General features: G+C 45.3%; 3 protein-coding genes across 4 annotated transcripts; 2 read left to right on the forward strand and 1 right to left on the reverse strand.

Annotated features, from left to right (window-relative positions):
• Positions 1 to 491: 491 nt before the first annotated feature.
• On the reverse strand, positions 492 to 53,426 carry XRRA1 (X-ray radiation resistance associated 1). Its single transcript, XM_037522965.2, has 19 exons — positions 53,232 to 53,426; positions 50,870 to 50,937; positions 48,586 to 48,683; positions 46,359 to 46,540; positions 42,514 to 42,585; positions 40,520 to 40,592; positions 37,710 to 37,807; positions 33,280 to 33,413; positions 20,757 to 20,885; positions 19,859 to 20,076; positions 19,017 to 19,057; positions 15,779 to 15,904; positions 10,729 to 10,822; positions 9,891 to 10,006; positions 6,780 to 7,121; positions 2,515 to 2,713; positions 1,672 to 1,787; positions 1,343 to 1,448; positions 492 to 993 (listed from the first exon to the last, which is right to left on the reverse strand). Exons 2-19 carry the CDS (start codon positions 50,872 to 50,874, stop codon positions 740 to 742), a joined length of 2,403 nt encoding a protein of 800 aa, XP_037378862.1. The 5' UTR covers positions 50,875 to 50,937; positions 53,232 to 53,426; the 3' UTR covers positions 492 to 739.
• A 130-nt stretch (positions 53,427 to 53,556) lies between these two features.
• Positions 53,557 to 70,704, forward strand: SPCS2 (signal peptidase complex subunit 2). 2 transcript variants are annotated; one of them, XM_054699542.1, is made up of 5 exons: positions 53,557 to 53,681; positions 61,682 to 61,777; positions 62,310 to 62,469; positions 64,617 to 64,752; positions 69,841 to 70,704. In XM_054699542.1, exons 1-5 carry the CDS (start codon positions 53,577 to 53,579, stop codon positions 70,025 to 70,027), a joined length of 684 nt encoding a protein of 227 aa, XP_054555517.1. In that variant the 5' UTR covers positions 53,557 to 53,576; the 3' UTR covers positions 70,028 to 70,704. The 2 variants fall into 2 exon arrangements, with proteins under 2 accessions (XP_054555517.1, XP_054555518.1); XM_054699543.1 differs by having other exon boundaries at positions 61,682 to 61,765.
• Positions 70,705 to 81,039: 10,335 nt separating this feature from the next.
• NEU3 (neuraminidase 3) lies at positions 81,040 to 94,973 on the forward strand. Its single transcript, XM_037522969.2, has 3 exons — positions 81,040 to 81,194; positions 84,353 to 84,564; positions 89,566 to 94,973. Exons 1-3 carry the CDS (start codon positions 81,170 to 81,172, stop codon positions 90,589 to 90,591), a joined length of 1,263 nt encoding a protein of 420 aa, XP_037378866.1. The 5' UTR covers positions 81,040 to 81,169; the 3' UTR covers positions 90,592 to 94,973.
• Positions 94,974 to 113,532: the final 18,559 nt, after the last annotated feature.

Genomic DNA, 113,532 nt, shown 5'->3' on the forward strand with positions numbered 1-113,532 from the left:
AGTCGGTTTACTTACTGTGAGTCTGGGTTCACCTTGTGTAGTCGCAGGGACTGTTTTAGAGCCACGGCCCACCTTGTCCTGAATTAGGGACTTAAATATGGGATTAGAGGACCTCAGCTTGTCCCACCTTTGTGTACATGGCCATCCGACAATTCCTAATCCTCCCCTGCCCACCCCATTTTCCCTCACAATGGTAAAAGCTGCCCTACTAAAAAGGTGCTCTTTCCGAGGCCTGGAGGGCTCCAGGTCCCCCTCCTCCCTTTGTTGTCTATGAACAAGCTAGTTAACTCCACTGAACCCTAGATTCTGTGCCTTGTCTCTGTTCCACCTACCCCCACCTACCCTAGTGATCATCTCAGTTCTGTTGTAGGCATGTGGCTCGGGCAGGTTTCCCACAGGACTCCCACAGACTCCTTGTCTGTCAGAGATGTGGTTCCAGTGTGACGGCCTGCCCCCGGTTCCCAGAAAGAATGCGTGAGTACCTTGTGCTATGCACCCACTCTTTATTGGTGTTGGCCCAGGCTCCAGGGCCTGTTAGCCTGGCATGGGTGGGGGGGGGGTGGTTCTGGTGAGTTCCCCACTCTCTGCAGCCAGCCAGCCAGCAAGGCTGAGCCCAACTCCAAGGCCCACATAGGCCTAGCAGTCCCAGTGGAGGGCAAGGCGCCCTTGGGGATGGGGGAGGATGTGGGGTATGGGGCACACACTGGATGGCTTGCACGCCCCCCCCACCCCGCAAGCCCTAGTCTCTTGAGTCACCGGCCACGGGATCCTGGCAGAACTCGTCCATGAACTCAAGGAAGTGGCCAAACTTAGTCTGGCCTTCACTCAGTGCAGGGCGGGCTGGGGCTGGCTCTGTGGTTCCGAACACTGTCCGCATTGAGCTGCGCACCAGCCGCCTATAGCGTGCCCGGAACTCCTTCAGCAGTCTCTTGGCCTCCAAGTACTGCTTCTGGTTCACCAGGCGCTGCTCTGTCTGCCGGCGCAGGACAGCAGCTGCAGGGAGAGAAGCCCGGAGGGGCACCAAGCTCACCCTAGGTGGTTCCTAGCCCAGAGTGAGGACAAGGACTGGGTCCAGTGCGCCCCCAAAGTGGGATGGGGTGGGAGGAGCCTTGGGTCTTTGAGGAGCTGCCAGTGTCTCCTCCTCAAGGGTAGTTCTAGTTCATGACAGGTTGTATGACTTTGGGCAGCCTCCTGCCTCACTCTGGGCCTCGTTTCTCCACTTGCACATGGAAAGGGCAGGGGTTAATACTCTCGACGGACCATTTCTGCTCTGACACAAGCCCTTAGGCCAGCAGCTGAGTAATGCAGCTCTCCAGTCCTGGCAGCTGAGGGTGAGCCCTACCGAGTGGAGCCTCTGTGATGTTCCGGGGGTCCCGCATGCGAATGAGGATGTCATCCAGCAGCTGAGCTCGAGTCTTCCGTGGGGATGAAGCTGGGATCTTCTGGGTCTGACAGAAGGCAAGAGAGGAGTGTGTCATCCCACTTCCACACCCCAGGCTTGGCTCAGATATTCCTGGCCTCACCTCACGTGGTCACCCCAACTGGCAGGGGAGCCCTTGGGGGGCACTGGAAATGCATGCCCCTTAGCAGGTCCCTGGGTGATAGCCACATCTGTGCACATTTGTGGGGGACCCCAGGAGTCATTTCACGCTCAGTTAGGTAGGCACCTACCCGCTTCTCCTTGGGGACATAGCGTTTCTGCAGGGTGTCCAGCCTCGGCTTGGAGGAGCGGTACAGGAGCGGGTGCTTCAGCATGTGCTGTAGGGCCTGCGTGTTCTTCTGGATTCCTAGCGCAGGGAGGCGAGGCTGAGTCATCAGCAAGACACCTCCCTCTCCTCCCCCAGGCTGCCGGGCCCAACTTCCTCATTCTCTACCTCCCAGTAGCCCTGGGGAGAAGGAGTCTAGAGACCCCAAGAAGGAAAACACTGCCCGCTCATCTCCGCCTGCTCTATTACAGTGCCTGGAGGGCCATCATTCAGGCATGACCACGAGTCCCCTCTGAGTGCAGATCCCAGCGGAAAGGGCTGACCCCAGTGCAACCACATTAACCTTGGGATAGACTGACACCCACAAGGGCACAGCTTAGCGCCAGTTCCTTCGGAAGTACAAATACCATTAAAGCATCAGTGTGAAACTCGGAGAGGGCGCGGCCTCCCTTGCCTCAAACCAAATAGGGGTCCAGCCAAATAGGGGGAGATTTCAGATGTTCACTGGGCCGGGGAAGAGTTTGAAAATCTGGCCAATCTGAGTGCTTGTACAGCAAATCCTTCTTAGAGGCTTCTCCAACAAGAGCAGGTCAGCCCACATTGGCTGGAATATGAGCAAGCTGTGGCTCCCAAAACCAACAGGACTCAGGCTAGGGGTGCCAACATGTAGGGTTCCACAGCAGGACCCCCTGGGGGTACGGTGTACAGATTCAGACAGGACAGCACCCTGGCAGGGAAACAAGGCCTGGCAGCAGCCTTGGCTTCTCCCCAACTGGCTCTGGGCCTTGGAGACTTTCTCGTCACATACCCTTTGGCTCAATAAAGGCAGGATCGGGCTTGGCTGTCAGCAGCTCCTCATAACCGTGGTACTTGCTGGAGAGGGAGGCAGATAAGAGCTTCCTCGGAGTCTTCTTTACTTCTCTGGGTGCTGTTTGTGGCCTCCTTTTGCCTTTCTCTTGCAAGTCTGAGTGATCCCTCTGGAGGATGGGGGAAGGCAATGCATTCACCTGTTTCCAGGAAGAAAAACACATTAGTCTAGTCCATTAACGCTAACAAGCATCAGTTCTCTGCTGACCCCCAGGCTGGGCCCTGACGGGGGGCAAGAACCAGGGCAGAGGTGGGAGGAGGCAAACATGAAAATAGACGACCTTAAAAATGCTAGAACAGGGCCTCCCCGGTGGCGCAGCGGTTGAGCGCTGGGTTGCGAAGCTGCCAGCAGCCTCTGCAGCGCCAGTTCGATCCCCGGCTGCTCCCCAGCCACCGGAGGAGGGTCCCGCATGGCGCGCAGACCTCTCCTGCCGCCCGCTGCTCCCCTCAGCAGTGTACTTTGGTCCTTCTGCCTGCTCTGCTCCCCGCTCTGGCTCTGGTGAATTCTCTCACCCTCCCGCGCTTCTGACTGTACCCAGTGCATGTATAAACAAAAAAACAAACAAATGAATAAAAAAATAAATAAATAAATAAATAAATAAATATGCCTCTATGAAAAAAAAAAAAATGCTAGAACAGACGAGATGGGCGCGTTCAGGGTGGTATGGCCGTAGGCTGGCGCTGGAAGGGATCATGCTCAGCGAAATAAGCCAGAAAGAAAAAGAAAAATACCGGATGGTCTCACTCATAGCAGGAATCTAGAAAACTTAAATAAGGGACCAGGAAAATGAATAACTATAAGAAAGTGAAAATCAAAATCAACAAACAACTATGAACCAGAGACACTCTATGGGGGGTGGGGGGCGGGGAGGGGAGGGATTGGGGTCAGAATAAGGGGGTTGCAATTGTATGGGGAATATGAAAATAAAATTTATTTTAAAAAAAATGCTAGAACAGGAAGCATAAGATTCTGGGTGAGCCTATTGGGAACATTAACCCAGACCAGGGTGCCAGGAAGCTGCCCAGAGGAAGTGATACCGTAGCCCAAGGTAAGTCTCCAAGAATCAGGCGAGCTGGACTCCGGCAGGGATTGTGAGAGGGAGCACCGCAAGAGAGGAGGAAGGATGACTTGCAGGCAAGGAGCAGCATGGACAAAGGTGCACAGGTAAGACCCAGTAGGGTACACTTGGGGGAACTAAAACCTGCTTTTTTTGGAGTGTACCATGAAGAGAAAGAGGCAGTGGAGCCATAAGCGGGGCCTCGATCACTGAGAACATTTAAGTCCAGGGCTCAGGGCAGTTGGTCATGTTTGGGTTTGTGCTGTCTTTATCCTCACTCTGATGGCAAGTCACAGAGGCTTCAGGAGGCGAGGACATTATCTGAACTCACATTTTAAGTCCACCCTAAAGGTTTTATAAGAAATCTTATGAAACCTGTATTTCAGGCAGGGATGTAGTTACACCCTTTGGTTGAGCTCTGGGTTGCGAAGCTGCCCGCGGCCTCTGCGGTGCCGGTTCGATCCCTGGCTGCTCCCCGGCCACCGGAGGAGGGTCCCGCATGGCGCGCAGACCTCTCCTGCCACCCGCTGCTCCCCTCAGCAGTGTACTTCGGTCCTTCTGCCTGCTCTGCTCCCCGCTCTGGCTCTGGTGAATTCTCTCACCCTCCCGCGCTTCTGACTGTACCCAGTGCATGTATAAACAAAAACAAACAAACAAACAATAAATAAATAACATGCCTCTATTAAAAAAAAAAATTTAGGGAAAAAAAAACTTATGGCTGATCGAAGAAGAAACAGAAAAGCTGAACAGCCCTAAAACAAGAGACTGGATCCATAATATTAAAACTTCCCACAAAGAAGAGCCAACAACCTGCTATCGTTAACTACAAATCTAATGACTATTTAAAGAAGATGAATACCTACACTTCAGAAACTCCTGAAAGTCTGGACAAGAGAGAACACCTCCAACTCATTCTCTGAGGTCAATGTCAAACCCTGAAACTAGTTTTATAGGGAAAGATGTTACCCTAAAGAACAACCACTAAACAATATCCCTTATGAACAGATACACAAATATCCGCAAATATTATTAGCAAAGTGAATCAGTGACAACAAAAAATTCCCACCATGATCAAGTGGATTTATCCCAGGTCTGCAAGACTGGCCTAACATGAGGAAATTAATTAATGCAGCACACTGTAATCAACAAATAAATAACAAAACCACATGATCTAAATGGATGCAGAAAAAGCATTTGATAACATTTAATACCCCTTCATGATTAAAAAAAAACAACAGGGCCTCCCTGGTGACGCAGCTGTTGACCGCTGGGTTGCGAAGCTGCCTGCAGCCTTTGCAGCGCCAGTTCGATCCCCGGCTGCTCCCCGGCCACTGGAGGAGGGTCCCACATGGCACGCAGACCTCTCCTGCCCCCGCTGCTCCCCTCAGCAGTGTGCTTCGGTCCTTCTGCCTGCTCTGCTCCCGGCTCTGGCTCTGGTGAATTCTCTCACCCTCCCACGCTTCTGACTGTACCCAGCGCTTGTGTAAATAAATAAATAAATCTTTAAAAAAAAAAAAACAAACAACAACAAACTAGGAATAGAAACTCCTCAATCTGATAAAGGACATACACAACTAATAAATTTAATGATGAAAAACTGAAAGCTGTTCCCCTAAAATCAAGAATAAGACAAGGATGTCTGTTCCTACCACTTCTGTTAAACATTGTACTAGAGGTGATAGCCTGGGAAATTAGATAAAGAAAAAAATTTTCTGAACATGGTGACTCATAATTGATTGCATGGCTTTGGCTACCAGAAGCTCAGAAGGCACCATGTACACGGCATATTTAACCTTGTATTTAATCCTTTCTTGTCCATATTTTCCTTCCATCTAACTCAATTTTTTAAATATTTATTGTACTCTACTTTCTTGCAAAAACTTTCTGATAAGAGTTCCTAAAGATGCTTTTATCCTTGCTTTTATCCTCATTATAAGTCATTCTAAGTGATCTGTGGAGTGACATTAGAGGTGAATGGATAGAGCTAGACATACTGCACAGACAGGTGTACAACTGGGAAGACCTAGCAATGAGCAGGTTAGGGGAGGTAGGGAGATCAGGGAGAGTGATGGTACAAGAATAAAGCTCAGGTGACCTAGGGGTTAAATCTCAGCACCATCACCACTGCAGCCTGAGTTTGATCCGCGGCCAGGGAGCTAACCCACATGGCGCAGCAGACCTCTCCTGTCTTACTCACTGTTCCCCTCAGCAGTGTGTTTCAGTGGATCTGCCTGTTCTGCTCCCACTCTGTCTCTGAAGAATCCCCATTACCACCCCCCCAACCCCGCACCCAGCTCTTCCACACACGAAAAAAATAATAAACAAACTTAGAAAAAAAAGAATGAAGTTCAAGGGGGCTCTGCCAACTCCATCAGGCTCATATTTTCCTTTCTTTATATGTCACCCTTCTGCTGCACTGACACTGAACCATTCATGGTTCCTGCTCACACCAGTTTTACTTTCTGCCCAGAAGGCCATTGCTCCACTCTTTACCTGTTTAACTCCTACTCGAACTGCAAAGCTCAGCTCACTTGAACTTCTTTCAGCAAGCCTTCCTGGTCTGGGGCAAAGGCAACCCTCCTTCCTTTAGGCTTCCATCCCCTGAGCCTTCCTCTGCTTCTGCACTGACTGCACACACAGTTCCTGTTCAGCTCCCCCATCAGACTCAGGCCTTCTAAAGGGCAGGACCCACATCTCATCCATCTGTGTTCACAGAATTCAAAGGCAGCTTGAGAAGTGAGGTAACCTTAAGCATTTAAGCAGAGGGAGCAGCAAAACTGACCAAAAGACTGGTTAGAACACACCCCCCCCCACCACCACCAGGCCCCAGTGTCTGTGCCATAGGACTATGACTCGTCCCCATGGGTGCCCCTACGAGGAGACTGACATCAGCAAATCTCCAAGAAGGGGCTGCAGGGGTGCTGCCTTCTTTTTTTTTTTTTTAAATAATAAATTTTATTTTTATATTCCCCATACAGTTGCAACCCCTCCATTCTGACCCAATCCCTCCCCTCCCGCCCCCCGGTGCTGCCTTCTGACTTCCAGATCTGCCTTGTGCTTACTTCTAGCTGTCCCCCGCGGCCCAGGGTTTCACAGACACCTAGGGGAGCTGGGGAACAAATGGGCAGGGGCAGGTAGATCCAGGCACCTGGGTCAAGAAGATGGACTCTGTGCTCTTGGTGTCCTCATCTGACAGGTGCTCCGGGCTGACACGGCTGGCTGGGTCACTGTGGCGGGATGTAGATCCTTCACTGTTCACCGTGGAGTGTGAGAGGATGGGAGGCAGCGGCACGAAGGTCCGACGAGATAAGGAGAGGCCCCCTGGGCCCTCAATGGGCATCTCTATGTTCAGAGAAGTTTTTCTGGTAGTGGGCAGCTGTTCAGGCAGCCCTGCTTCTGACTCCAGCATCTCCTTTGAGGGAGACTTGGTTATGGATGGCTGATGGAGGGTCAGAGGCTGCTTTGGCACCTTTGGGACCTGGGTTTTTACCTGTCACGGGAGAAGGGCTTGATCGGTTTGCTGCCTAATCAGTGTCTCTCCTCCTGGACCTCACCACCCTAAGACCACCTGGTATAGCAACTGGAGCACTGGGTGAGGATTCCGGGAAGATGGAGGGAGCAAAATCACACTTCCTGGGCCTCTACAATGTGCCCCATGCATAACCCATATTGTTTTAGTTACACTTCAACACTAGCCAGTGAGTCATTATCCTCATTTTATAAATGAGGAAACTAGGGCTCAGAGAGGTCAAAGGGCTTGTTTCAAGGTAACAGAGTTATTCATGGCAAAGCCCAGACTATTCGATTCCTGTTCTGGGTGCCAGGCCTCTTCTGACAGCCCTGACCTTATGCCTCTGGCCTCAGGAGCCTCATTCCCTGGCTCAAGACTTAACAATGTGCTCTTGACTTTCCTTGGGGACACCTACGAGGGTATGAGGAGATGGTCCTGTGCTTTCTGGAAGGCAGCAGCTCCAGGCCCCTTCAGGAAGCTGGTCCCTACACCGTTATAGAAAGACACAAAAGGCAAATCTTCCTCGAGTTCAGTTTCCTGCTGAACTGCTCGGCTTCCTTAATTAGCAAAGCCAGTCGCCTTGCCCTCCTCCTCCAAGCCATGGGCTTACTCTTCCCTCCCTAGTGACACGCGTGTTGTTTTCTATGCTCTGTCAAAGGTATTTGGTCTGTGCAGATCTGCACTTTCACAGACCTCGTAGTGTAGTAAGGCTCCCAAGTGCTGATGTTAGAAATTTAAGGGTCTTTGAGCTTCCATTTCCCCTCCAAGAACTGAGGCAAATGTCCCTGCCCTGCCTGTGCCAGAATTCTCCCAAATGCACCTAACAAACTAAGGTGTATTAGGGTAACTCTTCTATAAAGTTTTCTTTAACAAAATATTTCCTTTGGCAAATAGCAAAACCCCAGAGTTTGGACTTGAAGCCTGATGAATACAGCTGGGTTTTACAGAACCCGCGCCTCAGTGCCCCAAACCCCAAGTACCATCAGGTGCTGGCTGGTGGGAAGGGGCAGCATTTATTCCTCCCTCTCATCTCTGGGCTGGACGGGTGCTGGGAGGATGCCCTTCCTCCACCCCACCCCCACCTTCCCTGCCCCCTTCCCAGGGAAGACTGGATAATCTGGTTGGTCAGAGGGGGCCGGTCACTGGACACCACACATCCCCGGGGGAGCTGGACTGTCGGCCGGCGTGGAGGGCAGGTGCTTTATCTTCCACGTGTGTCTCACAGCTCTGAGTTACGTGTTGCGTGGGTCCAGGAAGGCCTGTGCTAGCAGCTTCTCCACTCTGCCTTTTTGTCCGTGCCTGGCAGGAGGGGAGAGCCTGCAGCTTCTGTTCACTGACCGAGTAAAAGGTCCAGGTGTCTGCTCTGGATGTCCAACCCATCTCTGTACACATGCGGGCCACACAGGCGCTTCCATTCTGGCTGAAGGCCTCAGCCACATTCTCCAGTCTCGCCTGCACTGGGGGGTTAGGTGGTATTTGCAAATAAATCACAAGCACTGATTTGCTTCTTATGTGGCCACTGGTATTTGAGTCTACCCTCTAGTAGTTAGAACCTCATGGGTTCCCCTGGATGCCCACACTAACTTTTCACAATAAGTTATTTCAGTCCTCTCAGCCTGTTTCTGCGCCTGAGGTCGTGAGGTTGTGGAGAGCATGCTCTGCATGGGAGAGCAGACGTGGTCTTAGCATCAGCTCGCCCTGATTCTGTCCTTCCACCAGCTGATGGAAGGGAGGGAGTAGGGTCTTTATAGGAGGCAACAGACAAGGACAAGGTGATGGAAAACATCAGCTCGCCCTGATTCTGGCCTTCCACCAGCTGATGGAAGGGAGTAGGGTCTTTATAGGAGGCAACAGACAAGGACAAGGTGATGGAAAACCTTTGAATTTCTGCCTATTTGTGGCTTTAATTGCTGTTCTGGTCCCCCTGGGACTCCAGACAAGAGTGTGGCTGGACTGAGGTGGGTTGCTGGGGGTGATGAGAAAATAACTGCATTTAACTTCTGAGGTCAGCACTGGCCAGTTCAATTTTTTTTGGCTATGGGAGGACTGAAGTTCAGGATGGAGGAGCATTTCCCATAAATTTCTCAAATCCTTCAGATGAAAGGGAGATTTGATTGACTTTATGGGCTCTCAGAGGCAGCCCAAGCCCACTGACTGGCTAGGTCTGAGGGGGCAGGCTGCTCGAACAAGGAAATGCTTCCCGAGGCTCTAACAGGAGTCATGTTCCAGGCCTGGCAGGGTCACTCATGATTATCCCAGGTGCCTCTAACCTGCATTGTTACAGGATTAAGGTGTTTATAAAGTATTTTTATATCTGTTGTTCCATCCAGTTCACTCAGCAGTTCTGAGAAGTTCTGGAATTGAGAAAACTGAAGTCAGAGAGTGAAACTCTTGCCCAAGTTCAGGCGGCTAAGCAGTGACCGAGCCAGGCTCATACCTGGGTCTTCTGACTGGATTCTCCCCATGCTTTCCAGCTTCTTCTCTGGACTTCAGTTTCTCTGTAAAATTAGGGAATCAGACTCAATGACCTCCAAGGCTCTTGCCGATTCTGACTTTTGGATCTGTCTTGGCCCTCTGGGCACATCTGTACTGACAGAGCAAGGCAGGAGGAGACAATACTGCCACTGGACGCCGAAGGGAGAGGTTCCGGCTATGTGGGAGAGCACAGGTCTGTGGCCAGGTCAGTTTACAAGCATCCACGTGGGCTCCACTCCCTCTGGGGTTGGTGTTCCCCACTGGAAGCCTTACCTTCCGTGAGTCCTTCCGAGGCATCAAGATATGATGCTTGGCCTTCACGATCTTCCTGCGAATTAAGCGGATCCCCAGCCGATCATGAAGGAAGCTTTTCAGCAGTAGAGGGACCCCTGGAGCCGTGATGGGAAAGTAAGTTTACGGACAGCTCACACTTACTGTGCACAGGTGCTGCTCAGGTTGCTGTACGTGTATTGATGTACTTAGTGACCTTCCCACCAACCCTGGGAGGTAGGTACCGATATTATTCCCACTTGACAAGTGACAAATGTGAGGCACAGAGAGGTTCAGGAATTTGCCCAAGGCAGCAAAGATGGTGTAGCTCAGAACTCCACTGGTGTCCTGCCACTCCAGCTGCTGCATCTTGGGCAGTGGGTTTCACTGCTGAGGTGGCATCCATGGGCTCAGTGCCTCTGGAGGGGAAAGCCCTGATGCTGGGCCCTGCGTCCCTCCCCAAGTGGGATGTGGGAAACGAGGTCATAGCAGACCTAGCTGCAAGGCAAGGTGTCACTTACAGAGCTCATGGGATCCAGCTAACTCTGCATTCCAACCCCAGCTCTGCCTGCACTTGCTGTGTGACCTCGGGCAGACTGTGAAGCTCCCTGACCCCAGAGTCCCCAGTGCACACAGGGATGACGCCTGTACACGAGGCTGCGTCAGGGTGAGTTGCCGGGGCTTGGTGGCACCTGCTGTTTTCTTCATTCCCCAGCACACCCAGATCCACCCCCACCCACAACACAGAGCAGAGCCTGGGGCTTGGTGTGGGCAAGGTGAGAGGGGGCTGCCCAAAATTCTTGGGCACAGGGTTGGGAGGCCAGGTTTGTGGGCACTGTACCTCGTGTGTGGGCCACCAGAGGGTTGTTATGAAAGACGAGCTCAGAGAGAGATGGGAAGAGAGCTACAGGCAGCATGGCATCCTCCTTGGCGATCTGTCAGGAATGCAGGAGAGCATGTCAGGTCAAGGCTTCCCCCACCCCTGCAGGTGTGTAAGGTTGGGGTGGGGCGGGGACGTGATGCTGCTATGGGCAGGACTCACTGCTGGGTGATATCTCATCTCTGCAGTTTCACCTGCTCACACCCAGAACACCTTACCCCTCTGGAGCTCCCCTGCGAGCTGCAGTGCTGCCCTTCCTGCCCTCGGAACTTCATACCTTCTGTGGTCCCCAACACCCATTAACATCTCCAGGCACATGAAGGGCCCCTCAATACGGATGGGTAACTTAGTCATTCTCTTTCATTTTTGTTCATTCAATCAAGAAAACATTTACTGAATGCCACATGTGCCAAGCACTGGATTGGGAAAAAGCCAAAGAGATACAATTCCCATTCTCAAAGGAGCGCTGCTAGAGGGAAACCAGCACTGAAGAAACTAGCACGAGTGGAGTAGGCCTGCCCTGTGAGAAGCGCCACAGAAGAAACGCATGAGAACCACAGTGATCTGACCTGGCCCGGGAGGTAAGCAAAAGTCTCCCTGGGACCTGAAGGATGAGTAGGAGGTAACTAGTGAATGCAGTGGAGGATAGAGAATGTGGTTAAGAAAACCTCTGTATTAACCAAAACCCTTTCCCCTCCTCTGGAGGCACACAGCGAGACTGCAGTACTTTGCCTCCCAGGCAGAGGTACCCAGTTCTAGCCAATGCAACCTGCAGGTGCGTCTTGAAGGAGTGACAAAGGCCATTTCCAGGCCATTCAACAACCCCTCCATGATCCACTACCTCTCACTCCCTCCCCCTTCCCCTATTTCCCACCAGATGCACAGGCTCCAACTAAGATTCTCTGGGCTGACAGAGTCACAGACACAGGGTCTCTGAGTGATCATGTGGAAGGTCACTGGCTAACCTGAAATATCCAGTTTTATAAAAAGCAAAAAATACAGGGATACCTCATTTGATTGCACATTGCTTTACAGCACTTTGCAGATTCTGTATTTTTTTCTTTTTTTACACACTGAAGGTCTGTGGCAACACAAAATGGAGCAAGTGTGTTGGTGCCATTTTCCCCACAGCGTGTGCCCACTTGGTGTCTGCCACAACGAAGGTAGTAGCTACAGTGTTTTTGAAGAATGCTATTGCACACTTAACTGACTATATATAATGTGTAACCAAAACTTTTACACATACTGAGAAAACAAAAACTTGGTGCGACTTGCTTTACTGCAATATTCACTTTGGTGTGGTGCTCTGGTCCTGAATTTGCAGTTTGTCCAAGGCATGCCTGTCCACTTCTACTGCATTAAGCCACTGAGACTTTTAAGTTTGTTGTAGCAGCTAGTGTTACTTATCTTAATGCAGAAAGGAAGTTCCATGCAGAGAGAAGGGTGCCAGGTGCAAAATGAGGCTGGACCAAATAAGGACCAGACCAAAACAAGCTAAAAGATTTTCATCCTTGGGGAACCTATTAGGTGGATTTTGAGAAATGCAGAGGACCTGCGTTTGACAAGACTTGGTAAAGGATTAGATTTGGGTGGGGAGGAGGGACATAAAAGATAGAATAATCCAGGATGACAATCAGGTCATGTTGGACCAGGGGTCAGCAGATCTTTTCTGTCAGGCCAGAGTATCTTGGCTTTGCAGGCCTGTCTGTCACAGCCGTAGTACAAATGCCGCCAAGTGTGCTGGCTCTTTCCCATCAAACTCTACTTATGAACACCGAAATTTCCTATCACTTTAATGTGTCAAGAAGTATTTATTATCCTTTTTTTGATTTTTTCCAGCCATTAAAAAATGTAAAAATTACTCTTAGTTTGAAGGCTGTACAAAAATAGGGTCACCAGCTATAGCCCCACAGGTCAGAGCTAGCCTCCCCTCTCTGTTTAATAAAACTCCATGAGAACATGGCCACCACGCCCATTCATTTACCTACTGCCTCCTGTGTACCAAGGGCCGAGTTGAGTAGGTGAAACAGTAATGTATTTATTATCTGGCCTCCTTGCCTAGACTCTAGGGAAACAGGAAAGAGGGATGAACGAAGCCTAGTATATGCTGGTAAACAACTACATAGTGGTGGCTAAAGAGAGTGCAGTCTCTTGAATGCACATCAGGCCATCAAAAAGCAGTCACACCAGAATAGGGGTGGGAATTTTAATTTTGTCAGGATGCAGAAATTCAACCCGGGTCCAGTCCAGTAGAGGTAGAACCACTGAGGAAAGTTCATCTTTGAGACATAGGAATCCAGGGTCAACTCAAGAGCAGGGTAGGAAGCTCTCATTGCTTCCCACCCCCCACCAGACCGTAAGGACTAACAGGCAAAAGCAGTCTTGAGCCAGAGGAGAAACAGGGTGTGGCGATAAGCCCCTCTAGGGCGGAGGACCACAGGCAAGGCTGAGAGCTGAGAAGAGAGCAGGAACACCAAGAAAAAACGCACCCCAGCAAGAACCAACTACTGGCTGTCTGAAGAGATTGCTTTACATACAAAGCTGTAAATAGGCTAAAAGTTTAGATAGAAACACGCAAGCAGGAGGCATAAGGAAGCTGGATAATAGTGGACTACAGTGGTGGACTTTGGGTGCTTTGGTGGCCAGAGTGGTTAACATCACTAGAAGGTGGGGATCCCCTTCTGTGGGAGTCTAAGACACAAACAGTGTAAACCAATGCTACCACACACACACACACACACACACACACACACACAAATAATTGGGGAAGAAAAAGAAAACTCTCTAACTATATAAAAATCAGACAAATAGACATCAAGACAAGGAGTATTTATTACAGGCAAAGGGTGGCAAGTCATAATAATAATGGGATAAACGCATCGAGTAGTTAATAAAAATCCTAAATTTATTGTAGCTAGTAGTAAGGCTTCAAAATACATGCAGCAAAATTTGAGCAGAAATATAGGGAGAAACAGACAAATCCACAGTCATGACTGGCAATTTTAACATGCCATTCTCATAAAGGGTAGAACAAAGAGACAAAACAATAGTACAGAAAAGATCTGAGTGACAACGTCTGCTACCTCAACTTAATTGATATTTATAGGACAATGTTTGCCCAAACTGCAAAATACACATCTTTTTCTAAGTGCACATAAACATTTACCCACATGGATTATAGTCTGGACCAAAAACCGAGTTTAGACAGATATCAGAAGAATGAAACCTCACAGATTGTTATTTGACCATAATAGAATTAAATTAGAAATCAACTACTATAAGAACTCATTTCCCAACAACCCATGGGTCAAAGAAGAAATAACAAAAATTAAAAATATTTTAATTGAATAGAAATCAAAACACATACCATGATAGGCAGGCTCCAGCTAAAGCAATGAGTAGGAAAAAAATGTCTAGTTTTATATGCTCATATTAGAAGAAAGGTCTAAATCAATGGATCTATAAATGTTCTGCTTGGGCTACCAGAAAAAGAGGACCAAATTAAACTCATTGTGAATAGAACAGAAATAGTTATGAGCAGGGAAACCTATTCAATAAGATGGAAAACAGACAAATAATAGAAAAATTCAGAGAAACCAGCAGCTAGTTTCATTTTTTAAACGTGCATAAAAGGGATTACTTCCAGCTATTTTGCCGCTGATTTTCTCACCAGGGTGAGCAGACCATTCAGTAGGGAAAGACTAGTCTTTTCAAGAAATGGTGTTGAGAAACTAGATGTCCACATACACAGGATGAAGCTGGACTCACACTGTACATAAAGGGTTAATTTAAAGGGATCAAAGACTCAAATGTAAGAGCTGAAAATATAAAGCTCATAGAAGAAAACACTTAGGGGTTTAGCTGTACCGATGGCTTCCCTTAGAAGGAATGTAAGTAGAGCGTCTTAAAAGCTGCCTGCATCTCAAATTTGAATATAGGATCAATTAGTGGGGTTTACAGAAAATTAAACAGGATATGGATATGGAAAAAATACATGGAAATCATGTTAAAGCTGCCATTCCCTTAGGCTAGCACATTTCTCACTTCAGTCTTCCCTCAAGTAACTGAGGCTTAATTGGTCTCAGACCCTAGCACAAAAGGGAGGGGGAAAAATTTATCTAAACTATTCTCTGAAACTTGCTTTTGCAGATACAGCAGCGTCTGGAGGCTTATTGATTAATCTTGAGCTCAGCTCTAAGGTGAGCTGGAGTTGGGAGACTCTAGAACATGGCTGTGACCTGTAAGGGGCCACCAGCAGAAATTCCCATCTCCAGTTATCTGGAAAAAAGCCTCTTCAGACTTCCTCACATATGAACTGTCCTGTAAGTAGCCAGGGAACTTGAGCTAAGTCGACATTGCTTTGTTCCTAATCCACTCCTTAATCTAAAGATTTTAACTCCTTTGTACTCAACCCTGATCCCCCAAAACCTGTATAAACTCGCTTCCTTTCTTAAACAGGGAGGTAGACATGAGTTTATGGCCATCCTTCCTCTCAAGTGATTTGCAATAAAGCTTCTATCTCTTCTCAAACCCTGATGTCAGGGTAGCAGTTTCTGTACACCCCAGGTAGCAAGCCCACTGCTTGGCAACACTCACTCTTCACTTAACTAAACTCACTGCCTCAGATCTCAGTGTAAACACCACTCTTTAGGCAACCTTCCCTGATGTCAGGTATTAAGTTAGATTCCTCTGTCATACACTTCACAGTATTGTGAATTTCTTCATAATGCCAAGCAAGCTTGTATGTGATTATCTGTCCAGTATTGGTCTTCCTGACAGGTGACAAGCTCCTCAGAGTGGAGGCTGAGTCTCTCTTTGTACAACTGTATTCGCAGGGCCAGCATAGAGCCTAGCCTGTATTAAATAATGTCTCTGCTTCCCCCACCCTGAGAATTCCTGCACCTGCAAATATTATGCAGGGCTCCAGAGCACTGGCCTTTAGGCCAGAGTAGTTGGCATCCCACCCTCCCATCTGTCCCCTGAGGAAATAGGTAGAGAAGCAGGGAGTCACCTTGTTGTAGGCCAGGCTAAGGTACCTCAGCTCTGGGAAGGGCGGGGCCAGTGTCTGGTTCCTGGCTTTCAGGGACTTCACAGGAAGAATCTCGAATATGGGAGGAAGTGCACATACCTTGGTTGTCTTAGGAGGGAAAAAAGATCAAAGTCAAAGAGCCCTGAAGATAAAGAAATTAAATCCTGCCAAGGACCAGCAGAGACTTCCTAAGGAGTGTGGTAGCAACAATGAGCATTCCAGAAGCCTGGCCAAAGAGACATCTGGGGACATATGGGGAATGTCAATTCTGGTTCTACATTCTCCGGAGTCATGTGGTGAGTCAATTCTCCAGCACCCAAAGTTCAGTTTCAAGTTCAATGAGGCCAGGCGATAAAATACGGTAAGATACACAGTAGTACCATCATCAGAGGTTCTTTGCCCTACAGCAGTTTATCCTGAACTATCTCTTCTACATATTTGGGCCACAATTTCTCTAGAAGGTAAGGGAGAAGGTGCTTGCTTGGTTAAGGGGACTTTCCCAGTGGGGAGACGGAGAGGAGTGATGTGAGTCTTGCATACCTGATGGGTGTCTCACGTCCCACGGTTGGGGACAGCTAAGTCCCAGGCGCCTTCTGGCAGGCCTTGATGCAGGAATGCTACAAGGTGAATCTGGTCCTTTTCAGGGTCAGTCTCTCAGCACAAACCAGACTCCTTTGTACTCAACCCTGATCCCCAAAACCTATATAAACTCGCTTCCTTTCTTAAACAGGGTTTGCTCAAACTTGGAAATTGCTGGATTAACTAGGTTCAACTCAGCTCACTCTCTGTTTCCTTGAGTTAGATGGGACTCATTTAAGGGATTTACAGGATAGATGTTGGGATAATGATTGGGTTCAGATGAAGCAGATTCTGTTCCAAGTTCTGCTAATCACTGTAGATTAGTTGAGATTAGCTCTACTAATCTCTTTTTGTAGCGTATTAAGCAAATCACCTGCTCATTCAGTGAATGTTTGTGAAGCACCTACTTTGGGCAAAGTATTTTGTGCCCTCCTGGGGTCCAACTTGTCTCATACAAGTGGGATAGTTCAGTTATGTGTGAAAACCCAGTGCTGCTGCTTGGGAACTCCTGTGACTGTCATCTCCAGCTGATTTAAATGCAATCTGAGAGGCCAGAGTGGAATGAGGCGGCAACCTGACAAGGCACTCTCCACAACGTGCCATTTCTACCTTGAGCAAGACTGTGGGAGCAAAAGGGGGCAAGTCAGCACAGGGAAAAAAAGCAAAAAACAACCCAGAGTCAGGCTCAGGTATCTTGCACTGTCCAGGGGCAGCACTATCTGGACCATGACTGGGCCTGCTGGGGACAGAGAGGGTCCTGCACTAATGGGGAACACATCTGGCGTTTGTAGAGACTTCCACTAAGAGTCTTAAGCATCCTGTACAGTCTCGGCGGTCTCAGATGCCAGACAGCTGGGATCTGAGCACTGAGCAACCTACCGCTTGTCTTTGACTTCTATGGCAGACTATTTAGCAGCCATCACTAAACAGTGGGCCTCTATCCCAAGTACAGTCTGGCTGCTTCTCCCATTCAGAGGTGGAGTCTATGGCTCTGCCTTCTGAAAATAAAGCTGGCTATTATAAAATACAGAATCTGTCTGGTCTTTGGGCTTTTCCACTGAACTTCTAAAACCCTTGGAATTTCTTGAGTGACTGGAGTGTCTTTGTTATTCAGGATACCTTGGATCACACCTGAGTTTATGTTAATGAATGAGTCAGGACTGGGGCTGTCTATCTAGAAACACTGCCAAGTGATGAGAGGACTGGGGTTTGGCCTGACTGCTCAGGAGGAGTGGCGAGGACTAGAAACTGAGTTCAATCACGTGGACAATGATTCAACCATGTCTATGCAATGAAACTGCAACAGATGCTCTGGAAACTGAGACACAGGTAAACTTCCTGGTTGGAGATAGATATCAGTATGTGGGAGTCTCACACACCTGACTGCATGAGGAGAGGACCCAGAAGTTCTGATCTGGGGCCCTCCCGGACCTTGCCTTCTATGTAAAATTGCAACCATAAGTATAGTGTTTTCCTGAGTTCTGTCAGTTGTTCTAGCAAATGACTGGACCCGAGGGGGCTGTGGGAACTCCAAAATTTATAGCTAGTGTGTCAGAAGTACGGTAGCTTGGTGACCCCCAACCTGCAGCTGGCATCTGAAGTGGGGGCAATCTTGTCGGGGACTGTGCCCTTAATTGTGTGGTCTGTGCTAGGTGGTTCACGTCAGAATTGAACTGCAGTATTATACTTGCCTATAACTTCCCTTGACTTTGAATGTAGAAGTGCAACTGTGTGAATTTCAGAGTTTTGCATTCACCCTTGCTCTCTAGGAAGCCTGATGCCACCGTGCTTAAAGAAGCCCAGAATGAAAAGAGAACAAGGAGATGCCAAGTCATACCCACTGTTCATGAACCCTCTTATGTGACCTTGAGCCAGTGACTTAACCTTGCTGAGCCTCAATATCCCTATCGCCAAATGCCAGCCGCATGAGTGAGCCCTGGCAAAACCAGCTGCACACCTAACCAACCCAAATAATTTGTGAAAACTAATAAATTGCTATTGTTTGAGGCCAGTATTGTTGGGTTGGTGCGTCTACAGCAATTGTTAATTGATAAATTTCTCAGTTGTATGAGTTGGCTGAGTAACTAAGCTGCCTCAGAAAGCACGGGTTGGCTAAGTGTATAGTTGTGCTTCTTTAATCAGTATTTAGTATTCCAGTCTTCATGAGTTTGGTTAGTCAGCATCTATCTTGAGATAAAAATTAATTTTTGGTGCTGACAAAAATCAAGTATCTAAGCATGTGACACCAAGGATGGTGGTATATCTGGCAAGATCACTCCAGCTTTGGGGGGCTCTTGTTAGGTTGCTGCTTGCTGAGCTTTATCTTAGTGGCAGCCTTCAATGCCACCTTGACCACCTGGCACTGATTACCAGCAACGTTATGGCTGAACAGCATCTGAGAACAATGATGCAGGCCGTGGGAGTGTGTGCTCAGGAGCCTAACTGGCGAGTTCGCTGCTATATCTCCACAGGTCAGCACAATGCCCAGAACATAGTAGGTGCTTGATAAATATTTGTTCAATGAATGGGCTTCCTCAGTATGACAGTTATCGATGTCTCTCGCGGCCCCATGAACTTATTTTTGTTCATTAAAACGTATGTTCTAACTCAAGGACACAAACTCAAAATAGTCAGTTCCTACCTCTGAGGTTGAAAATCCAGGATAAGATGAGAACACCACCTCTGAAACAAAAGAGAAATAGAATGAAGTTTGGTGAGAGTACTGTATGGCCCCTAGACAGGTGAGGGGCTGGGTCTGCCAACTCCCCGGCCAGACCTCTGAGGTCCCGCATGACCTGGCCCCTTTGTGCTTCTCTGACCTTACCTCATGCTACCCTTCCCCTCATTCTACTTCAGCCACACTGACCTTTTGGACTCTGTAACAAGCAAGTTCTTTCTAGCCTCAGAACCACGGGGGCAGTCAGCACTGACTAGAGCCCCAACTCAGGAGAGGTTTGCTGCGCCATGTGGGTCAGTTTCCTGGCCGGCTGGAAATTGTACTCATGCTGCAGTGGCTGGCGACAGCTTGATAGCCCTGTTTTTATTTATTTATGCATACAAGGGGTACAGGCCAGAGGTACGGGGCGGGGGGGTGAGAAGATTCACCAGAGACAGAGTGTGGAACAGAACAGGTGGACTGACAGAAACACTGCTGAAGGGAGCAGCGGGCACAACAGGAGAGGTCTGTTGCGCCATGTGTGTTGCCCCCTGGCCGGCTGGGGATCAAACTCGTGCTGCAGAGGCTGCCGATTGCTTCATAGTGCTGTGCTTAACCTGTGGGTCACCAGGGTGGCCCCTTTTAAAACCACCTGGCTGACAGAACCAGTGAGGAAGTCACTGAAATGGTTTTTGTGATTCCTCCAGGTCCCAGACTCAGCAGCTTAAATGCAGCAGATCCCAAGGGTGCCATGGGCTCAGAATAAATTCCCAGAAGTTTAATCTCACCTAGGGAGCCAAAATCTCCTTGTCAAGGGCACCGCTTACCTGTCCGGTCAACATCCTTTTTCATGGGCAGTACGGTATAGTCTGGTTGCTCATCTGAAGGCTCTAACATCCACGACGCGGGTTGCAGCACGGATTGGTCCTCCTTCCGGGGACTTCCCTTGCCTCCAGCCCAGCTCGCAGATCCGTCGCGGACCTGAACCTGCTGTAGGTACGGGATCCTGGAAATCCTGTTTTGGTCCAGGCTTAACTTCTTCAGTCTTTAATTAAGGAAAGTGAATACAGAATCACAGCAGTAATATTTCAGGGGCACTTACCAACCAACTTTAGGGAAAGAACATGGAATCAGGTTTGGACACTTAGTCCTCTTATGTGACCTTGAGCCAGTGACTGAACCTCGCTGGGCCTCAATATCCTATCTCTAATATGGGGAGAGTATTTATGAACCTTTTAAGGTCCTTGTGAATGAGACAATATGTAAATAATCTGGTATAAAGGAGTATTCAGTAAATGATAGCTGAATCAAAGTAAATTTTCTATGGATCTAAAGTTTAATCACTAAAATGCTAGCATTTTCGTTACTTCAACCAAATAGGTAGAACTCAACAGTTAAACTTCTCTCTCTCTCTCTGTCTCTCCCTTTTCTTTTTCTTGGTCTTTCTTTTCAGTCAGGATCCTGAGTCCAGCAACATCTCCTCCTACCTTCCTTTATCTTTATGCTTTTAATCTAGTCACATGATTGAAAATGTCCTTACTGACACTCCACCTTAATGACTGACTTGAAGCTCAGGGGGCAGAAATGACTCATGCATGGCCACACAGCAGAAGTGGGGCTGGGATTTATCATAGGTCTGGGCTTTTTGGCTTCCCAGTAGCACTCAGGGTGTGAGCAAGGCTGGGGACTATAGAGGGCGCTGCAGGGAGAGGCTTGTAGCCCTACCTCCTGAGCCCAGCCAGACTGGCAAAGCAATTGGGATTGGAGAGTCTGTTGTCATCCAGCATTAATGTCTCCAGCGCTGGGAACCTCAGGATGTACCTCTTGCTTGCCACTGATGGTGCTGAAAATTCCCTGTGAATGCAAAGATCTTAGGTAATGAGCAAGGGTAGAGGACAAGTTCCTCCATCGCCAGAAGAAATGCAGGGCAGAGATTCAATACAGTGGCCTGACCAGCGTGGGAACTTCTCTAGTCCCAAGAGAAGACCCTGCAGAGAGGGGTCAGTATCCCTCCCCAAGTGACCCCTCTCCCAACCCCCACTGACACATATAGTCTCCTGCATGGAAAAGGCTGCACACACTAGCGGGTTCAGAGAGACTGAGCTGGGGCAGGATGGGCAAGTTATACTGCTCTGCCTTTTATGAGTTTCACCCTAAAAAATTTTATTTTATTTTGTCCCTAAAATTTAGCTGCTGGGGGCAGTGAATAGGTAGGAAGGAGGACAAGATGCCAGACTCTGAGAAAGCATCAGGCTCTGCACTAAACCCTCCCCATGGCAGTTTGAGGAGAAGAGCCCTTTGAGGTGGCAGGGGGCTCTGGATAGTGGACAGACTGAGCTTTCCAGCTCTTTGGAGTGGTGCTACTTTTATTACAGCTTTTGGCAAAAGGAATTGCTATCATTTAAAATCTGATAGGCTTTACTTTTTAGAAGCTAAGAGAACAGATGCATTAATGGGAATTCGCAAGCCGGGGTTGGGGTCAGGAGCCTGACCCTGGGCTGGGAGTCTAGGGCAGTTGCCGCTTTGCTTGATATGTGGCTTCCAACTGTGTGGAGCACCTCCGGGCCCAGTCAGTTCCTCTGTCTCTGTGACAAAAGGGGATTTTTTTCACTTTACACTAGACTTTGGATCAGGCTAAAAATATTGCTCCATAGACTGAACCAAGGGCTGCCGCAAAGAAGATGAAATTTAGCAAGCTCTGGGGTCTGTTCAAATGTCAGATCAGCTTCTGTGATAATGTTGTAGAGCAACCCCGATACAAAACGGGGTGCCTGACTGTGGGTCTTTACTCGTGTGCTTAAAAGGACTTATCAATGCTCTACTGCAGGCACATGCGAAAGGTTAATAAAAGGTTTATTTACAAGGGAAGGGGAAATGAGGAAATGTACAGCTCAGGGAGAAAAGTGGGAGACAAAGTTTTAAATGAGTTTTACCCGATCCGCCAATCAGGAATCTCAAAATGGCGCTCTGAGAGCTGGCCGCCAGCCAGGAGCCATGAAGCCAGGAGGCGAGTGACAGCGAGCCCCGCCAAGGCCCATGTGTTTGGTTTTTATATCCAACCTGGCTGTCTAACTCCACCCTCAGGTCCCAGCCACCCTCTCTTTGGTGGTGATGGGATTTGTCTTTCTCAATGTCTTGATGGCTTTAGTTTGGAGTGGGGGTGGGGTCCACAAAGCCTGTGTGGGATTAGCTCAGGACAGCCTTTCCCCCTAATAATTAGAGACAGAAAACCCCTCATGAAAGGAGAATGAGGGAGAGGTGGCTTAACAACTTGCTTGAGTAAAGGACTGATTATACAGCTGCTAAAATGTTGTGCTCCTTTAGGTGGCCTTATTAGGAATACAGTGACTAGGAAAAAAAGCTAACAATCCCCCTCTGCTCTGTGCCGGTCAAGCCTGGGGCCTGTGTGCGTTGGGAGGGGAGGGGTGCCAGCAGGTCTAATGGGAGGGCCAGAGTATCAGATGTCAGTCAAAGCAAGTAAGAGAGTGTCTAGAGATAGAGTAGGCCAAATATGATTCCCCTAACTCACCCACACGGAGACACTATTGTGATCCATCATTAATGAGATGCAAATAGTTCAGAATAGAGGAGAGAGGTCGAGAAATGGGAAAAGCAAAGAGAAAGGAGGACAGAGAAGTAGGCAGAGGCAGGTTACGAAAAGTCTTGTGCTCAAGGTTAATGGCCTTTATCTTTAGAATGACGGTAAGCTCTTAGGGACTTTAAGCAGGGCAGCGACAGAACCTGATGTACGGTTTAGAAACATCCCTCTGGCAGATGGTAAGGAGAATGGGTTGGGAGCCAAGAAACTGGAGACTTAGGCTAACAGAAGTGGTCAAGTTTGGGAACAATTTAGGAAGTAGAATTCACAACATCTGGTGAATTGGATGGATGTGTGGGGTGCGGGAGGGAAGGATTTAGGCTGATGCCCAGGTTTTGTTAGGGGGAAAAGGATGTCCTAAAGCTAATTCCATACAGGCTTTGTGGACTCCACCCCCACCCCAGGCCAAAGCCAAAGACACTGGGAACTCCAAATCCCATCCCCACCAAAGGGAAGGTGGCTGGGACCTGAGGGTGGGGTTAAGCAGCCAAGTGGGTATAAGCCAGACATGTGGGCTTTGGGGGTTCCCCCATTTTGGCTCTCCGCCAGCTCGCAGCATCCGGCCAGCTCTGAGAGTGACTTTGGGTTTCCAGGTCGGGGGATCGGGTAGGACGCATTAAAGACTTTATTTCCCTATTTTCTCCCTGAGTTGTACATTTTCCTTATTTCCTTTTTCTCTTGTAAATAAACCTTTTATTAACCTTTTGTGTGTGCCTGTAGTGGAGTATTAATAAGTCCCTTTTAAGCGCGCGGGTGAGGACCCACAGCCAGGCAACCCGTTCAGTATCGGGGCTGCCCTATAACAGCTTCTACCTGGACAGCTGCACAGGGGATGGAGAGCAGTGCCTGTCCCTGAGGCCAGGGACACAGGAGTGGACATTTTGGCATTGGTGTGTAGGTTTGGGATGAATTTAGTATCAGTAGGATATATGGGTGTGTAGTTAAGATAGAAGTGAGATAGAGAAATAAGCAAGACTTGAGAAGAGAGATCACAAGAGAAAATAGTATAAACATTAAGAAAGCCAGTAGGTTGAGCGCAGACAAATGTTGGGACCACCAACATTTAAAAGGCTGGCAGAAAAGGAAGAATCCTTAGAGCATACTGAGTGTAAACAGATGAAGGAGAAGAAAATAACACAGCACTTGTCTGAAGCCTTGTGACTTTCAAAGGACAATGATTTCAATTGATATTCTGTTGTAAGTAGAAGTATATGTATTCTCCCCGTCTTACAGGGAAGAAATTGGAAGTGCAGAATGGGGGAGACTTACCTAGTTCTGTAACAGGGTGGTCCCCAGGAAAGGGGGAAGTTCCAGGTTCCCTGCCCCACCCAAGGGAGGGTGGAGCTGAGCAGGAAGAGGAGAAGCTGCAGAAGAGACTGAGGAAGGAAGCAGGATGGAGCCAGGAGACCTGGAGGAGGTGCATGGAGCCTAGAGACACGTGAAGAAACTGCGCTTGTCTTTTGGTCATGGACTGGGTGACACAGATGTGGGTGAGACCCGTGGGGAGGTGACAATGGCAGCTTTTATCCTGATGTTGATTTTGCTCTTTTCCTTCCGGGCTTGTCCGGTTGTTTGTGACCCTTTTCTGTGGGTCCCCACTGGAAGATGCTTTAGACTTGTGGCAGGCTTTGGGGCCTTGTTCTGGGCCGATCCCATATGGATGGAGTTTTACCCACGAGGGGACGGGTAACTTTGGGTGCTTCATTTAGAAACTAGACTCTTTGCCTTACCTGTATTGTTTCCTAGTTTTATTAAAGTTCCTTCCCATTAAAGTCTCATGTGTTTTGTGTTGATGCGGCGGATGGCAGAACCCATTTAGAATAGGCAGGTTTGCGGGGTTTTGGGCTGCCCCTCTCCCTGTCCTATAACAGTTCTATGTAGCCAGGCTTTCCAAGGAAAACAAGTATATGGATAAACAAAATGTAAAAAGGGAAAAAAGATCCCTTCCTTAAAAACATGCAAGAGATGTGGAGACAGTAAGGGAGCAGCATGCCACAATCTAAAAACCAGGAGACAGAAGCTGAGCACAAGAAGCTACTTTTGCCTTGAGGGTGTTCGCTGATCTTGTCAAGACAAAGGATGGGGCATCAAATCAGAGAGCCCCAACATAAAATTCCCTAAAGAGATACACCCTTAGCCAGAGTGAACCAGAGCTAAGCCCATTCCCCTCACTACACAGCCAGGGGAAAGCAGAGAAGGTGGGGGGCGGGGGAGGACAGACTAGTCCTCTTGCCAACAACAGCCTAAGTCTGTACCATCAGAGGAAATATCTAGCTAGTTTAGTTTTAAAATGGTTCTGTACTGAGGTGCCCCATGGCACCTGGCCAAAATAAATGGAAAGGTTTATGGTACTGCAGACTAAATAATGTGGACCAGCTCTCCCCTGAGTATAAACTAGAAAATCAGACAAAATATATATATTAAAAGCAATCTTCTTCAAGGCATCTGGAACTAACAAGCTGTGAACAATTTAAGGGCCAAGATTTAGGAGGAGGAGGAAACCAAAAAGGGTTCATGTAACGTCTGCTGAGACAGAAAGGCTAAGTTGCTGAGCAGAATTCCTGACACCCTTGCTAGACTAGGGACCAAAACTTAGAGTCCAGGGTGTGCCACAGAAGGAGAATCCTGCTAAACTGCCCATGCTTTAAGTTAGAGTATTGAAGGATTTAAATTCCAGATGTCTGACCTGAGTGCTGCCCTTGCAGAGACTAAAGACAAGTTGCAAATATCTTTAATTTTTATAAGTGAAGTAGGATGATTCAGAATTATTAGTGGTAGACATAGCCGAAAAACTCTAATATGGTGAGGAGAAAAAATTGCATTTGAGTTACCCAAAAGAGAGTCATCACTTTTCATTCAGTTTCCTGGCTATTTACACCATATTGAAACCAATTATACCAGTGTGGTTCCTCAAGCCACAGCAGTCACATTTCAAGTGCTCAATAGGACTAGTGGTGAACATACTGGACAATGCAGATATAGAACATTTCCAACATCATGGAAAATTCTCCCAAAGAGTGCTGGGTGAGGCCTTTCAAGGATTACTAGACACTACGTGCAAGTTGGTGCTAATGTCTAGAGATATGACAAGCACAGTGGCCCATGATCCAGTGATGATGAATAAAATGATGGGAATGGGCTTAGTTCTGGTTCATTTTAACTAAGGGGATTATGATGATCAGAAGGAAGAGTGAAAATTTAGCCTGTGAATGGACCCCAGTGAGGCCATAAACCTTACTTTGCAGTTATCGCCCCAGTTTATAGATGCACAATTAGAATAAACAGACTGGAAACTGATAGAATAACCACAATTTGTTTACTAACCAACACAGTGAAGGCTGTTACAGTGGGAAGGGTCAATTTGAAATGCCAAGTATTTTGCTTTCAGCACAAAACTAATTCTGCACCCCTAGGTAACTGTGGAGATCGCTGCTGTCACTGAAGACTAGGAGGGTGGTGGGAGAGGCCTATTACATCACCGTTTAGCTTGTTTATTGGACTTGTGCACAAGACAGTTCTTGAAGAATGACTGTCAAGTATTATAAGCCCAATAATTTCAGCTGCTATTTCATATATGGCTTCTTTTCAATGTAGCAAATCAACAGTGCCTGGCACTTGTGATACAGCCAAGGACCTGGCAAATGTTTCCTTCTCTTTATTAATTAACAAAAACCACCATATGCAGTCTGCTTTCACCTGGCAGGCCCAACAGTGTGCCTCTGTCCTCTCAGGGATTTATCAACTCCACTAGACCAATCATAATCCATTACTTGGGGATCTTGACTATGATGGGATCCCACAGAACATTATATTGATTAGACCTGAAGGATAGGAAGATGCAGACACCCTAGATGACTCAGTAAGTCAGACATGTGTGCCAAAGGATGACAGTAAACACCAAAATTTAAAGGACTTCCACCCTGACAAACTTCCTCAATACTCAGGTATCTGGAGTATTGATGTATCACGTTGGATACATCTCCAACGTGAAAAAACATAATCCTTCACTTTGTACCTCTCATTACTGAGAAGGTGGCACAAAGCTTTGTTGGCCTTTTTGGATTTTGGAAGCTTCACATGAAACGTATTTGCTGTTCTGACCCACTTACTGAGTGTCTCACAAACTTGTGAGTTTTGAGTGGGGTCCAGAGCAAGATGAGGTTCTGTGAAGGTCCAGGCTGCAGTGCACCCTACTCTTTGGACATCGTGGCATCAGCCAATGGCGCTGGGCTTTATTGCTTGGAAGAGCTGTGCTGTCTATGTAGGGTTACCATACATCCTAGTTTTAAGAACAGTCTGAGTCTTCACAAAGTAACTAATAGTATCCCTTTCCTTCTCAAATAGGTCCTGGTTTGGATGACAAATTACATGGTTACTCTAAATAGAACCTTTTGTAGACACCAAATACAGAATCATTTTTGAGCAACAGTATATCTTATTTTACAGATAATCACTTCTTTTTGAAAACCAGTTTCTGGTTTACTGCTGCATGTTGGTAGAGGCTGAACACCTGTCCATGGCACTTGAGCTGCTCCTCATTATTAAATGTGCAGCAAAACTCCTTCATCAAGTGAAGGCAATATTTGAGATCAGGCTCAAGCAAGTTTAGAATAGTTGCAGGAATTAATATGGTAAAGCGTCCTATGATAACTGCTTCTGCTGCACAACTACCTTTCCACTAAACCACAGCTAATGTCCTATACACAGTGGACATAGGGGACAAACCTCCACTTGCATTTACAAATGATTGGGCATGATACGTTGACCCTAACAAAAACAGGGATGGCTGTGAAGGACAGTGAAAGAGAATTCCTCCCAGTAGGTAAAGCATAAAGCAATATATCTGACTGTCCTTTCTTCTTGGTTGGGAGATAGCCAGAGGTATAGGTCTCTGCTGAGGCATGCGTAGTGGCTAATGGTCTAGTTGAATAGTCAAAGCTTGGGGAAAAATAATGTAAAATTGCTGACAGGAAGCTAAATCTAGACAGATGCGACCCAATTCGTGAATAATTTAATAAAGCCAATTTGCTCTATAAAAAAATTGCTGATCGGGAAGCTGGAAGGGAAATTATGTGACTGGACCTCTCAGAATGTACAGAAAGTGGGAGGACTATTTGTGTTCCAGATGAATGCTTCCCAAAGACTAGCCACTGTAGATGAGAGGCTCAGTGATCAGGTAGACAAGATGACCCATTCCATGGATGTCACCTGGCCTCTTTCCCTGGATACTCTGGTACTTGCAAAATGACCTTGGCAGCAGAGATGAAGGCTACACAGTTCCCCTCAGCAAAGCAGATCTTGTTACCACCCCAGCCGCGTACCCATCCTGCCAACGGCAGAAGCCAATGCTGAGTCCCTAACATGGCACCATTTCTGGGAGGATTAGCCAGTCATCTAACAGCAGGATGATGACAGTGGACACCTTTCTTCATAAAAGTAACAGTGTGATTTTCCCTTATTGGGATAAATATGAATTTTGGATATAGATTTGCATTCCCTGGCCCCAGTGTTCTGGTACCATTACCATCTGTGGGCTTATAGAATGTATTATGTATTATCCTGGCACCTCATATTGTTTCAACCATGGAACATACTTCATGTCAAAGTGGTGAAATAATGGGCTCATGGACATGGAATTCACTTTTTTACCATGTACAGAAATAAGTAGCTGGCCTAACAGAATGGTAAAATTGGATTTCGACGACTTATTTATTGCACTCACTAAGAGACCACTTGGGGTGCTGACTTACAGGACAGGGTACCACATAAATTGGCAACTAATACTGATGCTGTTTTTCTCATAACCAGGGCATACAGGTTCGGAACAAATGAATGGAAATGAGGGCAGCTCCTCTTACAATCATACCTAACTACATGCTTGCAGCCCTTTGCAGCTTCTCATTCTCACAACTTTGAGCTCTTCTGAGTTAGAGGTTTTAATTCTTTTTTTTTTTTTTTAAGATTTATTTATTTATTTTATACAAGAACTGGGGTACAGGACAGATGTGCGCGAGGGTGAGAGGATTCACCAGAGACCAAGCGGGGAACAGAACAGGCAGACTGACTGAAACATACTGCTGAGGGGAGCAGTGGGCGAGACAGGAGAGGTCTGCCGTGCCATGTAGGACCCTCGCAGGCCGGGATTGAATCGGCGCTGCAGAGGCTGCGGGCAGCTTCATAGAGCTGCGCTCAACTGCCTGAGCCACCAGGGGAGGCCCAGAGGTTTTAATTCTTAAGGAGCAATACTTTTACAGGGGACACAAAATAGTTCCACTTCACTGGAAGCTGAAATTACCACTGGCCACCTGAGTTCCTCATTCCATTGAAACAACAGGCAGGAAAAGAGGGATTTAAGATATTGGCTGGGCAACTGACACTGATTATCAAAAGTAGATATGATTGCAGTTATACCTTGAGGGCAAAAGGATTATGTGTGGAACCTAGGGAATCATCTGGTATTCCTCTTGGATGGGTCCTGTCCATTAGTCATAGTTAGTGGAATTTTTGCAAGATGAAGGAGCTCTGGAGAGGGACGGTAGTAACGGCTGCAAAGCTATGTGAACATACTTAGTGCCGCTGAACCACACACCTAAAAATGGTTAAGATGGTAAATTTTATATTATATGTATTTTGCACTTCTTTTTAAAGTCAGAGTCTACAGCAACATAATTAAACCACTAAGGTCCCAGGCCGTTTAAGAATGAACATCTAGGGGGCCTCCCTGGTGGCGCAGCAGTTGAGCACTGTGTTGCGAAGCTGCCTGCAGCCTCTGCAGCGCTGGTTCGATCCCTGGCCGCCGGCGAGGGCCCCACATGGCGCGCAGACCTCTCCTGCCGCCTGCTGCTCCCCTCAGCAGTGTACTTTGTCAGTCTGCCTGCTCTGCTCTCCCCTCTGGCTCTGGTGAATTCTTTCACCCTCCAGCGCTCCTGACTGTACCCAGTGCTTGTATATATAAATAAATAAATCTTTAAAAAAAAAGAAAAGAATGAACGTCTAGAATACCACACCAGTAAAAAAGCCCAAGCAAGCAGCAGAGGTGCCGGATGAGGGAGGGCAAGCTGACACAGGCAGGCACTGGGAGGAGCACTCATAAACATGTGCTGTGGCACCCTCACCAGCTGAGGAGGCTGTGGCACATGTGTATATTTTCATGTACATTTTCTTCCTGGCTTGTTTGATGTATACATGTGGGGGCCAGGGGCTGTGAGACATGAGCGTACGTGTGACTGACTAGTGGTGGGTGACTTTACAATTTAGTTTCTAGGTTATAAAATCCCCTGATCAGGTTGTGCCTACTTTAGAAAAGAATAATATCCAAAGAAGGATACCATGATCGATGGAGCTGAATCTCATCCCTTTATGTGTAAGAGGGTGAAAGTCTTCACATAAGAGGAAAGGTTCTTTCATGTGAGGTGGATATGTGTTGTGGTTGCTCTTGTTGAGTGGAAGTTAAACCTCGAGAGGAGAGTAGATAGTGGGTTTTCAGGGGTTGGAAGGTGCTAGTTAGCTGCCTAAGTGCTCTGAACCTGCATTCCTTCCCTCTGCGCTGTTACGTAGTACAGGGGTGCTGGAGCTACCCCTTAAGCTGCACTTCTCACACTGCCTTTCCAACTGGCCCCCAGCTAGGAAATCCAAGAGAAGGGATTGGCAAGAGACTGGAAGGCCAGTATCTCTCGTGTTTAGTTTCCAACATTTCTGGCAGCAGCAACAATGCAGCAGTGACAGTGGCATCTGTGCCAACAGAGGTTCCAGCCTTGGTTTGAAACTGGAGACCCCCTTTTTGGGGCTCTGATGCTTGGCCCCAGATCACTTCATATGGGCAGTACAAGTGGCAGCACGTGGCCCCACTGAGGCTCAGGCTGCAGGCAGAGGCCAGAAGGCAGCAGTGGTTCCCCTACCATGCCACCCCAGAGCATGCAGCCCCTGTTCAGGGATACAGGGAGGAACATGGGGTCCTACTGGGCCAGCTCCAGCACTGTGGCTCCTTCCAGCTGCGGGCAGTACAGAGGCCTTTGGTTTGGTGTCTGGGCATAGAATGGACTGATCAGGTGTGAACTATGAGCTGATTGGTAACTGGTTCAATCAGCTCTAGGATTAAAAATGGTCCAGTCAGATTGGTAGGTGGGGGGCTCTGAAAGAGGATATAGTCAGGAACCAACTTGGGGCTCTCAGACTCTCAGAAGCTCAGACTCTGACTCTTGAAAGGACACTGTTCCTGGCCTCTTAAGAAGCATTCAGCAGCTGACCTCCACGGAAGGAAGGAAGCCAAAAAGCTTCACAGGGGCCGGACTGGCCGCACCTGTGAGCATCTCTTGCGACGGTGAGTTGGATCCTTGCCCGCTGCTTGCCGGCTACTGTGAGCTCCAGGCCCTCGTTGGTGGGACTGCACACGCTTGGATAAGCAGCCTTTTGTTTAGGACTTCTGGACACTGTGGACACTATCTGGGGTGAGAGAGCCGGCCACTTGGGCCTTTAAGACTCTTTGTTTTTCCTGTTTGTTAAGGAAATCCTGTTGCTGCTCCACGAACCTTAGTGGTCATGCAATTGTGCACGTCGATGAGAACCTGAGAACCCACCGAGAGCGGCCTGTTCTTCTACTGGGCACTGTCCTTTTGATGCTATAGCCCTGCTGGGGCCCTCCTAGAGCTCACTGTCAGGTTAAGGCAGCACATTTGCAGCAGATCTAGGTTTATAGCAACGACCTCTCTAGAAGCCCAGAGGCAACGACAGGCCTGTGAGTCCCACTGCAGTAGTGCATTGGTGACTTCTGATCTCCGGGTATCTTCCGTTTTGCTCTTCCCATACCCCTTTCACATTTTGTTCTTCTAATCCTGCCATCCAGGTAACAACCCTCTATTTATTACTGGTAATATTTAGGTGGAAAAAAGCACTCTGATTAAAGAGTCCTTATCTTTAGAGGTATGCACCGGATTATTTTCAGATGAAATATATGACTGTGGAGTTCATTTATAATTGGTACATCTGAAATTTTTCTTAGGTACAATCTAGAATGGTGGGAGTACAGATGAAACAAGATTGGCCCTGACCTAGTAACTGTCAGGTGATAATCATTAGGTGACAGGTACATGCAAGTTCATCTCACCATTTTGAATTCATTTTACCATTGACTCTACTTTTATGTGTTTCTTTCCCCAATACAGTATCAACTATTACTTCTCCCCACTGAAAGCAAGTAACTGCCTCAGCTTGTACTACCTTGAGTGGTTCCTGTATTCCTGACTAGACCCTGGCTGATGAGTGCCTTAGGCCTGAGCTGAAGCCAACACTGAGGAAAACAAAGATGTGTGCATGTGCTTCAGAAAGCAGGTGAGGGAGAAGAGACAGAAGCTACATGCATTCCCAAGAAATAGACTTGGAGGCACAGAGTCTTGACAACATTCTGTGCACCTATATCCAGCCATAAACGAGTTCAGCAGATTTAGCTTAGGGGTTTTCAGATACATGAGGAATAATTTCCTTTTCATTTAATTTAGTTTGAATTGGATTTCTGTAACTTGCAAGCAAAAGAACACTGATTAGTGAGATCCTTAATATAATGATCCCTACTGCTATTCCAGCCCCCTTGAGGAGCTGAGCAACCACCATCATCACTATAATCTCTATCACACCCGCCATCATCTCAATACATATTATCACCTGACTTTCACTATCACCATGTCTAAAGGCACTAACACTCACTGAATACCTACTTGTGCAAAGCTCTGGATCTCATCTTGGTGCTGTACATCAACAGGGAAAAAGACAGAGTCTCTGTCCTCATAGGGCTCATTCTCTATTTGGGAGACTACATATATCTCTCATCCATTTATCTATTAAAAGTATATACTCATATTCATGAGGCATACATCACAATAGAAAGTATACTAAGCTCTAAACTAAGTAGAGGAACACTAAATTCAACAGATATTTAGAGGAAGGAGAATGGCTAACACCTACAGAAAAGACTTCTGGTAGGAAAAAAAGGATCAGAGCTGACCTTTGGAGTATATATAGAATCTACCAAAGAAGAGAATGCAATGGTTTTAAGCATGGTCTCTGGAGTGAGACAGAATTGGTTCAATCCTTGCTCTACCACTTACTAGATTTATAACTCTAGGCAACCTATCTGTGCCTCCATGTTCCCATCTATAAAAGGTGGTAATAATAGGACACCTACTTCATGGGGTTGATGTGAGGATTAAATGAGTCACTTTATGTAATGGGCTGACAACAGTGTCTGGCATAATAAGCCCTATACATTATGCGGTCACTATTCTTAAGAGAGGAAAGGCAGTAGATTCTGGCCAGAAGGAAAGGTACAGAATGGGAATATGAAAAACTTAGCAAGAAGGTTTGTGAAGGGGAATGGTCTGGCAGGAGCAATAGCCACAATTCGGATGACCAACAGCCAATCAGAGGCATGGATTGCCAGGCACCTGGGTCTCCCTTCTGAGGCCTCCCCCATCCTTTGGGGACCTGCTCCCATGACTGTCTTTCCTGGAAGCTTTGGCAGGTGCTTTCTCTGTTTTCAGCACTCACAGTCTGTCTGACAGCATTTCCAAGCTGCTCTGGACTATGCCTTAGATACTTGTACCCAGACAAAGGCTTATGAGGGAATACAAGGTACAGACTCTGGGATGTCAAACTTACTGCTCTGTGACAGCCAAACTGGGGGGCAAGGAGGTGAGCCCATTGCCTGTAAGCAGCAGGACACGGAGGTGTGGCAAAATCCCCAGGTCACAGATGGCCTCTCCAGTCAGGCTGTTGAAGGAAAGGTCCAGGAACTATGGTGCAAAGATAAAAGATGGGAACAGAGGTACTGCGCGTGACAATGATGCTTGCGTACGCATGGAGCTAGCTGCTTTTGTTTTTTTTTACCTTCTTGGGAGCCCCATCACCCACAGAGTGAAGCCCTCCTGACTCTCTGAGTTAACATTCAAGGCCTATTACAGTTGGTTCCCAGTCTATTTGCCCTTCTTCATTCCACTGCAAACTTCTGTGTATCTCGTGGTGCTGATCTAGTGGCTTCTCCCTGCTCCTTACCCGCCACACCCAGAGTTCTCTCCTTTCATTCAATCTGGAATGCCATCTCTCCAGTATCCAAACCCCAGCCCCAAAGGCCAGCTCAAAAGCTGCCTCCTTAGATTTCACATAAAGGGGTGCTCCCCCCTGATAGGGAAAAGAGAGAATCCTTCAAGGAGGAAGACTTGGAAAGCTGGCTTGGATAAGCCCATGTAAAGGTGGGAAAATATTTTCCCTTGTACCCACATGTGGGCAGTCCACAGAGCTATAGTGTCTAGCTCTTTAAGGTCTCTCATACTTGTTCAAGTCAATTCATTCTTCAAACAGCAGCCTAGACCTAATATCCATAGGAAAGGGTACAAACTCCTTAGCAAGACTTCCAATGCTCTCCATGGTCTCTCTTCTGCTACCTCTCCAATAACAGATGATATCACCTATTTTACCATATCTCAATCTTCATTCCAATCATACTGAGCTGTTTCATCAGTGTTCTTGCACAAGAGGTAGCAAACTAAGGCCTGCAAGCCAAATCAACCTGCTGTCTATTTAGTATGGCCTATGAACTGAAAATGATTTTCAGATCTTTGGATGGTTGAGAGAAAGTCAAAAGAATAACATGTGGAAAATTTGTGAAATTCAAATTTCAGCATCACAAAGTTTTATTGGGACACAACCATGCTCATCTGTCTATATATTATCTCAGGCTGCTTTCTTCTGACCACAGCAGAGTGGGCTAGTGATGACAGGAGGGTTAGTTATGTCCACATGCACTACAAGCACTAAAATATTTAATACCTGGTCCCTTTAGGAAAAGTTTACTGACCCTTGTTCAAACTGCTTTCACTATTTAGAGTGCAAATCTGCTTTCCATAGAATTAAGGGTAGCTCAAAGAAAAGAATAAACTTAGAACCCCAGATCACAGAATTTCAAAGTTGGCTCAGAATGTACAGAGGGGGAAACTTAAGTTGTACAGAGGAGTATGCCAAAGTAGTGGGCAGAACCAATACTAAAGACAAGGCCTCCTGATGCTCAGAGAGGGCTCCAGGGCACCCTTTTCCAGATCTGTATGCAGAGAATCAAATCATGGCAGTTAAGTTTTTCTAAACTCCTGAAAAAGTCTACTCTGAGGCAGCCTTTCTGGAAAACAAGGACAGAAGGTTCTGAACTTGGCTACTGCATCTGCTGAGTCACATCAAGTTTTATTACACATCAAAATATTATTACTGTGAGCTGCAAATTCAGGATACTTGACAGGTTTATCTTTTTTCTTAGTGATCCCTTGCAAATCATAGAGAGATGCAAACAAAATGAAGGGCCAGATTTCCTCTTGCATTTATATTCTGCATCTTGACTTTGGTCTGCTCTCTTATGTAAATAAATGCCTTTGGATGAGATTGGGTCTGCTGGGTAGTTTTTATCTCAGATGCTATCAAACTATGAAGTAGCACCTCCAAAAAGTTAATCATGATCAACCAGTACATCCAAGCTAGGCAGGGGAAGAGCCTAGAGTCAGGGCCCTTCCCCATGGTCACTGATACTTGATGTAGGGTCTTGAAAGGGGAGGGGTAAGGTAGACAAGGCACAATGCACGGCACACAGGAATCAATAATTGCTTTTAAAAAAAAATTGAGTAAGAAATTAAATAATAAGTGGAGTTCATTTCTCTGTAGGTCAGAGAAATCATTCCCCCTCTGTCTCTAGAGCATCTAGAACTGGTTTCCCACTGTTTATACAAAAATCTCACCAAAAAGTGGATTTTTTCCCCACATATGACAGTATTATATCAGTTGTTGTAAGTTTCTCTCTCTTTTGTTGGCCTTTCAATAGCTTTGGTGCTCAGATGTGTCTGAGACCCTCCTGTCCCAGATCATAGTAAACCCCTGCTATCTTTGATATGACTTGAAACCATGGAGAGCAAGTACTACCATACTCAGTATAGCATGCTTTAAGAAGGCAAGGACATACATTCTAGGATTGCTGTCCCAAGCAGTTAAAACTTTTAAATACTTTGGCATTTAAAGGTCATAAACTCTGAAAAGTTCATGCTTATGGAAGGTCTCTCTCTCTCTCTCTCTGGCAAGACCAGGGAAAGTGAGGCTTTTGTGAAGAATGACTGACCCTAGATGTTTGCAGATTAAATAATTTAAGTTACCAACTCTTTGGTGTTAACCCCAAGGCTCAAGACATGCAGACATTTTGCTGGGGTTTAATTGTGAAACACTTCTCCCATAAGGCCAGTGTGTGGGGAAGAGCCCATTATGCAGGGAGTGAGCCTGACTAGAAGCCCAGACCTATACCTCACTCCAGTTCTCATCCCTCCTCTCTCACATATGCACTGACGTGTCTCTCAAGCTTTGTTCCTTTGTGAAAATGTGGCCCTCACTTATAATGTGGACCACAGAGAAACAAAACAAAGGGTCGAATAAAGCCAAACCAATTTAAAAACACAGAGGTGGAGTGGGGGAAGAGAATAACGCAGGGAGGGGGCACATGGACTGCGGTGGAGGACTCTGGGTGTTTTGGAGGTGGGTGTGGTAGTACGCAAACAACACCTGGAGAGGGAGATCCTAAATCACACATGTTTTAAGCCAGTGTTAGTGACCTTAATAAAAAGAGAAAGAATAAGTGCCCCAAAGTTTCCATGAAAGTTGAAGAGGTGATTAACTTGAAGTATGAGGAGTTATTCATACAGGTGAACAGAAATGCCTACATATGGGGAATTTATTTAGGAGAAAGCTAAGAATAAAAAACGAGATTTTCAGTTCTTTCAAATCTAGGGTTTGGAGAACAGCTGAGGATGGACATATGTCAAGAGTCTGCTCCAGAACCAATAACTGACAGGAGCACTCATATTTCATACTCATCTCCAAGCCTAGGGACTAGCCTGTAGCCTGCCTCCTCCCAGCCTGCTGGAACCAGTTTGATTCACTCAGACCAGGGTGGGCCTCTGGAATCAGTCCACAGTGCCTCTAGCTCAGCAGGTCTACTCCACCACATCTAGCACTAACATGCATGACTTCTCAACCCTCAATGGATCCAGGTCTCCCCTCAAAGTCTCTTTCCTATAATACTCTGTGAAAACTCACTTTTCTGAATAGATGCTTTTGGACACGACCTTTAGCATTTATTTTCCAGGGCCATCACATAGCCCTAGATACGCTATATTACCATTTATGTGCCACTGTGGCCACCACCACTGCCAACACCACCACACCAGTTCCACCACTTTCCTCGGAGGCTAGTCCTGAAGCAAGGGTCTGGCTGCTTCTAGCAAGTTATAATCAGTAGAGTCAGAAGGAGAAAGACACACACTGGGTGACTTCATTCACATGTGCGACATAAAGAAACAAAGCAAAGGAGCAGACAAAAACCAAAACAAACCCTGAGAGTAAGAACTGAGGTTCCCAGAAGGGGATGGTGGGGTGAGCAAAGTGGGGCCCAGGGGCCCAGTAGACTATGTAAAGGATTGTTGGGGCCCTGGTATGGGAGTGGTGTGATTACATAGATTTGCAGAGGTGAGACCCTATACCCCTGAAGTATATACAGTGTTCTAAATCAGCATTATCTCAGTAAATATAATTTCAAAAATAGAAGTGCATTTATCTTGGGGCTGAGACTCCCCCAGGATAAGCCAACACAGCCCAGAGATGTGAGCGTGCAGACACATGTGGACAAAGCAGGAGATGCCAGGGATCTCCATCAATGCAACTTTAAGGGCTTAACATGGACCAAAGCTCAGTAGCCCCCCCCCACCCCCAACTAGGTCTCGTCCATTTTTTCCTCATTCGCCCACCCTCCCTCCAAACATTACTGAGGCCCAGTGTGGCTCCATGCTGCTTCCTGGGGGCACAGAGGCAGCTGAGACTCTGACCCTGCCCTCTGCGGTCCATTGTGCAGTGGGGAGGATGGAGGCCAGGCTTAGATGAATATGGAGATGGATATAGGACTAGCTAATGGAATGAAGGGTGCGTGAACGTGCTGAGGCGGCTTCCAAGGATGCCCCCCCCCACCTTATAGGGCACAGGTGGACACCAAGCACTCCCTACCTCCAACTTACTTCCAAGTACTTAAAGTCTCCATATTTCACGTAGACTGTTTTGATGCCATTAAATGCGAGTTCCAGTTCCTTTAAGGTTGGAAAAGTGTGAAATGCTTCTATAGGGGGAGGAAAAAGAGAATCTGTAGCTTGTGAAGGAATTAAAGATATTAACAATGGTTATTTACCGGATAACTGGGTTCCCACTGGATTAGGCCAGGCACTGTGGGAAGTGCTTTACATACATGACCTCTAAATCTCTAACAACCCTGAAAAATGGGGATTATACATCTGAGAAAACTGACACTCAGCCAGGCTAAGTGATTTCCTGGAAATGAAATTGCTGTTTGGTGGAAGAACCAAAAATGGAATCTAAGCTTATTCAAGTCATGGTCCATTGAAAAAGTTATTATTTCTGATAACAAAAGTAAAACATGCCCACCAAAAAGTAAAATACACAGAACATTTCCTTTAACTGAATCAATAAAAATAACTTAAAAGTTCCATGTAAAAAAAAAAAAAAGGTTCCATGTATAACACTCCAGACATATTTGTATGTGTATACTGAACACACACACACACACACACACACACACACACTTCTTTTTGCAAGAATGGAATCATACCATACACATTGTGATTTTCTTCCCTTAACAATATGACTTCAATATTGTTCCATATCGAAACACAGATCTGCATTACATCTGAGTTATGTTCGATAGACCTCCCTAGTTCACTTCACCATTCTCCTACTGATCGCTATTAGATGATCTGGACAAAATCTCAGAACACTTTTTGGCATGAGACCTGGACCTTGGGCTAACTTTCTAGCCCATTTTCTTTGGTAACCTGAAATAAACAGTATGATAACTGTGTTATTAGGCAATATAGCTTGTGTAAAGCCCCTGGTTGCTAAATTACATCTCGACTAGGAGATACTATAAATGACCCCCACACATCTGAAGGTGGGGACCAAAACTTTGGGTTTGTCTCTATGTGGTGGCTCCTATAACTGGAGAAGGTCTCCGCAGGAATTTTAGGAGCTATGTGTATGGCGTGATTCAGGGGATGTTTGTTTTGCTCTTGTGGAAAAGAAATTTCTAAGCCAGAGTGGCTCCTGCATCCATCCACCCAATAACAGTGTCATTGTCTTGACACCTCAGGACCCAGAGAGTAACTCCTGGAGACCAGTGGGCTGTCCTCATGAGGACTCCGAGTGGAATTACTTAGTTTTCTAAATAAACTTGGTGTCAAGTGTGGCCTTCGGTGGTCTTGTGAGTCAGAATGTTCTGCAGCGCCTAATAAAGAGACTGTTGGTAGGTATTTCAGGTATTCCTAGTGAACATCCCATAGGAGTGTGTTTCTGTTGAATCAGTTCCTGGAAGTGGAACTACTAGATTAAAGATAAAGCCTATTATAAGAGACATTGCCAAATTGCCTTCCAAAGATGGCGCACCAGCTTAGCACACTTGTGCCAACAGGATACGAGTCCAGTGCTGGCTGTCATCAGGACTTCTCATTTTTGCCAACATGTATTAGGCAGGAAACAGTACCTTGATACTGTTTCAATTAGTGAGATTGAGCATCTTTTCATATGTCTGTTTGCCTTTATATTTTAAACCTGACAGATCACACTGTTTCCTGGAGGGCAGGGACTTTTCCCCATGCTTCTTTAAAAATACCTCTCAAACGCAATGCATTCAAAACGGAATTATTCTATTTCCCCCAAACCTGCCCCCCTTCTCCTGCTCTCCAGGTGAATCCCCGTGGTTTCTCCTCCCCACATCCCCATTAGTGACCAAGTCCTGTTATTTCTACCACTTCCAGCATCTCTCTCAATCCCTTCACCCCCATTTCCACAATCCAGTTCAAGTCTCCTCTCCATTTCCCTGAAAAAATGAAACCTTCTCATCTCCCAGGTTTCCTGGCTTCCATCTTTTTGTTTATAATCTACTCTCTCACAGTCAACACTGAGTCTTTCTATTTAAAAACCTTCCAAGGGTCTCTTTTGCTTGCAGCATTAAATCCAAATCACACAGTGCCCAGGATCATCAAGTTCCTGCCAATCTTTCTAGTCTGGTCTGTGAGTTAACAATGACCCTGTATCCCTTGCAAGCACACAAAGCCTCTTCAGAGTCCCTGATCAGGCACCGCTATCCCACATCGGGTCGCTTGACCTGAATTGCCTTTTTACCTTCTAATTCCCGAGTCACTCCCATTTAATTTTTAAGCCTCAGCTAGGTTTTCCTCTTTGCAGAAATTTCTCCTGACACTCTGGCCCAAGGTTAAAGTCCTGTTTATATGCTTGCATAGCATTTTCTGATTTCTTCTCTCATTACACTCACTGTATCCCACTACAGCCATCTGTCTAAGCCCATCTTTCACCAAATAGCTCACCTAGCAGGAGCTGGATCCCTGTGCTTTTAAGTCAAACCTTCCTAGTCCAGATATCCAGCAGGGGGCGCTGTGAACTTGTTGAATAAATCAGGCTTTATGCACTTGAGCTCTTAATGACATAAAAACATTTTTATACACCTATCTTATCTGAGTCTGCAAGGGAGCCTGTCCTGGGAAAAGAAAAAGGAAAGGGATAATCTCCATTTACAGGTATAGAAGATACAGACTCTAGGAGATAGAGATATAGAAGCAACAGATCACAGAGAAATGTTCTAAGTAGGTTAGTGCCAGTTCTGGGTTGGAATCCAGGCCACTGCACTCCCAAAAAGAGATGCATGACCAGTCATGGATGGACTGACAGACACATTCTAACATGAGTGACCTGCTGTGCCAGCAAAGAGGCATAAGGCAGTTTTTGGGAAGAAAAAGCTTACCTAGAGGCAGCAGGTTTTCTGAGGCATTGATGTAAATCACAGAATGAAAGTGTTTGAAGTCCTTTTCCTTAGCCTGTGGGAAAGCATTTGGAAAGAACATAAAATAAGTTCTCTGCTGAGACCGTTGCAAAGCTCCAGAACTGCTGTCAGAGGACAAAGACCTCAGGGGGAAAGATACATCCTTAGCACAAGAAGCCATGAACCCTGTTAATTCTTCCAATCCATGCACATGGGCTACCTTTCCATTTCTTTATGTCTTATTTCTTTCTTTCAACAATGTCTTTTATTTTTTAAAGATTTATTTATTTATGCATACAAGAACTGGGGTACAGGCCAGAAGTGTGGGGGTTTGGTGAGAGGGTTCACCAGAGACAGAGTGGGGAACAGAACAGGCAGATTGACTGAAATGCTGAGGGGAGCAGCGGGTGAGTAAGGAGAGGTCTGCTGCACCATGTGGGTCGCTCCCTGGCCGGGGATTGAACTCAAAGTGCTGCAGTGGCTGCAGACAGCTTCATAGGTTGCGTCTTAAGGACTTGTGCCACAAGGGAGGCCCTCTTTCAATGATGTCTTTTGTTGTATAGCCCTTTCACCTCCTTTGTTAAATTAATTCCTATGTAATTAATTCATGTTTATGTGATTATAAATGGGATTATTTTCTTGATTTCTTTCTCTACCAGTTTGCTGTTTGCATATAGGAATACAAGAGACTTTTGCATATTGATTTTGTAGCCTGCCACTTCACTGTACTGGGTTATTGTACAGTAGCTTTTTGGTGGAGTCTTTAAGATATTCTATTTATATTTTCATGCCATCTGCAGATAGTGATAGTCATACTTCTTTCCTAATTAGGATTCCTTTATTTCTTTCTCTTAGCTAACTGTTCTAGCTAGAACAGTTGAATCATAGTGATGAGAATGAGCATACCTGTCTTATACCCTATCTTCGAGGAAAAGCTTTGTTTTCTTTTTCCTTTTTTGTAATATTCTTGTCTGCTTTTGGTATCAGGACAATGTAAGCCTCATAAAATGTATTTGAGAGCATTCCCATGACTTCGATATTTTGGAAGAGTTTGGGAGGGATAGGTATCGAAGGCTTGGTAGAACCCATTACCAAAACCATCTGGTCCTGGACTTTTGGTTTTGGGAGACTTGATTACTGTCTCAATTTCTTTGCTTATAACTAATCTGTGCAGGTTTTTCTATTTATTCCTGATTCAGTCTTGGAAGGTGATAGGATTCTAAGAATTTGTCCTTTTCTTTTAGATTATCCAATTTGTTGGCAATAAGATGTTCATAACAGTCTCTTATGATCCTCTGTATTTCTGTGTTATCTGTTGTAACTTCCCCTCTTTAATTTCTTAACTGTCAAAAGACAGTCCAAAACATCAATTAAACCAAAGACTATTATTTGAAAAAAACAAACAAAATAGACAAACCTCTAGTTAGGCTCACTAAGAAAAAAACGGCAGGAAATTCAAGTAAATAGAATCAAAAATGAAGAAGTTACTACAGACACATTAGAAATACAGAGAATCATAAGAGATGACTGTGAATGTCTGGCAGCAAGTTAGAAAAGAAAGAAATGTGACCCATTATATGAGTCAGAGCATCTATAAGTTAACATCAAACCAGTTTAGGGAGAACCATTCCACTCCTGGCATTGAAGGCTGAGAGAAATATCTCCTATAGGCTCTTTCAATGGGAACTCAGTGTCACACATACCCTAGCAATATTCTTTGGCAAATTCAAATCCAGTTCCATCAGGCTACTTCCTTTAATTTGCCTCACAAGAAACAATGACAACACCAAATTTACAACAGAAGTTTGTCCTTGAATATTGTTTCCACCCAGTCATTGGAACCTTGTCTGATCCTCCCTGCAACATACCCCTTCACAACCAGATTTTCATTCCCAAGGGCTCTGGAGGTGCAACTAACAAGCAACCAGGTGCTCACTTGGGTTTGGCTCATCCCCACACATCCGCACTGGCCGTACCTTGCAGAACTTTAGGCCGCTCACATTGATGTTGCATAATTCTGATGGCTTCTTCACACAGTGGTGCTTTAGCTGAAACACAGTGCAGAGAGAGTCAGCTCCCAAGACCCCAACACAGTCCATCTAATTGACCAAGACAACAAATGACTCCCCATTTTGGCAGGTGGCCTGGTGGAATGAAAAGAACACAGGCATTGCTCTGAGCATAGAGTTATTCAGAACCAAGCTGTTGTCTCAATTCTTCAACTCTCAGTCCCCATTTTTTTTTTAAAGATTTATTTATTTATTTATACAAGCACTGGGTACAGTCAGAAGTGCGGGAGGGCGAGAGAATTCACCAGAGTGGGGAACAGAACAGGCAGACTGACGAAATACACTGCTGAGGGGAGCAGCAGGTGCGGCAGGAGAGGTCTGAGGACCATGTGGGACCCTCACGGTGGTGGGGATCAAACCGGCACTGCAGAGGCTATGGGCAGCTTTGCAGCCCAGCGCTCAACTGCTGTGCCACCAGGGAGGCCCTCAGTCCCCATTCTTAAGACAAGGGTAGTGACACTGACTTAGAGGGTTCTCTGAGCAATCCTTCCTCTCAGTTCTTTCTCTCTCTTTTCTAGGCCCCACTTCCTTTACTTGAGTGAAAAAAAACAAAACAATCTGATTTTCTGGGACTTTCTCTTTTATTCTCTTCTGTTTTTATTTGGTGTTCTCTCATTGGGCAATCTCATACCTTTGTCATAACTTATTTGCTTGTTCATTTATTCATTCACCAAATATTTACCCAGCACATTTGGGGCCGTATATTATGCTAAATATATCAATAAAGCTTTCTTCTACTCATGGCTAAACCTTTCAACCTAAGTATTATTATCTCCCATTTTAAATGATGGAAGTAAGGGTAAGAGGTAAAGTGCCTTGCCTGAGGTCCCCCAGGTAACAGGTGACAGAGCTATTATTTGATTTCAAATTCATAATCACTAAACTCTGCCTACCATACATTGCCCCTCATAATTAAAATGTTGGAAGAAAAAAATCACCTTGGAGCTTCTATTTCTGTTTAATCAAACCCTTTCACTGCTAACCATTTATTTACGGTACCTGTTATGATTAGGCATTGGGAAGACAATGAAGGAAAACTAGAAACGTGCCATGCTTTCAAAGAGCTTACAACTGCATGGGAAGTGAAGTAGCATGCAAGTATTTAGAAATGTGGTATTTAAAGGAGAAATCCAAAATACCATGGGAGATGGTAACAGGAGGTCCTAAACCTAAGTCTGGAAGTGAAGAAATACTTAAGGAAGAAAATATTTCAGCTCAGACCTAAGCACTAAGGAGGAGTTTGTCCTATGAAAGTAGGTGACAGAGGTTGCGAAAGTTATCAAGGGGTTAAAATGCAAGGTGTTTTTGAGAGGATGGAAAACAAAATAAGGCTAGGAAAGCAGTCAACAGATCATCTGGGTCCATGCTGGTTCTGTAAAAGGGTGTGACTTTTATCCCACAGTCAATAGAAAGCTGCCAGATGTTTTTTGGCATGGGGCAGATACCAATTTTATAAAAACTGTTGTATCTGATACACACGGAAAGGGTAAGACAGGAGAGGGAAAGATGAGACCAACCCTCAAACACTGTTAATTACCTTTCCTAGAGTCACCTCTCTACTTGGTCTACTTCTTTCTTGTTAAAGAACCCCGATGCTATTCAGACTTTTTTGTGTGGATAAAGCCCCACTCAAAGGGATAAGCCCCAGCTTATAGTTAAGCCACAGCTCCAAGGGATAAATTTTGACTTACCTAAGTCAATCATGGAAGTTGAGCTTCTAACTAAAGACTTGGGATATGTGATCTAGGTCTGACTAATGACGCTGGCTATGGGGGGGCAGTTCTGGGAAGCTTTCTTTTATTATTAACAATAGACGTAAGACAGTGCCAATTCCTTTTCCACCTTTACACATGACAACTGGACCTGCTGCAGCCATCTGGGGATCATCAATCCAAGAAGATAAGTTAACATGCCGAAGATGGAAGACCAAGAAGATGAGCGAACCTGAGTCTTAGATGTCAATTAGCCAGTAAATTAACCTACTCTGGAATAAAATGAATCTGGCTTCTTTAATGAGAAGTGAGAGCATCCTAGCTGGTTCTAACTAGTTAGGAAGTTACTGAATTAGTCTTAAAAAACCATGGTGGCAGCTCAGATTGGGGTAGTGGCAATGAAGATGAGAGGACAGATTTGACAACTGTTTTATAAAAGTTCATGGGCTAGTGGGGGCTGGGGGTGGCAAGCGGAAAGCAAGTGTCAAAAGTAACCCCAGGTTACTGGCTTGGTGAGTGAGTAAACAGCAGTGCTATCAGAGAGAGAGCAAACACTAGAAAAGAGAGATGTTTGGTAACTAGGAGTAAGTGGATTGGTCAATAGAAGTAGCAGTGAAATATTCAAGGGGAACTATCCAATATGTGGGGAGGTAACCCATCACTCTGAAAAACATCTTGTTGCTTTTCCCATCCAAAGTGACAACCTGGGTAATAGCCATCTTGAATCTGGGAACTGTTGATGGAAGCAAAGGGGAAAAGAAGATTACTATGGAAAGTGTGTCTGCTGCTCCTCAGTACTGCTGGTTCAGTCTTACTCATGCTCAGTGAGAAGTGGACATGTCTTCCTCATGCTCAGTGAGAAGTGATGAAAGAAATTCCACAGGACTCTGAAAAAAGCTTACACTACCCATTTGAGGTTGAGACACAACCAACTACCACTTTTAAGTTCTATTTCAACATCTGATCTGTGCAGAAATGCACCTCCTTGGGAGCTAAAGCAAAGCATGGGTACAAAGTAGGCTGCCAGAGAGTTCTAAGGAAACTGTGAGAACTGGACTGCACATTAGTATTGGTTTACAAAATGTTTATTTCTTTGCAAAGTCTCTGGGGCTTGTGCCGAGATGTGAAATCACCTGGCTGATCTCCAGTTCAGCTACTCCAGGGCTCTTTGTAAAGCCTGCCCCAGGGACTGGGACACTTCCCCGAGCCTTCAGTCACACACTAAAGCCAAAGGACAAAGGTTGTGGAATGCAAGACTCTCCCCAGCGTTCCCACTCTTGGAGAGATCTCCCTACAGCTGAGCAGGAAACTCCACATCCCACCAGGCACTGGAACGAAGTTCCCAGTGTATTGTTCTTGCTCGCCTGCTCCTTTGTCTCTCCATCTCAGTTGACAGTTTCACCTGAATAATGTAAGACATAGGCTTTGGAGTCAGGAGACCACAGTTCCAATCTTCAGTAGTTCTAATCTGAAGTAGAACAGAATCCTAATTACTAGCAGTGGGACTTTGGCCAAGGCAAATTATACCTCAGGGCCTCAGTTTCCCCATCTGCACAATGTCAACAATGTAATAGGGATGATAATAACCTATCACACAAGATGGATGTACAGAAAAGTTTTACAGGGCCTTCCCAATGGCATAGCGGTTGAGTGCTGGGCTGCAAAGCTGCCCGCAGCCTCTGCAGAACCAGTTCGATCCCCTGCCACCGGTGAGGGTCCCACATGGTGCACAGACCTCTCCTGCCGTGCCCGTTGCTCCCCTCAGCAGTGTATTTCGTCAGTGTGCCTGTTCTGTTCCCCGCTCTGGCTCTGGTGAATTGTCTCACCCTCCCGAGCTTCTGACTGTACCCAGAGCTTGTATAAATAAATAAATAAATCTTTTAAAAAAAAAGGTTTACGTGTAAAGAAAGCTTTGGCTTCCTTCATCATCCTAGCTGTACTCAATTTGCCAACAAAGAGTTGGGGTGGGTTGGGGGCGGGTGTACCAGAGCAGATCAGGGCAATACCTTGCCCCCCAGGCGTGGATGCATTTACTCTCACCAGAAAAGCCTGGTCTAGGACGTGTTCACGAAGGTCCGCCTGGCCCTCCCGTTGAGAGCCTTTCTTTTTCGAGGTGTCCAAAGAAGTCTTCTCACTTTCCTGACTTTCAGCTTGTGCCTCAGCCACAGCCTTGGGTTTCTTCTTGAGGTTACATTTCCGAGCTACTACCCAGTGTCCTCGGCCTGTGGATAGGGTCAGAACAATGAGAAGCAACAAACTCCTCCAAAGTCACAATTATTGCATCTATAATACTTAACCTCCAAAAAGCTCCTCATGACCTAATAGGCACCAGCTACTGTGCCGCTGGTGGAGGTAGGGTCCCTACAACTATCTCATTACTAGATCCCCAAACTCAGTGAAGAACATGTTTCTGTCTCCACCTGACAGATTAAAAGGCTAAGACTCAAAAAGGTGGGATGACTTGTCTGATACCTTCCTCCACACTTTGTCTCCAAATTTAAGGTTTTTTTCAAGATCCCACATCAAGTGTTTCCTGTTCTGCAAAGCCTCCCCTGACTCCCTTTCGCCAAGTTTACCATTCTTTTCTGTGTCAGCTATTTATTTCTCCATTGGGTAAAGCCCAATGTGTGATGTAACTCAACAGGGTTCATCTTCTCAGACCTTAGCCTGAATTCCATCATTTTAGGGGAAAGGTTGTATCAGGAGCTAAGCATAAGAAAATGACAGTTGGGGGCCTCGCTGGTGGCGCAGCGGTTGAACACTGGGTTGCGAAGCTGCCGGCAGCCTCTGTGGAGCCGGTTCGATCCCCGGCTGCTCCCCGGCCACCAGAGGAGGGTCCCACATGGCGCGCAGACCTCTCCTGCCGCCCGCTGCTCCCCTCAGCAGTGTACTTTGGTCCTTCTGCCTGCTCTGCTCCCCGCTCTGGCTCTGGTGAATTCTCTCACCCTCCCGCGCTTCTGACTGTACCCAGTGCATGTATAAACAAAACAAACAAATAAATAAATAAATAAAACATGCCTCTAAAAAAAAAAAAAAAAAGAAAATGACAGTTGGCATTAAAAAGAATAATAATAAAATATGTTCGCTGGAGAAAGAATCAGGAAATGTGTGTAAGCCAAAAGATCAATACAAGGCTTACCAGTAAGCCCACCTAACAAAAATGAAGAATCTAGAATCTGTTTTCTCTAGAATCTGTTTTCTCCTGTACTGACATTTTATATTCTAGAATCTGTTTTCTCCTGTACTGACAGTTAATTTACTGCAAGTCACTCAATGAAACTGTAATGATCTTACTTGTTCACTTAATTATCTCTGTTACCTGTCCACAACCAGCCATTCAGACCTTTTCTGAGTATCTGATATGTGCCTGGTGTTGCGGTTATGGGAATGAGTGAGACAGAAGCTCTGAGTCATAGGAGCTCAAAAATATAAGAGGTGTTGTGGAGGCCCACCGGGGAGAGCTGTTAGCCTAGAGCTTGAGCTAGATCTAGTAAGTCGAAAGTTCACTAGGTGGAGATGGGAAAACCAAGCAGGCTGGGCAGGCAGAAGAGCACAGAGGTCTAAAAGATTGGCACCACACAGAACAGCAGACTATGGGAACCAGCTCAACGTCTCCTGCCTGCATAGCCCACTACATGAGTTTGCCTGGCTCACCTCACCACTGCTGCCAATCCTGCCTCTTAGATCCAGCTCTTGCTGTGTCTGACATGAACATTTCCCATTCCCACTCTGTCCTAACACTGCAGGCTCCCACCTTCTGGGGCACAGACTTTGGTTCTTTGTCCCATCCTATAGCCCTGATTCCTAGAGACTCCAATCTGAGTAGCTGCCGAACTCCCAACAAGGAAGGCAGAGGATGTCAGGAGATGAATGTGAGGGGAAAAAAGAGATGAGGTTTGGGACTCAGGAGAGTCAGATCAGTCAGATCATAAACGATCTTGAGGACTAGAATAGGAGCTCAGGTTTTAATTGGGGTAGACTTTTAGCAAGAAGCGTATTCATGGGAAGGGTTTTTTTGGGTCCATCTGTAATTTTTCATTTTGAGGTAATTTTAGACTTCCAGAAAAGTTGTAAAAATAGTAGCATTCCAGTGCCACCTTCATCCAGTTTCCATGTTAACATCTTGTAATGTTATAATTACAATGATTGAAACCAAGAAATTAAGACTGTACAGTACTAGTTACTGATCTACAGCTCTTTGAGTTTTGCCTGTTTTTCTCACTAATGTTCTCTTTCAGTTCCAGGATTCAATCAAGAAGCCACCTACCTTCCTCTGGCATCCGAAGCAGATTTTTGGCTGGAAAGCAGTTACTCAGGTAAGGTTTCCCATCATCCAGTTTGTAGATTCCTGAGGTGGCCATCTCCCTGGCAGTGAGGCAAGGAAATTGAGGAATCAGAAGAGTGAGGAAGCAACTCCTCACTGTGGGCACACAATGAGGCCCCAAAGGCCTCCTTCCCTGCTTAAGAAATGGCCTGGTCTTTGAAGTGAAGAGGAAGGCAAAGCCTTGGGTTTTTCAAATCAACCCTGACTTAGTAGAACTCTAGCAAGGGCATCATGTTGGGGCTCAGACAGACCTAGTTTGGATCTTAGCTCTGTCTTTCCTCACTCCATGATTGGCAAAGTTACTCTCTGACAAGGTTCGGTTTCCCCAGATGTAAATCAGAGTAATAAAGTAGTTAATAATACCTACCTTAGAAGAGGGATGAGGGTCAAGTTAGAAAGGTAGTGTCTGGTACATATTAAGTGTTCACTAGAAATTTTCTTTGTTTTGACAGAGTTAAGGAAGAGGAGTTGAATTTTATGTAAGATGATGTACAAATAATGAGATTTGTATGGGGATAAACAGGGTTGAAGGGATGAACTCAGCTTTCTGATAGAAAGATACACATTCCAAACAGAAGGGGCTCAGGACTGAGGGCATGATGTTTGGCAAGTCTGGTACAGTAAAAATACAGCCTGACTCAGGAAGGGGGAGCATGTGTGGCTGGAAGTCCTGGACAGTAGGGTGCCTGTTCCTGCAGGGCCTTCAGTGTCATGCTGGGAGCTCAGGCTTCAAGTGTCTGAGCTGAGGAGAGCCACAACCCAAGCTGACTGTTAGAAAGAGAGGTCTGATTGAAAATGCTAGGTGACATGGGATTCCACTGACTGATCACTGAATAGCGACAATTCTCAGAAATACTGTTGCAATGTACTTTTCACTCTTTCACTGCTTTATCTTTCATCATGTCCCAACTAGAATACTGTAATAATCCTTTAACTGGATTCCTACTGCGCATGCTTGAGCCTGGTCTTGCAGGCCCTGGGAGTACTAAGCCCTATCCCTGTCAGCTCCCATCAGGTTCACACAATCATTTTCTGTTCCTAAAACATACATTTTCTATTCTCTAAACACACATTCGGTCTCCCCTGCTTTTGTTCTTGTTGTTCCTTTGACTTAAAATAGCCTCCTCCATCTGGTTGATTGCATCCTTTAAGATTCAGCTCAAATACCAAGTCTTACAGGAATAAATCCCTAATAAAAGATCTAAATTTCTTTAACCTGAGTTCTTAGAGAGCTGATATTTTTCTTAAAAAGACAGATCTGAGGCAGACAGTGGGACAGAAAGTGTCAAAACAGGGGAGGAAAGAGCACAAGGAATGATGGATCATGGGTTTGGATCATGGGTGCAATGGTGGTGGGGGAAATGCAGGGACTGCACCTGTGGGAGAAATCAAACACTGTCCCAAAATGAACAATGATCTAAGAAAATAAATACTTTTAATTAAGAAAAAAAGGATCCAGGGCCACCCCGGTGGCGCAGCGGTTGAGCGCTGGGTTGCGAAGCTGCCCGTAGCCTCTGTAGCGCCGGTTCGATCCCCGGCTGCTCCCCGGCCAATGGAAGAGGATCCCACATGGCGCGCAGACCTCTCCTGCCCCCGCTGCTCCCCTCAGCAGTGTACTTTGGTCCTTCTGCCTGCTCTGCTCCCCGCTCTGGCTCTGGTGAATTCTCTCACCCTCCCGCGCTTCTGACTGTACCCAGTGCTTGTATGTATATATGTATAAATCAATCAATCAATCAATCAATAAATCTTTAAAAAAAAAAAAAAGAAAGAAAGAAAGGGTCCAGCCATTCTGACATTTGCTTTGGAACAACTTCAGGCAATTTGGGGTGATAAATGTTTAGAAATATGCAAACCCCTGGCAAGGTGAAGGGATGCTGTGGGAAAACTGTGGGACCCATAATTTCTATAAAAGAAGGAGCAGAGTGTTGAACTAGAATCAGGTGTCCAGGGAAGATGTTATTATCAGCAAGTTACAAGTGTGATGAGTAGAGTGATGCATTAGGAAGGGCAGTGATTTTGGAGGCAGGGAGAGTAAAAGTAAGCCTGTTTCCACCACTAAGCTAAGGGGACTTGGGCAAATGCTTTCCTCTTCATGGCTCAGATTTGTCACATATGAAATGAGGATAAAAACCTGTGCCCTGGGGAATGTCAGCAATGACGACTGTTGGAGAAGGTCCAGTAACTCACAGAGTATAGGAACCTTGCTTCTGGTCTACATAGTACTTACTTCATCTTTGACCTTGGGAAAGGCCCCTTGATTGCCTTCTTTTTTTGCTTCTTCACTTGTTTCTTCACCTACAAAATAGACATTGCACTCCCTCTTAGCCTGCCATTCAGATATATATGCTTTCGTTTATTAATGAACTTCCTCATTAATATATCCTATTATGACCCTTCTGCTCCAAAATATATCTCCCCTGGGGCCTAGAAAAATACCACAACTAAAGATCCCAGATACAGATGTACAGATGTAGAGAAAGAGACACAGACATAGGAAGGTGGAATAGAACAATTTTTGACAGTGGGATGGGGCTAAGAATGCTTAAATAATATATGCATATTAAAAATAAGAAAGGAAAGGATGGTTTATATGATTATTTACATAAATTTATATACAGTAAAAGCATCAGAGACAAAGTTGAAAGATAAGACACAACCTGGGAAAAGATATGTGCTATGCATAAAACACAAACGATGAAGCACTGAGGCTTAGTCATAGAAATTCCACTTCCCTCTGAGAAATACCAGGTGGTAAGGTGTAGATTTATAACTAATGGGTCAGGAAGGGCATATAACCCCCATATTACATTGCCTAGAAAGTAACCCTAAGAGAAATATAAATTTATCTGTATGGTGGGAAAAAATAATTTCAAGTTCCACAGTAGCAGCTGTCTCGTTAGCTTCAGCTATTTTGATCTCTATCTCAAACGAGGCAGCTAATCTCGATCTAACTATAATGTCTCTCAACTCCATAACATACACACACACACACACACACACACACACACACACAGTGTAATTCTTCACATCTGCATACATTTGCTTGTTCCATTCCTTTGGCCTATCACACTTCTGCTCCTCTTCTTTGCTTGCCTCATATGGATAACTCTCCTGTAACTCCCCCTCCTCAGGCTGGTCCTTCTCTGTGCTACCACTTTTAGGCCTGCCTCTTAATGGTGGCACTCTGCCAAATTGTACTATAATGGTCTGTTTACCTGTTTGTTCCATTCCTCACATCAATAACCCTAGTCTGTAAGTATCTCTAACACCAGACCTCTACCTTTATCTCTATCTCTAGGGTCTGGCCCATTGAAAGGGTTCTATGAGTATTTACTGAACTAAACTGAACCAGGAAAACAACACTATGGAGCTCTTGCTTCTGTCTGAGAAGAAATAAATCAGGAGCAAGGAAGGTTTCACAGAGCAGGTAACTTGAAAAATGATGTGGGTCTTAAAAAATGAGAAGTTATAATAAAAGATGAACACAAAAAGCTACAGCAATCCTCACCGGATTGTTTCACAGAGATGAGGAAATCTCGTCTACCATTATTTAGTGGTAGGCATTTTTTTTTTAAGATTTATTTTATTTATGCATACAAGAACCGGGGTACAGGCCAGATGTGCAAGAGGGTGAGAGGATTCACCAGAGACAGACTGGAGAGCAGAACAGGCAGACTGACTGAAATACACTGCTGAGGGGAGCAGCGGGCAAGACAGGAGAGGTCTGCTGCCCCATGTGGGTATCTCGCCTGTTGGCCGGGATCAAACCTACACTGCAGAGCTGCAGGCAGCTTCACAGTGCTGCCCTCAATCTTGTGCACTACCAAGGAGGCCCTTTAGTGGTAAGTATTATCACATGAATGTGAGCTTCATTGAGATAGGGACCTTGTCTGTTTTATTTGGGGATAGATCCTCAGTGATTAGAACAGTGGCCACTACATAGTAAGCACTCAACATGTATTTGTTCAATCATTTGAGCACTTATGAGGGAGTCATGGAGGTGAAAGACAAACAAGTGATGCAATGTAAAAGGGGAGAGTATAATACAATCCTATTTTGTGGTAACTCCAGGTCACTAAAACAAGGGTTCCAGGAGAGTAGGGAAAAACTTGATGCCCTTGTATCAAGTCCCAGTCCCGGCAATGCTGGTGCTCAATAAATATTTGTGGGGGGAAATGAATTAATAAAAATGTAGATACTATTACATCTAAAACTAAAAAAGCAGTAGTGGCAAAGGGAACATCCCACAGGTTCTGATGTCCAAAAAAAAACCTGACTTCTAAACCAGGTTCTGATACACGCTATCGGGCCTTGGATTAGTGCCCTAGTTTCCTCATCTGACAGGGCTCGTAGTGGACTAAATTAAAGGGTGAATGTAAGTGCACAGAGGACACAGCCTGGCAGACAAATGTGAGTTCTCAATGCCACGAAAACATTGCAAACAACGAAGATGGCAACCACTAGAGAAAAACCTGTACGTGCTGTAACAGGAGTAGAAAAGGCTGGAAGACGAGATGCTGCACCCCTTCAGAAATTCAACATCTGGGGCGGGGAAGACCCACTTAGGCGAACTAAGTGTTCTGTCGTACCTGCCTGCGGCGTCGCTTCCGCCTTCGAGTAAACCGCAGGGGCGTCGTCCCGACCAGGCGGGATGCGCGCCTGCGACCCTCCCCGGGATCTCTAAGCCGCTCCACTGTGGCGCCTATCACTGGCTTCTTCACCCCTTAGTAACCGCGACGCGGCGTTGGCAATGTAGGCGGCAACCGGCGGCGAGAACTACAAGTCCCAGCGAGCCCCGCGGCCACTTCCGCTGGCAACGCGTCAGCAATCCTCGACTACGGATCCCGACGCCCTCCGCGCGGCGCCGCATCCGTCAGCTTCAGCCAATCGGCTTCGGCCAAGTCGGAGGGGAGGGAGACACAGAGGCAGAGAAGATGGCGGCCGCGGCTGCACAGGGCGGGAGGGCTGGTGGTGGCGGAGGTGGCGGTGGTGGCTCCAGCTGCGGCACAAGCAGTAGCCGTGGCGGCTTGTTGGATAAGGTGAGGCGCCGGTGCTGGAGAGGCCCCGGAGGGCTGCGGGGGCGGCGAGTCCACCTTCCCATCACGCCCCCGTTTTCTTGAGCTGCTCCCGGGGGGGAGTATTCCTAGTCTGGCCTGCATGGAAGTGCTGCAAGCTCTTGTAGTCCTTCTCCCACTTCACGCCCATGCTCTCTCTTTAGGTTTTTCTTTTCGGAGGTGTTCCAGGTCCTTGACGTTGGTCACCATAGCTTCTGGTAAATTGGTTATGCCCACATTTCACCGTGACCATCGCTTTTCCTCTGTGGTGCCGGGACCTGTTACTCTTAAGTTGTCCTTTTTACCGACTGGGAAAACCAGAGACTGAAGAAATGAAACCGTCCACTAAAGTCGGTAGCCACTGAGCCCTCGGGCACTATGCCCATTGCGTGCTGCTGCATATGCCAAGTACTCGTGGACCTTCGTTTCGTTTGCTTACTGAAATGTCTAGGCGTTTTGTCGCTATTCAGGATACTGAAATTAAGAGTATTGGCCTTCTCTGCTGGGTTGACAAGAAGCCTTTAAGATTTATCTATTTTCTTCTCTCTCACCCTCCCGTTTCTTTCTCTCTGTAGTCAAGTGCACTAAGTGCATCGAATTCAAGAGGCTGCTGATCTTGGCCTCTTCCGCCCATCTAGCTTTTGTGTGTCCCCCCTCTCCCCCAACAAGGATTATTTTAAAAGAAGGGCAAAAAGGAAATTGTGCCTGGGTTTCCCCATATTGCCCTTTGCTTAGCATATTGTAGGAAATGATTGGGTGAAGATCTGGGTCCTTAGTACCTCTCATTAAATGTGTGACCTTGAAATAAGCATTTTCTCCCCATGTCTCTTCCTTCATCTGTAAGTTTCATACACAAATTCTGCCTTTCCCCTTGGTGAGCACCTCATAGCCTTTGCTCATCCTTTCCCATTAACTGTTTTTGCTCTTCTCTCCACTTGGATTATCACCAGCAAACGAAGCCTGGGCATTCTGACAAGGCACGATTATACTGGAAAGTATATATTATCACTGTGTTATTGAAAAGACTTGGTTTTGGGGATCAAGGGTTTTGAAGTAGCTCTGCTACTTCAAAACTGTGAAGGTTGAAAAGTCAGTTAACTAAGCTTCCCTTGGGGCTTGGGGGAGAAACAAATTAGATGATATATGTGAATGTTCTTTCTAACCTGTAGTGTTTACTATAAATGTGTGACAGAGAAATAAATCCAGATCCTACTGTCAGAGTACTCAGTATAGCTAAGTATAGAAGATAGAGGACTGAAATATTTAACAGAGAAGTATGTGATTTATTCCAGTTATACTTTTGCCTAAGTTTGATGTGAGAATGATCTCTGAAATCGAACTGATACGGGGGGTGAAGGAAAAGACCTTGTTTCTAAGAGTGGAACTGGGATCTTATTTTGGGGGAGAGGGAGAGGATCATACCAGGTGAGATAGTTTCCTTCAGTAAAGTTACACAACTGGTCTCTGATGTTTCTTAGGTAGTGAGTTGACAGGATGGTTCTCTAAGAGGGCTGTAAGTGACAAGAGCTAGAATCAGCTTGGGTTAGTCATGGATTGCTTGAAGTAGGAATAGGAAGCTGTTGAAGGTTTTTGAGACTAAAGTGGCTTTAGGAAAATTATTCAGATAGTTTGAGCCTTATTGTTTTTTTGGGTTTAGTGTAAAAAGAAAGACAAGTTTGTGTTCTAGTGCAGCACGTTGGTTACATGGAGTTGGATATGTTACATAATTTAAATGAACTTAAATTTCTTTTTTTTAATCTTTTTTTTAAAAGATTTATTTTATTTTTATGCATACAAGAGCTGGGGTACAGGCTAGAGGTGTGGGGGGTGGGGTGGGGTGTGAGGACTCACCAGAGACAAAGTGGGAAACAGAACAGGCAGATTGATTGAAATACACTGCTGAGGGGAGCAGTGGGTGAGTCAGGAGAGGTCTGCTGTGCCATGTGGGTTGCTCCCTGGCCGGGGAGCAGTGGCTGCAGACAGCTTCATAGGTTGTGTTCTAACCCTTGCACCACCAGGGAGGCCCTGAACTTAATTTTCTTACAAAACAGTGTGGATGTGTATTACAGGTTTGTTGTAAATGTTAAATTGTGTAGTATTGGTAAATGATCTTTATAAAGAACTGTAAGAATAGAATGACAATGTGATGAAAACTCCAGCTTGAGTAGCAGAAATGGATAAAAGGCCTCACAAAAGAGTAACTGGTAGGATCAGACAGTTGTATTAACCAAGAAATGAGGGACAGAGTAGAAAGAAAATAGTCAAGAGCTGTTCAGGTGTTTTTCCTTGGAAATCATGTCATGAATTCTTTATTGCTTATTGCATGTGGGAATACTGTCTTGTGTTTTTCTATTAGTTTGTAATTTTATAAGTTTCTTAGCTCCTGTAGTGGTCAACACAAAATAAATACTTGCAGCATTGAATATACCAGAGGAAAAAATTCATATCTACCACCTCAATTTTCAAAAACAGCCTTAGAGGATGGTGCCTCTAATTGCCTGAAAACTGAGGGTACTGTGAAAGAGAATGTACAGGATCTTACTGACAGGATGCTTTTTCTCTGGGAATGAGAGACTTACCTTACAATCTCTTTAATTTGATTTGACTCCATTTTGGGGAAGAGATTTTATTTCTGGCAGCTATAGTTTCATTTAACAAAGAAATGTAATGAAGACCTGCGAATGTGCTTCTGGCTTTCACTAGACAGATGTGAATTTCTTCTATGAAACTGACTTTAAGAACAAAGCAATTCTATGTAGTTCCCTCATCTAAGAAATAGGTATGCTAGTATAATCTTCCATCCTCCATTACAGAATAACTTTACTTAGATCACTGTAGTACATTATTTTGGCCAAAATATATGAAAGCAAACAATTAAGAAAAATTGCATAATTTTTTTTGGCTACTAAAATTGATAGGTGGTATTAAGCCCAGCCTCATCTTAAAGCACAGCTTTTTTAGCTTAGACTTGGAGCCAGACTGTCTTTTTGACTTTGAAATATGATTCAGATAATTACTGGATATATGGTCTTGGGCAAGTTAATAAATCTTTTTCTCAGTTTCCTCATCTGTAAATTGGGTAATAATAGTATGTACCTTAAGATATGTTGTTTGGTACATAGTAAGCACGCAACAAAATACATGTAGCTACTAATTAGCTGTTACTCTGACTTTAGCTTTCTAAGATAAATGCTTTTTATAACATGATATGAAGACTCTACATAAGACTCCATTGGGGTTTTGGTTAAAAATACAGATTTCTGGACTTCATCCTGAGTCTGAATCAGATTCTCTGGACGTGGGACCTAGGCAACTGCATGTTTTCACACATAGCTATTTATTGATTTCCTTGACATTTTAACAGTTACTTACAGGATGAGAACCCTTGTCTTAGATGATTTTTAAATTCCTTCTGCTTCTGACATTTTAAAGTTTTTTTTTTTGGTTGTTTGGTTTTTAATTTTTGGTTTGATTTTTTTATCTATTCTGTTTAATCAGTAGTGGTTTCTCTTGAATTGTTTATAATGAAGAAAGCTTGAGGTTCATTTGTTCCAGTCTCCTCGTTTTATGGACATAGTTGGAAAAGGAAAGATGAAGCAACTTTCCTAAGACCACTCAGTGAGTGAGCACACAAAAATTTTTTAAGTTGATGAAGTCAAAGCTAACAAGTACTGAAACAGTATTAGTTTGCAAGACAATATTTTAAAAGCACTACCTTGTTTCTTTAAACACAATTACAGTAATATTATAAAACGTCCATCTTCTTTGTCAGAACTGGGTCACAGGGCACAAGCATACTCTCTAGAAGTCTTACAAGCTAAGCCATGATGAAGAAAGCGAAAAGACAATCCACAGAATGAAAGAAAATATTTGCAAATCATATTTGATAATATATCTAGACTATGTAAAGAATCTTACAACCCCAAAATAAAAAGACATTCCACCTTTAAAAAAGAACAAAGTATTTGAACAGACATTTCTTCATTGGGGATATCCAGGTGATCAGTAAACACTTGAAAAGATATACAACATCATTAGTTTTATTTTGTTTTTTCCCCCTCAGAAGCCCCACGAGTGCCCGGGTCAACATCATTATTAGAGATGTTATTGTTATTAGAGAAATTCATGTCAAAACCACAATAAGGTATCACTTCATAATCTCTAGGATGGCCACAATCAAAAAACAAAAAAGTAACCGGTGTTGGTGAAGATGTGGATAAACTGGAACCCATGACGTGGGTGGGAATATAAAATGATGCAAGTGCTTTGAAAAAGTTTGTCAGTTCCTCAGAAAATTAAACATAGTGATACTATTTGTTTGGCTCAACATATTCCACTCCTAGGTGTAAACTCAACAGAATTGAAAAATGTATGTCCATCCAATTCTGTTGGGTTTACACCTGGAAGTGGAGCATGATCACATCTTCACCAGCACTGCAATGTAATATTACTGGGCAATAAAAAGAAATAAAGTACTGACAAGTTACAACATGAGTGAACCTTGAAGACTGCTGAGTACCAGTCACAAAAGACCCCATATTGTTTCAATTCATTTAAATGAAATGTGGACTAGGCAAATACAAAGTAGAGGAGTAGTTGTCAGGGCTGGGGAGTTGAGGTGGTGGGTGGGTATGACTGCTTCTGTGTCCTGGGTTTCTTTTTGGGGTGATGAAAATAATACGGAATTACATAGTGGGACGGTGCATAGCCTTGTGAATATATTGAGCAGCACTGAATGGTACATTTTTAATGGTGAGTTTTATGGCCTGTGAATTATATTTCAGTTTTAAAAACTTAATTCTTTTGTCTTCATCGGCTTTATGGAATAACCTTTAAAACTTCAAGTTGTTATTATTTTGAACAATTTATTCATTATGTAACACAGTTGTGTCACAGATATTAAATACTGTCTGCCTAGGTTCCTTTTACCTGTAGCCTATGCCATTTCTCTGCTCTGACCTCTTGTCAATCGTCAGTGGTTTTTCATATTATCAGATCTTTGAGTAGCATGACTCATTGATCACTTCTTTTTTTGAAGTATTTTCTTTATGTAGCTTCTAGAACATCCCTTACCCCTGCTTTTCCTCCTTCACTGGTCTGTCTGTACTGTTACTATTACTCTTTGTTGTCTTCATCACCTACATGTAAGTATTGGCAAGCCCTCTGCCCTCTTCTTGACATTGATCCCCGTGTCATGGCTTAAATGCCATCTATAAGTTCATGACTTACAATTATTTTTCCTTCTCTGAGCTTACATATCCAGCTGCCTATTTGCCATCTAGCAGACTAGCCAGTCTGCTTACCTCTGGATTCTTAGAAGTTGCCACTAATGTACATGCTTATAATTTAACTAACATGGTAATTTATAACCTCCAACTTGACTCCAATGACAATGAAGCCAATAATAAGCCACTATTAGCAGATGTTTTGCTTTGCAGTATTTCTTGGTTATTTTTACTAAAAATAGATTGAAAATGGAAGATTAAATATGCTGCCAAAAGCTATAATCTAAGATAACGGTTTTTGTGAGTTGGAACCTAAAGTAAGTGACGGTGCATATTTTCAAGATATCATTTTTTCCCCCACATTGAGCATATTTTTTATTTTGAATTTACTGCTTTCTGATCTTTTGCTAAACGTGTGGTTATAAAGTGTAGAGATGTATATTTAAAATGCAGATTTAATCTCAATTTCTGAGTCTACCATTAATTTTTATAATCTTACTTTGGTTTAAAAATTTTTGAAATACTATAGAGCTTAAGTGCCTCATACCTTATAAAAATGGGTATTCTTTCCTCTGGTGTTACTTCTCTTAAACAGTGACATGACATGGAAACTGTTATCCAAGCACAAATTAGAGGAGAGTGGTCATCTCTCTCAGATGGCTTCTAGGTACTAGACAGTGGTGTTGCAATAATGTCTACATTTTGTCTCCAAAAATTACCAAGAAATTATCCTGAGTTGTAGAGGCAAGTTTCTTTTTTGTAGATGCTGCAGGTAGTGAGAGGTGACTGGCTTTCTATGCAATTATGATATTTTCTTTTGGGAATAAGCCCCAAGTTTTGTTTTTTTTTTTTTTTAAGACTTTTTTTTTTTTTATGCAAGCACTGGGCACAGCCAGAAGCGCGGGAGGGTGAGAGAACTCACCAGAGCCAGAGCGGGGAGCAGAACAGGTAGACTGACAAAGTACACTGCTGAGGGGAGCAGCGGGCGGCAGGAGAGGTCTGCGCGCCATGTGGGACCCTCCTCCGGTGGCTGGGGAGCAGCCGGGGATTGAACCGGCACCGCAGAGGCCTTGGGCAGCTTCGCAACCCAGCGCTCAACCGCTGCACCACCAGGGAGGCCCAAGCCCCAAGTTTTTAAAATGACTATTTCACAACTCAGATTTTGTTGGGGATTCTGTCAGTACGAGTTCTTTTACTTGCTGTTATCGAAATGGGATTTCAACATAAATAAGCTATTTAGCTAGAAAATCTGTTAATTCTTGATTTAATTTGCATTTAAAAATTTGGTGTCAAATTTGATTTGTAGCCTGACACACTGTGGGAGTCAATATTATAACATGCTTCCATGAGTAATTTTGTTGAAGAAAATTCTTGTGAGATGCCAAATGGGGGAGAGGGGCATGATTGACCGACTTTTAATCACTTGAAGTATGACTGATTTAGTTCTTGGGTTTTTTCACACACCCCCAGCAAACTTTGGAGAGCAGGTTTTCCTTTTTTGTATAGCAATATATGGAATCACAGTTAAATAAATAAATAGAACTTGATCTTGCTTGCTTTTTACATTCTTCCCTTTTTTTTTTTTTTTTTTGTATTCGGTACCCATAAATATATGCTCAAAAAGATAAATAGAAAGTCACTTTCCCATCCTTTAGTAAAGTCTGTGCTAAAACCCAGTGAAGTTTGGATTGCCTGCTAGTTTATAATTTTTATGAAGGTAGACTTTGTTCCCTTGATATAAAAAATTAAGAGTTGGTCACTATGATCTGTAAAAGGCAGGTTTATCAGTTATTTTTAGCACCCTGTTCCACTTTAAGCTATATTCATATAATCCCTGCATTTGAGAAAACTTTTAGCTATATAATGCATTCACATGATTACAAATTAAAAAGACTTTATGTTGAGAAGTCTCACACCTAACTGTGTCCCTCTTCCTTCTCAGGACATCTAGATGTACCATAATTTGTTTAACCCACTAGAGATGAACACTTAGAGTAGCTTTGTATATTATTTCATGTATACACATAGGATGTTGAATCCAAGTTGCTAGATAGTCTTCTATAGGTGGTGTACCATTTGGAACTTTTCTGCCAATAGTGTGAGAGAATCACTTTCCTCCAACAGTGAAACACAGTTCCCCTGAGCACAGTCTTTGGGAATCTTTCTAAATCTGTGTAGATGAGGAAATTGGAAAAGGGCTTGTCAGAATCACAAAACTGATCTTAATCTTAGCACTTGGTTTTTAATTTGAAGTGTTCTTTCAAACTGATTACACTGGATTTACTGTTTCCTACAGTTAATACATGGTGGTTAAAATATGAAAGTTGCTCACTACAAAGTTGTATTAAAGGAGATTCACCTCACTTTGATAGTGTCGAAAAATTCATGGAAGTATATTTTCTGAGTTTCTTGGTCACAGAATGAAAGGATGAACAAGTGAATTTCTTTTCTATATGGGTAAAATGGAGATGGGATGCGTGAGTTCACACTGTAGTCTACAACCTGTGTAAGGGTTCTAGTTTAGGGTTTGTTATATTTTGACTTCTTAGCATGGAGACAGGCAACATTTGAGTACCACCAGAAATGTAATCTGGTCTCCTTCAGTTTCATTTTTAAATGTCTTGGCTTTTAGCTTTTTAACATGAGAAGACTGTAAACATTTTGTATAATTTAGGATATTCCTAAGGAAATAAGTAGTTCATTTTACTTTCGGTCAGATGACATGTCTCTTAATGCACAACTCTTCTATTTGTTTTACAGTGGAAGATTGATGATAAGCCTGTAAAAATCGACAAATGGGATGGATCAGCTGTGAAAAATTCTTTGGACGATTCTGCCAAAAAGGTACTTCTTGAGGTAAAGGGTATGATAGCATGTCTCTAACTATGGCCATCTCCTGCGGGGTCTTTTTCCTCTGTGACTTTTCAGTGTTGGGACTTGAACAAGAAATAAGTTTCTAAAACCCTTACTGTGTAAGTAGGGGGAGATGTGTTAAAATGAAAATGTTAGGTATTTTGTCCTCTTCAAAGTCTCTTTTTTTTTAAATCCAGAAAGCTAGTAGTCTCATGCTTTTGAGGTTAATTTGCCTAGAACATAGAACATTCATGGATGACCATCCATGAGTGGTCATCCGTCCGTTTAAAAGGAGGAAAGAAACTGTTAGCTTCATCGTGGGGAAAACTGGGGGATTTAAAAAAAAGTTATATGAGAAGTTGATAAACAATTTCACTGGGATTTGTTGTAAACAGCTTTTGCAGTAAAATTGTGATTGGAGGGAACTGTTTGATAATTATATGGTCCTTAACATAACTTTAGCATGGAAATGAGTAAAAGCAGGTACTAGAACGGACACATTCCTTTTAGCTTGATTTCTTGTTCTTCTCTCTAGGTACTTCTGGAAAAATACAAGTATGTGGAGAATTTTGGTCTAATTGATGGTCGCCTCACCATCTGTACCATTTCCTGTTTCTTTGCCATAGTGGCACTGATTTGGGATTATATGCACCCGTTTCCAGAGTCTAAGCCTGTTTTGGCTTTGTGTGTTGTATCATATCCTTTATTATGCTCAGGTTTGTTTCTACTGGTTTATTTTTTTAATTTCTGATACTTTTCCCTGCTCCCAAAAAGCAAACTTTGATGTTGGGGCCTGCTAATGTTGGAATTTAATATTATGAGGTGTGGGTATTTGTGCATTTGTATATTAATTATCATTGATTGTGTAGATTTCACATGGATATTTTATCTTTAATTACATGTAGTTATTAATGTAGAGGTTATTATTTAATCCACATGTGAGTGCTAATAGCAACACAGTAATAGTGAGATCCAGCTCTTTTCTAACCCAGAGTTTTTTTGCATTGGACCAGGTGCTTCAAAGGTTGTCTTGAAGCAGAGGGGCTGGACTGGGAAGTACTGAACAGGAGGTATTGGCCTGGGCTGGGGGAGGGAGGTAAGAGTGGACTTAAGAATCTTTTCTGGAGATAGTGAAGGTTTGAAGTTCAAGGTGTTTGGTGATCTTGTGATACTAATAGCTGCTTAAATGCTGCTTATTTATAAATAGGGATTTTTTTTTTTTTTTTTTTTTTTTTTTTTTGTGGGACCCTCGCCGGTGGCCGGGAAATGAACCAGCACTGCAGAGGCTGCAGGCAGCCTCGCAGCCCAGCGGTCGACTGCTGCACCATCAGGGGAGGCCCTGTAAATAGGGGTAATACTCAGAACTGTGAATGAGATTTTTTTTTAAGGTTTATTTATTTATGCATGTGATAGCTAGGGTACGGACCAGAGGTGCGGGGGGTGAGAGGATTCACCAGAGACAGAATGGGGAACAGAACAGGCAGATTGACTGAAAGAGCAGCGGGTGAGACAGGAGAGGTCTGCTGTGCCTTGCGGGTCACCTCCCTGGCCAGGGATCGAACTTGTGCTGCAATGGCTGCGGATAGCTTCACAGTGCTGCGACTTAACCCCTTGTGCCACCAGGGAGGTCCTGTAAATGAGATATTTATAATGGGTTTGGTATGTAATTGGCTCTCAGATGTTTCCTTTCTACTTTCCTTTTTATAAATACAAAATCATATTTGTTACCTCCCAGCTTAATTCTCAAAAAAACTGGATAGAAAGAACCTGTTATTATAATTATTACAAAAGTTATACACGTTCATAGTAACAGTTTTCATACACCCCCAGTCAATCTGTATATACTGCATTTTTCTTTTTAACTTAAGCATTGTATGTTTTTCCATATTAAAATATATACATCTACCACATTCTTAACAGCCACAGGGTGCTACTGAGTGACTGCTGTGTGCCAGCATTGTACTAGCTGTTTAAAAAAGTCATTTTGGTAGGCATTTTACTTTTCTTACTAATGTTGTCTCTACCTGAAATATTTCTTAAAAATTCCACTTTGGGAATTTTTCTTCAGAGGGAGTTAGCAAACCCTTTAATAAAGCAGGGCCTGATCAAAAATGGTATTTTCCAAATTGATCCTAAAGCTCAGTCCCCAGAGTTGACACCTTCACATCTTTCCCTAATCAGATAAATTGCCCCACAATTAGTTTTACTATTAAGACTATTCAAAAGAATGTGCCATAGGTTCTGGAGACAGTTTCCAAAGGGATTCCAAAGAGATGTGGACAAATAACAGCAACATTATTGCAAATACATAATCTCACAAGAGAACTCCCTTAATGGAATTTCATTTATTTGGTTATATTTATTTTAAATGAAATAAGATCTTGCTATTTTTATAATCATGTCATTTTTATATGTAATAGTAATGGCTACCATTAAAAATGTTTCAATAATGAATCCATACATATATATATATGAAGTAATTGTCCTCAAACTAATTTGAAGTCACTTTTCCTTTAATTACCTTGAAATTAGTTGAATGTGAACAGGTTCATTGTTGTTATTAGTTTTGATTTTTATGGAGAAATAAAAATGAATCTTGACAAGCTAGGTAAAAGAGAATCTTCTTATATATGTTGTTCTTGAACAGAAAATGTGAGCTGGTTTATTCCCTGCATTTTTTCCCTTTCTTCTTTTTTGGAGGTTTTTTTTTAAGTATTAATGAGAGAATGCCTCGCTCCTTCACTATGGCTACCTTTATGAAAGTTATTATAGCCCTTGCTTGTCATTTGTGTTATTCCTCTTCTGTATGTATGTTTGTGTTTTCCCCTTAACTTTATTTGAACCTATTTTGTGATGATGGGAATCCTGACCATTTACACCTCATATAAGGAGAAGAGCATCTTTCTTGTGGCCCACAGGAAAGATCCTACAGGGATGGATCCTGATGATATTTGGCAGCTGTCCTCCAGTCTCAAAAGGTATGACTCTCCTCACAGATGCTTAAATCTTGGTGTTGGATTTTTCCCTGGGTGTTGAGTCGTTATCGGCAACTGACTATTGTGTTCCTAGTCTACGCAGTAGGAACACTGCATTTTACAGTGATGTAAAATGAAGAAAAGTGTGTGAATAACCTAAATATGGTCATTTTTCCTAGCACTGACTCCTGAGGTACTGCTTTATCACAGAGGCACTCTCAGGATAAATTGTGTGATGATGTTCTTTGGTGGAAGAATGAAGACTGGTTTTCTTTTTCCTTGCCGCCAATTAACTGAGCCAGTTAGAGTGCAGAACTGTCAAGGGCAAAGATGTGAAGTCAGTTTTCTTTGAAGAACCCCATTAGCTTCTGTTTTCTGTGACCTTGAGTGTACTCTATGCAGTCAGGATCCCCTGGAGGAGTGCACTGGGCAGCCCAGAGCAGCACAGTTGAGTCTGTTTATGACCAGTTTATGCAAACTAATACCCCAGGTCCTTGTAGATATCCAGAATTCAATTCAAATTCCAGCTCGCCTCTGGCTGCAGTTGACTTTTGGTGTGTCATGTAAACTATTTGAGCTTTAATAGAGTGAAAAGTGAGTCCTAGAGTTGTTGGAAAAATGAGCTGCCAGTTGTAAAAAGAGTGAATACCTTTGAAACTTTTGCCACATTCTGCTAATTGCCAAATACATGACCTCGTTTAAAACAACCCATTTTTTTTAGATAAGAACATAGGTTTGAAGGGCTTACTGAATTTTAAGCCCACAGGTGAATTTGAGCAGTAATTCCAACTTAAGCCTGAACCCAGAACTCGTGCTTTTAGTCACTATCCTGAAAAGACATGTAGTCATTCCCAGCACAGAGGAGGCTTTTAAATGTAATGATTCAGGGCCTCCCCGGTGGCACAGCGGTTGAGCGCTGGGTTGCGAAGCTGCCCGCGGCCTCTGCGGTGCCGGTTCAATCCCCGGCTGCTCCCCGGCCACCGGAGGAGGGTCCCACATGGCGCGCAGACCTCTCCTGCCGCCCGCTGCTCCCCTCAGCAGTGTACCTCGGTCCTTCTGCCTGCTCTGCCCCTTGCTCTGGCTCTGGTGAATTCTCTCACCCTCCCGCGCTTCTGACTGTACCCAGTGCATGTATAAACAAAACAAACAAGCAAACAAATAAATAAAGAAAAACATGCCTCTAAAAAAAAAAATAATAAAAAAAAATAAATGTAATGATTCAGATGAAAATGCATACATTGTACAAAAACGAAAAATGATGTAAAAATACATAAAATAAAATATACATAATGATTCATATGTGAAGGTAAATATAGCATCAACACCAAACAGCCTCTCTCATTACTAACTTGTGGAGATCCCTGTGAAGAAGAGCAGACCTTTATTCTGCTTTTGCAGCTGAGTTCTTACCTCCTGGCAGGGCTCCTGGCTACCCATTGACCTTGGCCATCATAGCTCTGTATTCTGCCACAGCACTAAAGCACGGTTACCAAATTCTAGAACCTAGCAGCATGTTGATTCATTATTTTCATTCTGACTTGAATGTTTTTAACCACTTTATTGAGATACAGTTCACACGCCATATAGTTTGCCTAAAGTGTGCAGTTCAATGGTTTCGAGTGTATTCACATGTATTTGCAACCATCACCACAGTCAACAATTTCACTGCCTCAAAAAGAAACCTTAAACCCTATCCCCCCATTTCCTCTAACATTAAATGACCATTAATCTACTTTGTGTCTCTTTAGATTTCATTTGAGTGAAATACTTCTTATGAATGGAATCATGTAATAGGTGATCTTTTGAACTGACTACTGTCACTTAATATTTTCAAGGTTCATTGATGGTGTGGCATGTATCCATATTTCATTCCCTTTTATGCCAGCCAGTATTCCATTGTAGGGATCTCTCACATTTTGTTTATCCATTTATCAGTTGGACATTTCAGTTATTTCTACCTTTTGGCAGTTACGAATAGTGCTGTTATAAACATTCTTGTATACTTTTTTGTGTGGACATATGTTCTCATTTCTCAGGTAATGTACCTGGGAGAGGAATTGCTGGGTCATGCTAACTCTTTTTGATTATATGAGGAATTGCTTGACTGTTTTCCAAAACAGCTGCACCATTTATAATCCCACCAGCAATGCTTGAGGTTTCTGATTTTCTACATTTCCTGTTGATTTTTTCCAGCTGCCATAGTGTGTGTGCCTGTAGAGAAGTATGCCACCTCTCTTCCTTCTCATTGCAGTCAAATACAGCCCTCTTCTCTTTCCTGGAAGATAGCTCCTGCTCAGTGGCACTCTCTGGCATAGCTCGTTTCAAAAGTCTTGGTGATTTGTAATTCCCAAGTTGATGTTTATTCTAATACTTTGATCTCTCGCTTTTCCTTCTTCCTTTCCTCTGATTGTTTTTGTTTTCTATCATGTCTTAAACACTTATTTCCTTGGACATACCCTAGACCTTGCTATTACTGGTAACTATTTTCAATAATTTCAGTTTTTAGTATCCCACTGCCTAACCAGGGCTTCCCGTTTTTCTAGTTTCTCCCATTTCTCTTGGCCCAGTAGTTCTTTAGCCCCAGTGGTATCTGCTATCCTTTGCATCTTTTTACTTTTTACCTACCATCTTTTTACTACCCTCTGTCCCTTCGTCATCTCACTTCCTTTTTACCCAGCATAGTTTCCATGATGTTTCTGTAGTTCAGTTACTCATTCACTGCCCTTAGAGAAAATCTCGGACTTTCTGCTCTACCCACAAGCCTGCTGTCCCCTCCCCCACCTGTCCTTAGCTTTACTTTCAGCTTCTTTTGTTGCTGAGAAGATAGAAGTAATGAGAAGTCACCTGTTCCTACCCACTTTGGTGTGCTCATTATAGTCTTCCTTCCCTACAGAGGCCTGTCTAAGGTCACTTCTCCGTTTAACCTCTAGAGTCCATTCCTTCTCACTTAATGTTTTCCTCTTTGCTGGATCATTCCGTGGTACACAAATGTGCTCTGATTTCTCCCACCCCCCTACCCCCGAATGTTTCCTTTTCCTTTATTCTTATAGTCCTCCCATTTCCCTTTTCCCTTTCTCCCATCAGCTCCTGGGTCTGCTATTATGTTCATGTTTCTTTACTCATCACTGTTGCCCTGTCAGCAGCATTTAACACAGGGAATCACTCTTTGTTAATACTTTTTAACTGGATACCATAATTTTCTAAATTTCCTCTGACTTTAAAGTCTACTTCTTTGTGATTCTGTATTATCCCCATCTCTAATATACTCTGACCACTTATCTCCATTGCTGCCATCATCTCTTACTTAAGTTACTGTAATAAAGCCCTAATGGACCTCCTTAGCTAACTCTGTGCCTGTAGTCTATTCCCAGCATAGTAGTTAGAGTGATCCATTTGAGATACATCTTCTCAGTCCTCTACTCAGAACCCTTTCTTTCACTCAGAGAAAAAAACCTAAAATCCTGAGGATGGCTTAGAAGTCCATACCTATCTACTCTTTGCACCCCACAACCTTCACATGCACACTCCTCATCTCTTAGATTTCCCACACTCAATTCTCTTAGCATATTCTTGTCTCAGGGTCTTTGCATTTTCTGTTTCCTCTGCCTGGAATAATATTTTTCCCAAATAGCTTGTTCCCTGACTTCAAACATGTGCTTGGAAAAGCCTTTCCTGCCTACCATATTTAAAAGAACATCGTATTTTTACTTTTGTTATTGGTTCCCTCATAACACTAATGTAAAAGTTCCAAAAGTCAGGGATTTGTCTATTGTCTTAACTGCTGTGTATCCTTAGCATCTAAAACGGCCTAACATATATGGTTAGTGCTGAGTAAATATTTGTTTAATAACATGAGCGCATGTCTTGCCATCACAGCCGTGGAACTGGGCTCAGAAGTCCAAAAATTATTTTGGTATTAGTTAGCAGCAGTTGGTCAGAACTTGAGAAAAAAATTTGGAGTGTTGAAAATAATTCAAGGGCCTTCACTCCTAGCTATCCATGTTTGGAGTAACTTGACTAGACAACAGTTTATTGAGGTGATTTTTTTTGAGCACCAATTAATAATAGGTACTGTCTTACGACAATGATCCTGAAAAGTAAGCAGTAACTTTCCCATTTTACATATGAAGAAGCAGCCCAAGGATCTGCTTTCTTTAAGGGTAGTAACAGTCTGATAGTCCATTGAATAGTGCCCCAGTTATATGGAGTCAGAAACAGGTGTGTGTGGGGGGAGCCAATGTCAGCCTCCCAGAGGTTGATATTATAAATCCTCTTGAATGGGTAGAGATAGAAAAGACTTTCAAGCTATCTTAAGGTGCAGCCAGAGAATCTCTAGAGTTCATGCAGTTACTTGACCTCCCTTCCTGGGATCATGGTAGAACCTGGAGCTAGATTGATTAAATAGTACAATGACTGGACAACTTCAAATGGGGGAACACCTGTGAAAACAAGATTTTTCACTTGTTCATATAAATTTGATTGCCTACTAAGTGCCAGACTAAGGATAGAAAACTAATAAGACAAAATCCTTAACCTTAAGAATCACCTGGTCTAGTGAAGAATACAAATACGTAAACATTTCAAAAGATAATTTCATGGGAAAATGATAGCCTATCATTAGACCTGACACATGATGGGTACTTGATATTAAGAGTTGACCACTGATTGTTGGTGATGTGGTAGACAGAGGAGCAACTTATGACACAATTTGGGAGTGTTTGGGAAGGCTTTTCCAGAGTTTATGCCCAAGTATAGTACTAACAAAAGGGAGCTAGGTAAGATTGGAGAGAGGTGTCTACTAGTGCAGTAAGTTTGAAGTTCAAGGTTAGAGAAGATGGTCTATAGCATTACACTCTGTGACAAGGAAAAGAAAGCACATAGTAATTAAATGAGATGTGGCAACACTTGTGAATCAGAACCCGCATCAAGAAGACATTTTCCTGGTTTGTTTTGTTTTGTTTTTTTAAAATGGTAGATCTGTGTGTTCCCTTCACCACCAGTAGCTCAACCTTGTTCTTCAGAAACATTTGGCACTTTCTTGTTACTGGTTGAATCCCTGTGTTTGGTATTTGATTTATTATCTTTGCTTAGGTTCGATGACAAATACACTCTGAAGCTGACCTTCATCAGTGGGAGAACAAAGCAGCAGCGGGAAGCCGAGTTCACCAAGTCCATTGCTAAGTTTTTTGACCACAGCGGGACACTGGTCATGGATGAATATGAGCCTGAAATATCCAGGCTCCATGACAGTCTCGCCACAGAAAGAAAAATAAAATAGGCAGTTCTAAAAGCAGCCATCTTTCTGCTGGATCATGCTGAATTATGGGGTGAGAGGGGAAGAAACAGAAAACTTAAAATGGATAAAGTAGAAAATGTTAAAAATACCCATCTTGTCCTGAGATTTTAGTTCATTATGAATAAATAGGGTTTTCTAGCTGAGATATGAGAAATTTTAGCTCTGATAGCTAGCTGTAGCCTCCCAGGTCTGCTGATTGCATTGTTTTTATTTGCTTTTTTAGAAAGCATTTTTGCTAAAAGCCATGCAGACTTCTTCATAACTAGCAGTACTTAGAGTATAGCTTTGTGCCATGCGACATTTGAAGATTCTGTTTTTAAAATTATTAACCTGTTTCTTAATTGTGTTAATTCCTTTTTCAGTAGCTGTTCCCCTTAATTCAGATGCAGCTTCTTGTGTATGCCATTGTTCCTTCACACACCAGTTTTGTGGGTGTGTATATACCTAATTTGGAATGAATTGGGGGGAAACCCAGCTTTTTAATTTGTTTTAAACAAACCTGCCTGTTACATTTTGTTCTCTTAACCAATTAAAGAAGCCAGTGGCAATTTTAGTTTTATACTGTCTGTGTTTCCACTTGTATATCCCTGTTGATTTGTTTGTGTCCTTTATTAACTGCCATTTTATAAAATTTTTTTCAATAAAAGAAAAGAGGATGTGAACAAATGGAGTCTTAGTCTTGATGGGAGAATGGAACGGCAAGTTTTAATTCTTAATACTAAAAGTTCCTTCTGTTTCTAGGCTCTTTTGCTGCTGAGAGGCCCCCGAGAACCTGTTGGTGAGGAACTGCTAGCTTCCAGTGATAACGTTAGTGACACTCAGCACTTACTTTGTGCCAAGTAGTGTCCCAAGTACTTCATGTGTATTAATTCACTAATATGATCCTAAGAAGTGGTATTAGCCCCATTTTATAGATGAGGGAACTGAGGAACACACTTTGAGTAATTTGTCACTCAACTAAACCTGGATAGTCTGGCTCCACAGTTGTGGGCATCATTGTTTCCAGTATTTCCCCTCTGGGGTCAGAAAAGAATTGGGCACTTGTCCAGATACTGTGACCTATAAGTATATTGTCCCTTTAATCTTTACAAATGTACAGGTCCAGCCAAGTATAATACCTAAAATCATTCAGCTTGTAAGAAATCATGCTTACTTCATTTTCTTCTTTGACTAAGGAATGTTATCCATCTAGTGCCACACAGTGGGAGATTGTGGTACATCACTGGAAAAGCTGAAGCTTTGGATTCTATACTCTTTATTCCTATAAACCTTGTCTGCGTCATGTCATTCCCTGAGTTTGTAGTTGACAGTGTAATCTCATAATCATTTTTACAAAAGAGAAGGGACTATCAGACATGGGTTCCAAAGCTAATGTAGATTTAGACAATGAATGACCCACTCTATAGTAACTCTTTGGAGTACCTTCACTTTCCTTTTTTTCACATATACAAAAATCATGTTCACATATTTTTGAATAACATTGAAATATGTTCTATAGTTTTGTGGGGTTTCTTTTGCTTATACTTAGGTAGTTTTCCCTGTTGATACATGTAGGTCAAACTTGTTTTTTTGATAGGTGCTTAATATTCCACAGTATTGTTTTTGATGTAACTATTTCCCTATTGACATAAATGTTACCGGTTTTTCATTATTCCAGGAGAGGAGACGGTTTGAGGGAGATGGGGGGAAATAGTTCTTCAAATGGGACATAAGAGACCTGGGTTGTTTCCAGGTTTATTCTTAATTTGTGACCTTAGACAAATCCCATATCTTCTGTAGGACTAAATGTCTGAATATGTCACAGAGGTTTTAGATAATGTGTCCTTTTGAGATTATAAAGGTCCCTTAACCCCACATGCAAATGCATTCTTGGAAAACATTCCTTTTAATGATGAAAGCCGAGTGTTGTAATCCCTTGCATCTGCCTATAATCCCAGTGTGAGATTTCTTAGGCCTCATGGTGCTCTGAAGGTTTTCCATGTCTCCAGAAACAGGTTAAGAAAGAATAGATTTGCAATAGCAGTGGATTAGCAAGCCAGTCCTGGGTTGTACTTAATCTCTCCCCACTTCACTCCTTCTTGCACATGTGGTATCTTAGGATAGTTTCCTATCACTTGAACAGGCTTAAGCCTCAGCATGAGTGCAGTTGGTGAGGCTGCAGAGTGCCCCTGTTCTGCTTTCAACACCTGTTGAAACCAGGTGGGCACAACCAGGTGGGCCAACCAGGTGGGCACAAGGCCTTTAGGAATGCTGCTGGGCTGCTCTTACCCTCCCCCCAGGAAGCCCTGACATCCATCATGTGAACCTCCTAGCTCTCCTCACATCTGCCAAGAATGGACATAGGTCTTCCAAAATAAGACCACTGATGAGAGTAGGGAAAGATAGCTAATGTTTTCATTATTGGTATATTTCAACTGCTAATGTGGATTTGATGTCTGATGCTGCTATATATTTCCAGAAACAATCTTTGCTTCAAAACATTAGGAAATGAAAGAAAATACTAAGTTTCTTTGAATACACACAAGTTGGTTCCAAGTTACTGGGCCCAACTTACTCCTGAGTCCAAGTTAACCCTCAGTTTTAGAGCTCTTTTCACCAACTCTCCATACCTTACATCCATTCCTGGCTTGCCTCCCCCCCCTTCCCCCCATCCCTGCTTCAAGCCTTGTGTCCCTGATGCAAATCTCTGGGAAAACTGCAAGTATTGCACTGACATATTTTTGTAGACTGCATGCTTTCCTATGTCCTTAAATAGAATATTCTTTTTTTTTTTTTTTTTAAAGATTTATTCATGCATACAAGAACCAGGGTACAGGCCAGATGTGCAGGAGGGTAAGCAGATTCACCAGAGACAGAGCGGGGAACAGAACAGGCAGACTGACTGAAACACACTGCTGAGGGGAGCAGCAGGCGAGACAGGAGAGGTCTGCTGCGCCATGTGGGAATCTTCCTGCCGGCTGGGATCGAACCCACGCTGCAGAGGCTGCGGACAGCTTCACAGCGTTGTGCTCAACCTGCTGTGCCACCGGGGAGGTCCTTAAATAGAATATTTTTAAAAACCCAACCTGAAAGCATATGGGCTCAGATGACTGATTTCATCCACTATCTCTTATAAGAATCATCAACAAAGATTCTTAACCTTTTGTGTACCATGGTTCTTTTTGACAATCTGGTGTGATACCCTTAGAATATTATGTTCTCAGTACATATTGCTTGTGGAGAAGAGGAATTGGAAAGGGAGTTGGAGGCTCTGAGTAATGGGAAGTAGGTTCAAATACTTGCCCACGCTTCCCTGGGCAGGAGGACTTCCCTGACCTGACAGGCAGCCTCGGGTCCGCCCCATTGTAACCACTGGCCTAATAGTCATCTGGGGTGGGCAGCATTGTTGCACCTTTCAGATGGCAGTTACAGAGATACATGGCTGCGTGAGCATAAAAGAAGGGAAATTCCTTACTACTTTGGGCAGAAACCTAGGGAATTATTAAAACTTTGACTGGATTAGTTGAGAGATGAGGGACTTAGTTTGTGTGATGCGTGTTCAGGAAGAATGGCAACTTCTGCAGGATTGTCATGCCAACCGCAGATCCAGTCAGAGACAACAGTAGAGGTCTCTGAATTTTTTGCAGTGCGTTTTGGCTGCTGTCAGGGAATTTTTCCCTTGGGAGAGATTTCCCTGTGAAAAAGTCATATTCAGACTTACAGTGCTGGGCATTTGGTTTATAAACCTGTCAAAAGTGATCCACTGCAGAATGACAGATTGCTGGGAGAGGCAATCTGCCATGAGCCCTGAGCATCCCTGCATGTTCTTGCTTTGTATAAACACAAAAGCCTGACCACTCTTCAGGGCCCTGTCTCAGTGATCTGTTGACTGACCTTGCAAGAAGAGGTAATGTCGCTTCTCTAGGAATAGATTTGCCTGCTGTTCACTATGAAAGTGTTGAATTCCTTCCCCCCACCCCCTCCCCCCACCCCCCTCCACCAAGTTCAGAGTTCTTTTTCTTAGATACAACCCACTACATGTGTAGGTATCTATCTAGGGCTTTTGTTGTTACTTTTCCGTGGGGTGGGGGGAACTGGCACAAACATGCTCCTGTTGCTTGTTCTGTGAGTAATAAAGCTCTTCAATACAGGAGTCTTGTGTCTTTCAGCAATATCTATGAGAGAATAGTAGGCTAAATTATTTGCAGGCAGGATGAAGTTCTAGGCCCTTCGTAAACTACTTTGACAATTTGGTGACAAGGATGGGATTCTGACAGATGTGCCTTTCTAAAAGAGAAGGATGTGGGCCAGGTAAAGGGTTAGGAGTAGATCCCCTGGGGTCTGGTTGCAGTTGCTGCTGAGTGAGAGTGGGGACCACAGTTCCTCCTCTTACCTGTTAATATGTCAAGACAAGGAGCAGAAGGTAGGACTGAAACACAGCCAATATGGCACCTACATAGTTGCTCACTCTCCTTTGTCAGGAGGAGAGAGGATGTTTTGATGTTTTGTGGCCCCAGCTAAAGGAAACATGACTGGTGAATAAAGGGCTCCCCAAAGGTGAAATAAATGTCAGCAATATGGATATAGAGATTTAATGACTCCAAGACAGTAGGAATAAGTTGAGTCCAGGCAGATAGTCACTTACAACAAAAGTAAACATATGACCTTGCTTACTAGACCAAAACACACGCACACATACACACACACACCTCTCACTCTGACTCCTCTAATCCTTCTGTCTCTGAGGAAAATATTTTTGTGTACTGGGGAATCTTTGAGGACGGGAGAGATGCCCCTTTTACAGCTCTATTGTATGTAAGGATCTAAGTCACCATCTTATTTGGTCCAGTGGGGACGGGGAGCCCTGGGTGCTGGGATAATTAAGTCCTGAGGGGCAGATCTATGGTGGTATGCAGGAAGTGAAGAAAACCCAATCAAAACGGCAGTCTCAGCACTAGGTGCTTGTCGAAGCCAGGTGGTACACAAAGGCAGAGTCAGACCTCACCCTGGAGCAGGAGTCGAGAGAAGCCTTCCCACTGACCCAGCTGACCCCCACCGGCTAGCCTCTCCCACCCTCTGAAGTCCCCTTTCATTACTTAGAGAACCCTTATAGGACTGATTGGATTATTACTTTTTAAGGTTTTCACATCAATGTTATTGATCCAAATTATTTGTTAGTGGAACTGAGCATGCTTCTCCCATTTAGGGACTACTGCATATTCAGAAGTAATCCCTGTCTGCTCTGCTCTCAGGTAGTCTAACAAAAATAATAGACTCCTAAGAGGAGAGAAATAAAATTCACAGCTTTTCAGTTTTCAGTTGAAAACTTGGTGCCTGCTGGCATACTCAGGCCATTTCCCAGTGCCACATGCCCTGTGCAGGCACCAAGCACCCTTTCAAAAATATAGGGCCTCCCCAGTGGCGCAAGGGGTTAAGCGTGGCACTGTGACGCTATCTGCAGCCTCTGCAGCATGAATTCGATCCCCGGCCAGCCAGGGATGCAATAGACCGCTCCTGTCTCACCCACTGCTCCCTTCAGCAGTGTATTTCAGTCAGTCTGCCTGTTCTGCTCCCCACTCTGTCTCTGGTGAATCCTTTCACGTCCCGCACCTCTGGCCTGTACTCCAGTTCTTGTGTGCATAAATAAATCTTAAAAAAATATATAGACAGCTACTTGGTTACTGAAGAGTTACTGCTGAAACTGAACATCTGACTAGTGAAAACCTCATAATTCCAGTTTTGGGCCTGTTAATTCAACAATTAGCAAAAAAGCCCAGCAATTTTCCATCAAATGAAAGTTGTGTGTTCTGGGGATGCACCTGCCTGATCCTCTTAGTTTCATATGAAAAAGTAACAGCTCCTCCCATGGAGGAAGGATGCTCCAGACACCTGGAGCAAAACCACTGGCTCAGTGAGGCCATTGAGTCACAGAGATTGTCCCAGTCAAAAGCCTGGGCCTGCTTCACTGATGGTCCAGCTAAGTTAAAAGCTGCTGGTGTTTGGTGACCATTCTGGAAGACTGACTACAGTGAGGTTGATGAACACAACTGGCTAAATTGAAAACTGGCTGGTTGCTAGATGGTATTTCTAGGGATCAGATATATGTTTACTGATTCAGTTCTAGTCTTTAGGTGTGTCACTTGGAAGACTACAGATGGTTAGATTAAAGGCATTCTTTGGGGCCATAAACTAGAAATGAATTATAGCTCTTAGTTGAACTGTTTGCGTCATTTATGCCATGCCCACAGTGGTGACACATTGATGAGATCAACTGGAATCAAACTTCCAACAGAGCCTGTACCACTCAGATTACCACTGTTGTTGCCTGGAGCCCTCCTCATGCCAGAGATGGCATTTCACTCACCATCATTTGCCTGGGCACAAAGCATAAGACCCCAGTCAGAAGATCTGTTTGCCAACCTGTGAAGGAGGCCAAATGGATCAAGGCCTCCACCCACTCCAGGTAGATTGAGAGCTTGGGCTCCCTTTCGGGGTTCTCAGTAGTGCCTCACCACTTTGGGCACGTATAATTACAGTTTTACTCTTCTAGTCCACTCAGTCAACTCCAATCCTCCAGACAAATCACAAATCTATCTCATGTTTTTGTTGCATCACCATAAGCAGTCTGACAATGGTACAGCTTTGATTGCAAAAGCCGCTCAACAAAGTGCTGATAGCAACTTGAATTTGGATCCAAACCAGACTGCGCACCCTTGTTTGTGAATGTTATGCATTTGACCATGAGTCAAATGCATCTTCCACAGCTAAATTGGGTCCACGTGATGAGCTATCACCACAAGGAAAAGGAACACCCTCCTGGGTCTATGCTCTGAAACAGCTTATCAACTTAAGGTATTTGATGGGTCTTCCATCTTCATTGAATGTTGGAATTCACTCGAATAAATTCAAAAGATTTGTGACTGTCTTTCTTATTTCATCCAGGTTACTACAGCTTAGTATGGCAATTTGGTCACTGAATACAACTGTCCCCAGTAAGATGTCACAGTATCTTGAATACTCTATTAGGGCTCTCCAGGAGCCTGTGGCTAGAAGACCACATTAAGGATATTATCAGCCTGTGCCCCTGTTAGAAGACCCCAACAGTTGTAAACAGGGACATTATAAATGGCCCTGGTACTCTTTCCTAGGACTGTGTGAAAGCCAGCATTAGTTTGTTTTTGTCTCCGAAAACATGGTGCCTTACACCACAGGAGGGGTCATAAGCAACCATCAAGTGTTTAAAGAAACACCACCACTAGATCATCTGGTCCTCAAATGACTATGGAGATTGCTCCAAAATTAATCTACCCTTGGTTATGTGAACATTAATATTCAGGCCTATTCAAATGAGGTTGGGAGGTAGAGATTACCAGCATTGGTAAACCAGCAAACTACAGAACCCATAATGTCTTGCATCTCCCCCTGTTTCCTTTTCTTACTGAGAATGTACTCTTGTCTGCCAGTTTCTCCTTTTTTTGTTCCTGAATTAAACTTGTTTGTGGATGTAACAGATGATTTCCTTTTTGAGGTCAATAATTACATGGGGGCTTTGGGAGGGGTGACTGGCTAATTTATGTACACCCTGTAGAAGGCTAGCCGTATCTTAAGAGCTGTCCTGTTGTTAGAAAGGGGACTACCCTGTTACACTATTAGAAAAGTTGATATGAAAATCAGGTCAACCTCAGTTCACTAGCCAGCATGGTTAGTAGATCCACTACTTAGCTGATGGCACAGAAACAAAAACGTGCCACCAGCTTTTGAGAAAAGAACCTGTTAAAGCAGGGTCACTTGGCTGAAGACTGGAGGCAGGCTTCTCAAACCACTCTCCCTGAGGATGGGACCTTGAGTAGTATTTACAGGGTTGAAGAACATGTGTAGAAAATGCAAGTTCGTAGACTTTGATTAATTGCTTTCTGCTAAATCATGGTGTAACATGAATTTGGATCCAAACCAGACTGCGCACCCTTGCCTGTGAATGTTATGCATTTGACCACAAGTCAGGCATCTTCCACAGCTATATCGGGTCTAGGCGATGAGCTATCACCACAAGGAGAAGGAACACCCTCCTGGGTCTATGCTCTGAAACAACTTATCAACTTAAGGTAAATCAAGTTTTTTCCCCTTGTTTAAAATAGGTAGGGGTATTTTTGCTGCATTGTTGCAAGCCTGCCCTGCTATTCCTGCAAGACAAGCAGAAATAACAAATGACCATCTGTAGGGTAAGATAAAAGATATCAGGCTTTTCTACCCTCCCGCCATTAGGATAGATGACGGAACCCTGCGGTCCTGAATGCATGCCCTATGGCAGGCACCTGGAGTAGGGTGTGGGCATAGGTAGATGGGATTCGATTGGGCTTTTAAGGGCGGCGTCGCAGGGATGCCAGTAGAAGCCGAGAGAAGGCCGGAGAGCCCAGAGTGAAGACCTGCTGGGGGCTGGGAGGCCTGCCAGCCTACAGGACCCCAGCGCCCCTGCCTGCTGTATACCTGGTAATCCCAATAAAAACCTGCAAAACCACTGAGGACTCTGACTCCTCCTTTACTCAGTCTGCTGGATCATAGAAAACCTCAATGTGGCCTGTCCTGCCATTACACCGTCCTGACCACCAAGGTTTGGTTGTGGAGGGTAGACTACTCTTGATTTCCTTATGTGGTGATTAGTCTGCAATGGTAATACACCCAGTTGTACTTAAATTAATGCCTCAGGCCAGTTTCAAAGTCAACACATAAACTAGAGAATGACACCTGGCTTTCTAAGGTAGATCATGATGGCTTATGTTTGTTTTTGTTGTTTGTTTTTCCAGCTGGCTAAGTCAATGCCCTTGGGTAAGTTTGAGGTCAGTTCTGCAGGTTGGACTCAGCCTGTTGCTTGGAGTTCTGGTGATAGTATCCATAATTAAATACTGCGTGACAATGATAGAATGGTTTGGTTCCTTTTCTGTCAGATGAAGCCAATGGAGTAGCATTCTCAGAAAATTCATCAGAAGCCATTGGTTCAAAGTGCTATGGAGGCTTGAAAAGGAGTGACTGTTTCAGCATAGAAACTGGGAGATCCTTATGTAGGAAATGAAACTCACTTGGGCTGAGCCATGAATGAAGATAGAGCCAAGTGTATCCATTTACAGGTGAGGAACCTGATGCACAGAAGTTAACTCATTTGCCAGTCACTGCTAGAAAGTAGGAAGTCAGGATTGAAGCAAAGATCTCTTGCTTCCATCCAAATGTAGAGATTGCTACTAAATCCCACTGCCTCAGGCATAGGCTGAGACACCAGTCAAAGAAGAATTGAGATTTGTCATTGACTTTAGATATTTTTCTGAAATTTGCTTGGTGATCCACAGTGTATGCCTATTGAGAGCTTGAAGCCGCTGAAGAACCCTCAGACTTCATATGAGCTAATTTACAAAAATGAAATATTTTGGGCAAATGGTAAGGTTTAAAGAATAATAAAATGAACACCATGAAACTACTGCCACCCTTAAAAAAAATTACGGATACAATTGAAATCCCTTAGTATCCTAAATCACATTCTACTTAACTGTGCTCCAGAAGGTGACCATTATTCTGGAATTATTGATAGTATTTATTATTCCCATGTATTTTTTCCATACATGTGTCCATTGATAACAACATGTATTAATAATATATAGTATATACATATATAATATACACATGATATGTAGATATATACATAATATAGAGTATATATAATAATGGTATATATTAATACATACTATTGTTTTAAAACTCTATATATTGTATTTGGTTTTGGGTTCCCAAGATCATCCCTAGGTTAATGACCGACAGGACTCACCATACAGTTGTACTCACTGCTAGGATGTATTAAAGCAATGTAATAAGGACACACATCTGATATGCAGGGGGAAAGGTGTCCACGTGTAGGCTTCCTTAGGCTGTCTTCTCTGTCATGAGAGATGGCATGAAGCATCCTTTCCCCCAGCAATGAAAATGCAGCGACGTGTGTGCCTTATTTCTGCCTAGGTGGAACCCATTAGAGCACCCCCAGTTTTTGTTGCAGGCTGAACATGTGGGCACCCTCTGCTTGGCAGGTAGCAAAATTCCAGAATCCAAGTAGGAAATCAGGAAATCAGCATCAACCATACTGAGTTTAAAATCGTCGGCACACAGCCTGCGTTTATTACTTGGAATTCCGTTGTAAAGAAAAGAAAGCGTGTCCTTCCCTATTTATTCAATTGTTGACTTCAATATGCATTCAAGGGTTTTCATTTTATTCACTGGATTATAATCAAATACAAATGGTATTAATACACACACATAGCATATATGTCAATATAATTTTTTTTTAAAGATTTATTTATTTATTTATACAAGCATTGGGTACAGTCAGAAGCGCGGGAGGGTGAGAGAATTCACCAGAGCCAGAGCGGGGAGCAGAGCAGGCAGAAGGACCGAAGGACACTGCTGAGGGGAGCAGCGGGCGGCAGGAGAGGTCTGCGCGCCATGTGGGACCCTCCTCTGGTGGCTGGGGAGGAGCCGGGAATCGAACCAGTGCTGCAGAGGCTGCGGGCAGCTTTGAAAGCCCGCACTCAACCGCTGCGCCACCAGGGAGACCAATATAATTTTTTAAGCGTCGGCCAGGGCTCTGAGTCCCCGGCCTTTCGGGGGCGGCCCCTCAGAAGCCCGGAACCTTCGCGCCGTGCCCAGCAGCTCCCCAGGGACGTTTTAGGCGGCGACACCTGTGGACGCCGCCAGCCAATCGCGCAGCGGGCACGGCCGTCCGCGGCCCGGAAGCCGTCCGCGGCCCGGGATGGAGGGTGCGGGGGACCCGGCACCTGAGCTGCGGCGGGTGGTGACCGGAGAGGAAGAGGCCGGGCCGGGCTCCCGCGAGGCGGGGCGCGGGGCGGGGCAGGCCGCGGAGGCGGAGCTGGCTCCGGCGGCGGCCAACCGGGGTTCCCCCCGCGGCGCCCCGCGCCCCGCCTCCCCGCCCTCGCGGGCTTCTCCGCGCGCCCCGCCGGGGCCGGCGCTGTCAGCCTGGCGGTCGCTGGGCTTTCCGTGCCGCTTGTCGGGGTCCGCGCTCTCGCTCCCTGTGTCTCCCAGCCTCGGCCGTTCTCCCCGGCTTCGGCGTCGGTCCCGAGGACCAAGCCCTGCGCACCCCAGCTGAGAGAGATGGAGGAGCTGGGGTGCCGCGCAGGTGAGCCGGGCCGACACCCGAGAGCCTCCCGAAAAGCTGGGCGCCTTGACCCTGGGGACGGGTTCGGCAGCACCATCAGGGCCTAAGAAACCCAGCCTGAGGGGGTGGGGGACCCCGAATGCGAGCCACCCAGTCGACCAGGAGCTCAGACGCAGCCAGAGAGTGTTCTTAGCTCGTTCTATTTTTGTCTCCTTCCTCTGAAGCCCAACCTAAACCTTAGAACTAGCATTTTGGAACTGACGGGGAGCTGAGACGGAAAATCCTTCCACAGACGGGTCTGTGGGCACCAGTGAGCCCCGAACTGGAGTTTAGGGACCTGGGTGTTTAGGGTCCAGGTTTCGCCACTGAGTCAGTGAATGGCCTTATACGAGTTCATTGCCCGGCTGGGCCGGGGGTTTCCCATCTGTGCCGGGAGAGGGGTTTGGACTACAGGGTCCCCAAAGGCCTGACACATGCTAGGTCCTCCAAATATTAGTTGTTAGGAGTGAATTAGTTATTAGGAGTGAATATTAGTTTTTCGGAGGCATCGTGTGGTTCACTGGCGGCCACCTGCTGCACTAGATTAATTGGAGGCTGTGAAGTTACATTATTCTTGTAGCTGGAGAAACAGATGATGTTAGCACCATTACAAGCGAGGAAACTAAGGCCCAGAGGTGAGGTTAAGTGACTTGCTAGTCACTGTCAGAGGCAGGTCAGACTTCATCGTCCAAGCTACACGGTAGCCTCTCCTACCAAGATAGGGAGGACTTGATTGAAAGGTGGTTTTTGAAGCAGCAGTTCATAATTTGAGTTCTCTGATGAAATGAACACCTCCAAGGCAGAATTATATATGATTCTTCTCTATCCCTAGTTCCCAGCATATGGTTCTTTTGAAATAGCTTGGGTGTCGGTGCAGGGGCCAAAACTCCTGTGTTACCACTGTCATCAACATGATCAGCATGGTCAGCAACATGATAATAAAAATTAATGATAACAATTTTAATTGTTAAAGTTGTAGCAAAGCCATAGTGAATTTGTGAAGACATCGAAATTGATAATAAAAACTTTTAGATTGTGCTTTAAAGTTTATAACGCACTTCAGAGTAGTTTTCCAAATTGATCACCTTAAGTAGGTTTTTGTATTATTACTCATGCTTTACAAATAAGGAATCCAAGGCCTGAAGAGATAAGTGACTATTGCAAGGTCATATACACTAAGAAGTACCATGAATCCAGTCCCGTTTGACAAGTTACGCTTTCCTTCTTTGGTGCTTGCTCCACTTAATGTTTCATTCCTTGCATGCCTGGCCTGTGCTTCATTCTGCTTATCACCTAGAGAATTCCTGTTTATATGTTAATTAGTAATCACATGATGACTGATGATTGATAGTGTTGGTATTAACTCATGTAATTAAAGTGTTAACTTGAGTGTACCAGGTGATCTCTTGCTGAGGTATAGAGGGATTTGAATGCATTTAAGAAGGGGAATTGCAATTGTGGCTGTTATTATTATCATCATCAACACATCAACACAGGTTTCAAATAAAAAACTAGAACATGCTCACTATGTTTTCTGTTACTTACAGGCTTTTCATACCCAATTCCTCTGCTCTTTTCCTTTTCACCCTTCAATTGGGTAATCAGTTATTCATCCTTTAAAATCCAGCTCAACCGCTCAAGAAATTTGTTGAGTGCCTGTTCAGTTACCCTGCATGGTTTTAGGTATAAAGGTATAGTGGTGAATAAAACCGACATATCTGCTATTTTTGAAACTTTTGTAGGATAAAACAAGGAGACTGCATGGATGGCAAGATGATATGGAGCTCAGAACAGGGAAAGGGGTTAGCAGGGAAGTTTTCAGGAAAGGAGGGGAGGGAGGGAGTTCTGTGACTATCTGAAAGAAGAATGTTCCTGTCAAAGAGTAGCGGAGATATCTCACAGGGTTGCTTGGCTCAGTTATTACCATCCCTAAATCCTCTGCTCCTTGATTTTGACAGATGCCTTTTCTCTTTTCCTGCATGCCAGGTTTACCTCTATAGTGGTGCTTATTGCATCATATTGTAATACTCTATGTCTGTTTACCTCACTTGTATGCAGGTTTCTTGAAGACAGGAACCTCTGATTCTTGTCTCCTCAATATCTGCCTCATAGTTTGATTTGGAGCAGGGACCCAGAAATATTAATTAAGTCAATGAGTAAAGTCTTAGGAGCCTCACTCATACAACCTGATAGCTTTTACAAATGATTTATAAGATAGAGCTTGAATGGTGAGAGGGGAAAAGAAGAATTCTAAGTCTTGTTCTGCCTGGAGTGATTCCTTTTTTGGGCCTCTGAGAAGTAGAACACCTGATTTCCTCTGAGAAGTGTACTTGGAAACTCCCATTTTCAGCATTATGGCAGGCTAGCTTACCCCTAAAATGGCAGGAAAATATAGCAACGTCCTTCACAGTTGAATTTTCAGGAAAGTAAGATAAATTTTCAGGGGCCTAAAAACCAAGAGTAAACTCAGCCCCTTAACATGACCTTAGCTCCCCTGGATGTTTGCTGGTCTCACTTACCTAGAAATTGGGGGTTTAGTAGACTTCCTATTACAGTGAATGAAACCACAGAGCCACATGGTTTAGACTTTGAAGGATGAAGCTGGGTGTCTTGGAAATATACAAGCTCTGTCTGATCTGCACCCTCTGATAGGGTAGACTAGGGAAAAGGGAATTCTCTGCTGACACTGTGAGGTGACTAAAAAGATTGCCTCTTATCCTAGGCCCCAGTAAAGGGAAAAAGTTGCCCTGGAGAATTCTTAACCACAGACATTCCCTCATATGGTTTTGGGTTTATATTTATATTACCTGAATGGCCTAAAAATGCCAAGCCAAGAAACTGACATTTGAAACCATCGGGCTGGTCATATGCCTGGATGCTTGGCAGAAGCCCTTGGAGGGACACACATGACACAGGCTGAACAGGATCCCAACAGAGGCTAGAGCATACATTTGGAAAATCAGATGCATTTTGCTGTGTGCTGTTAAGATCATGATGTTACCTTTACATTAAAAAAATAATAAACATTTGAGTAAATCTGAGCTGCCCTGGATCTACAGAAATGGAATGATAGAGCAGAATTTGGATACGAACCAGCACTTAGGTACGGACACACACTTAACTGCCTCCTATCCTTGCAGAGGTCGTGGAAGAAGCGACAGCGTGCTCCTTCACCAGCCCTCTGTTCCAGCAGGAAGACAAGAGTGGGGTCACCTACCGGATCCCAGCCCTGCTTTACATCCCTCCCAGCTGTACCTTCCTGGCCTTTGCAGAGAAGCGTTCCACGTGCAAGGATGAGGATGCTCTCCACATGGTGCTGAGGAGAGGGTGGAGGACTGGGCACTCAGTACAGGTGACTCCTCACCCCAGATCTTGGCCTGGGCCAAGGTTTCTTCCCACATTGCGCAGAGCTCTGCAGGGTCTGTGACTTTTCTTTATCAGGGCAGGGAAAGCCCTGTGAGAGCTGAGGAGGAAAAATTGGAAAGCAGTGGCTCTCACTTAGTACTTGGATCCGCACAGCCACTCTGATGGAAACTATCATCAGTCTCCCTTTACAGATGGGAAAACTGAGGCTCAGAGAGAGGTTCCCATGCTCAAGGTCACAGGGCCGTAATGAAACAATAGAAACAGGCTGCACACTCAGTCTCTGACTCCAGAGACCTCTGTAGTTTGCTCACGTTAAACTAACACGTGGTGTGCCTTCCATTTACATTGTTTTCCCTCTTCGTAAGTCACCAGGGAAGTGAGCCCTGTCGGTCCAGTTTTGCTGAGGGACACTGGTGTTTCACAACCCGTTAGCAGGGAATCAGGGAGAGGATAAAAACCAACACATTCATAATCCTCCTCGTTTACCCGCTTCTAAACTCCTCACGTGAGGTTATTATCCCCACGTTACAGGAGAAAATGGGGGCTGAGAATTAAATGACTCACCATGGGCACACCCGCGCTAAGTGGAAGAACTGGGGTTGAACCCTCTCCCCTAAGTAGCCTATGATTTTACTGCTTTTTAGTGAGGGACAGTGTGGTTGCTGCCGGTAGGCTATGAACTTCGGGGTTATTTCAGATCCCATTCTTCTTCCTCTCGTTCTCCTTTATCTCCCAGAGAAGATTAAAGAGAGGATCAAGCGAGACAATGAATTTGACCTTGTCAGTGAATTTCTGGAGAGAAAAACAATTATTTTTTAATAAAAGCAAATGTATATATACTTATAAATATGTTTTTTACTATATGTTAATATATATTTTAACCTATATATTTATATATGTGTGTGTGTGGATCTTTCTAATAGATACTTCAATCCTAACCTGCTCTGCTTTTCTAGCTAGAGAAATCTCAGCATTGAAGCTTCTAGTCCACAGATGCCCTGTTTTGCCATTAGAATGCACGTACTGTTCTACCGAAGGCGGGCCTTGTCAGCAACCTCTGTCTTAGCTTTTGATGGCTTGCTCACATTTTCCTGTGGGGGAATGTTCTGCTTATCTTATCTTATCTTATCTTATCTTATCTTATTGTGAGTCTTTATGGCTCCTTTGCTCCTGCTTGTTTCACTGACCTGCACAGAGCCCAGCCCTGCAGCCCAGCTTGCAACACAGCTTGGAGTTCTAGATCCTTTGCTGCCTGGAGCACAGACCTGGCCTGTTCTCATATTACCGTGCTTTATATAATAGGCCATTGAGTAGTTATATGTTTATATCATATCTGTTAAATAACCTCATTCACAAATGTGCCCAATTTGATTCATTCTCTATGTTATTCACTTTCATTCTTTGATTTAACTAATTGTAAAATCTTGAAATTAGAAGACTCATTAGCCCAATTTTTCCCCTAATACAGAAGTCTTCTGTATTGCATTGCAGCTACTAATAGTGATTAAGGGCATAGCTTTGGAGTCAGCCAAGACCTACCATGTATTGACTGTGTGACCTTGGATACTTGACCCTTCTCCATTTCACCATCTGCAAAATGAAATTAATAATAGAAATTACATAGTGGATATTCAACATTAGTCATCTTCTATAAAAGGTGTCCTTACACAACTCCTCGAATGTGGATTTAATCCTATTGCAACTTTTCTTTTGGAATGATTACACTTCTCTATAAAATGACTGTTGGTCTCGGGCAGTTCCTGGGCCGCCAATCTGCACAAAATAGAAAGTCCCTTTTCTCGGGAACTGCTCTTTGATGTACCTGAAAGTAGTGTCCATACCCTTTTAGTCTTTGATTTTCTGGGTTCAACAGCTTCTGTTAGTTGCTTGGTTCTGTTAGTTGCTCATTAAGCCATAGTCCTGACCTGGTTTCTGGTTCCATGAAAACTGTGCTTACTGTCCTTAGGATCTGGTCTGGGTTGTCTGGATGTCCTTTTTCAAAGACTACTCAAAATTCAGTGAGTATTCCAGGGACAGATTGATCATTTCAGCAATGAGGTTGCTATCCCATCTTTAATTCTTTTTTTTTTTTTTTGCAGTCTGAGATAAAGTAGCATTTACTTCTTTGACAACTGTGTAAAACAGTTGACTAATGCTAAGTACAGAGTCAACTAAAACCAGCATCTTTTTCACTCCCAGTTTTTCAATGTGGTAAAATACACCTAACTCAAAAATTTCCTCTTAACCATTTTAAGTGTACATTACAGGGTTGTTGACTATATATACATTGTGTACAATAGATTTCTCTACCACAGTTCTATATACATTAAATAAGTCCTCTTTTCTCTCTCACCCCCCCAGCCTCTGGCAACACCATTCTACTTTGTTTCTGTTTGATTAAATGAAATCTTGCAGTATTTGTCTTTTTTGTGATTGGCTTATTTCATGTAATGTCCTCAAGGTTTATCCAGCTTGCAACATATGATAGAATTTCCTTTTTTAATACTGAATAATATTTTGTTGAATCATATATTTTATTTATTCATTCATCTGTGGATAAATAAATGAGTTTGCCAACACAAATGACTGGGTTGCCCCCATCTTTTGGATAATGCTGCTCTGAACATGCTATGCAAATATCTCTTCGAAACCTTGCTTTAATTCTTTTGGACGTGTACCTAGAAGTGGAATTGCTGGATCATATGGTAACTATTTTTATATTTTTGAGGAACTGTCATACTACTTTCCACAGTGACTGCACCATTTTATATACCCAACAGAGCACAAGTTTCTCCACAATTCCATTTCACATTTAGAAATGGAATTACTGGATCACACGCTGTGTCTATGTTCATGTCAGTAGATAAAGCCAGCCAGGTTTCTGGAGGGGTGGTTGTTTGGTTTCACTCTGACTCTGGGATTTAGGTATTTAAGACTCCAGCTCAAAGCATAGGAAGTTTTCCAGTGGCTCCAGTTTTTGTCCTAGCTCCCTGAAGCAGTCAAATGAATTGCTCAACTTCTCAGCCTCTCAGTTACCCCTTTGAGAATTAGTAGAGATATCCAGAGAGGGGAAAAGAACTCAAAATACCTGGCCAGCCTCTCTGACTTGAACTTCTCTCAGTTCTTAGGCAATAATTCTTCATTTCCTTGTTTGCTCGCTGGTGCTTTCAAGTAGGTTTTTTTGTGTTAATATTTAACTATCATTGCTAGTTCTCAGTGGAAGGGTTGGTTCAAATTATCTAGTGTGCTGTAATTGGAGTCACTTTACTTTTCTTATGCTATGTACAGAACAGAGACCACTCTATTTGCTTTGTTCATTTATCCACATATTATGGATACCTTTCCTTATCAATATATAGAAGGCGTCCTTCTTTATTCATCTCCTGCTTTATGTGTTCATTTAATGAGTCCCCCATTGATGTATATTTGGGTTTTGCTGTTTCAAGCAGTGCCATAGTGAGTAATCTTAGAATATTTAATTTGATGAGCAGATATATCTTAGGATACATTCCCAGAATTCAGCAGGCTGGGAAAATATAAATGTGTTTGTAATTTTGATGTGTTCTAAATAAGTGCTGAACCATTTTGTGCTCCATCCAGATGTGACAGTGCCTGTTCCTTTATATTTTTGCAACAGAGTGTTTTCAAAGTTTATGATGTTACCAATAAATACTTTGTTAATTTTATTTTTCCGCTTTTTATATGTGAGGTTGAACATACTTTCTTTTTTTTTTTTCTCTCTTTTTGTTGTCTCTTTTCTGCTCTTTGCCTGTTGCTGTTGAATATCTTGAAATGTTCTTACCACATTCTAAACTACTAGAGAGATTAGGCCTGTCTGTGACATGCCTGATTAGGCTTTATCTCCTTTCATCCTTATAATGACTCCTCTGTTGAGCCTATGATTACATCCTCTGTTGAAATGATGAAGAAACGGGTAAAGATTAAGTACCTTGCCCAACATCTCATGATAAGCGATGAAGGCAGCATTTGAATTTGGTGTCTTCGGCTCCATGCTGGGGCTTTTAATAATGCTGTGATGAATTGCATCCCCAGGGCAGTAGAGGAAGGGGAAAAAAAACCTTCGTCATGAATCTCCCTTTATTTGCCTAAAACTTCCATATTTGTCTGCCTTGTTTTTCTTCCTTTGTTTGGGTTTTTCTTTAAAAAATACTTCGCTTCCCTTAATGTGCTGGCCATTGGAGATGCAAACTTAAAATAATTTGGTTTCTTCCCTCAAAAAACTCATAGTCCCGGAGGAGAACCAGTCACATTAAAAAAAAAAAAAAGACAGTATCATATAATAGGTGCTGTAATTCTTTTGTATGTACAAAGAGGAAGCCACCCATTGCCTTTGGTAGGGCAGGGAAGAGTGTTTCATGGAAAGTTCCTGAAGGAGATGACTTGAGTTGGGTTTTGAAGGATGAGTGGGCATCTAGACACAGGACGAGCTCCCAACAGAGGGGCCGGCATGTGCAGAAGCTAGCAGTGCCTCCCTTCAGCTTTGTAAATCTTTGTGTAGGGACCTTCCTGGTGGCTGATGGATTAAGTCTCAGTGCTACTGCCACTGTGGCTTGAGTTCTACTCCCAGCAGGAGGCTAACCCACTCGTGGTGCAGCAGACCTCTCCTGTCTTCTGGCTTCCTGCCTCCTGCTCCCCTCAGCAGTGCTTTTCCGTCAGCCCACCTGTTCTCTTCCCCACTCTGCCTCTGGTGAATCCTCTCACCCTCTGCACCTCTGGCCTACATCCCAGTTCTTCTATGCAAAAATAAATTAAAATCAATTAAAAATAAATTAAAAATGTATTAAAATTAAAATAAATTAAAACAAAAAAATCATCATGTAGTAGTGGAAAATATAGTGAATTCTTGGGCCTTTGTAATTTTATAGATTCTAATACATTTATTTCTTATCCCTGAAACGTGCTAATGCTTTCAGTGAACCTCACGTCTTCCTCTCCCTCCCGTACTCACTCTCTTCCTCTCCTCTAGTGGGAACCCATAAAGCCACTGATGGAAGCCACATTACCTGGGCATCGGACCATGAACCCCTGTCCCGTGTGGGAGCAGAAGAATGGCCACGTGTACCTCTTCTTTATCTGTGTGCGGGACCACGTCACTGAGTGTCAACAGATTGCGTCAGGCAGGAACGCTGCCCGCCTCTGCTTCATCTATAGTCAGGATTTTGGCTATTCGTGGAGCGAGGTGAGGGACCTGACTGAAGAGGTCATTGGGCCAGACGTGAAGCACTGGGCCACATTTGCTGTGGGCCCAGGTCATGGCATCCAGCTGCAGTCGGGGCGACTGGTGATCCCTGCGTATGCCTACTACATCCCTTACCAGTCTATTTGCTGTCGGCTACCATGTAAAGTCAGGCCTCATTCCCTGATGATCTACAGTGATGACCTAGGAACTACCTGGCACCGTGGCAGACTCATTAAGTCCACAGTGACAGTAGAGTGTGAAGTGGCAGAGGTGATCAGGTCTACTGGCCACCCTGTGCTGTATTGCAGTGCACGGACACCAAACAGATACCGAGCGGAGGCTCTCAGCACTGACCATGGTGATCACTTTCAGACAGTGACCCTCAACCATCAGCTCCATGAGCCCCCACATGGCTGCCAGGGCAGTGTGGTTAGTTTTCCGCCCCTGGAGCTCCAACATGGGTGCCAGGATCCTAGTGGCAAAGATGCTGCAAAACTGTCAAAATCATGGCTCTTGTATTCACACCCAGTCAGCAAGAAACGGAGGGTGGACCTAGGCATCTACCTCAACCAGAACCCCATGGAGGCTGTGTCCTGGTCCGAGCCCTGGGTCTTACACTATGGGCCCTGTGGCTACTCTGATCTGGCTGTTCTGGAGAATGAGGGTTTATTTGGGTGTTTGTTTGAGTGTGGAACCAAGTGTGAGTGTGAGCAGATTGCCTTCTGCCTCTTTACAGGCCAAGATATCCTGAACCACGTGCAAGGGAACTGCACCAGTCCCGGTAGTAACCCTAGCCAATTCAAAATGAGCTAACTGGCTCAGCATGCACCTTTCCATAGAAGGGAAACCAAGAAAAACCACAGCCAGGGTGACGGAGACCAGGACAACAGAGGTCATTGAAGTCTCCATAGAACCCCAAAACAATATTCTGTTCCCTACCTGTTTTCACTGCTCCTTTCCCAAGAGCAAAATGAAACTTTGGCCGTGAGTACTGCCATGGAAAGAGCACTGCACTAGGAGCTGCCTTGCTTTGGGACCTTGGACATGCCTCCTGAACTCTCTAGGCCCCTGGTCCGTCTCCACCTGTGAAATGACTGGACCGATACTGTGATTTCTCCTCCTCCCCCCCTTACCAGGGGCAGAGTGCCTGCAGGCTCCCTGACAGCAAGTCCTGGTGTCTGCACGCTCATCTCAAAATGAAAGTCATTTTCAAATGACTCACCACTCATCCAAGTGGGAAGTTACCAGCAGGTAGCAATACGAAGGAATATCTGGATGGTTTGGTTTGTTTTTAATAACAAAAACACCCACACTCTTGTAATCATGCTCAGAACTCTGCACGCTCTGGTCCCAGAGGAACTGGCCAAAGAGAATCGTGAAGTCAACTACCTTTGCAGCCCTGCTGAACCTTCCCTTCCTCCCCTGAAAGCACTCTCTCCTAGGGAGAAAAGGCAAAGCTCAGTGAGGTGACAGTGGTCCTTAACGCTATTTTGTGTTTCTGGTGGCACTGAAGTTCATTTATGAGCATGGTTCCTGATAGGAAAAGGACATGGGTTAGAACTTCAAAACGTGAAAACTTCCCAAAGTCTCTGCCTCAGCATCTCCCTCTTTGTGAGAGAGAGAAAACTCAAGAAAATAAATGCTGCTGGTGGGCTAGTGCATAGATGCTGGGTCTAAATTGTGGATGAGGGCAGCTCCTGGCGTCACTGTGTTAGCTTTATCCTCATTGAGACTGAAGTCACCCACCCCATGGCTTATCCAGGCTGCTGGGTTTCCTCCCATTTCTTTTGTCTCAGAATGTTGTGCTGGCCCAGCTATTCCTTTACTCATGGAGAAGGTCTTCACCATTAGGAAGGTGTTCGGACCCCCAGACCTCTGAATCAGGCCTGTTTGTATCAGCTGAGGTCATTATGAAGTAGGGGTGCTGCTTTACTAGATTTGAACTGAACTTTCCAGGTGCTAGGGCTCCTAGATGGGGCCACATGGGCTGCTCTCATCTCAGATGGTTTCTCCTGTAGCCTGGGGTTGTGACAGAAATTCTATTCTGCAAAATTAATTTTTTGTCCCTATTTCTGGAAGATAATGCCTTCAGTTGGTATCAGGTAGGTAAACTTGATGCTGAGTGATGACCCCAGAAAGCAAGTCTTGGTTGTGGCACAAAGCTTGGGAGGCCAGAGGTTAACAGTTTCACTGGTCTGATGGGGGAAGAGTTCTGCAGGATTAAATGGAGATTAACTTCAACTGCTTTCTCATCTGGTTTAAGCCCATAGCTTGGAGTGAGTTAAAATTTCCTTAACCTTTCCTGTATTTGCCAAAGTTACCTTCCCAATACACAATGCTAATCATTCATTCACTCATTTATACTCTTATCTAGCTATTTCTTGAGTACCTGTGCCTACATAAGGTGCTTTTTATTGCCATTCATTGGTTGAGAATCACCTGTGGCTCTGCATTGCCTACTAAAATGTGGGCTTGTGCCTACTAAATTTACCTGGACCTTCAGTTATTGGGTGAAAAACACAAATACTTAACCTCTCTTTCTTTATATGAAGCCCACTGTCAGAGAAGACCTGTTGAGTTGCCAAGTGGAAGGGGGGAGGGATCTGAGTGGGTGGAATTGGTGGTGCAGGGAGGAATAGGGGAAGAGGTGAGGATTATAAGGCGGTTCCCTCCTGAGTACTAGAAACTTCTTGTTCAGCCAAGCCTTCCTGAGCACCTGACTCCAACTGTGTAGGAGTAAGGAGGACAGCTAAGTTCTACGACCAGGGCTGAAGCATGGAGAGAATCAAGACTTCTTTGGGACTCTCCAAGAAGAGAGTCAAGGAAGGAACCTCAACCCCATGCATGTGGGGGGCACAGGTGTCTGGTTATCCGGGAGCACAGGTGTCCAGTACTATTCTCATCCCTTTCTAAGTTACTCTGTTTCCTCCTTTCTTTGCCTCGTATTTGCCGCCCCTCAGTGACAAGCAGTGAAACCTGTAATAGAGAAAGGACCTTGATGCTCATTTCAGGAATAGCAAGAGGGTTAGGATGGGGGTAACTCAGAATGAGAACTAGAGAGGGAGACAAAGTAGGTGATGGCAGCGGTGCAGAGAAAACACCTTTAGGAAGGTGTCCTGACACCTTTAGGGAGAGAAAGTGGCACGGACATGAAGGGAGGGGTGTTGTAGGTGGTAGCTGCTGTGAAGAAGAAATGACAGGCTGGAGCTGTCCCCAGAACATGTGGGAAGGGTAAGAGGCCTATACAGGCCAGCAGGCTAGGGTGCAGAGAACTTCCCACCCAACGCTGTACCTTTCAGTTGCCTCAGCCTGTCCATGTTCCAGGCGACTAACAAATGACGATGGGTATTCCTGCTCTGTGCCAGTACCCAAGGTCTTCAGGCCCTCGGGCCTATACTGTAATGCTGAGATCTTAACTGAGCCCATTCAGTCCCCTTTGAGGTGCTATAATGGAAAGTGTAAGGCAGGTGATGGTAGCTGTGAAGATAAGTGGAACGCAGACTGGACACTCATGATCTAGAGGCATGAGGAGAAGACCACTACAGTCGTGGTCCTTTGCCCCCAGATGCCCACCCTGTCCTTGGCCCCTTGGGCTGGTTCTGTCCAATGCACATGGCCTGGCTCTGCAAGAGCAGGAAAACAGGCAGGGGCCTCATGTGGCTGGTAGGCATCGAGTCCTGTCTCCCACTGTCAGTCCTGCTGGTCCTGCTCATTTGCCCTAACTCCTGGGCTCCGGATATCTACCTCAGCACCTTGCTATTTGGAGGCTTCATTTGGCCCTGCTTCTCCTGCTCATCAGTCTCCCAAGACACCCACAGGATGTCATGCAGCTGCAGCCGCAGGGGGAGAGAACTTGCACCTGCCTATGGGGAGCTCTGGATGCCCACAGGGCTCAACCTGATGCTGCCTCCCTCTTCTCCTCCTCCCCCCCACCCCCCAGGACAGTGGGACTTGATACTTCCTCTTAGACTAGAATAGACTGCTCAGTCTTTATGTGGATTTCCCCCACTGCATTATTCAGCAGATGTCCTGCCATCTGTTGCTGGCGTGTACAGCCTGAGCCTCCCTTTGGTTGTCACCACGCGTTGCCTTGTACAGTTTTCTGTGTGTGGCTCTAGGCCTCTGCTGGGCTGCAAACTCCTGAGGGTCAAGTCTGTCTGACTTCTCTGTGTCCTTTTTACTTTGAATCACAACGACTTATTTACAAATACATGATTTTCCTATCATATTCTAAATTCCCTGAAGGTCAGGACTGTGATTCCTTTCTTTGACCTCTGCAACCTGCGCCAGGCCTGGCACAGAATAGGTGCCGGTAAAGCTAAGCTGAATGACTAAAGGAGACAGAGATCTTGGCCTCAGGGAGCTGATTGAGGAGACTAAGGCAGCTCCCCGGACCCCCACCAGGAGGAACGCGATGCATCCCTCCGTGGCTTGCACAGCTTTCTAAATCTGCTCACACTTGCCCTGAATGAGTGTTCTGCCCACGTCAGCCAGCCACATTAGATCCTGGGGTGGGGCTTCTCTGGTTTGAGTTTGGTCCTGCCTGGATGTCCCAGGGTCACCGCTCACGGCCAAAGCCAAGGCTCAATTTGGGGTTCTCGCTTCCCTGGCATGTCGCCTTGTCCCTCATCAGACTCCTGTAACCGCCACTCCTCCAGGCCTTGAGGGAGATGCTGGAACTCGGTGTGTTCTGAATGTGTCGTGATTCTGTGATACCAAGTGCCAGACATGTTCTCTTGCAAAAGCCACTGTGACTCTGAAGCGAGGAAGAGGGATAAAAAGCTTAAATCCTTTTCATGGCTTTACTGGTTTTCTTTTTTTTAAGGAAACTGAAATGACTGTCATCCTAATACTAAGTTGTACCCAGATTCTTTCAACAAAGTGGATTTGAGGCACTTTTGCTTTTCATTAGAACAGTTACTTTCGGAAAACTTTAAAAATAACTCTTTGGGCCTCCCTGGTGGTGCAAGGGGTTAAGTCTCAGCACTATAAAGCTGCCATCAGCCACTGCAGCACGGGTTCTATCCCCGGCCAGGGAGCTACCCACATGGCACAGCAGACCTCTCCTGACTTGCCCGCTGCTCTCCTCAGCAATTATTTCAGCATATCTGCCTGTTCTGCTCCCCACTCTGTCTCTGGTGAATCCTCTCACCACCCTGCACCTCTGGCCTACCCCCCAGCTCTTGTAAGCATAAATAAATAAATCTTTATTAAAAAACAAACAATAACCTGCACTTTTACATGCTGTCGGTTGAACACAGTCTCCTGTTGAGGGAAGTGGGTGGAGACTGCCATAAATCTTGACTGCGTGTTACACTCTGGCGATGAAGCAATGGGGCTGGAATGCAAACACCACCTCTGACCACCCCCTGCCCTGGGCACTGAAGATCTCGTTTCGTTCTTCAAAACACCTTAAGATATTCTGTACTTGAAGCTAAAGAGGTCACAAGCATTTACCTCAATGAAGTGGGGTGATAGCTTTAACAACTCATGTAACCCCTCGACCTTTGAGTTTTTTTTTTTTTTTCCTTAAGCTTGTTTGAATTGGATGTATACGGCTTGTAAAAAAAAAAAAAAAAAAGGTAGTCCCATCCTCACGGGAAATTTGATAAATTGGTACCATAACCACTTTGTCACTACCTGGAACTGAAAACTAACTTCTGATATTGTCTCCTAAAGTTAACAGTATTGCATTAAGGCTACTTCCCAGGAGAGACACGGCCAAGGCATAGACAAAGGACTGGACTAGGAGGGCTCAGGAGCCAGGGTCCTTGTCCTTGAGCTTGCCGTTGCTCTGATGGATGATTTAGTAGCAGCCACTGGTCCTCCTGGGAACCCATGTATTCAGCGAGAGTGGGGCGTGATTCTTGTCCTGTCACCTCGCCCAGGGGTTGTATTGATCTGATGAGCTAGTGAATCTTCAAAAAGGTTCAGCACGTGGTGCAGTATCATGTAAATAGAGAATAAATTGTCTTTCATCCCTGATCTCCATTCTCCATCAGCATTGGCAACATTTGACTGTTGAATGCTGACACTGAAGGTGTTAGAGGGGAGGGGAGGAAGCTGGGGCTCACTGAGGCGGGCACACCAAGGCTGGGCATCCATCTTGCCTCAGCTCTGTCATGTCCTTACAAACTGCAGGCCTCATGATTTTGCCCAGCCTTCTGGCTTTGTCCCAGACCTTTTGCTCCCTTCCTATGAAGAATGACACACCCGAGTATCAAAGAAGAAAATAGCATCCCCAAGTGGGAAGGGACCTGACCATCTCTGTTCTCAGTGCCCACCAAAGGGTTAGACACAGTACAGAATAGGCAAGAAGGATGCCAGGGGGGTAATATTTGTAAAGTGCCTACTGTGTGCTTTGAGTGATACATATGTTCTCTCATTTAATTCAAGAATCCATTTTAGAGATAAGAAAGTTAAGACTCCTCAGGGTTGTTACATGATATGTTCCTGTGTCATGCACCTGTGAGAAAGTCATATCTGATTCCAAGCTTCTACTTTTGTCATACAGCAAGGAAGAGTCAGAACTCAGGGTGACGCGTCCCTTGCAGCTTGATATGTGGCACAGACCCGACCTCTCGGGTCCTTGGAACATGGTGAGCATTGCCTAGCTGGTGAGGATGGTCCCTGTGGTAATAAAGGGACTCACAGTCCTACTAAGTGGCCTCTCAAACAAAAGGTCTTCCCCTTCTTCTTCATCCAAGAGAAATGCATTGGTTTCTCTCCTCCAGTAAGCTGGAGATTACTTTCCAGTACCCACAACCTTCATCGCAGCTGCCTCTCACAATCTAGAGTCATCCTAAACATAGATTTTGTTGTCATCATCTAGGAATAGAATCAGAAATGAGAACATGCTTCCCATGAGGGATAAACAAAGAATTTGAGAGCAGGTGTCAAAGCTGACTTAGAGACAAATGAGGTGGTCAGGGGCCTCCAGGCAGGCGTGTGATGGAGCCACAGGGAGAAGGGGACTGGCTTCTGCTTCCCCACTGTGGGCCAGTCCCGGGAGCGCCACCCAGTGGCCAGGTCTGAGCCCTTCACACAGGGACTATGATCCTCCCTACCTTATCTAATAATCCTCACAACAGCCAGGGAAACATGACTCTATTGTCCCCACACTGCAGACAACAAATCCGAGGCTTGGAAAGGTTAAGTGATTTGGGCAAGGGTCTGAAATATAATTTCTTCATCTGTCAAATAAAAGTCTAGCTGGGATAATGAAAGTAGCTATAGGGTCACTGCTAGGGTTATGTGAGAAAATGCATTTAAACTTAGGGAGGGCCTCCCTCGTGGCCTAGGGGTTAAGTCTCAGCACTGTCAACGCTACCATCTGAGTTCAATTCCCAGCCAGAGCTCTAACCCACACACGGCACAGCAGACCTCTCTTGTCTCTCCCGCTGCTCCCCTCAGCAGTGGATTTCCATAGATTCGCCTGCTCTGCTCCCCACTCTGTCTCTGGTGAATCCTCTCACCATCCCACACCTCTGGCCTACACCCCAGTTCTTGTACATAAAAATAAATAAAAGCTTTAAAAAATGATAAATAAACTTAGTAACCATTTACAAGTGCCTGGTGAATAGTAGATATTTGAAAACTGGGAGCTGCCAGAAGGTCTTTTTTTTCTTATACGAACCCTGTGCATCATCCATGCACAGTGTGTTAGCAGCACCGGTCAAGCTTGTGTGTGCACACAAACCACCTGGAGAGGTTTAAAAAACTAGGTTTCAGCTCCACTTCCCCAAGAATTTAAATCTGTAAGTCTGGGGTGGGGCCTGGGGATTTGCATTTCTAACCAGCTCCAAGTAATACAGGCTGTAGGCTCGCAGCTCTGAGGTGCATTGTGTCACAGCACTCACCTCTCCTCAAGCAACACACCCTCTAGTACTTGCACTGGCTGGTCCCACAAGGTAGGAGGACGCTAGACGGCTACCGCATTCTGTGTTGTTACTGGGAAATCTTTCCTCAAGGCTGGTCTGAACACGGCAGCCTGCCTGGCCAGGGTATGGTCAGGTGAGCACACTTGGCCTGGAGCCTTGAAAGTGGAGAGCAGAGTTCCCCAAAGTCAATGTGGTGATGGCAGCAAGAATCGATGAAAGAAGACCAGAGGCCAAACTGAAATCTGAGGCCAGGTCTGGCATGTCAATTGCCTTCCTTCACGCCTGTAACAATCCCCCTTACAGGAAAGTAACAGTTCCCTTATAGCTCTCAGGGTGGGCAGCTTGGGGGGCAAGGTTCTGTGCTTCAGGAGTTGCAGATGGGGTGCTGGGGAGCTGAGGCTGACTCCAGCTGGGAACAGAGGAGTTCTTGCTCCAGGAGCTCAGGTAAGTGATGTATTTGGGCAGGGTTACTGCTTTTGGGGTATGGTAAAAAAGTGCCCGATCAAGGGGCAAGTGGGGCCTGAAATCCAACCAGTGTGGAGCTTGAGAACCATGCACCTGTATGGGTGCACCTGCCCAGAGGGTGCACCTTTTACTTATTAATAAAGAGTAGACTAGGGCATTTGGGTGTCTGGGGTGGAACTAAGCAGGGTTCTCTCGCTGTGGGCTAGGGAGTCTACGCCTGGCTGCTTTGAAGGATGCTGGGCCAAAGACTGGCTTTCCTCTTTGCCATGTCTGAGAGAGGTTGGCCTGGCCTGGGCTATGCCTGCCCTGCATCCAAATATGGGGTATTCTGGGCCCCTCTCAGAAGAGGCCTCTGCCTTTGACAATGGGCCTTTTGGCTTGTGGGTAGGCATTAGTAAGTTTTTTTTTTATAAAAAGACTGGGAGGTAGGGAGGGCAGCGCAAATGACATTTAAAGGAATGTAATTCATTGAATAGAGGAAAATGATAGGAAATTAGGGTTATACTGGGGTGAAAACGTAGCTTAGAACAGAGGTATGGGTCTAGTTCTAATTAGAGGGTCTAGTTCTAATTAGATTAGAACTAGTTCTTTCTTTTTCAGCCCTCCTTCCCTCTCTCTCCTTATTTTCTATTTTTTTTAAACCAGCTGGGTGAGCTCTTGGGTGATTTAGCAAACTCTGGGCCCGCACTCCCTCTCTGTGAGTGGACGAAACAGCATGACCCTCTGGGCTTGCCAGGGGATTCAGAGCACGTCCATGTGATGTGATGAGTTTGTCCTCTCCCTCCCGAACTTACTCCTATTTCTGTCTGCTCAGGGTCAGTGGGCCGGGGGGCAGGTTGTTGGGGAACCTGGGGCCATAAGCTGCCTCTATCTCCTGTTCTGAGGAGACCACAGTGACCCAGGGAGGAGACCTAGGTGCTGGCCGAGGAGGGCCAGGTGCCAGCGAAGGGTACAGCCCCGCCGGGTCTCCTCACTGCCCGTCCAGGCTAGGAGTGAAGGCCCACCCTGTATAAAAGAGGAAACAGACTTATACATTGACTGGGTGCCTTGTAGAGGATCACCCAGCAAGTGTGATAGATACCGCAATGTGATCGTGTAGTCTAGTGCCCATTATGACTCTGTGAGGCTGCCACATTTGTCCCACATATTAGACGATGAAAGTGAGACTTGGAGAGAGCAGTGACTTGCCCAAGGTCATACAGTTAAAGTCAGGTCTACCTCTGCACCTGGGAGATCCCAGACCCATTTCATGGCACTACCAAGACAGACCACCAGGTGGCAGACTTTCCCAACTTGCCGCCGCCAGTAGGCACCTGGAACCTTCAAAGACAGCGCCGGACTGCTGGGTCTTTTAAAACTGCCCTGAGGCATCATTTATAACTCTATTGTCTCCAAAGGGAAGCTGATGTCCTGAGAGGGGCCACAGCTTTCCAGAAGAGGAAGCTCTGTGTGGGTGCATGAATGCAGGGTCTGCTTCAGTCTGGTTCTGTTTGAGAATAATGGTCTACTGACTTGTAGCTCAGAGAGGTGGACGCGATTTTCTTGGCGTATTCAGTTTCCCCTGTGACCCTTGTGTAGCCAAGGCCCCAGTCAGAGATGGCTATCGGAGGTTCAAGGCCCAGCCCCTTCTGGAGGTGACATCATCCTGGTCTGAGACCACCTAGGCCACAGCTCCATCTCCATTTGTGAAGTTTCTGTTCTTTGTTTGGAGCTGAGATCTGTGCCTGCCAGAGGCCTGGGAAACCTGGACGGGTCCTCTGAATCCTTCCAGTGTCCTTCCCCTGCTCCTTACATTGTTGGCTGGAACAGACTCCCTTCGTGGGAGCTGTGCCCTGCATGTTGTCTCAGTCTCTGTGCTGGTTTGTGGCAGCCCCAGGGAGGGTCAGTGGATTCCCAGCTCAGCAAAATTTCTGCCTGGAGAAGAGGGGGTGGTCCCCCTCCAGCAGGTATGCCCTTTCTGTGAGGGGTTCTGGAATACTCTCCACTCTCCATCAGGGGAGTAACTTCTCAGCACTCCTCACAAGTCTCCCAATGACTTCTCCCCTTTCCTGCCTGCTGTGCCCCTGAGCACCTTTGGTCCCTTTTTTGTAGGAAGTGTCTTAAAAGCCTTTTCTCCTCAGCATGGGGCCTTCACTTTAATTCTGCACATCAGCCGTCTCAGGGGGAGTTCTACTCCACATCCTGACAAGATCAAGGCAGCTACCTTGGTGGACCCGGAAGGGGTTTAGTTTGTTTACAAGCAAGGGAGGCTAGAGCTCCCTGAGGGCAGAGACCTGTTTGCTGTAGGAAATGCCTGGTCCCATGATAGGACTTGTGTGGAACGGGCCTAGAGAAGGTTTCTCACATAATGAGGGGCCCTGGGACGCCTCCCCATACCAGAGGAAGTTGCCTCTCAGAGCAGGTCTGGTCCCCCTCTTCTGTACTCCCCACATTCCCTTCTGTAGGAAGGGGGTTGGGGAACAGAACAAATATTTATTAGGGAAGCAGTAAGGCCATCATTTCAGGGTGTCCAAACCTCCTTCATTCTCATGCCCCCTTTATGATTTTTGCTAAATCCATATATTATTCTTAATATTTTCTCTAGAACATTGTGTGTGTGTGTGTGTAACTTCACTCTCTCCTAGGTAATAATACTCATGAAATCACAGATTTGGTTATTTTTTAATACATGCTAAAATAAATACATGGGTGTTAAAAAAAATAGCAGAGACCACTGACAAACATCTGATACGCCCAAACAGGTTTATGTAATTGGGTTATCTAATTTTCCCTTGGGTTACCTAATTCTCACAAACCCCTGTGAGGTCAATAATGTTGTTTCTATTTCCCAGGAAAAGAACTAGAAGCTCATAGAGGTGAATTGACTTGACCAAGGTCACACAGTCTTTTGGGGTTGGCCTCTGCGCCTGCAGACAGGGGAGGGGAAGGGAGGAAGCTGTGCTGAAGGGGATGACTGGAGGAACATGATGAGGGGGGAGGACTTGAAAGGAGGCAGGAGAGATGGGGGTGGGGGCGCCACTCCCCATCAGAAAGGCAAATGACCTGCGTCTCAATGTCCTATGCACAGTAATGGCCATGAAAATAGCTGCAGATTTGCCTGCATTTGTGTGACCAAGATTTATTGTGCTAGCAACTCCGGTAATTGGATGATGAAAGTACTGCAGCTGGGACTGTTGGCTGGAGATTAATTATTGGGGGGAGGGGCCTGGATGATGCCAGGCCTGAAGACTGTAACCCCTGGCAAGAGCAGGCGGCAGATTTTAGAAATCAGGTGGACCCCTCGCCACACAGCGGAGCCCACAGAGGAAGGTGCCAGGACCAAAGCCAGGCCATTCCACAGCAGAGTCTGAGCTCTCGCTCTCAGAGTGCTGCTGGTTCCCAGGAAGGAGGCAACTGCAGCAGCAGGAGGTGTTTGGGCCTGAGTCAAGAGGCCAGAGGGGAAACCCCAGCCGTGTGGCTTACTGGCTAGCCTGGGGAAGCCTCAGTTTCCCCAGATGGAAAGTGAGGATGATGGTGCTGACTTTACTGGGACGTTGTAAGGCTCCCAGGGCATCACTGGGCTGTGTGTGGAGCTGAGCCCCGCTCTGAGGAGATGTTACCCTCACCCCATGGCTCAGGTCTGGTTTTTGTCTCCCCTGCTGTGGTCCTGCAAGCCCTATCTCCCTCTCCCTAGAGCCCCGAAATTTGATGGCAGGTTACTGCACGTCCTGTCTGCATGAGCGTCAAGGGTTCTCAGTGGATGGGGAAACCTGAAAGGGTGTAGGAACTGGGAGAGGCCTGAAGGGGACGGGGCACTTGGAGAATGGATCAGACTTGAGTCCACCCACCCCTCCCAGCGGGGGGGAGCCTCTTGCTGGCATCTGTCTCCCCTGGGCTGTCCCTCCCCTCTCTCCGGACGCCAGGGTCAGAGGGTAAGGCCGCAGAGGAGGAGAAGGGGCCTTGGCTTACTTGGGGCTCAGTGGGGAGGATGAGTGGGCCCTGGGGAAGGAAGTCTCTTAGATTCTAATTCTAGCTCCGGCTTAGCCAGCTAGCTGGGCGTGGCTTCTCATTTCCATCTCAGACTGTTTCCTCATCTGCAAAGCAGGGATCTGCTTTATGTGGAATTCTTTAGTTGCAAAGAACAGAGTCACTCTCAGCCCATTAGGCAAAGGGGAGTAGGGGAAGGAGCCGGCTCTGGGACAATGCAAGGGGAACCTAAGCCCTGGGAAGAGCAGAGGCCTCCACCCCTCTCCAGCCTTGTCTGTGGGCCTCTGTTGCTCTCGCTCACCTCCCACTGCATATAGGCCCATCCTGTCCCCTGCTCTGCTTCACAGCTTCTTCCTCAGAGGCCTTTGTTCTCCTATGACTTCTGCTTACACGTGACCTCTCACGGCTGTGGTTCAGCTCGATGGTCCTTCCTCTGGGCTACTCGATAGTTCTCACTCTTATTGCCCAGTGCTCCCTCCTTCCCAGATGACATGCATGACAGAGGACATCTGATTGGCCCTACTTGCTGGTCCTGGCCTAGCGCGCCAGAGATTGGAGAACTGCTTGTGGTCGGCACCTGATCAGGGATCACAAGGCCTCACAGATGTATGGGGGCATAGCCCCTGGACCTGCTTTCCTCATGCTGGGTGGGGCTGGGGTTGAATGAGCTCATGGATATAAAGTGCAGCAAGTGGCACCTGTGATGCCACCTAAGTGCTCAGGAAAATTTCGCTGAATGAAACTCAGAAATCCTCTCCTACCACAGACCGTCCTCCTGGCCCTTCCGCTTGTCTTCACCTTCACGGAGACCTTCAGCCTTGGGTCCCCTCATCCCTGCAGCTTTTCTTGGCCTCTCCTCCTCTCCCAGCCACTCTGCACGCAGTGGGGCAATGGTCCCATCCTGATCCCCTGCAGTGCCCAGCATACCCCGCCCTGTGACCCAGCATAACTTCACTTAAAGCTCTAAAACCTGGCTCTGCCGTGCCTCTCTGCAGACTCCTGTCAAGGTCTATGTCACAGGGAAGAGTGACTGATATTGTCAGGACCAATATCCACTGACATCTCTAAGTGCCTGGCCCTGTGCTCAGTGCTTTACACATGACACTGAATACTTCACAATCCCCTCTTGAGGAGGAGTTTGGCCTGGTTGAAAGCAGTGATGCTTGGCATGGTGAAATGAGATAAGCCTAGCTCTATCTAACCCAAACCTTTGATTCAAGAGCAAAGCTGTTGGTGTGAGCTGATCATTAGTCCTTCCTTCCAAGGAGGAAACTCCAAGGAGTTTCCACAGGCCACACCAATATTTCCCTCCCTTCTTTTAGCTTCACAACATGAATTAACTAGAAGCTAATTTTTTTTGACAAAAAACAGCCAACTTATCAAGCACTATACATGTGCCAGGCACAATTTTAAGCACATTAGATGTATCAACTCTTTTAATATTTATAATAATGCTAAGAGATGAACACTGTGAGGATTTCCTTTGGGAACAAGGAACTGAATTTTCTGCCTTAAGTAACTTGACCAGTTACACCATCCTGATGGAACCAGATATTTATAGCCATCTTGCTAGAGTCTCGAGCTCTCACACACTTTGCTGGAGTATAATGGCCACAGAGCCCCCACTCCAGTTCAAGACCTGGGAGCTCATTTTTCTATCCATTTCCACCAGAAACTGGTTCCACCAGGCTTGTTCTTTCCACTGGTTCCATATGTTTATGATTTTTTCATCTCAAAAATTTTCAACTTTATGTTAGTCTACAGCTATTCCTCATTTTTCCTCACTATCAGCACATGGCCATTTTCTCGAAAGTTTCTCTATTTGCTGTCTACACATCCTCAGTCCTCCTCAAACTGGCTTCCATTCTTTACCTAATCTTCCCTAAGCACATAAAGATTATATACCTACCTTTCTAGAGGAAAGCAATTTATGCCTATCAACAGCAAAAACAAAAATCCTTGTCAATCAAATGTGAAATCAGCTATGTAAATTGCAAAACATGGTACAGCTCTAGTAGTTCTGCAACACATTTTCCATCAATATTAAAAAAAGGAGTAAAGACATGAAGTGTTGTAGAGCAACCCCAATACAAAACGGGGTGCCTGACTGTGGGTCCTCACCCGCACGCTTAAAAGGACTTATCAATGCTCTACTGCAAACACACGTGAAAAGTTAATAAAAGGTTTATTTACGAGGGAAGGGGAAATGAGGAGATGTACAGCTCTGGGAGAAAAGTGGGAGACAAAGTTTTAAATGAGTCCTACCCGATCCGCCGATCAGGAATCCCAAAATGGCGCTCTGAGAGCTGGCCGCCAGCCAGGAGCGGTGAAGCCAGGAGGCGAGCGATTGCGAGCCAGAGAGAGCCCAAGGCCCATGTGTTTGGTTTTTATACCCAACCTGGCTGCCCAACTCCACCCTCAGGTCCCAGCCACCCTCCCTTGGTGGTGATGGGATTTGTCTTTCCCAATGTCTTGATGGCTTTAGTCTGGAGTGGGGGTGGGGTCCACAAAGCCTGTATGGGATTAACTCAGGACATCATTTCCCCCTAACAGAAGTACTTGGCTGATGACACTGGAGTCAAATCTACACAGTTCAAGTTCTGCTTTTCTGCTCACACACACTCTTATACCCAGCCAACATGTCACTAAGGCAAAAGGCAAAAGCCTAAGTGCCCTCAAAGGCAACAGTCTGATACCTGCACCATTGTTTCACTGGGTGCACATACTTGTTCCTCTTCTTCACTTATTTAACATTTCTGCCATGGTGGGTTGTGATTTCTTCCTTGTTAACTACAATTATTGGAAAACAGTATCAAAATAAATCATTTCTTCTTGGTGGCTTCTCAGTTATCAGATCTCCCTAGCATTTGTTGTGCCTTTCTCAGTTTTTCTTCCTTCTAAAATGGTGTGTGTGTTTTTTTTTTCCATTTACATCTCTCCTTTATTTCCCTTCCTAAATCTGCTGTTTCTCATATGGCTCAGGATTTCTAGGAGAGGTTAAATAGGAGTGTGTAAGATTCAAGCCACCCCCAAGCCTGTGCAGAGAGAGTATAGGGCCATGGAAAGGGTGCAAATAAATCCTTCCAAACCTTTGGTAGCGCATGTCCATGAAGACTGCTCTGCCAAGGCTTCTGAAGTCTTCTGCCGGGGACCCAGCTGCTGCACTGCTGCCTGCTGGTCCCTAAACCTGGCTTTTGGTTTTCACTATAATGACCCCTTGGCAGCATCATGGGATGCATTCTCCTTGACCTTCCTGAAGCAAGTCTATTCCTTCAGAGCTGACATCATTCTGATTCCCTCTCCATCCTCCTGCTACTTATCTCTAGAATTTGGAATTCTCCAAATTTCCAGCCTGCGTACTCCCTCTAATCACCTAATCCACTCACACAACTGTGACTACCCACTTGTCATGATTCCCAAATCTCTGTCTCCAAGCGAGGTCTTGGCTCCACACCCAGATATTCAGCTGGCTCTAATTTAAGACCAAACCCATCCTCTTCTTCCACACATGATCCTTCTTGTGTCTCCTTTACCCACCCAGCCTCCCTGGTCAGAGCCTGCATATCATCCTTGACTCCTCTCTGTCTTTTGCTTCCCAAGTCCAAACAATCACAGAAATCAGATGGAATCTATGCTCTTTGACTTTCTGGAAACCACTTTCTTTCTAAGAAGAAGAATGCAGTAAAAAGATTGCTTCAGGGTTAGACAGACCTAACCTGTATTTTGCCTCTGCCATTTATTGACTATATGACTTTGAGAAACTCTCTTAATTCACTCAAGACTTAATTTCCTTATCTACAAAATTAGTATAATAACATACTTGAAGATTAGAAACAATGATGTAAATACCTAGCACTGTGCCGATCCCATAATAACAATAATATTCAACAATAGTATTCACTATAATTACTATAATGATTATTATTATTATTGGATTCATTATTATTACCCTAATTTAGCAATCATCTTTTTTCCCCAAGACTATTGTAGCCTCCTCACCCTGCATTCATTCTCCATCACCACCCCCAAACCTGCTTTTCAGATGGTCGTTGGAGAGATTTTTCTAAAATGGAAATCGTATCACAACACTTATCAGCTTAAAATTCTCCTCCCCCCACCATTCCATCTGCCCTTTGCCCCAAACATACTCTAAGGCCTCTGGGAGCACACTGGTCACTCACTGCCTTCTGCCGTGTTTTGTTCAAGCAGGTGCCTCTGTCTCTGCCTGAAAGTCCTCTCCTCCCTTCCTTCACTCCCTACCTGGCATTCCTCAGCCTTCGTGCCTAGTACTAATGTCAGCCATGCTTCTGTGGGGAGCCTGCTTTTTTCTTTGTGGTCCCTGCCTGCCTGGACAGGGCGTGGCATAAGAAGGGCCTTCAGGATGGCTTCAGATACAGCCCCAAGGTTGCAAGTGGGTCAGCAACACAGCCAAGACTTGAAGTGAGGTCGCTGGTCTTCCTGCCCAGGACTCTTTTGTGCATGTCATTTTGCCCCAGCAGAGAGCACAAGCCTAGGTCTGATGGTTTGGGTCTGAGGGGGCCTCCCCACAGGAAGACAGCAGGTGACCTAAGGACATCGTGCACCCCTCTCCATGCTGCACCTGATAAGCAGAGGAAGGATAAAATTATCCACTGCCCACGTCCTGTATCTTCCCATCCGACATGGACTGGAGATAAAAAATGAACGACACAAAATCCAATCTTCCTTGGCGCAGAGGCTGGCAGGGGTGTGGTGGGGGTGGGGCTGGCAGCCCAAGCAGCCTCTCATAGCACAGCACATCTCATATTTATTGGCTCATAATTGAAGGCAGCCTGGCGCTGGCCCAGCGCTGGCCCCCGGCAAGACAGATAGGGGCACAATAACTGCTGAGGGAGGGAGTTAAGACACAGGCGCCTTCGCAGGACTGCAGCTGTGGAGGGAGGCAGGACGGGGAGAGAGCTGTCTGGCTGCTGCCCTGGGCCCAGGCATCTGACCCAGGTTCAAGGGCCTGCTTCTGTCACCCAGTTGTGAGGACCCTTTCTTCCCCAGGCCCAGAATTTCAGACTCCCGGGGTCCGTTTCCAGTGTACTAGAGAGCTATTCTGGAATTGTAGAATATAAGGGCTACTAACCTGCCGTGTGGTTTGAGGTGAATCTCTTTACCTCTCTGGGAATTGTTCTTTCTCTTTATAAAGAAGAGAGGGCCTGTCATGTCCATATGAAGACAGAGGGGTTTGAGTTGGCCTGCACACAGCCAGGCTAGGCTGGCACTAGAAGGCTCCCTATTGAGGAAAGGCAAAGAAACAAGAAATGCTGCCAAGTCTTAAGAACCTGCTGTGTCCCAATTACTCATAGGAACAGCCCACATTCGCAGGCTTGGCATTCAAGGCTCTGTGAAACCCCCATAGTTTTACCTTTATTATTTGTGTCACTTTGGGAAACGGGAGGGACTGTGGCTACAAGTCAGAAAGTCTGGGTTCTGGACGGTGTCACCCCTGTCTTGCTATGTGACCTTGGGCAGGACTTTTTCCACCTTTGGGGCTCAGTTTCCCCATCTGTAAGATTCCCTGTGTGATCTTTGAGGCAGTCAGGGACTCCAAGCCTAGAGCTAGTCAGTTACTAAGTTCTGTCATCTCTCCCTCGGTGTGTCCCCCAACCCTCCCTCTGCACTCCCGTCAAGGCCATTCCTGACTGACTGCTCGTCTCTTCCTCCCTGACCAGTACAGCAGCCTCTTCACTGGTCTCCCAGCCTTCATCCAGCCCTCTTGGTCGTGCAAACAGAGTGACCCTTTAAAGCATGTTTCTGACCCTGCCCACCCCCTCCCTGTGCCAAGCCCTCCCTCAGCTCCCCGCTGCCTTCAGTCAGGCTCCTTCGCTTGACACTGGGCCCTGTCTTGTCTTCCTGCTCTCAGCTCTTTGTGCCATTTGGGCTGGCCGCCTCATTGTCCTCTCCAGGGCCTTTGCCTGCGATGTTTTCCCAGCTGCCCTCTCTCCAGCTGCAACACCAGGCTGGGCCTTCCCAAACAGGGCACTAGAGACCCCGAGGCCCTGGAGACCACAGTGGGTGGGGTCAGCATTTTCCCTTGGCCTGTATGCCAGTCTTTCCAGAAGTTTCTGGAGTTCTGAGAGTTCTGAGCCAATAGGGCACCTGCTCTTTGGAGTCCCTGTGGCCTCAGGGGAGAATGATGTTGCATATACTTCTTGATGCTACTGATAATTGGAGCTAAAGGGGGCCCGAGATGACCTCCTATAATCCCCCATGGTAGAGAGGGGGAAACTGAGGCCTAGACAAGGGCAGTGGCCACATAGCAAGGCAGAGCAGAGCCAGGGCTGGACTCACTTCTTGTGCCGCTGCCTGTGGTAGGGGTCCAGGGCAGAGTAGCACTGCAGAGGAGACAGACACTCCAGGGGCTTGGGCAGGAGGGGGCATCCCTGTCCCCCACCTTCATGGCCAGGGTGAGAGAATTCAGCAGGACACTCAGGACGGGAAAGAGGCTCCTCCTGATTGAATTCCCACCCTCAATGGACCCCTTTTGGTTCTGCCCATTAAGGGCTATATGTCCTTTTCTTTTACCTCTTGGCCCCATGTCAAATCTCCCTAGACACTGGAGGAAAGTGAGGGAAATCGAGTCAGCCAGAATAAGCATTTGTGAGCACTTCTAGTCAGAGCTGTAGGGATCCCTACAGCATCCTCCTAAGTGCCTGTCTAGTGTGACACCCCAGTGACAGGGTATTCGGGTTTCCTAGAACAGAACCTCCCCTTCAGGGGCGGTTGGTCCTGGACCAAAGACCTGTTCTCTCTAAGCCAAGCCTGAGGGCTTTTCAGGGGAAACTGGGGTGACAGGAGAATCCTAGAAATCAGTCTTCCCTATAGGGGAGTTCTCTGAGGCCAACCTTGGCTCATTCAGCAATCTATCATCCATCCATCCATCCATCCATCCATCCATCCATCCATCCATCCATCCATCCATCTTACACTCTCTGAGGCCTTCTCTTTTGCCAAGTCTCAATGTACTGGGGATTCAGAATATGACCAGTGACCATCTCTATTCCTGCGCAAACAGATAGACCTGCTCTCCCTCTCTCTCCCACCCCAACAGCACCCCTTGTTGCTGGTTTTTGCCCATAGAAAAGATAATAGACGTGATTGCCTGGCATTTCTTATCAGAAAGTTATTAGTCACATCAACTTGGTGTTGGGAGAAAGTCTCCATCTTGCCTAAATATGAGTAGTAAAATTACAAGTCTTAGTCACTGACAGGATATTATTGGACACCTAGATCCTGTAAAAGGCCTCAGCTTTGTTCCCCAGCTGTCCTGACCTGATCTCCACCTCTGGTTAAGACTTGTCTCTGCCAGGTGCAGCAGACATGATCATACTCCTCTATTGTGTGTTGGGGACACTCTTCTCTTGACCTTGCATCTCAAGGGCCTGAAAATAGAAAACAGGGACTCCTGAGGGATGAGGAGATGAAGCCAAGTCATGATAGTGTTCATGGGGAGAGAGGGATGGATGCTAGAGACATCGAATTGGCAAGAGAACATGTCACAGCCAGGGCTTGGGTGCCCAGGGGTGAGGGTGGCCAGGTGGAGCACACACCTGCCCCAGGAGCTGTTTCAGAGGCCCAGGCCCACAGGGCTCTTCACAGGAATATGTCCTGATCAGAAAGACTGGCCTCAACCAGGGGGAGGGCTGAAACATTCTCCCCTGTCCCACTCCCACTTCCAGAGAACCATCAGCTCAGGGCTGAAGTCGCTGCTTCAAAAAGGTTATTTTATGCAGGCCAATGTTATGGTTGCAGTAAGTGGCCCCACTAGGGAGCTTCTCCGGGTGTGATGTTATTAGTCACTTCACAGGAGGAATAAGGCCAAAATGGAACTTTGTTGATAACAATGGACACAGTCTAAGATAGAAAATCAAGAGTTAGCTACATACCACATCTGTCATTGGTAGGGGTCCAGGGCGGAGCAGCGCTACAGAGGAGACAGACACTCCAGGGGCTTGGACAGGGTTCATGAACCCTCACCCATCCCCGAAATAATGACAGAGCTGTGGACTCGGCTCAGTGCCAGGTTCTGGGAATCCTCAGTCCATGCCTGCACTTCCTTTCATTCTCATAGTTTCATCTTTGCATTTCATTCTTTTAAAAAATTATTCCCTTTTTATTGAGGTAAGCTTGGTTTACAACACTGTATGTGATTCAGAGACATAGGGCCACACCTCCTTAGCTGCATGTCACCATAGCGCACTCACCGCCAGGGCTCCCATCTAAGGCTCGTTTTGGGATATAGTATAAGGTGAAACTCTAAGATGACCCTCCACTCCCGCCCAGCCCCTGATTTGGGCTGGGTTCTTGTGAGTTGTGACTGAATCAGAATTTTCCAGAGTGTCCCTACCACTTCCATAAGATGCTCAGGAGTCAAAAGGATTCTGTAGTCAAAGAAGCTTGGAGCTGTTGTTCACCTATAACTTCCTTGGAGAATCACAGAGGGTGTGAATTTAGACAGGCTCCGAGGAATCCTGCAATAAGGAAAACTTTGTGGCTTGTTCCTTGATTTTATTTTACTCCAGAATTCATTTTAGAATAACCGGTATGAATGTCATGCAGGACATTCCACTTTAGAGTCAGGGACATGCTCATTCAGAGCCGAGCCTGAGGCCTCATCTGCCTCATGTCCAGCTTCTGCTCACTGTGGGTCTGGGTCTGGCCCAGAAGGGTGACACATGGGAGACTTGTTCTGCCCAGGGCCTCCAGGGCTTAGGGCTCTGCCAGGAGCCACAAACTATGGTGCCCATGGAGGGCGAGGTGGCCTGGCTGGCATTCAACTTTGCCTCCACAGAGGAGTGTTTGCGCCGGGCCTTGAAGGATGCATAGAAGTGTGGGAACAGAAGTGGTTCTAGTGAGTGCAGGACCTTCAAGTGACCAGGTAGAGACCAGACCACGTCTCCAGAACCACAGAGCCAAAAGAGCTGGAGAAGCAGAGATGCCTGAATGGAATGTCATGTGGAACACATGGCCATCACACGGGCGAAGGTGTGCCTGGGCAGAGCCGGAACAGCGCTAGGAAAGGGCGCTCAGCATTCCCTTTCCAAGCGCTGTGTCCGCCTTGATGAGGCGGTGGCCCCTGGGGCCTTATTACAACAGTCAGCACAGACCACACATGTGACCTCCTCCCACGGCTGCTCTTTCCTTGGGGAGTCTACAAAGTTCCTTCCTTGTCTGAAATAAATAACTGGGGAGTTAGGGTAGAGTGAGAGGAGAATGTGGGGACCCAGATTCCTAGGGATTAATTAGGGCCTTTCAATGAGATCTACTTCCCCTCTGGAGGCCAATTAGGGCATCTGGAAGCTTGAGAGTGTGCAAAGGGGAGGTAGGTCTGTGTGTATGCTCTTGAGGCAGGCCCATCCCCTCTGTTTGGCTGCATCCCTTTGGGAGGAGAGAGACCTCAGGGGCACTCTGTCCACTTACAGTAAAAGCACAAAGTGCAGAGATAATCACAATACTGTTTTCACCATGTAAGAACAGAACTTCGGTGTTTCACTGTATGAAGTACATGGTCGTCATCGCCAGAACCACCCTCACCTCTGCGGGCTGTCCTGTGCTGGGGACTCTGGGGGCCAGGCCTGAGGCTCAGCCTTTGCATGCATGATCTCATTTTCAAAACAATTTTATTGAGATATGATTCACATATAGACAATTGACCCATCTCAAGTATGCAATGCAATAGTTATTTTTCTTTTAGATTTATTTTTATTTATTTTTGCGTAGAACTGGGGTGTAGGCCAGAGGTGTGGGGGATAAGAGGATTCACCAGAGACAGAGTGGGGAGCAGACAGGTGGATCTACCGAAAGACACTGGTGAGGAGAGCAGCGAGCAGGACAGGAGAGGTCTGCTGCACCGTGTGTGGGTTAGCTCCCAGGTCGGGGATCGAACTCAGACCATAGAGGTGATAGCGCTGAGACTTAACCCCTATGCCCCTATTATACCTGCAGTGTAATAGTTTTTAGTGTATTCACAAACTGTGATCTTCACCATATCACTTTTGGAGCATTATCATCAAAAAAGAAACTCCATCCGGTATTTGCCTTTCTCCATCTGACTTACTTCTCTCAATATAATCCCCTCCGGCTCCATTCATTTTGCTGCAAATGGCATGAATTTCTTGATAGCAGAGTGGTCTTCCATGTGTTCAGCTAGCTTCCTGATCTGCTCCTCTGCCCTCTACCCACTAGCAGTCACTACACTTTCCCCTCCAACTACACAGTCCCTAGCCCTAGGCCACCACGAATCTACCTTCTGTGTATGGATTTGTCTATAGCTCCACCCATTCTGGATAGTTTACTCTGTGAGGCTTTTCATGACTTGCTCATTTCACTTTGCGTAGACTTTTTTTTAAAGATTTATTTCTTTATGCATACAAGAACTGGGGTACAGGACAGAGATGCAGGGGGTGAGAGGACTCACCAGAGAGAGTGGGGTATGGAACAGGTGGATTGACTGAAATATATTGCTGAGGGGAGCAGCCGCGAGACAGAAGAGGTCTGCTGCGCCATGTGAGTTGCTCCCTGGCTGGCTGGGGATCAAATTCATGGTGCAGTGGCTGTGTAGAGCTTCACAGTGCTGTACTTAACCCCTTGAACCTCCAGAGAGGCCCTGCATAGATGTATTAAGGCCCACCTTTGTTGTAGCATTTACCAGTACTGCATTCCTTTTTTAAAAACAGCTTTTTTTCTTTTTTGAGATAAATCCCCATACCATTTAAGTACACAGTTGGGTGGTTCTTTAGTATATTACATTATTAATTTGTAAAACTGTGGTAAAATACATATAACATAAAATAGGCAATTTAACCATTGTGAGTGTCCCACTCAGTGGGATTAATTATAATGTTGTGCCACCATTCCTTCTATTTTGAAACAGTGACTTCCCCATCTCCCTTCCCAGCCCCTGACAACCTCTCATTCACTCTCTGTCTCTTTGAACTTGCCTTTCTACTCAGCTCATGCATGGGCAAATGATATTTGTCCTTTGATATTTGGCTTCCTTCACCCTTAAAGTTGTCAAGATTCATCCATGTTCAATAGCCTGAATCACAATTTTATTCCTTTAGGCTGAATGACATTCCATTGTGTTATGAACCATATTTGAAAAATCCATTCCTTGTCAGTGGACATTGGGGTTGTTTGACACCTTTTGATTATTATGAATAGGGCTGATATGACTATCCACATACAAGTTGATGCTTGCACGCCTGGTTTCAATATTTTAGCATATTGCCAAGAGTGGAATTCTGGGTCATGTGATAATTCCATGTTAACTTATGGAGGAACTGACAAACTGTTTCCCACAGTAGCTGACACAGAGTCCTTGGGACCTGTACTCAAGAAAACAACGAGGACTCATCACATTGCCAAGATAAAGTAAGGGAGAAGGTAAAGGTTTTATTTAGCAAGAGTGATAGAC

This window comes from Talpa occidentalis, unplaced genomic scaffold (genome assembly GCF_014898055.3).
Source record: "Talpa occidentalis isolate TD23 unplaced genomic scaffold, MPIMG_talOcc4v2.1 talOcc4.3, whole genome shotgun sequence".
Classification (NCBI taxonomy): Eukaryota; Metazoa; Chordata; class Mammalia; order Eulipotyphla; family Talpidae; genus Talpa; species Talpa occidentalis.

Bases quoted from the DNA above. Each gene is read 5' to 3' on its own strand.
- XRRA1 (XM_037522965.2), bottom strand. The intron at 46,541-48,585 runs GTAGGTGGCTTC...CCCTATCCACAG, and splicing joins GCTTCGGATGCCAGAGGAAG to GCCGAGGACACTGGGTAGTA. The intron at 1,449-1,671 runs GTAGGTGCCTAC...GCCTTCTGTCAG, and splicing joins ATGTCCCCAAGGAGAAGCGG to ACCCAGAAGATCCCAGCTTC.
- SPCS2 (XM_054699542.1), top strand. From the start codon at position 53,577: ATGGCGGCCGCGGCTGCACAGGGCGGGAGGGCTGGTGGTGGCGGAGGT. The intron at 53,682-61,681 runs GTGAGGCGCCGG...TTTGTTTTACAG, and splicing joins GTGGCGGCTTGTTGGATAAG to TGGAAGATTGATGATAAGCC. The intron at 62,470-64,616 runs CATATCCTTTAT...ACTTTATTTGAA, and splicing joins TTTGGCTTTGTGTGTTGTAT to CCTATTTTGTGATGATGGGA.
- NEU3 (XM_037522969.2), top strand. From the start codon at position 81,170: ATGGAGGAGCTGGGGTGCCGCGCAG. The intron at 81,195-84,352 runs GTGAGCCGGGCC...CTATCCTTGCAG, and splicing joins GGAGCTGGGGTGCCGCGCAG to AGGTCGTGGAAGAAGCGACA. The intron at 84,565-89,565 runs GTGACTCCTCAC...CCTCTCCTCTAG, and splicing joins GGACTGGGCACTCAGTACAG to TGGGAACCCATAAAGCCACT.